General features: G+C 38.4%; 1 protein-coding gene across 1 annotated transcript; it reads left to right on the top strand.

Annotated features, from left to right (window-relative positions):
- The first annotated feature begins 18,167 nt into the window (after positions 1-18,167).
- On the top strand, positions 18,168-85,099 carry PTN (pleiotrophin). The gene is made up of 5 exons (XM_065742717.1): positions 18,168-18,440; positions 67,372-67,481; positions 68,963-69,136; positions 70,157-70,318; positions 84,310-85,099. The coding sequence occupies exons 2-5, from the start codon at positions 67,373-67,375 to the stop codon at positions 84,360-84,362; spliced, it is 498 nt and encodes a 165-aa protein (XP_065598789.1). The 5' UTR covers positions 18,168-18,440; position 67,372; the 3' UTR covers positions 84,363-85,099.
- The last annotated feature ends 54,588 nt before the right edge of the window (positions 85,100-139,687 follow it).

Here is a 139,687-nt window from a genome sequence, read left to right as displayed (position 1 = left end):
TTGATGAACTTGGATATTTCACATGTGAGTGGTTGATTACTGCCTTTCCAAACTTAGTACTAATGTCAGGAGGGAAAAAAATAGACTTCTTTCTTTGTTATTCTTGTTGGCTTTGGTCTGTTCTTTTCTTTTCTGGTCTACTCTCCTTTCATCATTCTCTTCATCGTTTTTCTGTTAAATATTTTTTTCCTGGGCAAATGTGACTGTGCTGCTCTGTGGCAGCTGCTTCCAATTGGTGAGTGAGTGTGCTGTTCTCTGGTGTGAAGTATCCGGCCCTGCTGCCACACTGCTCTCTGCTCAGAAAAAAATCATGGGGAGATGGCAGGGCCTTATCAGTTTGGGTTTTTTTGGTGCCATTTACTTGTCACTGCAGAGTGATTCTCTTCCATCTGCCTCCTTTGATCACAAAGCAGCTTTGGAAGCAAAGAAAATAAGTGGCTGAGCCTTCAAAGCCTTGAGCAGCCTTTGGGAGCTTTGCCTCTCTCTGGCTTAGTGCTGCACCTCACAGATCTAGGGAGAGGGGGTGGCCTTAGGTGCAGAAGAACTCATATATCACCTTACCAGCAAAAAGTGGCACTTCTTTGGAGGCTACATATTCTCAGCATTCCACCTTGAGCCAGGCAGAGTGTAAAATACACAGGGACATTGACAAATCTGCAGTTTATGAGGTCTCTTCCATGCTATGATCAAGTGTTTCTCTTCCCAGTGCTGGGGCAGTTGATACACTCAGTACCCTGCAACCCTACTTGAAAACTAATCAAGGGTTAAAATCCCTTCCCAAACAGACTTGGGAGTTGCCATCTTTGGCCACTGGCCCATGAGTATGCAGTAAGTTGGAAAAGGGAATGGGGAGTTTAACTACCAGCGTTTCACAGAATAAAGCTCTGCAAGGTGAAGCATAGGATATGAAGGCTATTTTTCTTGTATTATTTTGAGCTGTAAACTGTCTGCCAGTCATTTTGGATGCAGCCAGCTTTATGGAAGCAGGAGAATTTTGAGTGATTTGGGGAAGTCTAGGTGATGATATAACTGAGAATTCACATTCTGCATTTCCCATGCAAACCTTCTGGCAGTCCATGGAGGTTTCAGTGTCCTCTCTGAGTCAGTGAGCAGAACATTTTGCTACAAACTACAAGCCTTCCTCTGTGCCACTGTTACTGCTACTTTACTTCTTTCTGCATAGCTTTTATAACAGCTATGGCTTTGTAGACTCTCACTGGGAATAACCATGATGCTTTGTGGGAAAAGATTATTTTCTTATGGATACGAATACTCACCAAGCTGCAAGTGTGTGCTAATGAAAATGCAGGGTACGTAAGGGCTGGAGATGGTTTATGAGTCTGTCACTGTTAGCTCAGCAGGGATTTATTCTGAGCAAGAACTGATCTCTCTTTTTTTTTTTTTTTGCAAAACATAAAGGTTATGCAGAAGCTGATCACAGTGTTTAATGATATGCTTCTGTCTTTTGGCAGTTTACAAGTATAACGATGTGTCACAGAATATAAAAAAACACTTGCTGTGTTTTTTAATTAATCAGCATATTTCTCTGGAGTTACTGTGGTTAAAGGGAAAGGGCAAAGGGTAATGAGCCAGGGGGCTGAGGTTTTATTCTTGCCATTGTCACTGAGTCTGTGCAAGTCATTTAATCTTGTGTGCCTCAGTTTCCTTATCTATAAAATGAGGATGATGTCAACCTCCCCAGCAAACAGGTAAGGTGCTTTGCTTTGTGGAGCAAAAAATTTCCATTATATTAATCAACCACCAGTTTCTCATCATGCCTCATATTTTTGCTTCCATTTAGTATCGTGCTTCATTTAGAGCTGTTTATTGAGGGAAGGTGGGACTAGCTCTGTTCCATGGTTATTAGTTGAGTGCTGGAAAAAGGCAAGTTCCTAATGAGCTGGTTCTCACCTTTCATGCTTGATTTCCATGTTTGAACTATCCTGTGTTACATTTTTTTTTTTATCTTGGGTGACACTTGTAGTCAGTAAAAGCATTCAAGTGGTTGACATTCTTCCTGAGGACATTTTGTGGAATTTTAGCGCAGTTACTCATACTCATCATATTGAATTCATTGAGCACAGCGTGTTTCATTTGGAAGGGTGTATCTCAGAAAATACCCCTCACTGTTGCCTCTTTCTGCTATGGGGATGTCTTTTCCAGCAGCCCAGAAATCACCACTGGGGTCTGTTGATGGAAAATATTTCTGGGGAAGGAGCCAAACATCTGAGGAAGAAGACTTTTTGGTCTTCATGCTGGCATCTGCTCTGGCCATGAAGCAAATGAGAGTTGAAAACTGGTGAACAAGGAAGAGAGTTAATGAAAAGCTAGAGAGCTGGGGATGTCTCCTTCAAAAAGGAACACAAGGCCAAGATGGTGGTTTATCAAAGGAGCTATGGTCAGGTGGGATGTTGATGAACAGACTGATGATGGAAAGGCTGTTTCCATCAGGCTATAGAGTGGATACATTCAATTGTTGTTTCCTGGAGGTAGTAGAGGAAGGATAATGGACAAATTCCACTCTCCTGAATTCACTGCAGATTAAATAAGGTGTGACAGAGATCAGAATCTGGACTGTTCCATAGTGTGTTTAGGCTCCTGAATAGAGCAATAAAGCCAAATAATAAATGCACATATTCAGCCAACATTTCAAGAGGATCCAGAGTTCCAGTATTTATATATATCCTATTATCTCAACACACATCTGTTCCAGGAGTTGTAATAACATCACAAAGGGCTCTTTTATGCTGTCTGACCCCATGCATAATGCCCTGGAGCTGTGCATCATGAGGCTGCCAGCTGGCAAAAGGAATCTGAAGCACGCAGCAGCACCCATGAAATGCAGCTACATTTAACAGAATATCAGGGTCCAGATAATCTACAGTGGTGGGTGACAGGGGAAGGGGGAACCATTTTTTTGTAACAAAGTAAAAAAGCATTTTCTTCCCTGATTTTCTTGCATTTCCTATTAATACAAAGTATCTTGATCACTGTGCTGCTGCTAAACAAGGAGATTTTGAACTGGGAGAAAGAGCAAATCTGTATACAATGAAAGAGCTGGTTGCTGTTCCTTCTGGGCACTTTTTCTGTATTGTGACTTGTGTGGAAATGTACAGAATAAAAGTGAAGAAGCGCAAGCCTTGGCTGGGATGAGTTTCCTTTTGTTGTTTGCCTGTGGAGCTGGGCTGCTGCTTCTGGCAGAACTGTAAAACTGATGTGAGCAGTTAGGGGGAGAGGAGGAAAAAGACAGAATCATAGAAATAGAATTCTTAAGGTTGGAAAGACCACTGAAATCATTAAGTCCAACTGCCAACCCATCCCCACCATGCCCCCTAAACCATGTCCCTCAGTGTTTCTTGAACACCTGAAGGGATGCTGACTGCCACGAATGAGGGCTGCCGGTACCAGTGCATCACCACTCTCTCTGAGAAGAATTTTTTCCTAATATCCAACCTGAAGATGCGAGAGTCAAACTTCTGCATGCATGTATGTGTGTTGTTAAAGAGCAGTGAACAGGAAGAGAGCATAATGCCTTTGGACAGCCCAGCTTCAGACATGGGGTAACCAAATGGTTAATAAAAACCCTAATATTTCTGGGTAAATCTCATTTATTTGGAGAGCTCAGGACCATAGCATAGGCAGAATAGGTCACCTTGGGGCTGTCCTTCTCAAGAGCATTTTAATAGTGCAATCTTCAATTCATTCCCCAGTTTAATTTAGCTTCTCAGTTTTTCACAGTTTTAAGTTATTCTATAAGTAGAATATAATAGCACTGTTTTTTTTTTCCTGCCCAGCTGTGTGTGGCTGAGGAAATTTCTGTCATGATCGTTGCTTCCTTTCCTTCCTTCCCTGCCTGCTCTACTCAGGGGCTTCCTCACTGCCTTGGACATCAAGGTTCTCCTGGCCTCTCCCATGCAACGCTATAGTTCTATCTCCCTTACTGCCGCTCTCCCACCCTGAAATCATATTCTTGAATCATTTTGTGATGTCTCCTATGACCCATCTCCTGGGACACAGTGGCTCTGGGCCCAACCTCCACCCTGAGTCCTTCATTGCTCACTGCTGCTGCCAACAGCCAGCTGTGCTCTTTCTCATCTCTTTTAAAGGATTTCTTAAATGCCCTTTTCCCACTGTCTCAGACAAACTGAGAATATTAGTATTATTAATAGTAGTGCTAAGAAGACAATTTTGCTTGTGAAGGACTGGCCAAGGCTTGTGAGCTCCACTGAGACTTTCTGCTCAGTGTTTTTGACATTTTTAAGTGTTGCAGTACAAAGCATTGAATCCTCTGTGGCCCTTCATGGTAACAAGCAGCACCAAATGGCTGCCAGCTGCTCCCTGGGAGTGCTGGTGGAGAAGAGGTGATTTGGGTGTGCTCAGAGCTGCTCTCAGCAACATCTGGAGGTGTTCCACCACCTGCAAGCAGAACTGCTTGATGATGCCTTTGAAAAAGGACAGTACAGCTTTACATCTTTGTGATTTTTGAACCCCAGACTCTGAATGTGTGTGGCCTTGCACATGTATGTTGCTCTGAAGAGAGTCCAATTCTTGCTCCACCCTTTCATTCTAGTTTTCCCCTGTTCCTCATCAGTTTACCTATTTTAGCTGCTTCAAGTCTGGTCTCCAGCCAGCTTACCCTACAATAATCTTCCATAAAGATGATGAAAATCAGGTATCTGTGTAGCTATATGAGAAAGATATGTATATGCATATAAATGCACTTTCTTAAATTGGGAATTCCCTCTTTCACTTAACCTTCCCTTACATCTGAAATCTAATAACTTTGCTTCTTTAAAACTCAGAGCCTTTCACAATAGGAATGCAATTACAATTAAGGGAAAATAAGCCATTCTCAGAGAGAAATAAAGAATCTTGACAGGAGTCATTTATTTGGGGAAAAACAAACAAATAAAAGCAACACACACACACAAAACAACAAGAAAACTCAACTCCCTGCAGTTTCACTACAGCCAAGTGATTTCAGTATTTCCCTGCAGTGAAACTGCAGTTCCCTCTAACAAGGGATCTTTTAAACTGGGTAGTGATTTTTGTGAGAGATGTTGCCAAGGTTGTTAAGTTTAAAAATGGGTAAATATTGGATGTTGACCCATAATTTCAAGGTGTTGAGTCTCATATGTTCATGCTCAAGTGTTGATATTGATACAGGAATATTACATTTGCAGCCACATTGGTTTGCAGTGGGCATACCAAAATACAGGAGAACTTTCAGAGCTGCTTGCTTTCTTTTTCTGCCCCTTCTGTCTGTAGTCTTACAAAGGTCTAGGTGCATACAAGTGTCTTTAAGGGCAGTTTGTATGTGACAAATGGAGTTAAAAAAAGGATTGCATGATCCTCATGGTTCTTAATAGAGAAATTAAAAAAAAACAAGAACGATTCTGGAGGTAGGAAAGCATGCTGAGAATGCCCAGAAACAGAAAAATAAAGATTTTTTATCCCACAGGTCTGAAACAGGAACCTACTGAGATTTAAACTCAGGTGGACAGTCTGTGATAGGAATCAGGTGAAACACTTCCTGCCAGCCAGTTTGCTATCTAATGAGGAGCTAACGAAAATCAACAGCAGTGACTGGTGGAGGAATTTCTGGCTGTGGCTTAGTCTGTTCTGCAGTTACTACAGAACCATCTAATTGCTTGATAACAAACTGCCTGAGGTACTTGACTCTCATTTGAGGAGTCTGAGCTTTGGGATACAGCATTCTGCATGAGTTATAGGAAAGTAAAAGTTTTCTCACAAAGGGGTGGGTGTAGATTGATTCGGGTAGGTGTTTCTATTATGGTGGACAAAAGGTTGAGGATGTACAGTAAATGAAGAGTTATTTTTATTTGTTTGTTAAAGATGATAGGAGAACAATGAAAAAATTTAAAAATGAAAAAGTAAGGTTAAAAAGACAGCTGTTATTTTGGCTTCTTCAAACCCATCCGGTCTGATCAGCTTGAACAGTGTTATATGATTCAGACTAACATTCTAGATCTAGCATTTGGCGTTTTTGTGGCTGGCATCATTAGCCAGCAACCTAAGGATTATGTTTCTTGGAAACAAGACATGATTACCTGCCTGCTGCTGTTAATGTGTATATATAACACATTCATGTCTTTGCTAACAGAACTAATGGCATTCTGACAAGCTTTGGTCTTTCTTACTCCAGGTATAAATATATATTTAGCTCCGGAAGTATCTATATTTTGTTAATGGGTCTCAGTGTCTTCCCTTAAGTAGGTAACAGTTGGATGTGAGGTGCTGAATATATTTGAGAGCTGTTTTTCTGGCTGTTCTCTTTCCCCTTGCATTCCTTTTTGCTTTATACCAAATGTTAGATGAAAGGACAGATGTAATCAGTTGTGTCCAACTGTGTGAGATGATAGCAGAATCAGTAAACCAGCAGATAGTTTGTAGATTGTGGATTTAAGCTTGTAGAAAGAAAGAAATATCCCCTAATATAAAATCATGTGAGTAATATATCTGTAGCTGCGTGGGTGCATGACTTTACAAGTCATCCTGGTATTTTTACACCTCAGCCAGTCAAGTTGACTTGTAGTGGCCATCTCTAAAAATGTCCTATCCCTTGGGAGATCAAGTTTACTATTGCAGAGCTCTGCAACTCATTCTGGAATTTTTTTCTCCTTTTAATAATGAGGCATGTAAGGTTTGTAGCTGGAATAAATATGTGTGCTTATTTGTAGAAAAGGATTACTAGTATGTTTGATTTGGAATATTACTGTCCTCCAACATTCTCATGTTTGAGAGGTTATTTTTAAAGTTTCTATTGTTCTGTGTTCTGATTTTGAAAATCAAGCTAACTAGCTTCCTTTAGCAAACACTGATATTCATACTTCCAAAATGTGGAGTCACAAATCCTTCAAAGTTTCAGCTCAGACATCAAAACAATGGCAACTATAAATACTAGTGTATATATGTGAAGACCATGGATCTGAGGACCTGCAAATGATGAGTAATTCGGAAATGTCATTGTAATTGTGAAGGCAAGGGTTTTTGTTTATTTGATTTATTCTGTTTTAGACTTCTGTCTGTCTGTCTTTCTGTCTGTCTTTCGCTGTGAGACTCCTGGGGTGTTGAACTTTTTGTTTCTGGACTGAAATGCTTATTTGTAATCGTCTCAGACCTTCAGTTTTTTTTCTTTCCCAGACTTATTGTACCTCCCTATTGCTGCTTTACTTCTTTTCTAACCTAACAACACAGGCAAACAAAAGTAGGTGACTGCAGACCTTCTTTGGACATAGAGCAAGACAATCTAGCCTGGTGACTGAAGAATCTACTCGCTCTATTCCTAGTTATTTTGGGGAGAATTGTAGAATCATAGAATATTCTGAGTTAGAAGGGGCACACAAAACCTTAAAGATTGCATTTACTGGCTTCTCTTGGTCAGATAGATAGGTAACCTTGTCATAAAAGCAAATTAAGGTAGGAGGAAAGGGTTAGCTCTCCCTGGGCGACTAATTGCCTTTGAAAATTATCTTTTCCTGCATATCTCACATTGGAAACAGTTAATTGCACTTTCTGTTTAATCTGAGAGGTAAGTAATTGCTCACCAACTGTACACATATCTATGAGCCTGGTGAACCCAAGATTGATGTGGGAGTTGCCGTGAATAACCTCTGCCAAGATGGCTTTAGGAACTGTAGCAAGTTGTCTGAATCCTTGAACTGCAGTCTGACAACATGCAGATTTGTGTGACAAACCTGTTGGCATATTGAAAGGCATATTTAAAGATTTCACTATTGCAGTGAAATAACTACTGGCTAATTCAGATTGGTGGGGACATTTGGTTCAACTCCATACTCAAACCAGGGTCAACTTCAAAGTTAGGTCAAGGTGCTGAGAACTATATCATTGTGTTTGTGGCTCTCACTTAGATCGAGGCTTTTCTTGGAGTTACAGAAAAGCAGAAAGCAAAAGGTGGGAGAAAAGAGTACTTCCTTGAAATAACTGAAAGCATGAACTGACAAATGGCCAATGCCTCCTCTTCAATAATCTGATGCAATAATAAATGCATGTGACTTACAAAATCAGAAACTGAAAATACAATGGCCAGGTAGAAAGGTTTCTTTAATCTACTCAAAGGCATCCAGGAAATGAGCACTAGAAAAAAAAAACTTGCATATACCTGGATTCCCATTTCTTTAACTTCACATCTGGCAAATTTTATTACATTATGTGTGTCCTATTGAATTTTCTAGTTTCTCCAGTCTCGTGCTGAGGCTTGTTACATGAACTTATGCACTTTGCTTTGTGTCTTTTCTTCCTTCCCCAAAGCTAGAAGTTACATCCCTATTGTGCAGAAAATAGGAAACACATTTGCTCATCTTTAATCTGTTGGACCTTTAAGTGGAAACTGTGAGGAGAAGGAGGGGAGAGCCTGCAGTCCTTCCACATTCTTTCCACTGATACACATCTATATGATGAAAAAAAAAAAAAGAGATTCTGAGCCCCTACAACAATAGATATGGGAACATTCTTTGTTTTGTTTCTGTTACATTTAGAGGAAGCATAGTATTTAAAAGCATTGCAGTATAGTCTGAGGCTGATGTCCTCTGTTATTCAGTAGAATAAGATGGAGGTGCTTACCCTATGAGTTCAAGCACCAGCATACCTGCTAACAACAACAAATGGTTTTATCTCAGTGTGATCTGAACACAGCAGCAAAAAATTATCTGCTCTGTAGTACAGCTGTGTTCATGATTACCTTACTGGTCCTTGGAGAAACAGTCTGTTTGACTGGCAGAAGCAAAAGAAATTTCCTGACAAGCAGGTAAGTAATTTCTCATCTTTCTGGCACGAGGATATTAGGTGTAGGTTCCTGTGTGTGACACTGCTCTACCTAATGCTATAGATACAGTTCAGCAATCTGAGTCACGTCTCAGCCACAACAGTCATTCAGTCACCATCATTCACTTACCATCATTTACTTGGGAAATCATGAAATGAGGTCTGGTGTAGCCATGAGACAAAAGAGCAAGCTATGCTGCCAATGTTTGTCATGGGATTGGAGAAGGCACAATCTATGGACTGAAACAGGCTGGAGGCATAATCCAGCCGCTGTCCCACGTAGACCCATGCAATGTAGCATCAGGAGGATTGAATTTAGATTCTGTTGGTTTTGCTTAGTAATATAAAGAAAAGAAATGCTGAGTTTAACTTTCCTTAACCATCAGTTTTACCTCCATTATACAGAAGAAAATAATATTGATGTTCTCAGATGAAATTTTCTAGAATTGTTAAAAAAATTAGATAGAACTAATTATACTTAAGGTAGAGCTATTGTTCTAAGCCTCCATTTCTTCTGTTTTTCTTTTTATTTTTTAAAACTTCAAGTTTTTGTAATAATTTGTTGATTTTTAGTTGTAGCCCTTACATAAGAACAGAAAATCTGCCATCATCCACGAAGAATCAAACCTTCATCAGTAATGACTAATTTACTCTGTTTTATATGTTAATTTTAGAAATATATTCTATAAGTCAAAATCCAAATAGGAATAAGCATAGGAATAATGTTCGTCGAAAATAAAAGTTCAGTTCTTATTTCACATCTGAAGTATTAATGAGATGTAGTAAACAATCTCTTCAGGTTGGAAGACATTTATTTAATGCCTTTTGCAGTTATGATTGTTATAGTTTTCACAATATTGGTCAAGTAATTCTGCACACAGGGAACAGGAAATCACTTTCCATTTTCTTTAATTTGTCTTCATTTTTCAGACAGCCTGAGCTTAAGAGTGATCTGGATTCTGAAGTGGCTTCAGATACAATGCTCTTCCTGTTCTCATCTATCCGAAATAACAAGGCATCTGAATTTTAAAATAGTATTGCTGACCATTCTCAAATTCCAGTCAATAATCTTAGTGGGTGAGATTTGAATCCTGAGAAGTCATAGTCAGAGGAGTGTTTAAATGGAGAGTTTAAATCAATGTTGGTTTTGTGACAGCTTGGGTGATAACCTGATGATCAGTGAGTCTGAGTAGCTGTGATCTGTATGTTGAACAGATTGTTGTCGTAGCCCAGGAAGGTGCAAATTTCAATTAATTTACCTGATATTTTTTCTTTAATAACAGCAAATCTGGCAAAATTTGCCTTAACTCCCCTTTCCTATATAAATTTTTCTATCAAAGCAGTTGGGAATTTTTCCTGACTCCCTTATGCAGCTGGATTATTATGTCACTGGAGAAAATCAGAGGTGAGAGTAGGCACTGTGGAGAGGAGAGTTTGAATGTATGTCTGCATAGTCTGCCTATAGTATGTTTTGGACATTCCTTATAAAATGAAGCTAAGTATTAGGCTGCGGAGAAAACTCTAGCTGTGAAGGTTCATGTAGGATTGAATAAAAATATAATTCCTGTTAATAAAACAAGTCTCCTTGAAGGACAGATGACTTTTTCCTGGCCAGACCAGGTGGTGTATCAGTTTGCAGGGACCTTTCTCACCTTCACTTTTCAATTTTGTGTATAATAAAAAACATACTTGCTAAACAAGTTCATACATTCCTAGCACTTCTTTCATCGTCTGAATAAGCAGGGAAAAACATTATATAAAGAGCACTGAATTACACTTGTGACCTGGTTATATGACTATGCTTCAAAATTAGGTGTCTCAGTTTTTTGACTATCATTGTAGGAGCAATTTGAGACTTACAGGGAGTATCATTTTACAACATTCCAAAACAATATTTCAACTGAAAAAATGGATTGTATCAATAGATGCTAAAGGCAGGCAATCCAACAATAAAAGTGTTCCTCATTTCCTTCCCGAGACAGCTGAAACAAAACAGATGTCACAAACACAAGCATACCAACAAGAGTTAATCAAAATCTAAAACATGTTAATAAAGAAAGAGTTCAGACAATGACAGTGCTACAGGTTCATGAACTTGTACAAGCTCCTTATTGAAGCCTCATGTTTTCTGGCTCTGAAAAAGAAATGATGGAGGAAATGTAAGCAGGCAAATTACACAGGAGCATGATAATTTTTTAAACGCTGTGAACATTTCATTAAACATTAGACTACCTTCAGGCAGCTAACAGTGGTTCCTAACACAAATCTCATCTTGTTACTGCTGTCCACTCCTTGATAGTGGTGAAATTTTAAAATATTCATTATTTACACTGTCCTAATAGGATTTTATTACCATCATTCAGACAAAGACGAGGATGAGCAATATTTAAAGAGAGGAAGGGAAAATGTTGAAGAGGGTGGAGATGCAGAGAGGTAGAAGGAGCTCAACCGGTTCAGAAAGGCCCACTACACTGTATCTTAGTGTTTAGCTTGAGTAATTGGTAAAGAAATAGTCTGAAGAGGTGAACACAATTCTGAAGAGTTTTAAGTAGAATTATGTGCCTTCTCTCATAACGTTGATAAGCAAGCTGAAAGAAAAAGAGAATTGATAGTGAGGTACAACATCATGAGTCCTCTTAAGTTGTGCAAGATTTTTAGTATCATTTCATCAATAATGAAGTGTAAGTGTACTAGTCACCATTAATCCTATTAATGGGACAAAAGGGACTACAAGTCTTAGCCAAGATAGTGTTCCATAGTTTTAAGCAAAACATATGCAGCACTAACAGATTTCAGAGTCATTAAAAGGTATAAAAGTTCTTGATGAACCCACTCAGAAGAGTGAGTGTGAGACTCTACTTCATTTCCATTTCTCAGCAGAATTAATAAGCTCAAAGTCAAGTACAGCAGCAGGTTTCAAAATGTTACCCAGACTGACTGAGTTCCTTGACACAGAAACAAATGTGTTTATCAAACCCACCTCCTTCAAAATCTCCTGAGTTTCAATCCAAAAATGAAAGGTACGTACAAAATGGTTACTAGAAATAGCTACTATTGTTTTGTCAAAATGAGGCTAAAATTAAGGTCTTTTGAGGGATGTCAGAATATATTCTACAAAATAAGATACCTTTCCTGTGTTCTACCCTCTTCTAATCATTAATGTGCAGGAAGAACCAGTGAAGTGGAGATTATGCTGGAGGAGAAACTGGAAGAAATGAACATGGAACGCGAGTCTGGTGATTTTGGTGAGTTTTTATCACTATACTGACAGTTGAGAGTTAAAAATGTAAAAAAAAAAAAAAGGAAAAAAAGGAAAAAAAGGAAGCTATCAAAAGGTTAACATTTAATTCATATCTTATCATAATGCATTTGATTTCATAGATATTAACACATATATATTATATATTTTTTAATTAATTATAAATTTCTTAGCAAGCGTTCCTTTTTCCTTAGAAGTGGGAGTGGAATAATCAGGACCTCCTCTCCTTTTTTTTAATTCTTGTTCACTTTTTGCTATTGTAAAGTACATGTCTAATGCATTCCATAATGTTGGAAACTGTATCTCTGGGGAAGAGCACATACCGTTTAGCAAGGGGTGCTAACATTGTTTGTTAACATCTTTTAACATCAATATGAAACCTTTTATGTGGATGGCGAATATTTAGTTATTTATTTACTTGCTGAGTTCCAGGTCTGTGGATGATAATGCCACATTTTGTAAAATGCCTGAGTGTGAAAACTTAGATCAAGTTGACGTTGAAGCTAACAGCATCCCACAGGAGTTTCCATCAAAGATGTGTTGTGCTTTGTGAGCTTTATGAGGGCAATGCAACTGTCTCAAATCTCAAACAAGAAATTGCCAGTAAGTTAAGAACATATGTGTATAATTTTGTTCTTATGGACGAAAATCATGGCCATTACATTAGCAAGCACATCATTCACATGTGCAGGATATAGCTGTTCATCTTCCAGTTCTTATATTTCTGACAGTATAACTTTACGTCAGTTACTCATTCTGTGTGTTGATGTTCATACATTGCGTGCTTCCTCTATTTCCGTTTTGCTATACTTATCTTTACAAATGGTAGCATGGTGAGAGAGTACTACCTAACTTTAAAATAACTTCACTTTTTAATTTACTTAGTTCTGAAAATATACGCCTTGCAGGCTGTTGCTAGAATAGCTTTGCTACTCTATCATCCTCAGCAGTAACAATTTTTAGGGCCTTAGTTTTATTATGTCCTACTGTATGGATGATTTTCTGCTACTTGGACAATTGTGAGTCTCAGCCCTGTACAGGCTTGACTTTGCTCCTAAGTGAAGATAAAAACCACTGAAGGTATATACAAACTTTTACAATATCTATTGAAACAGCAAGCTGAAAAGTAAACTGAGCCTGAGCCACAGCAGTCTTGAAAGATATTTGTGGTAGAAAAAACATGCCAGCTATAAAGCAGTCTCGGTGATGGTATTTCTCAGCATGTTTGGTAATTACTTGCCAATATTAAATTCTCAGTGTTCCTCCTATTGCTGTGATTTCACTAAAATTTATAATCAAGGATTAAGCTGTCTATTCCATACTTGCACTGAAGGAGAGTGTCTCGTCATTTGATTGCACATATGGAAAACATTTCAAAACCACTTATGTCTTTAAATATGAAGTTAAGTATAATCATAATTACACAGGTGAACCCTTTCCAAATTGACAAACAAATCATTTTAAAAGGTAAGAGAGCATTTTCACAAATGGAATTTCTTCTTTGTTCATACATAATGCATGTTTGCATGCTGCTGTGAATTCAGGGAGTGTCCTAATGGTAGCTTCCCACTGAAGGAGTAATTACTTTTTAAAGGAAGAGATCTTTTTTTTTCCTCTAAATTATATAAACATTACAATGAAAGAAGACTTACTGTGCATATCAAAATTTGTTTACCCTCATTTTACTTACAACTGGAAAATTGTTGAATGTTACAACTGGGCTTATAGGCACATGATTAGAATAGCTTTTATTTATAAATCATTTGCTTGCTGTGTTGTTAGTGCCTCAGATTTGTTACCATTGTCTTGTCATTGAGAATAAAGTTGACAATCTCAGTTCAGTGCTCAGTGGAAAGATCTTTAGTGCTATGACTGATACTGACTGACTGCCTTAACAAAGCATTAAGGTCTGATTCTGTGCAGTAATGAATACTACTCTCTACTGCTTCTTATACTACTAATTCTAAAGCCAGTAATTAGGCATGTAGATACATAGTGATTTGTGAAAAAATAGATGCCTGCAAATCAAGTTCTTCACAAGATAAATTGAAAAGGATATGATCATTCTGTAGGTTCAGTAATTTTCCGCCAGAAGTTTGAAATGAAATCAAAACGTCAGTTTTATTGGTTTTACTTCAAGAGAAGAATATTTAGTTTCTGGATTTTGCTTATATTTACTCTTTACCCAGAAATACAGTGTTAAAAGAAAAAAGAAAAGGAAATGTAACAAAATGACCCTTTAAAATACAGTGCCATTTTATTTTATACCTCTGACCAAACTGTAAAACTAAGTGAAATGAGCAACATGTGTAAGTAGAAAAAAAAAAGTGAAAGTTTATTCAAAGCAGATTTCTTTTACCATAGCTAAGATTTTTTTGTTTATATATTTATATATATATATTATATATAGATCATATAATCTATATAAATAGATTTCAAATCCAGAATATGTTAGACTTCCATTCCCAGGACTGTCATCACAAAAGAAAAAAATACTGAGAGGGGCCAACTTACGAATGGCACTCTTAAATGCTGGGGTCTGGAAAGGCCTGCTGTGTTGCATTATGTTTGTGGGTTTCAAACTATAACAAGTAGGTGCATACACATGAGTAATTTTGAGCACGTGAGCTTTAATCCCATTGTAGAAAATAGAATCAGTCGAATGTATAAACTTGCAACATGTGCTTATGGTTTGGTGACTGAAGCATAAGACCAAGTTTGGGGATGGTGGCTTACTTTTTTAAAACATCAATAGTTTTTAGCATATGTGTGTAAAAAAAAATAAACTCCTCTGGAGTTCACACTCTCTGTTTTTATTTCTTCTGCACACCCCTGGGAAAATGTATTTTTAATGCATTATATATATATATTTGAGCTCCATGAATGTTTTCCACTCTATTTATAAGGTTGGTAGTCCTGGTGATGATAAGTCTTCCATTGTGCAGACTTGAAATGAAAGATAGAGTGAGAAGGAACACAGCTCAGAAGTGGTTGATTTCCATGTTTGATGCATTCACTAAATAATTCAGTATCACTAATGGAAATTCGATCTTAGCAGAGGAGTAGAGATATGGGGCACTCAGTTGCCAGGATTTGGCAGCTCAATAGCTTGGGAGAAACAATGGAGCAAAAGGTGAAAAATCTTTAAGCTGTACTCCACTTCTCTGTTCTGCTCTCCTGGATTCACGTTCTATCTTCTTGGAGCTGCTGTTGCTGATGGCAAGAGAGAGTGAAAGAAAGAAACTGATACTCATAGTGTTTGTGAAGCAAACAAAGAGAGCTCAGACTAAGCTGACCTTTTAACTGGTGCACAAGTGGTTTTGTTTGCTTTCTGAAAAGTGCATCCTCCTTCTTCTAGTCAGCAATGGGACTCAAATCAGCTGAAGCACCTTTCGGGAGTGAATTACATAAAACCTCATCTTCTGACTTTGTACTCAAAGGCTCAGAGTCAGAGTGTTTCAAGGGCATCACAGGAAAGAAGTGCTAAGTTCCTATTGGAAGCTGACAAGTTCTGGTAAAACAATTACCTGAAAGTACTGAAAAGCTCAGCTTCATAGGGAAGATTTGTTCACATCTTTTAAAAGGAAAAAACCTTCAGTGACAAAACATTTATTGTGGGCAGCTTTCTACATTTTGGCACAAAAGTGATATGAGCTTCCTTCCCCAAAATTCCTTGATAGAAATGCTCAGTATCTAGTGCTTCTGGGCTGCTTACAAGAGCATTTGCATGTGGCATCCTTTCATAACTTCTTGTATTTTAAAAGAAAATTCAGCCCTGTCACTGCTATGGTTTTGTATAGTAACGTAGATACACAGAAGTAGAAATTGGGCTTCCACAGCTGCCAGTCCATTCTTCATCTTTTTTTTTTCTCCATAGCATCCTATTCTTTTTCATTGGAACCATGCATACAACAGGCACCTTTGAGGCAATGATTAATATACAGTTGATAATTTTTTCTTGGCAGAAGTAGTTACATAGATCCTTCCAAGATGATTGTATTAACCAGCTGTCTCACCTCCTTCCATGTCTTTACAAGTTCTCTCTCAGTGGCAAAGATTTAGTCAAGAAATTCTTGTGTTATACTTAATTAATTTTGAAGACATCAAAGAGTAGTCAATTTGGAGCAAAGAGTATCTTCTTGCATTTTGATAGTGTTATTTGCCATTCAATGGAAACTTCAGTTAAGCCTCAGGGTGCCAGTGAGACACAAATAATATTAAAACACACTTGTGTAGCCAGGAGTTGGACATGATGATCCTTATGGGTCACTTTCAGCTTGAAATATTCTATGATTCCATTGTTCTACTCTTCACTTTTCTGTCTGTTGAATAATGAGATAATTTCTTCTTCATTCTTAAGTGCTTCAGGCCAATTGTCCTCTGATCAGCTGTGTTGACCTCATCTGCAGTTTTATTTTAGGCACTGAGTCTAGGCCCAAGCCGTATCACCCCAAACTAATTTCAGTACATGTAAACTCAGCATCAGAAAATTAATTCATGAGCTGTGGGAAACCAGGTGTGGAGAAAGGCTGCAGCTACATTTTCTCAAAGACTGCATCTAAATTTTAGTGGGCAAATTATTATTTTTATATTGAGCACCATCTTTGTGAAGTTACTGGTTTCCATGAAAGTTTCCACTATCCGCTAAAAAGTTGAAAAAAGTTTTCAGTCTTTAGCCGAGGCACAGGCTTCTGTAAGAAAGAGTAAATTTCTTGATCCATTTTGATACAATCTGTGCTGGTATTAATCAGATCAGACTTTATCCTCTTCCATATTTTCTCTGTGTTAACTGAACACTGTTGAGCATCTGAAATGTGCTATTGTGGTTGGACGGAGAACCACTGAAGGCTTAAAATGTCAACCACTACCAGGTGTTTTTTGATGGAAGTACCTTTTTTCTAGACGTACGTGGTTCTTTGAGTGCCAGAATTTCATTGAGAAGCCCTCAGGAAGGTGCAAGCTGACTATTGGGTATCTATTCAGCTTTGCGTAGTCTGAAACATGAAGTGTAATACTGAGTGCTCATTTCCACTCGACCAGCTGTTAGAAGGAATGTTCTCTCCTTCTCAAGTCACCACCTTACACTGCAAATCAAAGCTGTTGTTTTAACTTACATCACTGTCATTAAATCTGCCAGTGGTGCAAATCCTTAACAACCATGCCAGGACTGAACACATAACTGCGTGATGAAAAGAAGATGCCAAGGTGTGGATGGAAGGGAATAGTTTACTTTACTAAGAAAGACTCCAGGTGGGTGCAATTGCCCACACTGGGATCAGCCACACAGTGCTTTCCATTGTCACAGATGGTAGGTGTTAGATGATGCAATATGTACGGTGCCAGACAAATTACTTTTTTAGCTCATTTCTCTGGAAACAGGAGAGGAATCTGAACTGGATTTCTGTGCAAACCTGGAGTGGGAGACGCAAGCTGAGACCCAAGCAGTCAATGGGCTCAGTCTTTCAAATCGAGAGATTGAATTGCTCTGGGGATCAGGAATTAGAGAGAAATTGCCTGGGCTTTGGAACAAGTCCACTTTGTTTTAAATCAAGCTGTGGGTTGGGGTACATTCTTATTCAATGCATGTAATGAACCTAGAAGTTGGAAAACTTGGAAAAAAAATAAGTGGAAACCTTGAACCAGAAGCATTGGAGTGTCACGAGAAAAGCTGTTCTTGTGGCGTTTTCAGCTAGAGTTGAAATTAGACGTTGTTCCCCCGCAACCCAATATTTCCAGTCTGGGTCTAAGCGGGACACTGGACGTCAAGTTAGAGCTCCCCGTACTCCTGTCAGCCAAATCCTCTCCGAGCAACAGCCAGTTGGTGCCCATTAGGAGGCTTCATCCTTGGCAGGGCTGAGCGTGGAGAGGCAAGCAGGGTGCTGCCCTGGCCCGGTGCGGTGAGGGGGGCGAGCTTCCCGCAGCGGGGTCGCCCCGGGAGCCCGGTGTGCGGGCGGAGCGGCCCCGTCCCGCCTCCCCTTCCCCCCCCCGGAGGTGGGGGCTAGGCTGCCCCGCGGGTGACCCGCCCGACGGCGCGTCCCCGCCGCATCATCACACGAGGGGGCAGCGCGGCCGCTAGCTCTGCCCCGGCGCCCGCCTGCCTCTGCCTCCCTCCTCTCGGCGGCTCGCCGCAGCCTGGGCTCTGTGGAGTCAAAGCGAGGATCAGGTTCCCTGCCTCCAGTATAAAATCTCAGGGAAGAAATCTCCAGCAGGAGAGAGAGACGGGGCGCGGGAGGAGCGGGGCGTGAGTCGGAGGTCTGTGGGGAAGCGGAGCCGCGGCGCCGGCAGCACCAGCAGCACCCGCAACACCCGCCGCGCATCGGGGACGCCCGCAGCTCGCCCCTTACAGCTGCGGGAGAAACGCCTCTCGCCGCCCGAAGTAAGTCCGAGGGGACGGCGAGGGCTGCCGGGGGCTGCCTGAGGGACGTTGCCCTCCGAGCCCACTCCTTCGGGCGAGATGCGAAGCGCTTCCCCCTCTCCGCCTCGCTCCCGGGGTCTCTACCCCGTGGAACCTGGTCTCCTCTGATCCCCCCGCCCCGGGGGTGACACCGTGGAGAGTCTGGACGGGGGGCAGGCGGGAGCTGAGGTCTGGGGGTGCCCAGAAGGAAGAATGGGGTGCTTCGGGATCCCCCCGTCGGTTTGGCTGCTCCGCTAGGGATGGGGACGTGTCGGGACGTTGGAGCGATAAAGGGGGTGAGGGAGAAGGGTGGTGAGGGGACGTGACACGGCAGAGAAGGGAACAGTTCTCTGGCTGATCCAATTTGAGAGGACAGAAGGGCAGCAGTGACGCCAGGGTAGTAGAACTCCTGCAGCTCTCAGGTGCTCCGTGCCAGAAGTGTCCCGGCTGAGATTGGATAATCGAGGTTATGTTGTACCTTTGGACTGAGCACATTAACTATTTCTTTCTATTACTAATGTTTTTCCTTTATACTTAGCCTTCTTATTTCTACTTTTCTCTTGGTGAAACAACTGAATCTAGCGAGTGATGATTTATTTATAGCTACTGTTGTTTATGCTATCTTTCTTCTTAAGGGACGGGATGGGAGTCTGAGTTACCAATGATGAAAATATAGTTTTCTCCTATTCAGCACACAGATTCCGCAAATGTATTACGATTTCCAATCCTGACTCCTTGATCTCCTTCATCCTCTCTTCTTAAAAGTAGAACTTTATGCAGGGAAAAGGTAATCATTTCTTTGGGAGCTTTTTCTCTCCTTTTACATATCCAGTGGATGTCACATACCTATCTCTTGTGCATGGCAAGTGATCCACTTTGGTTGTGAGTGTCTACTGTGTGTTAGTTCAGCAGTTTGCTCTGAAGCTGGTTTACAGGTTGGCAGTGCTGGATTAGCTGGTTCTTAGGAGCATCGTGGAAACATTAGCAATGTGTTACATCGTTCTCTGTGAAATAGCCCTGCAGCTATGGATAGTGTTAGGTTTTTTAAATTAGCTCCTATTTGCTCTAAATAGCTTGTAGTACAGTGGAAGAGCACTACCAGTAGCACATTCAGCTCTTGAACTCGCTGTCCTTACTTTTGTACTCCTTTGGCCACTACTGTTCTAAGCTTTTAGCAAAGTTCAAAGTTTTGGACAATAAATAGAATAAGTGGGTAACTCTGATTGCATTTGGGATGAGGAGAGAAGGAACAGAGAGAGGAGAGAAGGATATGAGAAAAATCATTATAAAGAAATACTTGCCCTTAACATATTCCAGACAATGTGCTTGAGCTTGTGTACAAACTTTTTTTTTCCCCAAATATTTCCTCTCTGAAAAGAAATACCTTGTAAATTAATTAATTAAATAAATAAACTCTGAAATTTTGATCAAGAGAAATGCAAGGATAAAGGAATGTGAATATCTGACAAAAATATTTATCTGTTATAGAAATGAAAGTTTAGAAGAGAATGAAGAAGATATTTCACTGGAAATGACAAACCAAAAAAAACCCCAACAACTCAGCAACAAGAAAACCTGCTTTGCAATTTATTGATTTTTCCCTAAACAGAAAGAAAATGAGGGGATCTAACACACCCATCTCCAGCTTACACTAAACTCTTTGATGACTTATTACTTATGAAGCTTTGGATGAAACTGAAGGAGAGAAGCTTTCTGATCTTAGAGTGCTTCAAAGGAAATTTTAAGATTAAAAAAAGAAAAGTTAGCAACAAATCTTTCTTCTACCAATGGGTTTATTCTTTTTCTATAGTGTAGAGGTGGCCTGACAAAAGCGTACTTCTTGATATCCCAGTGCCAATCAACAGTTCTTTGAGATTCAGCCTGTAGCTGATATATCTTTGCCAGCACGGTTGGTTTGACTATAGTACTAGAAAACATAGTGCTATCCTGATACCATGTACCTGCATTCCTCTACTCTCCAACTAGTGCTAAGGACTCTCCTGTGCTGACAGATACTTTGTGTAGGTTCATCCTTCCTTTGCTGATGTGTTATTTCTTAGCTGACTTCCAGCAGTCATGGCTCCAGCATGATAATTCTTTCTCAAGTCATATATTTCTTTTTCATGCTAGGGGCAGTTTATTCCAGAGTCCTCAGACGATAATTAAAAATAGTCTTTTATAATCATTCAAGTGTTACTCTATTTTAGTGCATTTTTGCAGCAGGAAGATAGGATTATTATGTGTTACAGTGGAACACTGGGGCATTAGGAATGGATGTTGCTCATGAAACTTAGCACTCTGTTCAGGCCCCCTCATTACCTATACTGCAACAGTGGTGTTTTCTGTGGGAACTGGTTTTTAACAATGCAAGCTTTGCTTCGATATTTACAACCTCTTGCTGATCAGTGTATCAAAAGCATTTTCATTGAGAGGATTCATTTCAGGACTTTAATTGAGGAAGTCTCTTTGTTTCAAGCCTCTTTATAATAAACCATTCAAAATGCTGTCTTTGAACAAACTAGGTCACTGTAACGCGCGCACACACACAGTGATTCTCATCTGCTTAGGGTAGTCTGCATTTGGTCGACCCATATCCCTGGTGAGATTGTCCCTGATTTATCCTTCTTGGACTGGCTCGTTCACAGGGAGCTTATGCTGAAAATTCACTGCTGGAGGTCATTCTCCATTCTTGGCATCCCTGGCAGCCTTAAGCTTAAATTGCAGCCTCATTTTCTGTCCAATCAATACCACTCTTATGTCACTGAGTTTCCATGGTGCCCCCAATCTTCTGTCTACATATTGATGTCTGACAGCAGGAATAGCATTCTGTGTCGCTATATATACTTACTAAACCTGTCAAAACTATTTAGGGTCTGTCTCACTAATTTATATCCATATCCTGATATTATTTGAATCTGTTGAGCTTTGACTGATGGAACTTGCTGCAGTAAGAAATCAGCCCCAGTAATGCACTCCAGGGATGGCTCAAGGGATGGATGTTTTTAGAAAGGCAAAAAAGACTCTTCTAGAGTAGCTGGGGTAGTCTAGAATCTTTTGTGCACAATAGATGCATTTGAAAACATCTAAGTCTCAATAGCTGCAAGTTAATGCTTTGGAAATCATTATCCATTGTGCTGTTCTGAATGCATAGAGAGTTCTCTCTGATGGAGAGAGTAGGCATTGTCAAATATTCAATGTGCATTTCAGGAGGTTTAGGGGAAATCTGTGTCTGTCCTCTCACATCAGCTTTCCTCATCAGAAAAATGGAAGAATGAAATTAAGGGAGTGAGCAATGTTTTCTGTTAAGTGGAAGTTTCGCATTTTACTACAATAACCCACGGAGCTTTATAGTTGCATAAGAAGCAATTCAACTGTATCTGTGCATTGACATGATATCAATCAAGCAAGTTCAGAAAAGGCCTCTTAAGTTCCAAGACACCTCAAATAATGTTATTTGTGCCTGCAGTAATACAAACCACATAAAGACAAGTAGATGACTCTTTTGTTGTGGTTGGGTTTTTTTTTATTTTTTTTATTTTTTTTTGTGTGTGTGTGTGTGTGTTCGTGTGTTTTGTTTGTCTGTTTCTTCTTTTTCTTTTTTCTTTTTAAATATATAATTAAAATATGCTTCGTAAACCATTGATCTTGTATCCAAGTGAGGTTGTCATGAACTGGATAAACTCTTTTATCTCACTATTTTTAAAAAGGACTTGATCTATCACACAAAATAACAGTTGGTATTTGCTGCTTAAAATTTTGTTTGCTCCAAGTTGACAGAAGGGCTGAATCTGTGATGTCAAGATTGTTACTACTTTTCAGACCCTATTCAGGATCCAATGGTTTTTTTACTAGTAAAAAAGTAAGGACCTCCAAGACATAAAACAACCTGTAGCAGGTGATATTTGACATGACAGTATGATAGTAGCTCACTTTTTTAGTAGTGGCTTATCTTAACTTTATAGTAAGGTAGAAAGAGTTTTTATCAAATTAGATACTCTGCTGACCAATACACTCACTTTATGTTATTCCAAAAAATCAAACTTTTTAAAATACTTTGCACTACCTCCTGCAGTGTGACCATGATGGTTTATGTTCATAATAAAATATGAACAGTTGAATGTTGGGGGGAGAGGTAGTGCTTTTTTTTTTTTTTTTTAAGACCCTTCTAATTTCTCTGCTTGATTACGTATGTGAGAATGACTTTTTAAGAACTGAAATAATCTTGCAGACTGCTTTTTAACATCTTTCAGACCAAAGGTTGGGAAAACACAGCTATAGGCAGTTTCACAGGAGATGAGAAGAGGGATTGTGAATGTAGAAAAGCTGGATTGCATTACTGATGCAGTCAGGTGATTTCACACCCTGCCTCCTCCCTCCCTCTGCCTTCCTTGCCTTCCTGGAATAGCAGATTCTGTTTTCTCTACATACCATCTCTGTAGGTGAGGAGTAGAGTTGATTCTGTGTGAGACAAAATCCGATTTCCTTATGTTGAGACACTGCTTGGTGAATGCGATTGGTTCAATGACAGCTGCAAAGGAGAGGTACACACAGAGCAGAAGAATGTTACAAGAACTGGGGATTTTCTGATAAAAACAGTTTCTGAAATTAAATAGCGTTTGGGACTCCAGTTCATCATCATTTAATTAATGACGAGGTACAATTTTAAAATGAACCTCACTCTTCTGAGGCCTGCCAGCACTATTTCAAAGTTCATTGAATGTTCCATGTTACAAAAATTGCCCTTCCTCAGTTTCTGTGGACTTCCCGTGGAGCTTGGACCTTGTAAACATCCCTTATTTAGTTTTAGATGATACTCTCTTCAGGTGCATGTAAGGAGGGAAGGGAAAGAAGAGAAATTACTTAATACTTCAGTCCAAATTCCTGTTTTGGCACTGGTCTGCAGCTAGCCAATATTGTAAATGAAATTGATTTTTTTGCTGTCTACAAATATTTTTGAAGTGATCCACTGTCTGTACAAGTTTTCCTCCCAGCAGCAAGAGTAAAACCAGACAGAACAACTGAGAGGGAGAAGGAAGCCAGGTGTTCTCTTCTTTCCTTCAGCAAGCCCCCCTCCACTTGTCCATATGGTGGTGGAGACAGGCACTGAATAAGGTATGCGAGCAGCAAGGTTGAGAAGGTGTGTTTCTCAGGCTAGAGTGAACAGTTCGTCTTGATCTTCCAAGCCTGTAAGGAAGATAGACCACTTTGCTGTTGATGTCATCATCTTACTTGCTACCTGCATTATCCTGTTGCCTTAGGCTGTTCCAGGGATTAGAAAGGTAAAAACTAGATAATTGCGTTCAACAAATATTCTTTTAAGACGGGAGGAATTATGCATTGACACAAGCAGTAAATCTATGGAAGTCTGAATGTTCCTATCTGATCACAATGAGCGTGTCTTGAACTGGCTTCTAAAATTCAGTTCTATGGAATGTCAAGCATAAATCTATTTTGTTCTTGGTTTATGTCTCTCAGAGTCCTGGGAAAAATTGAACTAATTTCATTGCCATTCAAAAATGATGAGACTATTGCATTTAAGGAATGTTGTTTCAGCTATATTGCTAGTAAAACAGAGCTATTTATTCATTTATTTAGCTCCATCTTTCACACATTATGTATCTGAAAGTGCAAAACAACCCTAAGTGTGACAGAAATGCACACGCCCTTCTATAGTCTGCAATAGAAGTTCCATAGCCTGGAGGATCTTTGCCTATGTAAGAAGTATCCATATGCTTAATACAGTGTATAGGCAGTTTGATGTCAAAATTGTTCTAAGAAAAATAGGTAATGTATTGTTGTGTTGTTGTTGTTGTTGTTTTTCTTTTAAACTGACTTATATCCTGCAAACAATGAAGGGAAGAGTACTATTTGCTCAAAATGTCCCTGTTAAGATTTCTATCATGCTCTTCTAGGTACTTTTCTAGATGTTAAAGATAAAATATATATATACACATACAGGAAGCAATTTGGATGTAACTGGTAAGAAAGATGGCATCTCTAATACAGTGCTGTCTCTGCAGTATTTTGGCACTGCATCTCTGTTTTGGGACAAGTGAACTTCTGTTTCCATACTGAGATCTTTTCCAGCTCGCTAAATCATATTCTTCCTGTTAAATGGAGATGAATACAAATACTGGAACACATCCTGTAACCATTATTTGGGCTAAGCTGAGGCTTCAGCAAGAACTTCTTCAGAAGATGGGCTATAGAATTCAGCCTAAGGTTTAGAAAGCAGGTTCATGCCTTTGTTTGGCTGATAAATTCTTAAAAACAAATATGTTATAATGCTGATAAATGGTTGTGACAGTTCTCATATTTCTTGTGTCAGAATCTTATTGCTTTCAATGAGTGAGTGCTTTTGGAGTGGTGTACATTTTAATAGATACAGTGATTTTTCTGATAATCTGCCTTAATTTTAGCAGGACAATGCTTTGTTTCTGTAAGTGTGTAATGATAAAAATTACACACCTGAAAGGAGCCTTTCTTCCACATGCTCCCACATTAACCAGAAATAGTTTGAACTTGTTGATCTACCTAGGATGGTTTGCCCTTGATTTTCTCATGAAAAACTGATCTTCTATTATGGAGGCTTAGCTTTCCTTCTGGTGCTGACAAAAGGCCCCTGAGATATTCTGATTGGTTCCCAGTAGTTTGTGCCACCTGGCTGCCTGCTTGGTTGTTTGGGCTGCTGTGTTCCCAGAGGTCACAAAGATGTTTTTGTTTGAGAAAGAGTCATTTGCTTTTATTAGAAGCCTGCCTGGGTGCAGCTGATATGCAGTAGGGACTGAGGAGTGGAAAAAAATCTACTAGCTGTCCCTCCAAGGCCGACAGGATTTTCAGAAATCTTCCAAAACCACAGTAAGTTTTGATCCAGGAACTTCCTCACATTTCACTTATTAAATCCTCACTCTGCTAAGCTGTCCCTTTAGTCCATGTTTCTTGCCTGATTTGCATGTTGTCAGATGCTTTTGCTAATCTCTGTAGTTGATGTTTGCTTAAGTGATTATTTGGCAGAAATGTGCGAGCAGGCTTGTGTGTGATTGCTGTTGGCATGGCAGTAAGTTTGATATGGCATTAGCATACTTGCCATACTGCAAGCTGCCTTCTCTTCTAGGCTTAATCAAACAGCAAAAGGGAAGAAAAAAAAAAGCTCTTGGGGAGTCAGTCACAGTATACTAGTCCTTTGGGCAGTATGACCAAAGACCTGCCGAATTCAAAGGATCCTAAAGATTGCTCTCTCTTTTTGTTCTGCTAATAATCATCCATAAATCCTCCACCAGCAGAGGATTTATAAGAAGTGAACTGTGAAAGTAAGTGTAGCTACATTGACTCCAGTATCTAGGAATTTCCCTCTGCTGGCAAAATAGCATAGGAACTCACTTTATGGGGTGATAAAGAAGAAAAAGTTAGCTCTGCTCCCTTAGTGACTTCTAGCTTTAAATGGCATGCTGAATTTAATTTGTGTTTTGGGCTCATTAATGGACATTTGGACTATAGGGGTCTTTCTGTGTTTTAAGAGAGCTCAGTCTATTTTCTTAATCACTTGTAATTTAAAGTAAAATCTTTACAAAGCTTATGCATTACAACAGCTTTATGTGCAGTGAGTTATTTCATGGAGAACAAGGAGATTACTTAGACAATATAAATATGAAAATGGATTTGAAACCTTTGCTGAATCAATGACATCATCTAGAAGATTAACACACCTCAAATAAAAGTTTCTTCTGATACCATGCATGTTTATGTGCACACCTTTTATGTGTGGGTTAGGATGAAATCTCTTGTGATTAGTTGCAGAATTTTTACTGTGCATTTTTACTGTGGGGCTTTTGGTAGCCACACTTAATATCTTTCTGAACATTCTTTTAACCGTGAACTGCTCAAGCATTTTATATTAGAAGTTGAACTATTGGAGAGCTAATGTAAACTTCAGTACATCAGCATTAGTAACCAAGAATTTCTGTTGGAAATTTCTGGCCATCAACATTCATAACTGTATAACACAAGACATACTGTGGGCCAGGCATAAGCCATTGCCCAAACCTGTCATGTTTCACCTTTTAGTGCTGAAAGGTTCAGACTTCCACATGGGGAGAAGTGGACACTGCTGTCTGTCCACTGAGAACAACCTCTGTTTCAGTTTTTACCTTTGAAGAGGGAAAGCTTCTGTGTTTAACATTTGAAGTGATTTTGTAAAGCTGTATGAAATCTAAAATGTGACAAAGTGTGGAGCCCCTAAGAAACTGCAGAACAGGTAATTTTTTCTTGTGGTGAAAATATACAAGGTTTAAACAAGATAGGGAATGTGTGTGAAACTCCTTGTTCCTACTCATAATTTTGTCCTAGAGAAATTACTTTGAAGCTACTTTCAAAAATTGAGTATTTTAATACAGTGCAATTGAGATAATATTTATAAATACGTTTGTTTTTTAAAGTGAAATGTGGTCCTGGCCTTCCTTTGGCTGTTCCTCTGTGCCCAAATGCAATCAGTCTGTGTGAAAGTTCTTGTGAATGGCTGGAATTTGAATACTGCTGTATAAAAACTGAAAAACAAAGGCAGAATATTACAGCATATGTGTTCATTTAATTGCTGTGTACTGTAGTTTTTTTTTTTTTTAATTATTTATGATTATATCTACAAAGAAGTAGTCCTAATAATTAAGAATCTCTCTTGTGCTAACCACAGTAGCAGTAGATTGAGTGGATTTGGAGACTGAGTATTTTTATGCAGAAAAAATTACATGTATAGATGCTTTACCCCAACATTGTGCTTTATATACATATCAGAAGTCTCTCTCAGTCTGGAGAAACTTTCCAAACTGTAGAGATAACTCACAAATGTGTTATCTAACTTTAGACTTTCCAATTGCACAACATGTACTTTAAATGGAAACGTCACTTCTTTCTGTATTGACACTTTCAGCATGTGTAATAAGGCTCCAGTTCTAGCTGGGATTCTGCCAATTGAGATTTCTCAAGTAATTGTAGGTAGGATTTTCTCATCTTATTTTAATAGGAAATTCTGAAACAAACAAAAACCTAAAGGAGGAAAAGTTTGTGATGTTAAAAGTCTAAATCGAGAAAAACTGAAACTTGAATATTTGACATTAGGCCTACTAAAACAGAAATTCTTGAGTTAACCGAATCTAGGATTTCTATTCCAGGTCAGTGAAAATCTAGTTTGCGTGTGTTGTGGGTATTGTGAGAATGGAGACCACAATTCAAGCCCTATACTCAGAGAATCACAGAATGGTTTGGGTTGGAAGGGACCTTAAAGCACATCCAGTTTCAACCCTCTACTGTGAACAGGTTTGCCACCCACTATATCAGGCTGCCCAGGGTGTCTATCTCTACTGAGATAGATAAGCTAGCTACAGCAAGCTTTTCATGATGTCCCATGATGCTGTTGATTATGACTTTCTGATGGTCATGGTGTCTCACAAGAAGTGTAGTATAATATACAAGCATTAATAGGCAATGAGGAGCAGAAACTGAAAGCTAATCATTTTCTGTAAGCTTCAATGTCCATTGTAATTTTTTTTTCTGATATTTGTGTTGTCCAGTCACCTGGGTAGTAGAGAGGACAAGGACTTCCATATTGTTGACCAATCATTATTGTTTTGTATGAGCAGTACAACTTACTACCTTGGTTTTCATTCTTTCTTTCAAATGCTTAATAAATGGACTCGACAACACTGGTCCTGGGTTGATTCTTTGTGGACTACCACCTCTCTTCTATATCAAGAACTGAACAGTGTTCTTGGCATAGGATTCTTTGTTTCCTGACTAATACATAAAGAATGACAGGACCTTATCTTTTATCCTTTGATTACTAAGCTATCCTAATAGTTTTTTCAGTCTTTGAAAATCTAAGCAATTTAAATCTTGTGAGGAATAGCCAGGATTATTTTGAGGATTCTTGCAAATCAGAGGCATGATTTATCTTTATGAAAAATAGTGTAATCAAATGTCTTGAACTGTTTGTTTTGTTTTATTTTCCCTAACTTTGCCTGGCAATTCTGCCTCAAGTTCTTTGCTTGTATAACTTTAGGGCATGCATCTCTGTTCCCTGCTTTGAATTGAAAACTGCACCAGAGGAGCCATTTAGCTTCTCTGTAATCTCCTTTTCTGCCCTAAGTGAATTCTTTGCATCCTGGTAGTTTTCAGATCCCACCAGCTTTTCTGGTATTCCACTTTTCCCATGTGCTTAAGGAATGCCTTATTACTTGTCACAATGTATTTGCCTCCTTGTTCCTCAGCCTTGTTCTTGGACCTTTTGATCTCAATTTTACATCTCATCTGCCAAAGTTGTTCTCTTCCATTAGTTTCACTTGGGCTGAATTTCCATATATTTATTTATTTTTCTTAAGGACACTGGGGGAGTAAATAAATTCCTTGAAAAAGTCATTCCTCCATTCCTTTTCTGAGTGGTCAGAAGTATCGTGATTGCAGTTTGACATCAGAATATCTGTGCTCAGCCCTTGCATACTTCCTGTTTCCTGTAAGCTCTCCTTTAAAAAAGAAGTGACTCCCAAATATTGTACTTGAAGTCTGGTTCTCTTAGGACTGGTAACAATCTCCCAGGCATAACATACACCATATTATGCAGTAATGTTAAGAGTGAAGATTCCGAAGATAAGTGAGATAATCCTGTATTTTCATCCCATGGAAATGTGTTGTAACTGGCCATTCTCCCTTCCTTTGGAAATCAGTCTAGAAATGTGGCCGCAGCTCCTGAGTCAGTTTTCCATTGTTTAAGAATAATTACCCTCCTGCAAGCTTTAAATGAGTTAAAGGTGTAATTTAAATTCCAGCAAAGTAATTAAATACAAATATAAATATGCATACATATGTATTATAAATATCAAATATGTTTATTGAGATTTACATTTGCGATATAGTTTTTCATTAATCCCTTCTGTGTTACTGCTTTTTTTTTTTTTTTTATTAACACTTGAACAAATTGTGCTCCAAAATACTGTCTGTGATATCAGAAATGTGAGCTGATTATGCTCACGTACATCTAATTTTATGCTCTTATGCTTTCCAGCTCTGGTAAATGGACAAATATTTGAAACAAATACATTGTCAAAGTTGGAATATCCTATGAAAATTGCCCATTTTCCCTTATGTCTGACTCTAGTCAATTAATCTGATGCTGATTTAGTCTCCCTACATCTCACAGAGAATGCTTAAATTAAATTCTCCTTGTAACAGGTATGCATACTATCTTTTATTTAGCTTCCACAATTATCAGTATTCTGAACAAAACTGATGTGTCCACCATTCTAACTCCTCTATTTATTTATTTATTTATTAAGGAAAATCAATGTTTTGAGCTTACAGATACTTTTAGGTTATTACTTTTTCAGTAATGAATCCCAAAGCAAATCTTCAACTTTCTGAATTGCAGGCATCTTTTTGTTTTATCCATTATTTTGGAGCTACCTCACACTGTCTGTGGTCACGCTACTGAGGGCAACATTTATACACCCACTTATATGCCCTCAGAAAAATATCAGATCTAACCTCTTCCCTGGCTTGCGTTTCTGTGCACAGATGAGTCAGGGAGACAGGGGACGATAACGTGTTGTTACCAAGTGGTGCCACAACAAGCATTCTTGAGTGCATCCTTTGTCTGTCTGGGTACACGCTGGCATCTCTAGAAGAAGCCAATCAGCTTACACAAACTTATACCAAGAGTAGGAATGGAAGGTTAACTGATTGGGAAGAAAGATATGTACTTCTGTATTTAACAGGATCTTTCTTCTACACAACAGAAGTAGATACGCATGTGGAAGATTTATATGAGTAGTAATGATTACTAATCACAACTGTCTTTATTGCTTTTCCTTTCCTTTTTTTTTTTTTTCTTTCTTTCTTGAATTCTTGCGTCTATTCCTGTAAAAGAGTAGAGAGAGAAGAAAGAGACAGTTATGAGTCTTAGCTGGGTTGTGTACATTATCTTTCTTAATTTTCAGCAAAGCAGTGTATTTGAGTTAGGTGCGTAGCCACTTGTAAGCCCTGTCTCTCAGCATTTCCATATAAGCCTGTTAACAGGATTGGGCTGGGCTTAAGAAAGAGCTCGTTCTTATTCTTGATGAGCTCAAGTGGCTTTTATGTACGGTGCTATGAATGGGCACAAAGGCTTAGTACTGCTTGTCACCATGCAACTCTAAATGTGTTATGGCTTTTGCTGTGGCACACAAAGTATCAGCAGGAGCAGAAGCCAATTGAGGTTACAGCTGATCTGGTGTGCCTCCTGACAGGGCTTTTAGATCACTTGCCTACACTGCCTCTCAATGTGGCAAGTGAAAAAGCCCAAGGAGTGACAAGCAGCTACTGTTTAAAGTAAATTGCAGTTTAGGTTGAATGAGGAAGAAAACATGTTTCCTTTTTATGGTACTCCACTCTGCATAGGCTTCAAAGTTGAGTAACTTGACCTTTCTTAACAGCACACCTGTGTTCTGTTGCTATTGTTGCTGGACTGAACTGCACAGTTAAGGGATTTGTTGGGGGAGGGAAGAATGTACTTAGTGACTCAGAACTCAATAGAAAATTTTTTTCATTTGACAGGTAGAAACAACAAAGACTGCTGGCCTGGCACTGGGGTGAGCCTTGCGCTTTGTGCAGTAGGTCTGTGAGATCTGACAGCTCTGTTGACACAATTTGACACAAAGCGTCAAATCAGCGTACCAAGTAATGCCAATGTACTCTGCTACTCCGGTGTTCCCCTCGGCCCAAAGAAAATTCTTTGCTCTGTCTTGTGGGGTCCTTTTTAATACGTATGGTTTACAGGTGGTGAGCAGTTCTGTGAGGTGCCAAAACAGTGGCCATTGATCTAATTCTCCTCTTTTCCTCTTTGACTGAAGGAACAGAAGGTACACTTATGTACTTGCAAATCACAGTGACAGAGGTCACAAGCACAGTAAAAGTCAAAGTAATCCTGACAGATTGGACAGATTCTCTGAAACTGAGAAAGTTCTTCACAGAGAAAAGAAACATGCCGTCCTTTGGTGTTAATAAAATGCACTCATATAAAATTCGGAACCAAAGGTATAATATAGCAGAAGATCTGACAGCAATTACTACATGCTGCAAATGAAGCTGAGTAGCCCATTAATCCCTGGAAAGATGAATTCAGATCCTGGTTTTTATTGGTCCCTAATGACTGTCACACGTGAACTAACTTAGTGACTGGATGCTGTCAGACATGACAAGTTTTGGCCTGAGAACTTGTATCTCCAAGTGAGAATTAAGTACATAGAGGCTGTAATGAGTGTGTGACAGCATTTGGTGCTACATCAGCATCTGTCCATTTGGACAGCTTTTTTTTTTTTTTCTGTTAAATTTAAATGGATATAGCTTGTACCATTTGGGTTTGGCATTAGTGATTCCTTTGACATCTGTTGTAACTATCACAGCAGATGAAGGTGGTATCCAAGACAAGACTGTGAAAGCAGATAGATTCAAGGCTTGCTAAACCTGAGGACAGGAAGTTGCTTTGCTCTGCCATGATAAAGACAAGGAAAGACAACCTGAGAAGATCTCCAGCTCAAACTCCATTGTAAAGCCAGCAGAGCTGCCATACTCCTGTGCCCCATACTCAGGATTAGGCCTGGGAGAGCAGAAAGAGCCGAAATCTGGGATGAAGGGCTCTCGTTTATGAAATCCTTGTTATGTACTAGTAGGGAGTGTCAGAGATAACTGGGGTTGCAATGCATCATTTCTTCTTTTTCTTTTTTCCACCATGTGGCCAGGGTAGGACTGTGAATGCAGAGGAGGTGCTGTGGGGTAAGAAGCATAGTTTTGTGGAGGTCCGAGGCCAGAGAAGTGAAATTGTGCAGGCAGCATGATGTGCAGTTGCAGAGTTGTGTGTGGGAAGGTTAAATTTCATTTGCCTGCATCCAGCTTGCTGTATCTAACAGAATTTAATGTTCTGAGCTGTATATTTTTTGTTAGATATATATTTTTTAATTATAATTTCATTTTCCCCTTTAAGCAATATCTTTACTTCTAAAGGGAGAAGAAATCATACTTGTATGTGAAGTGCCTTGCTGGTAACTAAGAATAGCACAAGACATTTTGCATTGACACAAACAGTTTGTTCCTGGCCAAATGATCTGCTGCTGAATCTGATCTGCTGAACCAGTTTGTAAGCAGAGGTGTGTGATTTGGGTTCCATGGAAATCTATCTTTGTGTCATTCTGTCAATTCAAAGGATTTCAGAAGCTTTTTAATAGCTGGTTATTATCTGGGCCTATTCTTGTGGGTTGTTTTTTTTTATTATTTTTTATTTTTGTCTCCTACATTCCCTTGGCCATTCTAACTGCTTCTAATTTACAGAACACTGGGCTTGGAGAGGTGTGTCCCATCACAAATCTACATGGAATATGTTCTTTACTGCTCTTCCTCTTTCTCTCCCTGGGGAGAAAACAAAACAAATCTATTGCTGATAAGAAATTGGGTTTAAAAGGCAGGAGGTGGAAATGCTCCCTGGGATATAAGGAGAAGTGTGTGGTAGGGTATCAGACTGTAATGGGGATCAGAAGCAGAGCTCCTTCTGTGATGGTGCTGCAGGAAGCTGGAGGAATTAGCTGGTCTGGTGGCAGATGGTCTGCAGACTGTTCGAGGAAGCTGGTGCTGTGGTGTTCCTTAGAAATCCGGGTGTTAACTCTCTTTCCTGTTTTCCCAGACACATAGCTACATCATAAGATAAAAGCTTCACCAAGCTGCTAGGCCTTGGCCTGGTCTAGCAGGACCTGGCCAGCCACTGTGAGAAGGGTTAATTCACGCCATCACCACTGAAGACAAAATGGATCTTTGAAACAAATGTGGTGGTGGGGGTAAACCCATCAATCATGTGAATACTGCTTTACAGTAATTCACAACTGCAGCTTTTTTCTCAAGCAAGGCCTGGCGGAGTCTGATCAATCCCCTGGCTTCCAACTACTTCTCAGCAGGCAGCAGCTCACTCCTTGTGAGTTTGTATGTACATGAAAGCCCACTTTATATTAACTCTGCGGAATACTATTTTTTTTCTTCTCTAAACCCCTTAGCACTAATTCAGTGTAATTATACTCATTGAATTAAGTACTGACAGCCCCACTCCTCCCCCTTTCCTGTCAGGATATTGGCCTAAAAATTGCCAGATGAAGAAAATCCAAAACAACGATGGGATTCTTTGTTCTGGCCTTCTACATAGGTTTTTATTATTTAAATGCAACCTATTAGTAACATTTCAAAGTGGTCGCCTCTGAAGCTGAAGACTGAACATTTTTGTTTTTCTTTTAAACATTAATGAAGAATTATCCTTTAGGCTTTAAGGGAAATGCTAAGTATTGCAAAATTCATTACTGACTGAGCATTGGCATCATTATTAAGAGCCTGAAGCTACTGAGGACCTCATTCTCCCTTTTTGAAAATGGGGAAAGTTGACAGGGAAAGGTAGGGAACCCTCCCATGCCTATGTCTTTGTCTAAGGAATAGGTGCTGTTATCCCTCATGTTTCCCTTGTGTTTTCAGGGTTGAAAATAGAGATGCAGGTGTCCTAGCACAGCATGATCTGATCCTTTCTAGGTCTGTATGTATGAATGAAAGTTATGTCATAAACTAAAGATGATTTTAGGGATCATAGATGGTAGGCAAGGACATATGTGCTCTTAATGCAGTACTCTGGAGGAATGTTTAAAAGTGATTCTTAGGCATATACATGAGATGGCCAGACTATGGAGATGGTGCTGATGAGACATACCAGCATAATGTTTTCTGTATTAGTTTTAATGTTTTCAAAAGGTGCAAAAGAAAAGAAAGAAAAGGGAAAAACTCTCCAATAGGCTAATGGCTGGAAAAAGTTTGCTTGGTGGCTTAGAGAACTTAGTTTATCTGACAGACTCAGAAGAACAGATAACCACATTGTAAATATGTTTTAGAGTAGAAAAATAACAATTACTGAAGGCCTCTGTAACTTGCAGGAGAAAGCTGTGATAGGAAAAATTCAATTACAAACCAATTTGCTGTTTTACAGTGCAGCTGATGAGAGGCAGGATGAAAATGTCATAAAAGCTTTCTTAGGAGGCATTAGATCCCTCATCTTATGGAACTATTACAGCAGTAAATGTGGGGTTGTAGATTCTAGAAGATTTGTATCAGGAACTAACTTGGGGCTGTTGCATAAGAATATTCATTTTGACTCAATGGGAGAGTTTTTGCTCATCTTCTCAGAGCTGAAATGTGAGCAGGTCGATTTTGTAGAAGCTTGTGTAAAAGCATGTCATATTTACTAAGTTATGAAGTTTTAATTTCAACTGCAATACACAAATACTGTAATTTAGTTGTCAAATGCTTTGCACAAGTAAGCCTCAACTGATATGTTGCTCTTTATTGTATCAAACTGTAACTGAACAGTTCAGTTGTAGAACACAGAAAAGCATAATGTGAAAAACAAAGTGAACAGGGAAACATGCATTTTAAAACTAGAAGGGCCATGTTGTGAGGGCATTTACCATCAAAGGATGGTGTGTACTCCTTTTATATTTTATTTTTATCCTCTGTCTTACCATGTCTTAGTGGGTTTGAACTTTCTTGGTAGCTGTGTAGCAAGCCATATTTCTGAAACCCTGGTGCTTTAGCACAAAATGATTCTTTCCAAGCATTGTCTTACTATTCCTATGATCTGTCTGTAAAAAAACAAAAAAAATAATTAAAAAAACCCTACCACTTTTGGAAAGTTAATTAGAATGGCTAAAGACATGCATTTAAGGTAAAATAGGTAGGTCTTTATGTAGACAGATCTATTCAGAGTGAAATAAACTAAATAGAACTAAGATGATGGCAGTTTGCTAATTCAGAGAAGAATATCCATACCCATGTGTACTGTTTGTTTCCTACTTTTACTTGTGGAATACACTGGGCTAATAATGTCTTCTAAACTCTGCAAGACTGAGGAAGTAGGCAACGGTGAGTAAAAAGAAGGTATTGGTTTTATTGACTTCCTTTGCTAATGGGAGTGAGGGGTTCTCATGTATGCTTTTCCAGTAATGTGGATAAGCAAATTTTGTTCCAGAACAGGGAGAAATGCTGATTTTCTTCTCATTAAGAAGAATGAATGAGTTCAGCAGCTTTGAAATCTAGTTTAATTCAGGCACCAGCTATACTTATAATAAATTGATACTTATAATAAATTCTGATACATAAAATCTGTAATAATCTTTTCCCAAATGGGAAAAAAAATGCTTGTTTCTGCTCCAGAGATTATGGAATTTTTTTACAAAGTACAATTCTTTGAATTGGGTTTTCATGTGTAATACAACTTGGGTGGGGAAGACAGAGGGCAAAAAGCAGAACTTATAAGCCTGTGGTGTGGAGAAAGTTTACAACCTGCATCAGTTCCCCAGACCTCCGAGCAGCCTCTGTTTTCTTTTCTTCTGCTTTGTTTTATGCAAAGGTCATGCTTCCCAAGTGACCATTAGGGCCCATTACCTTTTGTCTCTGTGATCAGTATTCCCTAATTTAATGATGACATCAATATAGTGGAACCATCTGGACAGATTCAACTTGAAAAGGGCTGAAACTTGTCTGAAATAAAGGAGAAATGCTTGCACATGGCCAATGTGACTTCTATGGAGCAAAAGGAAAATCATTTTGGATTTCCAGAGAAGATTAGATTTCCTCTCTACCTTTGTGCATGTAGCTCTCTGCCACTAAGAGAGTTTTCAGCTACAACAGCTGGTTAGGTGGAAGCAGATTGATTTCGAATTTTCCTTCACATAGTTGCCTAGATAGGAAGCTTGCTAGTGCAAGTGATAACTTTGCTTAAACATCACAGACAGTGAGTATTACCAAAGGAAGGTATATTCCGGTAAATAGATATCTTGGTGAGATTAGAAAGGCAACAGTAGATACAACAAACAGAGAAATGAATCTTATGAGCTATCCTGATAAGCTCCTAATCCTTATACAGATTTGATCAAATGAACAATTGGCTGAATTGTTGGGACATTCTTTCTCAATTTGTACAGCTGACACAGCCGACCCATTCATACTACCTTTTGGGTAATTTTGAGTAATTTTGAGCTACCAAGACTGACAGTTGGAACCCTAGAACATGCAAAATAGTAAACAGCAGCTAGAGCTGGTGCTCTTGTTGAACAGATGGTGACCCAGAAAGCTCTATGCTCCGTGTTAAGTACTTAATGACATGCAGGTGTCCTTCATGGTTTGGAGCACTTAAGTTTTTAAATTTACTGTAGGAAGTTGGTTACTTTGAAGACCAAATGAGGCTTCCCACCTCTGTAGAGTCATTTGAGGCACAATTTACTGCTGTCAAAATATATCCGCTTAACATAAACAGATGTGCACTACAGAGCTGACCTGAACTTCTCTGCAGTGGGAGTTAAGGATGGATCAATCAGACATATCTTTGTTCAAGACAATTCAAAGTCCTAACCAGATGACAACTGAGAGAAGAACTATTTTGATCATAATTCTTCACTAAGATGTTATCTGTTCTTATAGTAAAACAAGCTGTTTTAGAGCTGTGGTTAGTGTGGTTGCTCTACATATGTGAAATAGCATCATCTTAATAATTTTTTCCATGCCGTGAGTGATTAGTAATTTAATATAACTAACAAAGGCTTTCCCAAGAGAACCTTCTTGAAATTTGCAAGCCAGTTTTTGAACAGTTGAAGCTCAGGGGCTGTGGAGATGGGAAGAGGTAAAGATGCAGGCCATAGGAGATGGGAGAATGAGGCAAACTATTGTAACATTTATTTATTTTCAAAAGACTTTGAGTATACTGAGTTTCTCTTACTGTGACCCACCGACTGTATTTAATAATTTCAGTAGAGGTGATCTCTTCATTTAACTGAGTGGCTCCAGCATACTGTATCTGTAAGGTCAGCGAAGGCACAGCTAATGCAAGTTTTCTCCTTGTGTACCTGATCTGCCCTACCTGATGAATCACCAGGGTGTGTCTGTCCACTGACCACCACGGAGAGTGATATAGATTATCAAAAGGCTGAAGGTTGAGTATGAGCTCAAGGACTGAGCACATTGGTCAGTAGAGATGCTAATTCCACTCCAAGGAAGCTTGGCTTGGCATCTTGTTCACTGGATTAACAGCGAATAAAATGTAGTGATTCACATCTCTTTTTCCTTTTGAATTCATTAGATTGTAGTACAGGAGTTAGGAAAATGAATGGAATCATGCCTGATTAGCTTTAGGAAGGAGAAAAAAATATCTCATGGTTGAGAATGGTATTGCTCTGCAAGGGGCAACTATCTCCAGGTAGGACATTTATTTCCTTTAAAGGGAGATTTATCTCACTTTATCTCTAGGTAGGCTCTGTCCTGAGTATGACTTAACAGTTAAGCTTTCGACTGGCTGAACTACATTATCATTTATCCATCAGGATAAGGCAGGGAGGCATTCTTGAGAAATAATGTGTCTCTTGCTGAGGTCTGCCCTGTAGAGTTTTTCCACACACAATTATCCTGAAGTGCTCTGTTGGCTCTGCACAATTTTTTTGTATGCTCAAGATGAATTTTGACTAGTTATTCTGGGAAGTCATTAATGGTATAAATATCCCAGTAAGATCTGTGAATATCTTATCTATATTTGCCAATATAGTTTTAGGGAAGTGGTTCAGGCAAATAGGTTTTTCCAAGCTGCTGCATCTCAGGCTTTCCTTTTTCTCCCTCTTTTCTTTCTGTTTCTGGCATCGATAAGCTCTCCTCTTCCAGCTTTGTAGAACAGCAAGGAGTAGGACGTCTTTCCTTCATCTGATATTTGGATATATTGTGTTATTTAACTCCTTTTAAAGGTTCATCTGGTTAAGATGCCCTAAAAGAAGGATCTCCTTGCCAATGGTGTTGTAGTAAGGATGTGAAACATGGAGAAAATAGAGGAACACAACAGAAAATGGATTCTGTATCTGAGAGAATAAGCTATTGCCTCTTAAATACATTTAATCCTTAGTGATTTTAATATCAATCAAATAAATTAAGAGTTAAGACAAGTCAAGCCATGTGATGTAGAGGTGATGAAGATGAATGGTGAGTGCATGCTTGGGGGAAAATATTTATAAAGTAGGAGGTGTGATTAAGAGAGCTTCAAAACTACAAACACAGCTTTGTTTCAATTTGTATGTTTTTTTTTTTTTTCCTTGAAATGTGCTGCCCACCTTCAGGCAACTTCTCTTCAGTCATTTCTCCCTTCTTCCTTTAGATTTCTCTCCTTTCCTGGTAATCTGACTATAGGTACTTTTATTAATTAATTAATTAATTTATTTATTTATTTATATTTTTTGGAGGTGGGGGTGAGGTAAGGGGCTGAGGAAATACTCCCCCGTCCCCAAATAACAGCATCTTTCTTTGTGGAATCCACAGTTTTTGAAAGTGGACTATGTTCCCTCACACCTCCTGTGCTTTTCTTTTCCAAATCACATAACTTCCTGCATGAGGTAACCTTTTCTATCTCTGTCTGTCTCTCTCTCTTGCTTGCTCTCCCTCTGGCTTGCTTTTCAGTCAGTATTGCTCTCTGGGTCCCTTGCTCAGTGATGAATGAGTTTCATTCATCTTTCTTTTTGGGGCTCTGTGAAAAGCTTTAGACTTTGCCTGCTCCCATTTTTTCGCTCCACTATTCATTTCCATGGTGATGGAGAAAGGAGGGGGGATGGCAGAGTGGGTGGTAGTGGGGCCAAAGGTCAAGAGTGGCCACTTTCTGAATTAAAGCTTTGAATCCCATTAAAGGTGACACATAACCTGGAGTAACTCTCCAAGTACTTGGCTGTCAAAGTCATCAAAGCAAAAGGAGAAAGAAGCAGGAGAAGAGAGGGATCAGAGGAGGAGGGACTTGAGAACTTGGAGTTTCTGTCAGGATTACATCTAGTGACTTAATATAGGGGTAGTTCATTTGTGTTGCCATACACTGGCTTCAGTGAGGCCAGGCTCCAAAATCTGCATGCAGATGGAGTGTACGATATAGAGAGGAATCCCTTCATCCTTTGATGGACAAATGTAATCTTCTGGTTAAGTAAACAACCCTTCCTCTCTAAGAAATGGGAGGGAAGAATTGAGTGCAGATAAATGTCCAGGCCACTTTGGGATTTCATTAGATTGCTTTTTCTTATTTTTTTCACATAGGTGCCAGAAGGACTCAACCAAGATGAGGGATGTTTTCTTTGCATTGCACCAAAAGCCATTGAGGGAAAGTCTATGTTCTAGAAGACAGATTGTGAAATAAAGCGTATCAAGCTATTTCCATGCATCCACAATTCAGGTCTTTTTATACCATTATATTTGGAAACAATTCCTATACTAAAAAATCAAAATTGAAGAAATCTTGAAGCACTTCCTTTTGCAGGTTTCTTTCTCAGTGCAGGTTAATTACTGAGAAACCTGAAGGAAGCACCAGGGCAGGATGTATTATGAATTTGCATGGTCTCCTCTCTTGAATAATCTTCGCTAGCAGTAATCAGAATCGGTGCGCAAATTGCCCTCTCACTTGTGCCACCTGATGAGCTAGTGGATGAAAGTGGAATTTGGCTCCTAAGTGCATGATCTTGCTTCTGCCACAATCTTTGTAAAAGTAAGAAGTACGTCTGTGTATACTGACAACAGGAGATAAAAATGAGGAATTGGGAAAGTTATTAGGGAAGTCTGACATTCTTGTGTGTCTTTTTTTTTTGCCAGAGAAGATAGTGAAGGAATAGCTTGAGATGCCAGAAATATTCTAAACTGAGAAACAAGGGAGGACTAGATGAATGAGATCAGAACTGCCAGTCATATGCAACTCTAGAGAGGCTGAAAGTCCTCTAATTAGGTAGAGAATCAGTTGTAGTATGCATTATTTCATGCAAAAGAAGAGATTGCAGTGAGAAGTAGGTGTAACTTTGGAGACATACTGCAGCTAGTAAAGGCAACTAGTCTGGGAAAGGGTGAAAACAGTAACAGCAGCCACTGCTTCAGAGGTATGCAAACTTGGGCCAAGGGGACCACAGAAGTAGGGCAGAGATGAACCGAGTGGAGAATAAAAGCCTTGTACTTCTCTTTACGTGAGAGATAAAATGCAGCGGTGCAAAGGGCTGTGGGTGTGGAATTTCTTTTGTTAATAAGGAAAGTACTGGCCTACTTTGGTAGACTCATGTTCTGTATACAGGCACCAAAGATGGAGGGGAGCTGCTGTCCTTTCAGCTGCTAATTCTTTGGAATTATGACGTTTGATCAGTGATCTCTTCATTTCTTCTGGATAGCATTGCCTGTTGCAGAGTAGGTTCAATGAACTAATTGCTGTGACACAACTGCTGTGACCCAACAACAGATGATGTAACATGTATACCAATCATTGAGCTGAACCCTGCTTAAGAGATTTGGCTCCTTTTTTTTTTTTTTCTCCTTTGTTCTTGCTGGTGAGATGTTTGATAGAAACCTGCTCCAGAAGGGCTTTCAGGTCAGTTAGTCCTCTCTCTGTCTTCCTTTCACTTGAAACAGAACATGCATGAAATGAAGACAATGAGGAGGAAACAGATTTTTGATTTAAGGTGGCATTTGATTTGCCTACTCTGTTGTGCTTGATACTGCTTCTCCACATACACCGTGCTTCATGAGGTGGTCCTGTACTTTCAGCCTAGGGAGTGTTGACTGGTTAACTCAATTTCTTTCTATTTTCATACCCACTTGTAATATATTCTTCCCCTCTCTGCAGCAAACCCATCTGTTAATGTTGGCTCTCCAGTACCAGCAGTAATCACAGTGCTGACCTCATTAATCTGTGTGTTATCTGAGGCGTGGGAGTACACTGCCTTGCAGAGGCCATATTAAGTTTTATTGGGTAATGCACAAGCAGTTTCCTTTCTTCTGTTCAGCCATTTTGCAAAAGTTAAAATACAACACTGCGTAAGCTGTAATAATTATATTTTTAACTTAAAGTTGTTGTCTCGGTTTGGCCTGGTTTCTGTGACAAAGGGGTGATGGGACCCACAGATACACTACCCAGAGAGATGGGGGGGAAGGGAAAAGGCAAGGAGGTGGGCCCAGATGATGAAAAGAGCAGCAGTGAGCCAAAGGAAAAAACAAAACAAAACAAAAAAACCTCAGCTTACTAAATATAGTAGTGAAATGTGAGATAATACAATATGATACCACATGATTGAAATTGAAGCTAATAAATCAAATAAAATGTGAAAGAGAGAGTTTCTGAAACCCAAGTCCTTACTGTAATGCTGTAGACAAAGTGGCCGGGCAGCAAAAAGAGAGCAGTCTCATGATTCTCAGTTTGTTTTATCTTTTCCTCCAAATGGAAAACAGAAGTGGAAAAATGAAGTCTTCTAGGAGTTGTAGTTACTTCTTCTCTTATGAGGCCAGACTAAAACTCATGAAATACACTGATAATTCAAAGAACTGCAACATTAACTTTTTAACTCCCAGTGTGCTGCATGATGTTACGATGCAGAATACTGATGAAAAACCATGAAACAATGACTATTGCATGTTGCTGACATGACAAAATTTGGGCTGAAGAAGAATCTGGAAAATCTGGGGAGGGGGTTTCAAATAAATCAGGAGTGAATTGGATCTAGGTCCTGTTAAACGTGTACATACCTGATAGGTAACTGTTCAGAATTCACACCTGTGGCTGCGACTGAAAGTTGCATATATGAACTTTAAAGAAAAAAAAATTTTAAACAGTTTATAAACTAATGAGGCCTTCCTGAAAGATTGTCTTTGCTTCTGTGAACTCGTAGGGATTTATGACAGCTTTACAAAAAGTGTTTGTATAACCCTTCCCTCTTTTCCCACATTCATAATGACTGTTATTCCCACGTTTCCCTTTAAAGAGAGTGAATGATAGCATACCTGAACTGGCCCGCAACATCCTTAGGGCAACGTGTGTGTTTCTCTTGACACTGATGACTAGGAGGCTTTTAATTCACAGGACTTTTACCTCCCTGTCCAGTAGGATTTGGGCTGTAAAACTTGTGCACTTTATTGTGGAGGCAACACAACAATGTAGATGTTCCATGATTGGGAGATGCAAAACCCTACACCAAACTTAGTGTATTCAGTGAAGTCTATTGAATGTCCAGCCTTGTACAAAACTAGACATGCTTGTGGTATGGTGCTTAAATAAAACCATGGGTCCCTCCCTAAATGAACATAGTGCTTTTGACTGAGCACTGACATGGGCTGCCCAGAGAGGTTGAGGAGTCTCTGCTGAGATTTTCAAAAGCCTCCTGGACATGGGCCTGCACACCCTTTTCCAGGTGGTCTTCCCTGAGTGGGGTGACTTCCAGAGGGCCCTTCAAATCTCATCAGTTCTGTGGATTCTGTACATTCCAGTTTTGTGACTCTTTGTGGTTTTACCCTAGCTTTATCCTTCTGTTGGTCAGTTTGTATGCTATGGATTAACAGTGTGTGCTGCTGTGAGGAGAAAGACATGAACTGTGTTGCATTTAAAAAGGAGGAGAGAAATGATACTGTAATAGCTTTTTCCTTGGGAGAACTACTGGTAGTAACACTGCCATTTCCACTACTGTTCTGATCTAGTGCACCAACTGACATCTTTATAAAGAATTGTAACTGGAGGGGCAGTGTTCACGGCCCTTAAAGGAGACCTTATTGTGGTATAAGATATCCTAGAGATGCAAGAAGATTAGTTGTAGGCATTCTGTGTGGCTTCCTTGGCTATGGAGAGGGGAAGACAGAGGTGCCAAAGGCTAGCTTTGGTGGAAAGCAGGCTAAATCAGAAATGTGTTTTCTTTGAAGGAAGGTCTGAGTCTCCAGTATAAGCAGAGGAACAGTTGAATGCTTTGCATGGCCTGAGTAGTGAGCAGAGGTCCTGACTGCATTACATGTTCAAATATGGCTTTTCTGAAACCTTTGCTGCCAACAAAACTGGTAGGAGTGTTCTTTGAACAGGCTGATGTCAGCTGGGTACTGGAATAGCTGTATTTTCTCCTTCCTGCCCCCAGTCTCCAGCCTTTGTCACTAAGAGGTCTGCTTTTTCTTTCTAAGGTTATTTCTGGGTCAGTAAAGAGGGAGATATAATCCTTGAGCCTTGTGAGGTAGTTTGCTTAATAATCTGAGCTTGTTCTGGCAGAAAGCTGCTTACAGCAAGCCTGTCTTGTGGCAGGGAGAGAAAGGGGTCAGGAAATGAGGTAGAAGAGCCTGAATCATAGATCTCAAAATAAGTGTTGAAAATCCCACACTTCTGATGTAGAACTTCCATTGTTAAATCCCTCATCAACCATTGACTTATGTAAATGTTTATATGGGTAGAATCACATAACTCTGATCTTCCAGCAGTTGGAAATCTGACATCTACCTGTTACTATTTTCATTTAAATTCTTAGGATTTAGTAGTCATATTTATTGATTTCTGCTTTTCCATTCTTTGAAGTATTACAGGATACCTTTTGTTAAGGTTTAGCCCTTAATAAGTTGCAGCATAATTAAACAACCATCATCTTGGACAGAGAAGAGAATCTTCGGGGTATATTTTTTACCCATTTATTTTGCTGCATTTCTTAAGATGTCAGTGTTCTGAAACTAGTTGCTTGCCATCAGATTTTTTGAGAAACTGCCTCAGACCCTGTGTCTTCAGCAGAGTTGGCAGATCTGAACTGAGCTAACTATAGGGGAACTTTCTTTATCAGCCTTATTGAGATACTTTTTGTATCAGCTTTCATCCTACAAGGACCCCCCTCAATGGACAGCCTGCTTGTTGCTGTTGCCTAGCCCATTCCATTCCTGATCCTCATCATCTTCCAAGTCCTTTCTCATCCCATCTGTTTTAGGCTTTTTCCATCTGTGACACAGTCCTCTAGCCTGAAAAGTGTCAGAGTCTGTTTCTTGGGTGACAGAGTTGGGACTGATTTTTTTTCTCGGTTCTGTGTGTCTAACATAGTGACAGCTTTTGTTCCATTCCTGTCAGCTTCTGGAGACTATTTCACATCACACGTCTACATGTATATGCAACATTCTTAAAAATAGGCACTTGTTCTACCTTGGGAACATCTAAGCTGTTAGAGAGAGCTATAGTTTTGTGTTTTCTGCATAGTTTGGGGTGGCTCACTTCCTTGAGTTCGCTGTAATGCAGACCATGTATTGCACTGGACCAACACCATGTTGCTCTTCCTCTGCTGCAGATGTAAGTAATAATGCAAATATCACAATGAGGTGAAGAAAAGAATAAGGCAGTAGGCTGCATTTTGGAATGGTACTTCACAGAGAGAAAGATCATTTCAATGCCCAGCTACAGAAGTGAGTCTTCCCTTCTCTGATCCCAGATGTAGTCTGGCAAGTCTTCATCCAGTGGGAAGTGGGCCCAAATCTGGGGGCTCAAGGACTGGGAGGAAAGACAAAAGTGCCATAGTCTTCTATGTGAGGTCCAGCCCTGGTTCTGAAGGCACCTGAATCTTGAGTATCATGCTTTGTATATGAGACTTGGCAGAGGTCTATAAAACAGGGTGCTGATGCTGTATGTGTGCTCATCTCCTTCACATCCCAGACATGGACTGTGTGCTGTGCCATCTACATACTTGCTTTTTCCTGCTTATAACTTTTGGATCAAAGTAACTTTATTGCAAGTGAAACGTGCATGCTGAGACTTTACCTTTTATCTTAGGATTGAGAATCTCAGGTGATGAGCCCAAAGAACAAAAGAAGTCTAAAATTATTGATGGACAAGAGATAAAGACAAATTTGAATCCTAGTCCATATTAAGCTTTCATTTTATTTACTCTGTGAGTGGAAAATGAAATTTTCTCCTTTTGTGAAAAAGGCAAGAAAAAGCAAAACAGGCAAATGTTTACTCTGAGAAGGTCAAGTAATTAATTTCTACTCCTGTTTAGTTTTGTACTGTTGCAGTGTAAAGGCAGATTTATGAAGTGAATCAGAAGTCAAAGCCATAAGGAAACATGGTCCTCAGAGTGAGGAACTGTTTGACTGTAGGAAGAGCGAGCTGGGAAAACCAGTCCTGATGCGTTAGTGAGGGTGTATTGCTGATCTCTGAGCACCAGAGCATCTCAGTAACCAGCAATGCTGCTCAAGGGATCTAGGAAGAGCATCAGACTAGTGCTCCACCAAAGCACTAATTTGCTCATCATTTTTGGCTGATGTGATTAGCAGTCAAGGCTAATTACCTGCAGGAATGCTCCCTCTTGCCTCCCTGAATCCATGCATGAGAAAGCTGGTGTTATGATCCTTGGCAATATAAGCTGTTCTTTCTTTCTCCCATCAAAGGAGAAGGTATGAATACTAATGAAACAGAGATAGAGGAATGCTTCCTCTTTCCTCAGTTCTTCTCTCTTTTATTACATAGAATGATAGGAATATTCTGAAAAGCAATCCTATGAATTTAGAAGCATTATGTGTACCATAGGTATGCTCTGTGAGGACATTTTTTTTCTTTCTTATGTGAAGAGACAAGTGAAAGTAATTGACAAACATGTGCAGTGGGTTTATTTCCTTGCAAGCATGGTACAGCAGCTGAAAGAGGGGATGGTGAAGGAGGAAGTTAATTGAAATAGTCTGGAACTTAAAGTAAGTCTGATTTTAATCCTGCCTTCCTGCATGCATGCCTGACAGCCATTCTTTATTGGAGGGGGAGGCAATCTTATCTGAAACCTTAACTTCTTTATTTTTCTTGTCAAAAAGTAGAAATAAAAAAGAGCCAACAGGTTTCAGCATAATAAATGTATTGCAAACTGTACAGAAGGTGGATTCAGCTCTGCTGAGCTAATGTTGAGGAGTGGAATCAGGAGTTGCTAAGATTGATGTACTGGGAGAATTAGGAGCATATGCCTGAATCCATAGAAGTCTTCTGGCTGAGTGGTAGCTTGGATGCTGAAGACTGTGTGGCTACAGTAATAATAAAAAAAAAAAAGTAACAAGATGAATTAGCTCATAATGAACCCTATGATGCCAGTCATTTCCAATATTCAAGATAAAGCTGAGCTATATTTATACTTAGCACTGCAATCTGAGATGTTATCATCTGGGCACTGCGTAGAGGTACAAAAGATCCATGTACTGTGAATTTAGGAACCTCACATAGCCTGAAATCCATTGAGACTTTACATCCAAGCACATGCCTAGTTAACCCTATCAGTACCGCATGTTGCCAGAAAAATAATTGTGGACTTTGTGGGATTTCAACCCTCATTCATTAAGTGCAGCTGGTTACTTTCTAAAGCATGCACCTTTACAGAAATGAACACACACAGCTGTAGTTGGGTATGAGAGAAAAGTTTCAAACATGCCTCCATTGGCTGTGCGCGGTGGTGTTGTTTTCTTTTTGTTAGGTTGTTTGTTTTGATCTGTTTGTTTTTGTGTGTGTGTGTTCTGTTTCTCCCAAGTTTTGCAGTAGAGGTGGGAAAGAGGTGCATACAACTCGTACTACGGGCTTTGTTAGTAAAGCATCTTTCAGCTAATTTTTTCTTGATTTGTAATAATAATGAATAGCATAATTTTCATAAAGTTTATGGAGCAGAAAGTTATTCCTTACACTTTTATCAACTTTGCTGTTTCACTTCGCATATTTCCTTGAGTTATGATGCCAAGAAATATGAATGAATATAAATCAGTCAGAAGCATTTTCTGTTTGAGCTTCTGTTTGTACTGCTTTATTCACACCTTACTGCAGATTAAACTTGAATTCATACCTTGTAGTAATTTTCTCATGTAGGGAGTTGAGGACAGTCTCAGGAAAGCCTATATCAGATACATATTCTTTGAAATCCATGTTAGACTTTGTCCTTTCTACTTGTTAGCAGTAACTTCCAAATGCAAAAATACAGTATGGCTATAAGGAGATCTTTTTTTTTCCCTTCCTTCCCTTCACTGTTTGATGCATTTAACTTGAAAGGAGGATGAGTGCTGCCAGAGGCCTCCCACTCCTGTCCTGGCCTCCAGGGGCTCATTGCAAACTGCTTTGGAATGTGCCAAGACCTTTGGGACACCCACGCCTGAGAAAGAAAAGAGGAATCAGCAGTTTGGTAGCTGTTTTGCCTTGACTTTCTGGCATTAGTATTGAGAATTATCAGGGATATATTGTCACTGTTTTATGTGACAGTAGTCACATTGAGATATTTCCCAGTCCAAATTTAATTTTGATTCACTGTTATCACAAAGCATTTTCCAATTAGAAAAACCAAGCAGTTAGCATTGTAGAAAAATATGCTATAATTATTATTATGTTGTATAGTGTGCCTGAAGTTCAAAAATATATAGACAGAAGTAGAATCAGTCTTTTCAATTTACATTTAAAATAGCAAAGATTTGTTGTTGTTGTTCCATTTGAATGGTTGGGTGTTAGAGCAGGGAATGCACTTCAGTGTTACTTTGGGAGAATTTTGTATGCTCCCTGGCAATGACTGCTCTGGTAAACCATTTGCATTGTGATGTGACTTATTCCCTTGATGGTAAACTTCAGAGATCATCTGCACCACTGGCCTTAGTGTCTGCTAATAGCACCAATGATAGATTGTTTTGGAATTGTTTTGGTACTACTGTGTGACTAGTTTTGTGCCATCATTACAACAAGATCAATTTTGGCACTGTGTATGTGGTTCACAAGGTGAGTGAAAAATGCTAAAGGGTCATTTTACACTTCTGATTACACAAGTATGTGTTATTAAGTACAGCACAAGTCTGAAAAATTGGTCTGATGAGGTAAATGCTCTGCTTTAATGTGTAGTTCATAAAAACTAATTTGGTATGTAGGTAAACTGTATCCAAGAACTAACTTCTGGATTACGTGAACCCTTTTACCACTTTTTATTTTTTTTTACTAAGTATTTCATGTCTCTCAGCCTTCTAACTGTATAACATTCTTGACATTCTCATGTTTGAGTGCTTTCATCTATATAGCCACAGACCTTTTATTACACTTCAATATCCCAGTTTTTACCTTTTGCAAGCAACGCCTGCAAGATTATCAAGTAATCTTGACTATTGTTGCTAAGTTCCTCTAAGAGATCAAGCAAAGTAGGTTCAGTTTCCATTCCCTCCACCCCTTGCCCTTATTGCATTTAGGTGAGATTAATAGTTAGCTGTAATATGAGAGAAAACAAATCATGACATTTATTTTTAGGATGATGCCTCCAACAGAGAACTACAGACTACCTTGCAGAGAGAGGCAGGCTAGGGAGGGCTTTTTAGAGTATAGAGATTCTCATCAAGAAACAAAGCAAGAAAGTATGTTTACAAATTTAATTGCTTATTGTTGTTCTTGCAATTATTCTTTTTACTGTTACTGTTCTGTGTTATTGTTATTAAGAACATCACCCATAGAGAAGAGTGAGTGCTCCTACAGAAACAAATGTGGAAGAGATGCATGACAAATTTGGAAACCTAAGAAAACTTGGCATATAAATAGCTGCTTTTGCATGCTGGTTGTTATGAAGAGAAAATTGCAGCATACATTTTTGGTAGAAGAAAGAAAATGAATGAAATGTTAAAATGAGACTCGAAGTGGGGAATACAGAACCAACTAAAAGAATGGTGGGAAAAGTGATGTTGAAAGGAACCCAATTAAGGACAGTCTAAGAAGAACAAGAGTAGAATGTGGATTAGAAATTAGAAAATAGAATAGAATGATAAAAAGGGTTTCTTTCTGTTCTCTTTTTTTTTTTCTCCTTTCTTTTTTCTTCCTGAAGTAGTATTTTGCTAGCTCTGTTTCCCATATATTTGTCTGAATTAGCAGATGTCCTGATTCTCTGGATTTGGTCCCATTATGCACAGCCTCAGGCTACAGGATGCAAAATGCCCTGCTGTGTCTTTTACAAGATCAGCAAGAATAATAGATGAAAGAGTTCAGAATGGGATTTGTTATCTTTATCTAGATCACATGATTATAATTAACCCATTACAGGCAACTACATATTTAAAATTATACACAGCTATAGGTATACCTGCATATATGGATGTGAATTTGAGTAGTTACAACAAATGTCAATAAGGCAGGAAAGAGTCAGCAAATGATAGATGCTGAAAGCAAGAACAGCCTAAAAGCTTTGCCTTACATGTTAATGCTGTGTCCAGTTTGCTTTGCCTTGTTCTTGTCATGCTCATCACACATCAGACCACATGGAAGTACCTTCTGTATTCATAAGTATGAAGAGATTACAAATACATTCGACTTTTCATTAAGAGGTACCAGAAAAAGGAGTTGGTGGCAGTAGACTTTTGTCTAGCAGGAATGCAGTGTTTGAGAGAAGCAATTGGATGTGGAAAGATGTTTGTGTAAATGTGGACTAGTCTTGTAGCTACAAAAAAATGTGCCATGGATTTAACCAAAGTTCACTTTAAGTTTAGTTTTTGCCCACATCATGAATCTGCTTGTCCTGATTAGTATTTGGACTCTGGAGAATGTGTAAGAGTCTGCGATTGTTGCTGGACCAGCCAAGGACTAATGGAGTCAACACCAATGTCTGAAGAAGTGCTTGACCTACAAGAAAAGAAAGGGTTATGAAAAAGTATTAATTCACCACTTCACTCCTTGTTCTGTGGCAAGTTAGTGCCCCTATGATGGTTATTAAAGTACTTGTTTAAAAATTGTCCCTTATATCTCAATCAGAGGCAACTTTTGCATGAGTAGGCAGCTTAAAATCCAGCAGAGGGCAATGCTGTATTTCACCTATGTAGATATTGCAAATGAGTCTACCTTGAGGACCTTTGAATTATTTTCTCTAGTGAGAAATCATGCATTTAATTTAGGATAGATTATACTAGCCTTGTGGTTGATTTTTTTTTCATAATTTAATGAAGTTCTGGAGTAATGATGGGGAAATCTCTCCCATTGGTGGTAGGCACATTACTGATACAAGGCTGTATGAATTGCATTAGTTGTTTGAGCTGCAGAGGAAAAAAAAAAAAACAACAGTGATGTCTTGTCATAACCTCCCACCACAATTATAAACACAACTTCCCCCATTTTTTCTTTTCATTTTTGATCATTCCTTGCCTCTTCCACCTTCCCATGTTTGCCAATCAACTTCTTCATTGCTGCAAATTTATTATGACTGCCTTCTTCTCTCCAGTTGTTATTTCTTGAATATTCACAAAACAAGAAGAGAAATGACATAACTCAATAATTAAGTGACCATACTCTTGGAAGTCTCATTGAAATAATTCCCATTTATGGAAATTGTAAAGACCATGCACACCATACATTTCTGTTAATCTGCAAAGAACTTTGAAACAAAAGGCCAAAAGGAACACAACAAAAGGAAGAGCCGTTTAGAGTTTCAAATATATTAATTTCTCTATGCCCTCATGAAGCATTTCAAACTCCACAGATCTCTTTTAAGGTCTGATGCTCTGTTTTACCTTTAGACAGTTTTTAGACTGTGACTCTGATCCTGTGGGAGAAAACTGCTCTTCTTGTCTCCTCTCTGATTTGTGTGTAGTTCTGGTGTATCTGATGAACACAGAGTCTGACTCTTCGGGAGCTCTTTGTTCTGATTGGATTCCCTAGGCCCAAACAGGAGCCCATGAAACAGGTTTTGCAGCTGCACAACAACTTCCCTTTGTTACAACCTCAGCAGCTCATGGTAGTAATGCAATCCATGGACCACTGCTTTTACCAGACTATTCTGATTCCTAAACCAGCAGTAAGAATAAAATATTTCAGCTGGATTTACAGGAAAAGATAAAAAGTACTCTTAAAGAACCTCTGTCTGGAGTTTGACAAGTTTGACAGTTTGACCTTTTTTGAGAAACTGTGTGCTTTCCCTGTTCTCTCAGGCTGGACTATGCTCAGTAACATCCTGCAGAGTGTCTAACAGTAGCAAAATATTTCATTTTATAAATCTGAAGTATATGTGCATTTTATCACCCTTCTTTTTGTTTTTCCCCTGATCATAATTCCAAAACATATCAGCAGTGACTTTCACACCTTTCACATCAGTTTTGTGTAGAGGATCAGCCATACTTACTGGAATGCAGGGCAGATTATTCATTTTCTGAGGTTTTGTTTATCTAGTTATAACTGCAGAGAGCAATGGAGAGGAGTGGAGTGGGTGAGAATGTGTTTCACTGGTGTTTGCTTCTGGAACACTAAGGATGACATGGTATTGGTTGATGTTATATTGGAAAGGAAGCAAAATATAATGTAAAACATTGCTGATTTCATCAGTTTATGATTCACATTTTTTGCTTTTAAATGTTGAGTTGCAGAGGCTGCCACTATAACTACAGTAGAATTCAAGTTATACGAAGGGAATTGAGCAGCCAGATGCAATCCTTGCTGTTTCTGTAGTATACATGCTGCTATTTAATGATGGAATAGAATAAAGAACAGTAGTGAGCAAGAGCTGATAAGTCCAACTCTGTACAGCATTTTTAGTCCTGTATCCTGTAGCTAATGAAAGGAATGCAATTGATCTTATCTATATGGCTTGGGCCTTTTGGTGTAAAAGTGCCTTTTAGGTTGGCATAACAGAAATATTACAGACCAAGAGGACCCGGGGCTAACTAGAGCTATTTTGATTCTTCTATGCTCTTTTGTCAACTACAGGACAAATGTTGCCAACTTGTTAATAGATTTTATTGCAACTGTCTCTTTATAAGAGACTGTTTATCAGAAAGCATAGTGATAGGAGAAAAGCGAACAGTTTCAGACTAAAAGAGGGCAGATTTATATTAGCTATAGGGGAGGAATTCATTACTCAGAGGGTGATGAGGCACTGGAATAGGAGAAGTTGTGGATGTGTCATTCCTGGAGGCATTCTAGGCCAGCTTGGATAGGATCTTGGGCAACCTGATCTAGTCCAAAGACCCATGGCCGGAGGGTTGGAATATGACAGTCTTTAAGGTCTTTTCCACTTCAAACCATGCTAAGATTCCATTCCTGCTCAGCATAGTCACAGCTCTGTCCATGCAGCATAAAGAAATTCCTCCTAGGAGCAGCACATTGGCACAATTAATGACTTTTACACTTCAATTATAAAGTATAAGAAATCAAGAACAAATTAAATATTAAGAAGTTTGTGGCAGCAGGGCACATGAAAGATGTGGCTTTTTCAGCAACAAAGCCAACAGTGGGATTTAGAACTAAGCTCTGGACAAACTGCTTTTCCTAATCGATCCGTGCAGCAGTGCAGTTAACTTAGACTGCTTAAAATTCAAAGCCTGGAGCCCGTCACCTTGCTATCTTTGCGTGTGATCGGTGCTCTTGGTGCTACATAGCGCTGCTCCGCAGTGAGACGGATCCACCACCCGCCCCGGGACGGGAGCTGTCCCAGGTGCTGGCACTGCGCCCAGAGAACTGGCGTGAGCTCCCGCGGACTGGCCTGGGCTCTATCCCCAAGATCTAAGAGATAAAAACAGATATCACTTTCTTATCCATCTCTACTGTAAGTATGTGGAGGAGCGTAATGGAAGAAGACTGCTGCCACATTATCAAGGCATCCAAAGCCTCCAAGTGTTGTTTATAAAACAAGCCTCAAAATCCAGCTTTTCTCAAGTCTTCAGAAGTGCGAGTATAACTAGCAGAAAACGAGATTCCATTGTCTCTGCTCTGTAGCAAAGTGTTTTAATTTTTTTTTAAGGACATTTGAACTCGGTCCCTGAATACCAAGTCCCAGCTGAGAAAGAATTCAAATGACTGAGGCCTAAGCCCCTAATAATGGGGGTTTATTAAGGAAACACTAACAGAGCTGAACTGGAGTGGACTGAATGGCCAAACTGAAATAATGGGATGCTTGTGGCAACCAGAAAATGATTGCTTATTGGCATAATCCCAGGATAAACTTCTGCCAAGAGCATGCAGTCTTTCCTTGCCAAGTTCTTCGTATGGGGAAATACAGTACTGAATGTCTGCATGTAATACCAGTGCAAAAGAATGGGAGGAGAAGTGGCAGTTTGCATGGGGAAGGGAAAAAGTGTGCATCCAAAATGACATAAACAGTGTGATGCCTAGAGCTCTACTGATCAGCAGTGATCTTAAAAGACACTGCTTGTGTTTCAAATTTAGGAACATGGTCTGAAATGCAGGTTTTATCCTATGGGACTCCACTCCCACCTGAATCTCCATCCCTCAATGCAGCATCCAGCATGATGAAAAATTTAGAACTCTGTTCCTGTCTTTCTGAGCAATTTCTTTAACACATGAAAAAAGAAAACTGTCTTGCAGCTCTGAGACACATTCCCAATAATGTCTTTCAAATCACACTCAACAATTGTTTTATTTTCTGAGAAATACAGTTGTGAGCTGCAACTATATTTAAGTATAGGTTAAGAAAATTGACTAACTGCTACTCATACAAAGAAGAAGAGTGTAATGAAGTAGCTCTTTATTGTACTAGTTTATCATTACATAGAAGACTTTTGGACAGGACATTTAGAGAAGGAGATGTGATTCTCATCCCCTCTACTCTCGGAAACTTCCTCAGCATAAAAGTCTAATTTTTCATATACTGCAAATACCATACTACAAGGCATCTTATAGTTGTAGGTTATCCTTCCATATCTCATGTAAAAGCTGATCATGTAGTATAAAATACTTAAATAGTCACTTGGGCATAAAAATCCTTCCTTCTAGGAAAATGCCTTCGAGGCCATTAGAAATATCTGTACTACAAGACAAGTACAGTGTCTGCACATGAAGCTGAGATACCTCAGAAATAGTTGAGCTGCAGACAGGATCTAAAGCTAAATCTTCTGAGCTTTTTTTTTTTTTTTTAATAAATATAAAATTCAACAGAAAGCATAACTTCAGATGATTTTTATTTTCATTTCTGACAGTTGATTAGCACTAGGTTTGTGTAACTAAGCAATTTTTCGAAGTCCCAAGGGAGTGGTTCTGAAATAGATTTTGAATGGATGCTGTGATATAAATCCAAAGCTAATTTGAGACTAGTTTGGAAAGAAGAGGGAAAGTTTATTGTCTGGAAACAACCAACCAGGTCAGTAGCAAGTCTGTACTGTTCTCAGCCCACATATTTTTTTTCTCCTAGTTATTATTGCATTTAGGTATGTGGCATAGATACAGCTTTTTAAAAAAATTGCCTTTGAGAGAAAAGAACTCTATTTGTATCAAACCTGCTTTCCAGCAGTAGTTCAGCCTCCACCAAGGCTGTAGTCTCCTCTTCAAGTTTGAACACTGACTTCGTTCTACTCATCTTTCTGGCATGTACTGTGCTTGATCTGTGATGCTATGATAGCAGAGTATGTCACAAATACAATTATCTCCACGTCTATTATTGTTGTTGTTGTTATTACTACTCGTGTTTAAAAAGTGTTTTTTAGTGGACTTAACAGAGTGTTGTGACCTGAAGCAGCTGCAATTCTAGTGACTCATGAGGAGATTCTCTTTAGAATGGATATTCAGGGATCAAGGATGAAGGGAAAGGAAGGCATTACCTGGGATTAGAGAAAATGAGACTTGGAAGGATAATCAAAAGAACAGGTATAAATGGTGAACATCACCATACAGAAGGGTGTCAGATGGTGAGATTTTTTAATCAAATAGTTCCTGATGGATTTTTTACCAATACCTTGCAACTGATGAGAGTGATGGCAGGAAAAACCTATCTGTCATGAAAATGCTTTTACCTCACCCCCGTCACTCTCACACCAGCCAGATGAAAATAGATACAACTGTTTTGACTTGTTGCATAGCTGGAAGATAGATGACAGGTATAGTGGTGCCTGAATAGTACTCACACAGTAGCAAGCAGATTTGTTCTGCAGCTAAGTATTTTGGTGGAAGCATACAGTTCTGCACTGACTTCCAAAATGAAAGATTTTAAGGAGTATACAAAAGATTCCAGCAGTCTAAAAGACAAAGAGGTTGCTCTGAAGTCTCATTTCTCATGTAAGGTATACTCTATGAGTCTGTCTTCTACCATTTGTATGTAATATACTTCATAATATACTTCAACATATATATCTTAATATATGTACATATATAAACCTTGTATAGATATATGAAGCTAATGCAACTTAATAACAGAAGTAGAAATGGCAACAGTCTTCTTGGCTGTGTTTGAAAATGGGCTTTTTTTTTTTGTAGAGTGTTTTTGTGAGTAAAGTGTAGGACCATCATTTTATCAGAAAAAAAAAAAAATCTGTCTCTAGAGCTTAGTTTTTGAACAGTTAGGTGAAAGTGATAACTCTCCTTCCTTGCCCAGGTTTGTTTCTGTGTTTCTGTGACGAACTCTGATGGGTGCAGCCAACCACTTTGAGATGCTGTCAGAGAAGGCAGCCTTTTTCTATCTGTGCTTGCTGTTGCTTAACCACTGCCATCAAAACGCATTGCTCATTACTGGCACAAATATGGTAGTGATGAACATTTACCAGGCTCCCATGTCTGAAAAGAACTCTAAATCCTGATTCCGCGTTGTTGTTGTTTTGTTTGTTTTGTTTGTTTGTTTTTGTTTGTTATTTTGCTATCATTAAAATCCACAGCCCATGTTCTTCTGTGAATTCTGCCCTTTCTTGTTGGTTGTTAAACTGCACTGGAGTAAGGGAGGATGTTTCTGAGAATGACTTAAAAACAAATTGTAGCTTCATGTTACAAAGTAGAAAAGTCAAATTTTCTTTGCACATCATATTTGTTTTGGCAGTTATTTTTCTTCTTTCAGTTTCACATAGCTGTCCCAGATACGATGAAATTTTTGCCTCTCAGTGGCGGTGATGGGTTAATGCAGTACTTCAAAAAGATTAATAGAGAGCATAGGTGAGAGGCTATCAGTTTCTGCATTGCATGTTTCAGATTGCCATCCGAATAGACAGATGACAAAGGAGACAGGAGTCATAATGAGTAAAGGAAGTAAAAAAAAAAAAAATTTAGCTATATATTTCCCTGAATCTGACTGGAGAGAGAAGAAAAAAATGTTCTCAACCTAACAGCTCAGGCAAAGCAAAACTCAAATACACTCAAGTATTTGACAATATATAAATATTTTCAGAGAATGGTAGCTATCAAAGATAGAGGATATCTTGCAGTTTTCTCGCAACAACACACTGAGGCAGTGGGGCTGTTCAGTATTGCTGCTATTCTCCTCTGTTTGGGGCAGCCTAATCACCCTGCTAAAGGCCTGGAACTGCAGAGAAACAAAATCCAGAAAAGAAGAGCAAACTGCAGCTGATGCTGGGTAATAAAATAATTCCTCCTTCACATAATTGTTTTCATTATGGGATTCTATGTATTATTTGAAGGAGGCAAGTGCTATTATCCTGGTAAGTACTATTATCGTTATTTCATAGACAGAAAATTGAGGGCAGTAACAGATGATGTGATTTGCCTATTGCCATCAAGCTGAAAACATTCTCATTGGGGTAGAAGGAGAAAAAGAAAATGAGGATACAGTGGAAACATCTGTCTGGCTTGTATGGTGTAGCTATTTGTTATGAAATTCATATTACAGCTCTCAAATTGTGATGTATTCATAAATAATGGTGTAACCACTGGGACTGTGATGACATCAGTATATATCTTCACTGTTTTTTTTCTCTCATAATAGAAGTAATAGTCTTTGGCTGTGGACCTAATTACAAAAATAGTTATATTCATTGTTCATTCCTGTTTTTTTTTTCCTGTCTATGATATCCATAGGGTACTGTTACAAATACTGCCTCCTAAGTTTACAAACTGTTTTACATTTTTTTCCCTCTTTTCTGATCCTGGTGCAGTAGCTATCTAGGCACTTCTGTGAGAGGCAATGCAAAGCACTGCAAAACCATGAAATATACATTGTGTGTCTTAACAGTCTCAGGAAAACAGAAGAGCACTGGCTAAAGCAAAGAAACTAGCTGATGGGTAGAAAGGGAGGCAGGAAGAATTAGTGTAGTGACAAATGTTTTCTTTCCCACATAGATATATTTTGTTCTTCTGCCATTACCAAGTATCTATATTTTCTGCACATTGGATAAACCACGAAAAAGGAGTTGAAAAAGAGTGCAGGATTTGCTGACAGATGAGGCTGGGGAAAGTTGTGATTGCAACACACGATTTCTTTGGGAGAAACACATGGGTGAAGATGTTGAATGTTGGGTAGTTGAATCAGGAGCTTTGGCCTTCCTCTATTGAGACAAAAAGTTGTTTTAGAGAATGGATGTGGGTCCCCCCTGGTCTTTTTGGTGTGTTGTTGGCTTATCAAATCCAGAACTGTTTAATCTTTTCTCTAGCCTCGTAAAAATGAAAGTGTAAAGAAATTTGGTGTAACAAGTGATTTAAAAGGGGCCTTGCAGTTAGAATCCAGGAATATAACCTTTATGAACTGAAATTTCAGGTTTTTATTTTCTTTTAACCACTCATCTAGAGCTGTGGGAGGGGAAAGATGATGAGACAGTTGCAAAAGTCAGTGTTAGTTACCACCTGAGAGCCCTGACTCACTGAGACCCACCATGAGCAAACCAGAGAAGGTAAATACGTACATTGTGGATGAGGATGAAAAAAGCTCAGGGAACGGAGAAGGAGAAAATACCTTTCTACAGTGAAATTCATTTCATTGTTCCTTGTAGCTTCTAAGAAGGAAGGCCAGATCTAGATAAATGAACTCCATTTACTAGTTTGGGACCAACAGAGAAAATATCAACTACCCTTTCAAGTTAATAAATGCATTGCTTCTCTTGAAAGGACAGCATGGTTTTTGCACACTTGCATTGTTAATTTCTTAACATCATCTTACGATACTGAAAATATGTATTTTTTCAATAGTTTTATTATTATTATTTAATAAAAACAAGCATGTTCTCTAGGCTTTCTGAAGATTAAACTGATTTTTTTTTTAAAAGTTCCTGTTGCAAATTTGAAGAGAAAGAAACATAAAATTTATGGAAAGTTTTAGGCATCTCTCCTTGATTTTCAGTTCCCTTGTCTTTTAACCACCACACTTCTTGTTGCTTTTGTTTAATGCTACATCTTCTCTTACTATACTTTGACTCTCAGGAAGAGATTATTTGTTGCCATTATATTTGTGTTCTCTGCTGCTTGAATGCAAAACAGAAAAAAGAAAAAAAAATCTTTTATAGCAATTGAGTCTAACTTCTTTGATCAGATATGAGTTTTAGTGTCCTGGGCTGGCAGTATTTTGTTTCAAAAATGGCATTGCTCTTGATGCTCTCTGGCAGAAAGGGCTGGCTAACGCAGGCCAAACGCAGGTTCAGATTTGTAGATCTGATGTTGTGTTACAGAAGCATTTGGAGATTCCACCTATGAGAAACAGTTGGATCTTTTATATAACTAGTATAAAATTACTTTTTTTATGGTAGGGAATGTAGTTTAATATTAATAAGTTTATAAGAACAAAAATAAATTTATTTTAATTTGCAAAAACATTTCCCAAAACTTGTTGTCTTACCTCATTGAAATTCATGTTCTCCCATGAAACACTTCAATTCTGACATAACATTTTCATTGGAAAAAAAAAAGTTGAATCTTATCCAGGTTCTTTTCTTGAGTCTTGAGTCATTCTAAATTACAGTCTGCACTAAAGCGCAGAATGCCCAGGGGTATCCATTATCAGTTTGAACTATTAATTTATGTCCAGGGAAATAGAAATATAAAATATCCAGAGTGTGTTTGTCCTAGCCTGATGCAAGAAACAAGCATGCAATCAACTATGCAAATATCAAAGGCTAGGGGAACTGTTATCCACAAGTGAACTAATTACTTTTGCTCATTTAATTGAACAAAGCTAGATGGAGCATGCTAATTGATCACTGTTTTCAACTTTTTCTTTGTTTACATTTTAATTGTTTTCTTCAGTCATGCTGCTTTTAGTTCCCTGCTCGTTTATATAGCATTGGCATATCCCCCACTGGATTTAATTTTTTTTCTTTTTTTCTGAAGCATAAAGATTCTGATGCTGGAAAGAGAACATGAAGTTGATTACATATAATTTTTGAAGTGAAATGTTTGACTTAGGCTTATCAGCAGGGTCATACTATGATTACTTTTTCCTTTTTAGCAAACTCTTTCATTGTGGCTTGTTATTATGGGTTCCCTACCCTGAGGGTAAAAGCTAGCTTATTGAATAAATAAATAAATAAAAAGTTGACCAAATATAATTTTAACTTTCTCAAATCTTCTACTTCTCCCTGTCTGATTACTATTATTTTTTTATTCATTACTATACTGCTTGAACAAGTTGCTACTTCTGCAGCTCTCTCTAGTATTGGCTCTCCTTTGAAATAATTGCCTCTTCCTTACCTTCTGCTGCTTAGCAGCTTTCCCCCATCTCCACACAGGAGAAAGCATTGCTGGAGATGCCTCCATTTGGAGTGGCCCTTCTCTTCACCTCGACAGTGTAGAGAAGGAGGGGAAGAAGAAAGGCTGAAACTCTCTATTTCTACATTAGTTTGCCAAATAGAGCAGTTTGCTGGCTGCACTATTTCATATGTACATTATTATGGTGTCCTGCAAGATGGAGGTAAGATGCTTATCCTGCAAGCAGCCATTCTCCTGCAGCTGAAATGGCAGAGTTTTTCTCCAGTAGGATTTGTGGTGTCTTGCACTACTTTGGATTACTTTGTTAGCACACAGGCTGAGACTACTGGCCATTCCTATTTGGTATTTCTGGTACAGGTCCCATAATATTGTGTTTAGGTCATAATTATTCTAATAGTTTTCCTTTAATAAGATCATTCTAAAACATAACCATGGTTAGAAATGAGAAGACATGCAAACAGCAGTGATGGTATGATTTGATAGTCTATTCAGTCGTTCTAATTACAGCTACAGTTGACTTGTATTTAAATACAAAATAGTATATCTGTTTGGACTCTACACAACATTTCTTAGATCCATGAAGGTGCAACCAAATGATAAAGATCAGCAAGTTGGCTCAACTCTTCACACGTGAGGAAGGCCTCTAAGTCTTTACTCCTATGGAAGAATACAGCAAAATGTGTCTGATTTCCATGTCTGTTTTCAGTACTCAGAAAGGAAATGTGAAGTTAATACAGATGTAGCGTTAGTTAAATAAACTGTAGTGCAGTGACAGGATAGCCACAACAAGCAAATTAACTACTCTGTTGATAACTGCAGTATTCCAAGTAGGAGATACGTAAAAAAAAGCTGGTACCTGAAAGACATTTGGGTGAGAACAAAGAGAAATACTGGATTCAAGTAGCCTGCACAATTAATAGGAGAAAATCTAAGAAACTGTATGATGTGCTAATATCACTGGGTATTGTATTAAAGGCTGGTAGGCAGGGTTTTAAGGGTATGTTCAGACAGACACCAGACTAAAAGTGATAGAACTGTAATGGAAATTGATGATAAACTGTAATCAAATAAAAACTTACTTATAGGATAAAAGTAATATGATTCAGAACTACTTTGTAGGAGTAGAAAAATGTCTACAGTTTTATGTCAACACAAAGAAAGATGTGAATTTATTATAAATCTTTTTCGGATGGTGCATGAGGAAAATAAAATAGTATATATTTTTTTCCCCTAAATTTAGAGGGCAAATGGTGCTAATAATAATAGAGGCTGAGCATTTGTGGATGGGATTTCTTTGCCTACTTACCATAGGCCTATTGAGTCTTGATGACCTTAAAGGTAATCCTTAAGATAACCATGAGTGTCAACTGTTAACAAGTTGATTCAGCTTACATATAACAGAATCATTAACTTTACAAGTCTGATAAAGGTTTTCAATTTTATAAGACATATTTAAGAAATGTGAATTGTGTTGACCCAATGTAAAATTTTTAATGGAGAACTTTTACAAATCTCTTTGTATCAAAAATTAAAAAAAAATAAATAAAATTTGTTTCCCAAGGAAAACGAAGGGGAAAAAAGCCACTAGATTGTAATTTCAAACCCATTTTAACAAAAATCAAGCTGACTTGAATATAAATGAAAATATAAGAAATTCTATTTTTTTTTCTAGTGTTGCAAATAAAGACAACAGAGGAAATAAGTGCATGTGTGTGTGAGGGGTGGGAGAACACTGTGGATTACAGTTCCAAAAGGTCTGGCTTCAAATATGTGTGTTTAATTCAATTTTCTATGTGGAAGATCACTAGGATGTAGGGGCATGTGCCATGTGATGAATGAGAAAGACAACTGAGGAAGCAGAAGTCTCTGCTGCTGTTAGAGATGTCAAACTCCTAAGAACTGAATGCTTTCAACTTTACTTTAACAGAGAAACTGTATTTGCATCTCAGATTACTGCAAATATTACACTTGACATTCTGGGTTTATTAAGAAAGTTTGTTAAAGCATTCACCAAATATTTCTTGCTGTCATACAACTGCAGCATAGTAAATGTAATATTTGCTTTTAAGAAAGGTAAAGGAAATAGATTCAGTTAACTATCTTCAGTGGATTGCAAAATAGAACACATTTCAATATGAAATTAATTTAAGAAATGGAGGTAAACATTAAGTTTCATTAAACACAGCATGTGTTTACAGAAAGGAGACTGTTTCTCATTCTAGCTCCCTTAAAAACTGATTTTCTAGATATGACTAATTTGGGACTAATCAAACTGTGGTTTATTGTAGGACTTGATGAGAAATTAATTCAATCAGAAAAAAAAAAGGAAGGGAGACTGATGTAAAATATAGTCCTAATGTTGAAAAGGAATTTATAGAGGAATTGAGCAGTGATGTAAAGAGAAATATTGGGATGTAGGAATTTCCAAAGTCTGCTTTCAGAATGCATTTTATTTATTTATTTATTTATGGGATTAAAATGACATTGTGCTAAATGACAAAGTGAAAAGTATGCTCAACATATTGTTTATGGCCAATGAGGAAGCACTTTTTGCAGAGCAGATGACTAATCACTGGAACAGAGTGCCCAGTACTGTTGTGCAGTCTCCTTCTCTGGAGATGTTCAAGACCTGCCTGGATGCCTACCTGTACGACCTGGGCTAGGGAGCTGCTTTGGCAGCAGAGTTGGATTAGATGATCTCTGGAGGTCCCTTCCAACCCCTACAATTCTGTGATTCTATGCCTCTGATATACCTTATCACTTCAATGATTAGAACGTTAGCAGCCTAATGCAAAAAATATTGGTCTAGATATAGTTATTAAAGACTCAGAAAGAAGTGTCTGTGAGGTACTGTAATAATAACACAAAATGGTTACACATACGTTATGATTCTATTGCTTTTTCTGATGTTATGCTGATTCATCTGCACCTCTAAGCAATAAGCTCTAGCAGATGCTGAGTTCTAAGGTCAATGGTCTTGTTATAATGTTGCCTTATACTACAAGATAATTATATAGTGTTGATAACGAGGATGCCATGGTGGTTTGTCAGCATCTGGAAGTCCATTGCCTTGAGGAATATGATGTCCACACTTATAGTTTCTTTTTCCACACTTCAGGATCAGTTTGGGGTCAATTTTAAATGTTTGCTGATCTGCTTTTATACCTTTCTGTTTCTTCATTGCTCTTCAGCTCCTGGTTACACCTGAATTTACCATATATACAGTTCCATTTGTATATATTATAAACTATTTCTTTGTTACCTTTCTTACCCCTGTTTTCATCCAGCTCCAGTTCTGCATTTCTTTAACTGACCATTGGTATTTTTTTTAATAGCTACAGTCTGCATTTTTGTCTCTGCGCTTTCAGACACACATGAAGTCAACAATATATTCTTTCTCCTCTTCCCGAAGCCTTTCCTAATACACTAGTTCTGTACTTTTTCTATAGTGTCCTATTGTAATGGATAAGTCATAAAACCTGGGTGGCTCTGCACAAAGATATACAAAAATAAATCAAATTAGCTATGGCCAGATGGTTAATTACAAAAACTGCTGCTGTAGCAAAATCCAATGCGACAAAACTGTAGACAGGTCTAAGAAATTGGGCAGAGCAAGCCTCAAACCCAGGCCTTGCAAACTCATCATAAAGCCCATGCTCCATCATAAGAAATAGCAATACATACAGCATTTCAATACATGCACAATACCCATGTTGTCAACACAGATGATGTTTGGCATGTTTTACTGGAAGAGCTGGAAGATATGGATGGGTTAAACCATATGACAAAATTTGGAAATTACACTGACATTTACTGAGAATAAAACATTTGTTTCTATAAGCTGGGACTTTGCCAGTCACTTTGGGAAGAACAGATGAAGGGAAGAGATTTTGAGTAATGGTTATTAACAGGAAGAAAGCCACCTGCAAAAGGCATACGTGATCCTAGAATATGCTGCATATGCTAACTTCAGTAGAGTTAGGAAAAATAAACACTGCTGCTCACCGATGGACCTTCATCTTAAAATGCCTACTTTGTTCTGGACGGTTGTGTTGAGAAGACTTGATCCTATTGGAGCAGGAAAGGAAAGTTGGTTGTTATTGTAAAATTAGATCAGGAGGCAGTGAGGGATTTGGAATGGAGGCTCAAGCTCCACTCAGAAGTGGAGGTCTTTTTAAGAAGGTCTTAAAAAGGTCTCCTTAAAAATAAGGTCTTTTTAAACTGTAGATACAGTGTGGTTTCTGGCTCTCAGGTGCTCAGCACAAATTTTTTGATCCCATCTCCACCCTTTTTCTGAAATTTTCTTTAATTTTTTTTTCTTCCAAGCAGAGATTGATTGTGAAATCAACTGTAAGACTGAAGTAATTCCTGTGCCTCAGTGTTGCTGGGAGAAACCATTTGCTACAGTGCATCTCAGCTGGGCTTTTAGTTCTCACCTCATTACACACTTCATGTTTTCCTAATGCTTTCTGTTTCAGTGTTTAAATCTCATTAACCATTTCTCTCTTTTCTCATTCCTGCTTTGGTGCTCTTTTCATGGTTTTAGCAGTGTCTTTTCTTATTTACCCTCTTTTTCTGATCTTGTTCCAACTCATCATTTAAACTGTCCTAAACTCTGTCCTAAACCTTTTCTCTCCCTTGTTTTCTGCAGCTCCTTTCACCCCAAATATCTCATTTCTTTTCTTGTCTTTTAATTTTGGCTCTTCCTGTTGTTAGTAAATATCACTATAATTTGCTTAAATTCTGTTATTTGTTCTGTTCTGCCATCATATAGGTTTCTAGAAATACCTTCCCTTCCAGACACCTGATCTGTAATTTCCACTGGTGTAAATTGAAGTTTCATTACAAAAAACAATACATCAAAAATGAGTCCATTTGCTAATGCATTTTTGGAAGTTCTTTAAATCAAAGTTTGAACTGGAAATATTACCACAGAATATAATGAGAAAGGAAAAGCTTGACACTTGAAATTCTGAGGAAAAAAAAATAAGAAGGAGGTATTTTCAGTAGAATATGTTGTTTTCAAAAACAAGTCCAGACTGACAGGTTTATCTCCTCCTCTTTTTAATGGACAAGTGAAATATTTGCAAGACAAAATGGAAGATTCAACTTGAATAATTATTGACGAGGGGGATTTTCTGTCCTTTTGAAGAAATATTTAATATTTAAAAGGTACTGTATATAGGTCATAGGAGATACTTGTATTTTCGTGAAAGGATGTGCCCTTGCTGATCTATCATGTACAGAACGATGTAATTTGCTGTAGTCTCACACATTACATCAGATTCAGTGTGTTTGTGTGGTGTGAAACGAGGCATCATTCTGTTCAACACAGTTTTCCGCTTGCTTATAATTAATAGCAAAGGCACTTCAGGAAACAGCCTGTCTCTCTCTGCCAGAGGGATACACATATCTGTGGGTTCAGTGTTTCCTTAGACAACTTGGCAAGGAATTCAGCTGAAGAGGAACCTGGAGTCTCTGGCAAATAAGCTACATAAGGGCTTCATAGGGTTTTGTTTATAAGGCTTTTGGAGTACTTCAGACTCTACAAACTAGGTGTTTTTCCTGCCAGTTTTGTGGAAAATAATACTTACAAAATTTGAATTTAAGTGTCTTGTCAACTTATATAAAGGCATCTTCCCTAGAGACAGATATTTCCGATTGGTGATTCTGGCAGCTCATGAGGTTGACCTCCCAGGTCCCTGGGGCTGGCAGCAGCATTGTAGAAGCTCTTTGCCTTCCTAGGACATGGCTCCCTACTGTGTGGTGCCATCCTGTACTACAAAGCCCCAGTGCTGCATTGCTTCATCATCTGACAATGTCTTGAGATTACAGAACTATTTATCCTTCCCGGTGTGTTTCCACATGAGCTGTTAATACTCCAACTAGGGAGTTAATTATTTAGAAGAGAGGAAGTGAGAAATTGTAGTGGAAATGGGACGAGAGGTGAGACGCAGTGATACTGATGGTGAAGTTTCTCCAAGGGATAGTGGCTGAAAGGAGAAAGTTGAGGTCTTAGCAATGTTGGGACTAAGTTTAGTTATGGAGAAAAAGTTTGTGTGGTAAGGCAAATTAAAAGACAGATTGGTTATGTATTTATTTATTGCATATTTTATTTACTCATTTATTTATTCATTTTTTTAAGTATGAGAGTCTCTGTTTGGAAAAATATAGCAAAAGAAAGAAAAACTACACAGTGAAGCTCACACAGGATCAGTATGTGCTTCAGTTACAGGCTGTTTGAGTTCCCTCGTCCTTTTTTGCAAAAGAACCTGTTATTTTCTGAAGTAAACTAAACTGGTTCCAATAACAGCTACTTCAGGCATTTGAATGCCAGGTATCTTGCAGCTTTTCCATTAACTTTATTTAAATAAAACAATTAAATTTTCTCATTTGGCTTCCAGCGTGATATTAAAGCTGGGTACTTAAAAATAAAGCCCTTGTGCTATGGATTCCACTCCTGTTGTTCATGTCAATTACAATTATGCTGCTTTTGAATAAGATTTTTGCCAGCAGGGAATACTGAGAAGTGACAAATTAAATTTCAGATGCATTTTCTCTTTAGTTCATGGTGTGAATTATTTCTCCCATAAATTTGCCATGCTTAGCAGAATGAACTCCTCTAACATATCTGTGGTGTAAGATTAGTTTTCAAAGCCATCATAGTGGCACTGTTGATGGCTCCTCCTAGGCTCTGGCACAGCGCAGGCCATGGTGTGAAAAAAATAAAAGATGGAGAAATGTTCCATCCAATCTACCTCTACTCCACCATCTTGGAACCCTACTGCCTACTAGAGAGATGTCTCTGGGAAAAGGAAAGGATGATGTTTTCACATATAGAGCTGTTACAGCCATGCTTTCAGCTAAATGATACCAAAATGTACTAATGCAAATTACAAAACAGTTAAAAGGAAGTATGCATGTAAACTATTTATGTCAGCCAGTTCTGAACGACTTTTGGTGACTAGCTAATAACTGATGTTTCACTACCAAGCAAGCAATTTTAATTTATTTTTATATTTGAATATTTGTTTCCTAAATCCAGTTTTTGGGTTCATTAGCATGCTATGAATAGTCTCTGCATATTCAAGTCCTACCTCTATGCCTATTTTGCATTTCAGGCCATTAGCATAATTGATATTAAAAAGAGACACTAGCTGTAGGGGAAGGAAATAATCGGTACCAACATAGCAATGATAATTAAAATAATGCATCATATTTACCTATACACATTGTTGGCATGAATAGAGCTCTTTTCAGGTGTTCAGTAAGCCTAATAAGAAGTTGAACTCCTTCAAGGTGGACAGGGTTGGACTCCCTACTTTTTTATTAATTGGTAAGATGTAACACAAAACATATTCTATCTGAAATTGTAAATAATAAATCACAGACAGATGTCAGGAAAGATAAGAGAAGTTCTAGGCCCATCAAGTGTCTTGATTCTCTGACAGAGAGCAATAATTCTTGATTATTCCGTGAGAAAACGCATCCATAATATCAGTGATGTTGATCAAGGATTTGGTACAGGGGCTAGAAAATAAATGTTAAAAATCATCATATTCTCTTTGTAAGGAGGGTGGTTGCCCATTCTGCCAGTAACTATTTGTGTTTGATTTGCATGTGTCTTCTAGTCCTGAAGCTGAGCTTACTAAAAATGCCACAGCTGACATTTTGATGGGGTCCTACCTTTTGCAATCTAACCAAACCTATTTTCTTTATCTCATTGTTCCCCAGAATGCTACAGCAACAGCAGCAACGTCGAATGTTCACAGCTGCTCTCCTGGCACTTGTTTTCATTCTGGCAGCAGTGAGTACCACTGAGGCTGGAAAGAAAGAGAAACCAGGTAAGGTCCAGTGTAAGCCAGGGTTAATCGCTGAGGTAGGCTGCATGTGTGGGAGAATACAGAATGCTTTTGGTTTTATTGTGAAATTCAAGACATTCATTAACCTTTTGAAATGCATAATAGGGATTTGTGGCAGTGACATTTTTTCCTGTGTTCAGCAGGAAATCAGAAATCAGTTTCCATGAAAGCTGGCAGCTTGAGAACACCAGAGACTAAGTCCTCAGTTTATCAAAGAATGGGTATTGCAAGGTATCTTTCCTTAAAATTTGCTGAGAATACATTCCTGGTAGGCTTAGGGAGAACCACACAAGAACAATAAAAGGGTAGATATCACGTTACTCATTTGGTATGTTATATGTAAATGCCACACCAGTGCCATGCAAATAGAAATCCTCCAATAAAAGACTGAACTCATTCTGTGCTGAAAACAGACAACCAGACATCCAGTGGTAATTGCTTTTTGCTAGTGATGAACTCAGGCTCCATTGCAGTAGGGACAGGCTTCGAGTGGAAAATTCACATCTATCAAACTCAGTTTGTATGCTTTTTTAAGAATCACACATAATGGTGTTTTCCTTAAGGTCTTATCATTTACATGCTGCTTACACATTGGTTAATATGACTTGTGAGTCTATAAGAATCAGTATTCCCATTAAAAAAAGGGAATTTCTAACCAGTGTGACTGTAAGGAAATACTAAAAAATATGGAAGAGCTAAAGCAAAAATCACTCTATGTAAGATCATTTAAGACTACATGTGATATTTGGGTTCTTAATTATTATTTTTGTCAACACTTGGATTTGTCCCTACTTTTGTCCATGCAGTACTTACTTTCATCCCTAAGAAACAAAACTCAAATAGGATATCGGCATTTCAAAGTGTTCTGATCAAATTCTGACAGTTTACATGTTGGAAGATCAGGAACCATCATTATCTTGTATGAACATATCCTCCTATATGTAATTTCTTATTTGCCTTTGGAAACCTGTTTTATTCTGGTGTAAAAGGTAACACAGTATACACCAAGTGAAATGTTTCTGCTTTTTCCAGGAGTTGCTCAAATCTCAGTACACAATGTCAGCACATAAATTTCTTATCCGTGCACTGTGGTATGCTCCAGATGAAAATATTTTTGTGACATCAGCCGCTGGAGGCAAAGGAATGTCCTTTTCTTAGTGTTTTGTTCAGTGGTCCCTGAAGGTGTGTAGATTCCCCATTCTGAAAATGAGAGTCTGATTTGGCTATGAGATGTAGTGGAACTGACTTCAAATGATTGTGCTTTGGAGTTAAAGCCTAAGAGCTTGATGTGTGCAGAACTGTGAAGAGCATGCTAAATCTTTTGCTCGTAAAGCAGTTTCCATATTCATCTTCCATATTCACTCTCTCGGGTGCTATGTCTGTTTAGTGAAGAGACATTTCTCTATCAGCTGTGAGTGCCTACAGTTTCTCTTACTTGGGTTTACTTCTTTGTCTTCCACCAGAGAAAAAGGCTAAGAAATCTGACTGTGGGGAATGGCAATGGAGTGTCTGTGTGCCCACCAATGGAGACTGTGGCCTGGGGACACGCGAGGGCACTCGCACTGGAGCAGAGTGCAAACAAACCACCAAGACTCAGAAGTGCAAGATACCCTGCAACTGGAAGAAGCAATTTGGAGGTAAGCATCACAATTTCAAGGGACTGGATTTTCTTTCTGCTTAAGTATGGTGAAGAAAGACTACAATTTCTTCTTAGCTCTGCAAATGTCTACGAGGTGCTACCTATGTCCAAATTTCAAGTCTGTTGCAACTAAATCATTTAAGACATAGAAGGCAGCTTCTTCAGAGCTAAGTAGATCCTCCAGCAGAAAATCCATATAATCTACATATTGCAAACTTGGCATTCCAGCAGTGTGATTAAATATATTTTCATGTGGTGTTGAACCTATTTAAGACAGCAGCATAAGTGTCATCTGTTCTCTCACAGCTATGAACCTCCACTGTGGTTACTACTGGCTTTATGGGACCTTGTGATATGTAATTTGCACAGTGGAGCATGGGTGGCTACCAGTCTGTGTGCACTGATATAAGTGAATGGGGGATAGATTTTTTTATCAGTTCATAGGGTTCATATATAGCAATTGAGAAAGATACCTCAGGCCTGTACCAGGCAAGATGTCTGTACAAAACTCAAGTTTGTGCAAGTCTTTTTTCATTTCATTTATTTATTTATTAGTAAAAGAGCTTGTACGGCTTTGACATCCGTGTGACCTTTCCAAAGCAATCAGTGCAACAGTTTCAGACTTGACAAGACCACAGTTGGACCTATATTCTTGAAACTATTCAATCCTTATCTCTTAACCTTAGGCATCACTCAAATGGAGGAAAAATTATATAGAATTTGAAGAGCATTTTCATTTATCTTTATTCTTTATTGTGTATCTTAATAGTTGAGTATGTTTTCACTTTATGTACATTCTGTATTGACAATAACACAATATTCATGCAAAAACAAGAGGATTTTTTAAATTCTCCTAGGATTCCTTACTCCAGTTGCACGATCCTTTTGTCTACGAGCGCTGTCTGTCTGTGATGAAAGAGTGGTGATAATGTTACTCTTTCCTATTGGACTGATAGCATTTTTGTTTTCACTCTCAATCCTTCTATTTTAAAAATTATCATTTATTTACTCATTGCAGCAGAGTGTAAATACCAGTTCCAGGCCTGGGGAGAATGTGACTTGAATACTGCCTTGAAAACTCGAACTGGGAACCTAAAGAGAGCTCTTCATAATGCTGACTGCCAGAAGACTGTCACAATCTCAAAGCCCTGTGGGAAGCTTACCAAACCCAAACCTCAAGGTAAATTCCATTTGCTGGAAGTTGCACACTAGTTCGTTTAGGTTGATGGAATTATGATGTCTCATGTGCTTCAGGAGGAACAGGAGATTGTGCTCTCATAGCCTTTCCTCAGCCTGCACTCTCCTGTCTGCCAGCTGTCAGGCAGGCAATATTCCTGCATTGTACAGTAAATGAAAAGTAAAAGACAAGAGGTGAACTGAAGATTAGGACCCCAATTTTAACCTTAGACTACATGTGCTGCCAGCAATTTGCTGATGTGCAGTAGACCTTCAGAGTACAGATGTGTTTCATAACTCACTTGTTGACAGGAACACTGCAGTAGTAGCACGCAAAAACATCTCTTGATGAGATAAACACATCTTTCATATTGACATTTGGTATTGAATAATGAGAAGTTGAAATAGGGCCTACTTTCCTTCTGGACATGTAGTGTTCAAGGAACATTCTGCTCACTGAAAAGAGGGTACGCAGGTTTTCTGCACCTTTTGGGTTATATATTATTTATTCAAAGACAGCAGGGATAAGACTACAGAATGTATATGTCTTATTTAATTGCAAGTGACTGTGATTCCTAGTAAAAAAGAAGGCATATGCTCTCCATTTTGTTTCCTAATGTCTCTTAGACAAACATTTTCTTTCTAGTTATTAAGGCTTTTTATTGTACTCTTTTGTTGGAATAACAGCTGTTAGGTATGTAGGATGATTTATAGTGGAAGCTAAAACTGTGAGAATTTGTTTGAACAACCAATGTTTATTTTTTATGTAAATGATACGAGCTGTATTACCTTGGCATTTGTTGCTGAAAACCAAGTAGGTTAAAAATATTCCAGGCTTTGAATATTTGGATAATTATAGGAATAAACGTGATTAGAGGTGACAGGTGGAACTTAGATGAGCAATTTTCAAATTGTGGGTGGCGGTGCACCAGTGATCTGTGGAGCACTTTGCCTGTGCAACCTTGCACACCTTCATTGGAGTTACTTGATAAGTGCTGAGTCTAGAACCTGTGTAGATAATGCAAGCTGTGAAGCAGAAAGCATACAACTAGATTTCCGGAGACCAGCTGACTTGCTTGAGATAGCAGCAATAAACATCTTCATTTGGGCATGGAAGTGACCGAGGGGGGATAAAAGTGAGAATAAAAGCAATAAGGGCTTAAAGCTGTATGATTTTATTGCTTATTAGTTAGGAGGGAAAGATTCAATTTTATTATTATTTAAATGTTTTATTTTTGAGAAAATTTCCATGCATTTGGGAATTATTGAATGAAGTTTCTTGTTGTGATGCCAGAAGAGCTCTGTTACTTAAGCCGCCCCCAGCCTTCTGCCTCCTCCTGCCTCAGTGGAGTTGGTGGGCTCTATTGATGGTTGCTGGAAGAGAGAGGGAAACAAAGCAGAGCACTGATGATGTTGATACAGAGCCATTTCACATTACATCTCTAAATGCAATATCCTAGTAGAGCTTGTGTAATTTCTGGATTGGAGTTCCTCAAATCCTGAAAGTTGAATTGTGATGGTCTACAGCAATATAGTTACGAGTCGCTAGTTAAACAGGAATCCTAACTTTGTTTGAAATAGAAACAAATACAGGTGTGTGATCATAATTAATGTAGGCAGAAATTCTGCTCTTCTGACTTGCGTTAGAAATCTTACAGCATCTTCCTATCTGCCACTTGTTCATTCATCTGCTGTTGGCATTAGGAGGAGCAGTGAGTGTGGAAGTCAAATACCTGCAGTCTGCCTGGGCCCTGAGCTGAAGATAAGTAGTCTATATTGCAGATCTGTGTGTATAACTGCTTAAGAACTGCACTGGTCAGTTTGTTGACAGCAGTGGGAGAAACTTGAGGAATTTATGTCGAGCAGTTGAATACTGTGTGAAATGTTTTGGCCTTACTGAACTTCATTACTGATTTAAAATCTGAGTGCTGAAATGAGGAATATTTCTGTCTTCTTCCTGATGCGAGGGATATGAAAGTCAGGAGGTATATCCCTACCTGTATCTAGGTAAAGGAAACTATAAACTGTATGCAATCTATAGTTAGAATAGAACATATTTAATTCTTTGGAACCAAGAAATAAGATCTAGATTACTCCTTGAGCACTTGAAATGGACTGCAGATACATATTAGGCTCTCTTTTCCTCTGTAGCTTCACATCGGGACTACATGCGAAGAAAACATATAATACATTATTTGGAAGCAGCAATCTTTTTCCTGAGGTGTAGTGTTGTGTAAAGTCTGTATTCATATGCAGCTAAACCTTTAAATGCTAATCAGCAGCTGTCAGTTCCCACTGTGATTGCCTGGAGTAGAAACGCAGTGATTCTCTAGCATTTGTGGGTACTAAACAGCAGAATTGTAAGTTAGGGTCCTATTGATTAAAGGAATCTGATCTACTGCTGAATTTTACAATTTGGATCGGTGCAGGCTTTAAGAACTTCATCACTGAGAACATCTGTGACAGCAATAGGTTAGGAATACCAAAAGTAGATGTGAGCTGACTGAGAACATTTCACTGAAAAGTAGCAGTATATTCAGAGAAATTATTTGTTTTAATAATTTTCCTGATGAGCCCTCTTTCCTGTGCTTTGATGTTTTCCTTTTATTAGGTCGTATTTGTAACTTCCTCATTGCACTGCTTTTTCTTTTGATTCGGTATTATTATTAGGGTAAGAAAAAGCCTCCATTTAGCTTCTCCAATCAATTGTGGCTTTATGTATCTTTTGTTATTTACTGTGACTTGCCTGCTGTTAAAACTAAAATTTCTGACTTAATTATTTTACTCTATAAGAACATGCCCATGATAAGAATGTTTTCTGATGGACTTGCCTAAATTCCTTTTATTATTGCTAAATAATTTCAGAGATGAAGTGACTGGATGGTACACAGTGTTTCAAGCTTGTCCTCTACAGATTTGTGTTGAAAAAGAAAACAGCATCATAACACTTCTTTTTATTATTCATAGTTTTTCTTGTTAAGTAATCTGAAATGTTTTTCTTCTGCTCACAGCTTGAATTTGGAGCCGATATCTTTATCTGAGACCTCCACAATAGTCTCTGAATATTTTTATCTTAAATGAATTAATATGATTACTTAAGAGCCAAGAATGGATATCAGATTATTTTCCATCTAGACTTGCCCAGTGCAGCAATGTCTCAGATTTCATCTGGCACATTTTCATAGTGCAGATGAGATCATGTTCTTCCTCACCTTCACAGTAAAAAAGATTTACATACAGAAAAATCCCAAGGGTTGTTGTTCATCAGGGTCACTGACAAAAGTATGTTTTGGTTTTGTGTTTTTTTTTTTTTTGAGGAACTTCCTTGATCTGCAGCAAGGCTTCTGCTAAATTAAGCCTCATTAGCATTAGGAATCAATGCATTTCTGGTGATCTCAGAATTCTTACGGGTTTACTATTAGTCAGCATTCATGGAAAAGCCTTAAAATCATTTTTAATCTTTTGAAGTTTAGAAAATAACTTTACTTCCTGGATATTTATTTCTTTAAACATTTGCATGTTTTCCTTACTAGCAATTTTCTGTCTCACTGTTTTTCTACTGAACAGTTGACTTTAAGAATGGATTGCACTCTTGGCGCTCATTGCTAGCAAGAGGAGAATTATTAGAGAACCCCTAGCATTGGTTTCAAGATGATGAATTAGGAATTTGAATTTTATCTGGATTTCTTATGAACTTCTTTTATCTATAGTTTTGATGAGATATTCTCGGATTGGATGACAATAGCTTGGTCTTGGGCTGCTGTGCTGAAATAGTGAAAATTGGTGTATGTTCCTGAATGCTATCAGTTTTGACAGAGATTGTCAGTGCTGTGACAGTGATATCCCAGACACCAGGGTTTGTTTATTTAGTACACAAATGAAGTTATGGGAAAGCCTGTCACGAAGGCTGGAAGGGATGAAAGGGTAATTTTTAACACAAGATTCTGGCTGAAGCAGATGCCTCTCCTCTAGTACACACAACTACATATTCTAATCAGTGTCTGAAGTGCCAGGGATGTTCAAGTTCTCCCTAAACTATCTTGACGGATGCAAAAGAATCACACACTTCTGTTGAGCAGCTGCTCTGATGGCCAACTTGAACTGAAGAGCAGAAATCACTTCCGACAAACTCCATCTGGCCTACTTCATGGCTACCCAAATTTGATTGATGATTATTCAGGTTCCAGCCAGCCAGAGAGAAAAGGAATGGGATGCTGTCAGGATTCAAGAAACATTTTAGTTTTACTGCTGAGAAAGGAGGAATTTACTTTTATTGAGCTGGGTAGCCTGCTAGGCTTTATTTCTTTTTTCACTCAGGCTTTCTGTCATTCTCATTTGTCCTGTCTCTCTGTACATAATTCTTATACTTTGAACTGTTCATACCTTTGATAAAGATAAAACTAAATAGGATAAGTAGTTTACCTGCTTTCTGGAACATTCTCTTCATTTTTGGGGTTTAACTTCCTCTATTTTCTCTTATATTTTTTATCCAGCTTTAGTTCTTTGTAAGTCTCCCTTCCCAACTCTTTATCAATATACAGTGTATCTAATCTATGAGTTTCTCTATTCTGGCTCATCTCAGCTCTGGACACTTAGGAAAACAATCTGAACTAGAGCTGGCAAACATTAACACTGCTTATGCCACTGTTGTCTTTAATAACTGGAGTGTCATCTAGAGATCACATCATCCAATACTGTCATGGTCTTATGATTTTTGTTATCAGTATTCACATCTTAACATTATGTAGAGCAAAGGAAGTTAAAGAGTTAATGCTCCAGTTCCATGGACTGACGATTTACTGGACACCTGGATCTCAGAAGAGAACAACTACGTACCCCAGAGGACTTTGCATTTCATTTTTATGTTCAGAGGGAAAGATAAAACTGCTCACAAGTCATGAGGCTGTCCTCGTTTTTACTGCTCATCTCAGCAGTGCATGTTCCCTAGCCATCTCCCCTTCAGCTTTGGAGTAAGGTCTTCGGTTTTGGACACTCTCTAACACATTTTATTTGTCACTTCATGACAAAAGTACTCATGCTTTTAAAGATTGCTCAAAGGAAGGGAAGACCTGCAATAGGTAATGGCTACAATACCTTTTCTATAATGAGAACCAGGTGTAGCGTAAGACTCTAGCAATGTGTCAGGGCAGTTCCCTGTCTTTGGCAGTGTATATGCCCCCTCAGAAAAGACTTGGTGCTTTTACTAATTTTCCATTGTTTGAAGAGCTTTATTTAAGAATTAATAGCAACATAAATAATCTGTACTACATTACTACTTGTATCTAGGAAACTTTACAGGAACAATTTCCAGAAGACGAGCAGGTAACCCCACAATCCCCCTATAGAGCTGAGGAAGTACAATTTAAACAAACAAACAAACAAAAAAAAAATACTGGAAGTCAGAAGGGCTAAATGATTCTTCAGGGTCATACAGTTACAGTAACGTGTGCAGGTGCTCAGCTAGGAGCTAACTCCTGGCTACATGCTTTCACTAGCAGCAGTTGCTCCCTTTTTTCCCAGTCTGAAATTATCTGAATGTGACAATTTACTCCAGGGTGTCTAACTACCATCTTTAACTAGGGCCTCATTTTGATGTTATTTATCTCAGTGGATTTATGACAGTGTTTGACATTAACTTACCTTACATCTTCTTAGGGGAGCTTGCTATCAAAACATAGAGCTGGGCTTTTGTTAATGAGCAGATATATTCCTGTACCAACTTTGGTGCCAAAAGCAGAATGCAACATGTGGTTTCTGGGCACTACAGCTTTGATTCCTACATGCAGAGAGGACATCTGACTAACAGCACTGCCAGGGCAGACTCTCTGCTCTTTGGCGGAATGTCTTGCCTGTTGGTTGTTGCAAGGAGCTCACAGTGATGATTTCTGAATGAACTGCTCACCTGATATGCAGCTACTTGTTGCTCAGACAAACTGGGTACAGCACTGAAAAAATGTCTGATTGCTTGTGGCACACTTCATTTCAGAGGGTGGGCAGACTTTTTCTGTGGTGCCCTCCTTCAAGTTTGCCTTTGAGCAGCAAAAAAATGCCTTCCTCTGAAGAGTAGCTGGTGGAAATGTAGGGAGAGAATAACTTATTTGTTAGCACTTTGATTTTGTTTTATTTGAAAGATGCTGATGTCTACTGTTTTGGCATCATTCTCTTCTTGTATCTCACTCTGAAGGTTGCAGAACTCCCCATCTTTAATGTAACTCATTAGTCATGCAGGCATGCAGCTAGCGTAATAATTAGTATTACAGGAGGCAGAATAATAGGATCTACTTAAACTAATTAGATATAAAAATGAGGGATTTTCTCATATTAGGAAACAGCTGCTGTAGTTAAACAAAAACCCAAAAGGTAAATTGGAAAGTTTTTCTCTTCTTATGGAGGCATGAGGCAGCCTAATTCAACTGTGTCCTCTGGCACTGACCAGGAGCCTGCAGTGAAGTACAGTGATCTTCTTGAGCTCTGTGGGATAGACACTGGCAATGGACACCCAGTGGGAACAGCATGACTGACTGTTATTATTGTTGCTATCATCATGATTATCTGTATTGCATGAGTGCCCACAGGCCCCAACTGAAAAAGGGTGCCATTGTACTAAGCACTGCATTGTGAAAGGCAGTTTTGCCATGAATAATTTATGTCTCATGGAGCTGAGAAATGTGAAAACCAGGAGGAGAAATGGTGGACCAGAGGGGTGAGACTGAGAACTAAATTGTTGGTTGTTTCCTTTAGTCTGAGGATGAGGCTTGTTATTTAGAGATGAAGTAAAACTCACAGAGAAATCTGTGAAATCTACAGATACATTTCTGTGACTTAGCTCCTTGCTGCTGTATCATGAGGAAATAATGATTTTTCTCGTTAATTGAAATGGGAACAAGAATAAGCCATAAAGGAAAAAATGAAACAGAGTGGTGGCTATGGTGTAGACAAGTTTCAAGTTGCTAGTAAGCTGCCATCACAGGCCTAAGTTAATGAAACTCATGTCTTTAAATGGAGTTTTTCTGGTTCCATTTCTTTCCTTATGTTTCTTGAATTCTTTCCCCTATAGCATCTCAAAATAATGCTTTTGCACCTTTGGAAAATGAGATTTTTTGGACAAATAACTTGAGTATTTCATCCAGTTGTGCTGTCATTCTGATTCAACCATCCCTGATCTCAGGAAGCAATAAATGCATGAAGGAGAGGGAGAAAGACAAATATGTTTTTAAAAGAAGTATTTTTCAATTTTTAGTTGTTCTGCAGGTTTAACAGGTGATTTTGAAAAGAAAAAGACAGGGGAGTTTCATGGGAAACCTGTATCTCCATGTTTTCTTACCTTCTGTTTTGTATTCCAGATGCTTTTTTTTTTTCCTGTTCTAACATGTAAGAAGAAAAATTGGATGTGCCAAGTGTTCCTGTTTAACCCTCTTGAGCCTGAAGGAGTTTCTTTTAGTATTTAACACAGACCTTTTTGGGAGAAAGTTTAAATAGCCGTGTGTGTGCCAATTCTCTTGCATGCTCATTGTCTCACTTTCCTGGCTTGGAGGAGCAGTCCAGCCTCCTTGGCACTAGTCACTGCCCTTGAGCCGTGGAAATGCTTGAAGCTGTAGGACTTACTGTGATAAAAGATATGCCATCAGCAAATGTTTACACTCATTACTGTTCCCAGCAGTGAAACAGAGAGAAAGCTCTGTTCCTTCCTTTTTGTCCTTTCCTTTTCTAGTTCTTCACTTCCTTTCTTTTCAAGCTTTATTTTCCTTCTTTTTCCCTCCATCTCATTTTCCACATCACCTTCTCCATATCCTTTCTTCTATCTGGGCTTAGTGCAAAAGTTTTGTAGGCAAATCTTCAGTGTGGAGCACTGGCCAAATCAAAGTCTATACCCCTTGCCCTCAGGGTAGACTAGTCTGGGGCAGATATACCGAACAAAGCTGAGAAATGTGCATGTCTGGTTCTCAAAAGTCAAATACATAAGATTAGGTTTCTATTCACAATTCAAAGCAAATGCTTTTCTGCTGAATAGCTGTTTACTGCTCTCAGTTTGACATACAAACTGCTTCAGTGTAGCATTTTGCTTATCTGTGGATGTAAGGAAATGCCAAACTCCAAAGAGCATATTACTACTATTTTTTTAGCAGTCTCCTGCAGGCATGTGAATGCAGAGAGTAAAATCTGAATGTATCAGTCTATTCCTGCACCTGTCTCATGGGCATTAAGATGGATCTTGTGTACCGCAGAGGCAGCCAGCTGAAGAGCCAGCTGAGGTGGGGTCTCCTTTGTGCTGAGTGTAGAACATGACAAAGAACAGTAAGAATGTCATTTCCCTAAATCAGCAAAGTAAATACACCAGATTATAAGAAAAAGCAAATGGAAGAACAAAGTGACCTACTTCTGGACACCATCTTCCGGTTAGACCCCTTCAGCAGTTTCCATGTACAAAACAGACATAGCTTGAAAAGTTTAGCAGTAGCGATCTTCTGAATAATTTAATGTCTTTGATACATGTGATTTGGGCTAAAAGAAAATGAGAAGAAAATTAGAGATATGTTTTCCACACGTGACTCTTGTGCATTTCTTGTTCAGATATATTAGTGTTTGTAACCGGTGTAAATCTAGCAGTTCCCCTATAGGTAACACACTGTACCCTGTATTTCTGGCATACGTCCTGCAGCTCCTCCTTTCAATTTGAATTGGGTCCATGCTGTGTTCAGCTAGGAACAAATTCAAGGCTATCCTGAATGTAAGTTTAGTAAAGTAAGAAACAGAACAAAAGCTGCTTGAAGAAGAGTGATTTGTAGAAGCTGAGAAATACTATTATCAACAAGAGTCAGTGATTAAACAATGGAGAGCTTACATGATATTATCAGTTGTAATATATTAAAAAAGTAAAAATCACATCAAGATCATTGATTCATTGGAGTGTTGTCTTCTGTGGTGCTCTAGTTAGTGGAGTATTACTCTTTCTTCTATCCAGTACAACTGTTTTGTTCAAAGATTCTTTTAAGAATTCATTTTGGAATAAAATTGTTATTGTAGGTTTTTTTGTTCGTTTGTTTTATTTTATTTTGTTTTTACTTCTTAAACTGATTTGGAATAAGTAAATGCTTCTCTTTGTATAGCAGTAGAAATACCATATTTAAATGGTATTTCAGAATCAACAGGTTTGCTTCTGTAATCATGGAAATCACAAGGTAGGGAGCAGGGTGAAGCTCTGTACAGTGATATATTTTTTCACCAAGGGACAAAATCCTTGTTTTTATTAAAGTCAAGAACTGCCCCATACCCAGTGACCACCACTGCAGCAATCAAGTGCCCTAAGATACTTGGCCCAGTGAGAGGTGAAGAGCCCTTTAGGAAACCTATCTTCCTCTGTACTGAATGGGGCTGAGCACTAGTTCCTGAGAGAACTGTGTTCTGAACACTTTGGGTTGAAATGCTTAGCTCTAACAGTTTTTTAAATACTAAATGTTTTTGGGTTTTTTTGGGGAGGAGGTGCTGCTTGATCTCATGCATAGGAGTCCAGCAATGCCATGAGGGAGTTTTTACCTTCTTCACAACAAAGGAAAATAAATACATGCAAGTCCTGCCTTCCTATGCTTAGATCCCATTAAAATGCAATTACTTCCTTTTTGTACCTTATTCATTAATAGTGGCTTCACATTGTACTTCTGTTCGATATAATTACTTTCCTTTACTGCAGGCATAGTAAGAATGAAGCCTCAGAATAAAGACGGTTATTTAAGGAGAATTGCTGCCATTTCAAATTGCTTATCAGATTAATTTGTTTACTCAGTAAAGTCCTCACCTTAAATTTGCTGCATTTTTGTTCTTGATCTTCACGCAGATTTGGGCCCATGACAGTGCAGCTTTTAATCCTATGAATGGTTCTTAAGCATAAGGTTGTTCAGGTTGTTGGATGATTACAAAATCAAGTGTGTGTGCATCAACACAGCTGGCTCTTGCAGTGCTATTTGTTCTATTCTGCGTGGGTGTTTTTGTCTTGCTGGAAGTGCTCTGATTTCTGGAGGGAGCTAGATGTCTGTGCAGTGCTTGATTGCTGCTCTCTGCAGGAACAGACAAATATTCTGAATTTGCTCTTTGCATGTGCCCAGCTCCAGGATTCTAGCCTCCAGCTGTGCAAGAGCTCTCTCACTCACTGTGGGATAAGAGAAGGGGGAGGGAGAGCAGAAATCACATGTTATAAAACAGACACAAAAATTGAGGATGGTTTTACCATTCTCATTAATATTCTGGACCATGCATAGCTCACTCTCCTGGTCCATTTGTTTTGCTGCAAGGATATATATAGCGGTGGTAAAGCTAAAGATCAGTATTTCCTTGATGTGAAGGAAGCCTAAATAAGTTATAGCTAACTGTTGCTCTCCTCAATGTGGCTGTGTGCTAAGCCATGCCAGAGGTGGAAGGGTAGCTTGGCGGGGGCAATATCATGTAGTGCACTCAGAGAAACAGGCAAAACAGCTATCTGTTTCATTCCTTTCACTGTACAGATAGTGATCCTACCTTGCTCCCTCCTCTTCTGGGTCCTGAATTGCCTATGTGTAGCTCATAAAGACACCTCCAGTAGATGTCTGACTCAGTACTAAGTGTACCGAACCACCTACTTTTGAAGCAGCTGGTGCACTGTGTAGATTCAGATTAAAATGAGAATTCAGATTAAAAATTTAGTTTGGTCTGGTATGAACTTGGGTTTCGTCTGTTTGGATCACCTTATTGTAATTACTCTGTCTGCAGCAGATACATTTTCTGTGGCTAACACACAGCTGATACACAAATTCGTAGCTCTGTCTTTACAAATTCTGCTTTAACTAGGTAGGCAAGGTGAAGAAGGCTGCTGTTGACCCAGGGTTCTTGCAGATGGTAACATTGTGCTCAAGGTAGGCTTTGTTCACTGTTTTCCTTCTGGCTCAGCCCCAAACATCGTTGAGATCAAGCTGCTTTACAGTGTTAGTGAGATGTGGAGAGCAGTGTAGTGGCTTCACTATCATAAAGGCTATTTTCAGTGTGAGTTACTGCAGATTCTGACAGCAGGCTGTGATCACATTAAAAAGCTGTTGAGGGCTGTTGAGATTTCAGGTAACTGGCACTGAACTCTGAACTGCTTAGTGCTTTCAAGCGTGTTGTCAGGGATGGCATTGCTGGCATAGTGACCCTTTCAGTGTAGTGTAGCTGGCTACCCTGAAAAGAGAAATGCTGGCAAAGTGATCGGTGTGACAGATCCCAGAGTAGCTTGTGAGATGACTTTAAAGCATGTCATAAAAGTTGAGACAATAGTCTAGGGTGAATGAACATAAGGACAGTTATAGCCCAAGTGACACAAATGCATAGCATAGATCTGAGCAGCGAGAAAACGTGAACAAAATGCATCTTAAAGCAACTCTCTGCAGTTAGCCATGGACATACTGTAGCCTGAATAGAGTCAAAGCAGGTCGAAGGTTGCTCTGAGTAGAGTTGTGCAAGACAGCATGAACACCAACATTTTAATGGGTTGTTATATGGGTATTGATGTCTAGGGTAGAGTTTTTAAAAGGGCCTAAGGACTGGGAAATATTTGAGCTGTTTCTTTTTTTATATTGCCACAACACTGAGGTTACATGTGGTTTCATGGAGTAAGTGTGCTTTGCATCAATACAGCTTAACCAACTGAAAGATTAAGCTCTGACAGTGTATTTTCAATGTGAGAGGAATTACTTTCCAGGTGGGAGTATTTTGTTATCCTAAATTATCAGGCAGAAACACTTCCCTGTGTAGGTAGCACGATCTGGCAGTTTGTGTGATATGCAGATTGATTATCACAAGGTGTAATGAGTTTAGCTTCTCGCTTTCACTGAGAACTAGATACAGACATCCAGCTGGGAACTTAAGTCAAGTGCAAGACAGGTAGTCTTTGTGGTGAGATTCTGATGTAATCACATAAAGGCTGCTGAATAAAACCTTCTCCTGGTAATAAGTGACAATCCCAAAAGTGAGCTGCACATATAGTTCTCGTTGGTAGTGTACTCTTAGTAGTCAGCCCAGTTTCATACATCTCTTTCAGTGAATGTAGGTGAATGTAGCTGAAGTCTACAGAGTGCCTTTTTTTTTCTTTGGTGCCAAGTTTGAATAGATTTTACAAATCCTAGTGCTTGTCTTGATAAACTAATGTATTGATAAAGCATTTCCTTCTGAGAAAAGATAGGAAAGAGAGAGAGAAAATGACCAATCAATGTAATGCACAATCCAGGAGGTTCAGTGATATAATGGGAAATTTGGAGAAAAACTTGGGTAAAAGAGATTAAAAGGGAGACAGAAAAGTAGTAGGGGAAAAAGAAAGTTTCAGCTCAGTGCAAATTCTGTATTAACTTAATGAAAAATATTTGTAGTGATAGTTTATAAAACACCGGGTTCTATGAATGGCTGCAACATACATACACATGCACTCACACAAACAGTCAGAGAAGTAATAATAGTAATAGCAAAAATAATTTTCATGTTTTTAAACTGAAAACTGTTACTTCTTGTTTAAAATTATGTTTAAATGCTAAAAAAAATAAAAAATTAAGGGAACAAGATTTTATAGCTGATTATTTGGCTAAAAGTGAAATGGGTATTTTATTTCACATTACTTAAAGAACTATTCAAAACAATTTGTTTTGTTAAAAAGCTGAAATGTTGACGGAAAAAAAATGTTTTTCTGAAAAAATAGTGAACAGGAAAAACAACTGTCAGAGAAATGGAAGGACCTAAGTTTAGTTTATCCTGAAGGAATTTTAGACTTATTCACAGCTGAAGGATATCAACAGAGCTTCCTTGGCTTTAATGAAATAAATTAGTTTTACCAGAGTTGATGGTTACTTGACTGTCCATGTTGCATTAACTGGGCAAGGATAAATTAATCTTGTTCACAAATAAGACCTCCTTAAAGACCAAATGCTCACTTTTTCATTCATATTACTTCATCTAAGATGAATTATTTTTCCCTCTGAGAAGAAAGGATTAAAGACGGAATTCTAAGGAGCGAAACTTGTGTTAAGGAAAACATGAGTCTACTGCTTACTGTTTTACTCTTTTCTTTCCAGACAGTATTTCACAGAAACACAGTTTCCATCTCCTTGTAGTACCTGTTTTTCTGTATTTCACAATGATATTCGTGAGGATTTGTTCATTCTCTCAGAGTTGTTAACTGCCCTGTACACGGTTACATGTAGGACAAAAATATCTAATCCCCTTAATTTCTTATTCATTTTTTAGACCTCTATGTCAATTTCTTCTACCTATAAAACACTGTATTACCCCTTATTATGGTGGGAGTTACTGTGGATAACTGGTGGTACAACACATACAGTTTAACTGGTATCTTCACATCATTCCCTTACCCACCCCGCATTAGTCAGAGCACTAAATGCTCTCCCTTCCCCTCCCAGTCCTAATGGTACTAACCAGCTGGACGGACTAGGCTAAATCTTTACAGCCTCTCAAATGTGCATAGGTGCTTGCTTGTCCCAGACAAAGGGGGAAGGGTTGGCAGTGGAGAAGCTGAAGAAACAAGTGAGCTCTCTCACCATGCTGTGGAGTTGCCTTCATATTCAGAGACAGCCAGAGATGAACAATGAAATAGAAAGGAAGCGAGGGAGGGGTATGTGTGTGGGTAGTGTGTGCAGAGCTTTATTCCAGCTCTCTGCTGAGCCATGACCTGGTTTCTCCAGGAGCCGCTTGCTGTTTTCTTGGTTTTGGAGCAAGTTCCTGACACAATGCGTTGCATGCCAAACAGGGTCGATGCTCAGATAGGAAGAGACTGAACTAGAGATGCACTACCTTCCCATCCTCCCTAGCTCCTTGACTGTTCATTTTATTTTTCTTTTCATTCAGATTCCCCTTTCCTGGCACAGGAAACAAAATCTGTTCTTATGTGTATAAGAGAAATCAAAGGGAACTTCCACAGATATTGGATGAAGTTTATTTTGTGGACTTCTAGATGCTGACTGTTTGTGGTTATTGTTATCTTGACAGAATCCAAGAAGAAGAAAAAGGAAGGCAAGAAACAAGAGAAGATGCTGGATTAATGGAGCCAACTTGGGCAAAGTGAGAAAGGGACATCAGCAAACACTATCGGTTAACAGTTTCATTTATACCTAGGCATTCTATCCTAAAATTATTTATAGCTTAATGGTACAGTAGAAGGAAACAAGCAAACACAGACAAAAAGTATCTTTTTATTACTTTAGTATTTTTAATGTATAACCCTAACAACAATTTTTAGAGGCCTGTGATAAAGGACTCCAAACTCATTTAGAAAATTTATGTCTGTTGCATATTGAACAGTGTAGAGATTTTTAAAATAATTTTTTCTCAAGTCTTGCTGTAGGTCTCAGTCTTGTAACTACTCCATGCAAGCAGAATCTGAAGCTGTGCAGAGCCCTGCTGAACCCAGTGATACCCTGTGTGGATGCAGGAATCTGGTTGGGTACAGTTATATTTAAAATTAGGACTGTATGTCTGAAACAACAAACAAACACAGTTTCTTAAGCTGTTCTTACATCTAAATAACTGTATGAAGTTATCTGTTTAAAAAGAGGATGGGGGCATTTTCTTGAGCATTTGCAGGCAAATATTTTTTTTTTTCTGTGTGTGGTGAATGTTCATTCTGAACCGTCGTATTCTGGGTAAAAAACAATAGTGTTTGTATTTTGGTTCTTGGCAGTAACAATTGTAAAATCTTTCAGTGCTTTGATATAGCATAGTCCTAAATATTTAGGATTTTGTAGAAAATATGATTTTCTACAAAAATATCTAGGTGGAAGGATAGGTGAATGATAATGTCATCTGTTTTACCTGCAAAAGCAGAAACACGCTTTATTTCTTTCTTCCTTTTAATTTTTTTTTCTTTTTCCAGAATGGAGAATATCTCTTTCATAAAAATCTAATTGAAATTTTTGCTATTCTGCCTGACCCAACTATCCTTTGTATTAGTTGGAATCTTCCTGTTGATTGTAACTACAGCTGGTTGAAAACAGAAATTATGTCTACTGGGGAGTAACAGAAGAAACCACTTCGGAAACTATCTAAGATGGCTCATATTTCTGACCAGAAAAGAGACCCTTTATGAGACTTGAAACAAATAAGAATGAAATTATTTTTTATTTGTGTGTTAGTAAAGCAGAAGGAAAATTTCAAGATTGTACCTTTTGCTTTCTTCCATTTTTTAAAAAGTAAGAACACCTTGGAGAATCTTAGGAATAGGTTTTTTTTTTTTGTTTGTTTGTTTGTTTTTTAACTCAGAAAGGGGAGAAAGAAAATACATAACCCGCTGTTTTTCGGTTTGTTTGATTTTACTTATTTCAAATGATAATGAGTCTGAAAAAAAGTCACAAAGGAGAAAAAAATTTTGCAATGATTTGGTATATCCTCAGGTAGAGGATTGTTTAACAACCCAAACAATGCTCAGATCAGATATATTAGAAGAAACTTATGGGATTATATTGCTCAAATTCTTTTTAAAATCACAATTTTTAAATTGTAAATCTTAAATTTCATAAGCAGGAAGTATGCTTCACCATTGGTGTAGGCTCCAGGCTTTGCCTGGTGGTCAACAGGAAGTCTCCCATAGTCTTGCTTTTCGCTCCTGCAGACACTCATCGATTTCAGTGAAACTGCATCAGGGTGCAGTCACCTGGGTAAATCACAGTGCTCTTTTGGTATTAGCTTATAGAAATGCAGACTCTTTTACTGGTCTATCTTCTAACTTCCCTTTTCTAAGCAGAAAATAAAAATTAAAAAAGCAGAGCTTGTCCTCTTTTATTCTCTCACATGGGGACTATAGCTGATCTGAACTCAACTTCTGTAGATGTTCCCAAACCCTTCTGAAGCCAGGCTGCACATAGCTCAAGATAGACTAATCACAAGTATTTCTCAGACTCCTTGGGTGTGTTTTGCAGTTTTTTGTTGATATCTTTGTTATTTTGACTATTCTATTACACATACCTGAGACAGCAATATAATTAGCGTCCCAGATATGGTGGACATGAAATGACCAAACTCAAAATAACAAGTTGCAATTCATAAAGGCTTTTATTTGGGTGATGCTGGGTGCTATTTTTTTTCCTTTATCTTTTTTTTTTTTTTTTTAATTTGTTTTGTTTTGTTTTGTGGTCTGATCAAGTCTGCCTATGGTATTAGCCTCAGACTTGAACTAATGAATTGGTAGACCTGATTGAGGACAAAGGGAGGGAGAAGCTTTTTCACTCACCAAAGCTTTGTCTGTCTAAATGCTGCATCAGTTAACTTGAAGTGGTTCAGCTTTGAGTGTAGCTGCTGTTGCACCATTGTCTTACATGAGTTAATCTAGTCCACATTTCACAGGGAGCTGGCAGGAGTTGGGGTTGATGCTGAGACTTGTAGTATGACTCTCCTTTAGCAAACCTTAGATGTGACTTCTGTTTTCTACTTTTGTGAGTAAAAAAAAACCCAACAAATTCTCTTTGTTTCCTCCATCACCTTTTGGTCCTTACAATTAACTGTCCATCTGGATTGCTAAAGGAGCATTCCTAACAGTTTTTGAAGGAGGTCAATCAAATTCCCATTGTTACAGTGATTGTGTAGGGCCTCAATGGAGAGAGTTTACAGAAGTCAAACATCAAACAAACAAAATGCCATGTTAGCACCAGCAGAAAGTATAGCAGTCCAGTGAGCAAAGGGCATGAAGTAGGAAGACTTCCTCTGTACTACTCTATCACGTACATTTGGGTCTGTATTGGCATCTTACTGTTAACATGTATATATCATACTTTACCCAAATGACAACATTTATTCCGGGAGATCTAAGTGTTCAGAAAAGAGAGAGGTCAGTTGCTGAACATCAGAGAGGTGATTCTGCATTCGGTCTCTGGATTTCAGCAAGTTTAAATATGGGGTAATTTGAGTATAGCTCCTGTTACTTCCTCTGAGTAAACTGAGCCATGCTTTCAAGCAATTGGGCCTGTCTGTGTCTTGATTTAAATCAGTACTTGAGGATTGGGGCATTTTACCATTTCGGCATGTCTTGTGACAGAAGTGCCCCTACTGAAAGAGAATCATTGCTCATCAGCCTGGCATATTTCACAAACTATTAAGTGCAGCAAGACTATAACATAAGTTATGTTTTTTAGTAAGGTCCCAGGAGGGGAAAACATTTGCTGTACATTCAGGTAAATACTAAATTCTGGTTCTCATCTTCTAACCATGCTACTACTTGTGCTATTTTTTCAAGGGGGAAAAATAAGCAGAAATACAGGTGTAGTAATTATAAAACATATCAACAGACAGTGTAGCATTGTTCACAGGGCCGGTGTCAAGAAGAAGCATATACTATCAGGGGCATTTTATGCAAACATCTTTTTCTTGCTTCTTTGATTAGAGAAGGTAGGATTACTAGGTGTCACATTTGTTTTTCTGCTTTGCTTCATTTGTGCCTTAATGAAAACTAGGCGATTACAGGATGATACTACTAAATACGGAGGAGTCCTACTCCGTCCTCATAAGAAGGCATCCATCAGGAGGCAACCTGTCTTTTCTTCAGACTAGGAATTTTTTCCTATATCCTTTTTTCCTATGCATGAATATATTTTCTGTACTCAGTTGCTATTGAAATTGCTCTGCAACCACATGAACAGTGTAAACTTCCTGAATTTCCAAAGCTAAATATTGTTCAGGTACGCCATTCTGACGTGACACAATAATCTTTTACATCTCCCAATTTCTCATACTAAGGGGAAGCATATGAATGAGGGTAGACATAGCTTATTCAATCTTTTAAATCTCTCTAGGAGAGCATCTTATGCAAAGTTCTGACTATATTCTCTCCTATATGGGGATAGATTGCACCTATTGCCTGCCCTCACCACTTACCCCTAATTTTGATAGTAAGTTTTCCAACAATTTTGCTAAGGCAATCTACCTCCCACCTAACCTCTGCAGACATTTTTGATCCTTTCTAATGCTAAAGGATATATCCTCCACTACTTACTGACTTCTTGTAAAACAGTCCCAGCAAGCCTCTACCATCAGATAGCTCTTACTGTGTCCTTCTAACATTAAAAATAAATGAAACAGTGAACACGTATTCATCAGAAGATGACATTGAACCAAGAAATATAAGAATGAGCAAATCAGTTCTCTATCTGTTGGGAAGGTTGCTTGCTCTATCATAGCTCAACCTGAGTGAGGCTTCCTATTGAAAAGAAATTCATCACATAATGAAGAGTAGAGACAGTGGTGAAAGAATGACTGTTCTCAAACAGAAGAGCCCCTTTGTTACATAAACAGAGCAAGAAGTTGGATCCTTTCCCACTCCATTCTCTTTTTACCTTTAGATTAAAGGGAAGAAACATGATGCATAGAGCTTCATGTATAGTGAGTATTATCTGAGCAAATTAGAGTGTGGAAAGACCCCTGAATCTGAAGAAGGTCTAGATAGTGTTACTCACAGTAGCAGAAATGTTTTGGATTAAATCTAAACATTGAGATGTAATAATTATTCTAATGTTCCCCTTCTGCCATTCTTCTGCCTTGGCCCCATTACTCTGACCTGAGCAGAAATGAGATATTTCAGGGAAAACATGAGAACTCGGCTATATTATCTGTCATCACAATGGTAGGGCTGTGCAAACCCTCTATCCTTTCTCTGGTTTTCCATTTAAATTTGGAGTGTCTTGATGTCACAGGTGGCTAAAAAATGAGTATGTATCTAAAATCACAGTGAAACTGAAAGCATGAGTCCAATGTGTGATTTTACTGATGAGACAAAACAGAGACTCTCCAAGTGTTCCTATTTTGGAAAGTCATTCAAAGTTAGACAGTACAAATGCTTTAGCATTGAATACTGCGATATAAAGCTAGGAAAATGAATAGCCTCTGCAGGGCTGTCTTACCCTTAGCCAACTTCATTTAATTAATTACACTGTTTGAATTCCCTCAGCCTAATCTGCTTGGCAACCAGACACTATCTAACTTTTCTCAATGGGTGATTCATTACAATTCCTATATTATAATTATATAGCTCTTCTAGGTTTATTACAGCTGAAGAAAATGGCTCTGGTAATCCAGAGACTGTGGTGGTCACTGGAGGGACATGCAGCAGATGTAGGCTACTACTGCTGCCTCTTGGAGCTAGAAACTGCCTCAATCAGAATGTCAGTCAAATACAGCATCTTTAAAAATAAACTCATACATACTGCATATATATAAAGATCCATGTATGTTGAAGCAAAAGTATTAAAAAAGTGCATCCATAACTCAAAACATGACTCAAAACTAGTGCTGTCATGTTTTAAAGCTAAAGCAGAAGTGGAAGAACTTTTGGCCTGGTTTTTTTTTTGTTTTTTTTTTTTAATAGAAGAGTAGTGTACAGGGGGAGAGTCAGATTTTTTTCTCTTCCCCAGCATATTATTTCAAGGATAGCCATGCCCCAGGAAAATGCAAACACACACTAACAAAACGGCCAACAGTTCTTAGTATCAGAGTGATATTCTTTTCTGTCACCATTAGTACATAGAAGGGCTTTATTCAAAGCTTCAAATTGGAAGAACTCATTAGATGTGAACATAGAAACCCAAGAAGAAACAGGCTTTTTCTCTGCAAAGAAAGAATGAGGAGATGTTGAAGAAAAGTTAAAAAAAAAAAAAAAAAGAAATCCTCTTGATACCTGCGGTTTGGGTGCTAAGTAAGAGAAGAAATGGAAGACAAAATAACAAATTAAAGCCTCAGTATCGTGTTCAATGGATTTCTAATTCTGTATATATCTATTAAACCAGTTCTATATATCTTCTCATGAATTATGTTCTTTATGCTGTTCCTTTTCTTTTTTCTTTATTTTTTCCAGTTTGTATATTGTTTTTGTAAGCTGGTAGTGTGTTACCTTTTCAGTTTTGTTTTTTTTTAAACTTGTATGAAAGCCATATATCCATGTTATAGAATGAAAGCATTAATCCTGTAACATCCTTAATGTTTCCCTTAGCTCTGTGGGATTGTGGGAGGTTCTAGCGAATGTATATGTTTACCAATTGTATCAACATAATTTACTTGCTCTTAGTGGCGATAAAGAATTAAATAAACTAATACACAGAAATGTGGTGTCATCATTTGGTTGTTACAACAGTAAAAGGCTTCTGAAGTTTCTAAATTCCTAATACTGTTAGTGGTCTGCTTCTGTTGTACTAACTTCCTGTCATCTGTAGTTGTTGCTGACCCCAGAAACACTTACCATCTCTGTAAATTCAGAAAGAGTTTGAATCTGTAGGAAGACGTCTGCCAGCAACTAGTTCTAGCAGAAAGTGACTCTTCTGTTTGGGAAGAAAGAAAACCATCTGCCCCAAATTCCCAATATTTATTATTTCTACAAATGAGTTTGTTTCAGTATAGTAGTTTCATTTGTTGTAACATCAGCACAATGGTGAGTTACGTACATAAGGAGTTTGGAATTACTTTCTTATTTTAAAATTATTCCACAAGGTAAGTTGTGGGAAAACCCTATTCTCTGCCCTGTCATGCTCAGCTCTATAACAGTTACTTTAATGACTGTATGTTTAGTGAGAGATTATTAAGCCTCAGGAGTAGAGCAAAGATGCTAAATTATATTAATGTACTACATTAAATGATGAGGAAACTCAGGTAATGCTCACTGTGTGTTAATTTCTTCTATTTTTTTTTTTGTTCTTTCGTTATCCTTACTTTTTTTCTAAATCTTTTTTTTTTTTTTTAACAAATCTCTTGCTGTTTTTATTTATGTGCCCAACCATTAGTTAATTTTTTAAAACAATGTTTCCATACAAAGCTTCCTGTCACTCACTGTCAAAAGAGTGAGATGCTCCATAGCTTTTACAAGTCTTACACAATCTTCTGAAATTGTTTGGAGGGAAGTAGACTATTATAGGATATGAAAACCGACAGTGCATTCTTCAAACCATTAATGGACTCATCAACATAAATCTTACCTTTGGAAAGGAAGCCAAGTGTTAATCATTATTTAATTAGAAAAGGAAAACCTGAATTCCCTTTTTATATGCTACTTAGCAATTAGTTACAATTTTAGGTTAGTAAACAATAATAGTTTTATGATGCTTCTTTTCTTAATTGAAAGCTATCTGGGTCTTGTCAGTAAGTCTGAGCTGCTTGAGGACTATCCAGAGCTCTGTCACACAAAATACACAAGTCTCTGATTTCTCCTATCATTCCTATCCAAATACTAAGCCTTAAACAAGTTTTGCAAAGAGCTTTTGAGTCAGCTCTTTTCTGGTGGGTTGCCTTAATTGCCTTCTGTTGGGTCTTCGAAGGTCATCTCTGTCTTTCCATAGCCAATTTTTGTTATGTTTGGGGTACATGAATGGAGAAGACTTCATACAGAAGACACTCAACCTCTGATGCTGCAACTCTGTGCTCCAAACTTCTGGAAGTGGTAGTTAATGGAGTGGTTGTATGGATGCAAGAAGGACCACCAGTGGTAAGTGGGAGGAAATGTCCCTTCAAAAGTACCACTGGCAAAGTGGAAGCCTTTTTGAGAGCTGTAAAACCACAGAGCTCAACTTAAACACTGCTGCAGTTAAAGTAATGAGTTTTCAATTCATCGTCCTTCTGGCATTATACAGGGAAGAACTGTAGTTATTACTTGAATGTATAATATTCATACATACACACACAGATACTGTTCATCCCTTGCCTTGTCAATGACAAAATAATATCTGATTTTCACTCAGAATGGAGATTTTGAGCAATGAAGTGTTCACATTCAAGATGAAGCTTTCCCCCAGATTAATTCAGCTCTTTCCCTTTGTCCTATTTCGTTGTGATATGGGAAGGCACCTTTGCACATTTCTTCTCTCTGGTTATCTTACCCATTAGCCTATACTTAAAATCACTAGAAAAATTCAAATGAAAGACAGAACTTTTTAATCTTTTAGTGAAACATAAATCTGTTATAAAATTCTCACCATTTTCTGAGGTTTCTTAAAAAAGGCCACAATCTGTGACCTACTCACAAACAGGATTTTACATTAATTACAAATATGCATGTGCACACAGATGAATATTTTTGCAAACAAATATGTGTGTATACACACATAGTCTCTTGTACAGTGTCAAAAATAGCTCTGGAGTTATAGATGGCATTATTGCAATACAGTCACCATGGAAACTATTGTCTCCATTGGCAAAGAATATTTTTGTTTGTATTTATTCAGTCTCTTCTTATTAGTTGCACTGTTGTTCTTCTAATTTTCTGCTTCCTTCCTCTTCTACCCCAGGAGCAAAAAATGATAGCTTGGATCTGAAAAGGTCGGTAACAATTTTTTTTTGTCTTGCTCAGTAGACAATGCCTCTCAAGACCAGTTAGCTTCCCTATGAAATATATAATAAAATAAGAAAATATACACTAATAAACATTTTCAATTCATTGATAGCTATATAATAGTTATTAAATGCTACTGGAGGCTCTAGAAAGAGAGTAAAAGAGAAAAAGCAGTACACTGGGGATGGAAGAGAGTGAAAACATCTTTCCATAACTGTGATAATTAATTTGCATACTATTGCATTTTGAAATACAGGCTTACTTTTTATATATTTTTTTAACCCTGATGTACAACTTCAGAAGCCTACTGTTGACAGCAGAAGACTTTTGCAATTATATATTAAGTATGTATTTCTTTTTCTTTTGATAAACTCTGGCTTTTTTTACTTGTATTGTAGCTCTTGTATTGCTGTTATTAATTATGTAGCACCACAGGTGCTCATGGGACTCAGCAGAATTCAAATGTGGTTGGTGCCACCTGGGGGAGCACTGTGGGCTTCAGTCCAATGCAGAATTTGAGTGGGGATGACCGTGATGCAAAGGGAATCTCCAGCCTGAAGAAATGCACCCGCTTGCACTTTCTTTTCACAGAACTTAAGGTAGTGAACACAGAGAAATAACATAAGTCAATCTCATTCCTACTGGAGCTTTTTTCCTTCTTTCATCCTTTCTTTTTTTGTTTTAATTTCTTCCTTTCTCTATCTGTGCCTCACATTCTTTTTTCTTTTCATCCTCCCAATTTTTCTCTTGCTTCTCCTCTCCTTTATAACTCTTTCTGTTTCTCCTTCCCATGTTTATCTCTGCTTCCTTTTATCTCCATATCTGTATACCTTTTTCCCCTCCCTCTCTCCCTCTTTCAAAAAAGTAGGTATGCATGACAGAGAAAAGAAATTGAAAAAGGGCCCATACTGAGGTACTTAAGAACCCTGTTTCTGAAAAAGAGTTTCCTGAGCAGGGGTTGGAACAGGCTGAAAGAAAAGCCAAGGATTCCTTCTTCTGTCTTGAGGTAAGGTATTATTAAAAAGATCTGTGTTGAATTCAAAACTAGTTTTTGGATATACTCTGAATGTGAAGCTGCTAATTTTCAGCCTGGAGTTCTGTGAATGATGTAGTGGATAAGTATCCTTAACTATATAGAATCTCAGTACTGTAACAATTTATGAAGTTCTGTGCTTTAAGTGCTGCAAACAGTCCTACTGATTTCACAGGGCACTTTCCACTGTAAAAAGCCAAGGACTGACAGGACCAGAATCATTTGTCCTTAGCTAAACTAAAGTACAAAATTTGTTGTTTTGTCATTGTCCTCCCTTGATGACATGGTTCCAGCAAGCTGCCTGCACAACTGAGAGTGTCACAAAGACAAAACATACTCTTGTGATAAAGACTGTTTCATAAGTAGTTGAAGGGCCTGTGTATCATCAGTGCTACTTGCTGTCTTATCAGAAAAGCTCCCTAAATAAGCCATCCTTTTATCTACCAACATGAGAAGGAAAATAGAAGTATATTATATTTCAGTCCTGCAACCTTAATATCAGGGTCACAATAAAATGGCAGGAAAAAAAAAAAAAGCAGAACAAACAAGAAAAGGAAAAAAAATGAAATGGAACAAAAATTGAGAAGACAGCCACCTTCCTGCTTTGTAGAATTTATGGTACGACTCTCTGAAGTAGGTGAAGAGACGGAAAACACTCTAATCTTAAAACCAGAAGCACACATTATTGTTGGTTAGTAATAGCAATGATAACAATAATTTAGCAGCTGTTGTTATGCTTTGTATGGTACTTTAGTAATATGCTCTCAGTGCCTTTGGTTCAAAAACTTCTAAGCAATTTGTCAATGGAGTTATCCACCAGCCATGCCTACAAGGTGGAGAGTTAATCTCTGACGTTGTGCTTAGTCTCCCCCTGTAGTCAACGGAGCATGACAAGCCTATTCAGAGGGTGATTCCAAGTAGAAGGCTAATTTAACAAATCTGAATGATGTCATGAAGGCCCTTCCTCTTTGCTAGCTGTGGAGGGTGCTTATTGAAATTAAGGGTATTAAGCTAATCTGAGTTTCAGCTGTAGTTTGCCCTCCCATTAAGACAGCATGCTGCAGCACTGAAGGTCAGCACTTCAAACACATTCAGGAATTATAGAAATAAGAGGTGTGAACTGTGGTAACAGGCAAAAACAAAAAACCAACCCAAACATAAGGTAAGTGAACTGAAATCCTTTGTGGCAGCAAATGTCCCAGTGCAATTCTTTCTTGTCACGGACTATGGAGGGAAGACTGCTCAGGTAACACAACTCTGAATGGGTCTAGAGAGCAGGAAAGAGGTGAAACAGGAGAGCTCAGCACCTCCTTCTTGGCCTTGGTAATGGTAATGAGGCAGAGAGGAAGCCTCTGCTTTGGTTCAATGGTTTGGCTGAGGCGGGGGATGGAGGCTGGGCGAAGGCCGTGCCTCCTGCAGGGCTGGGGGAGCTGAGCGCTTGCTGTGCTCTGTGGCCTTTGTGAGACACAGCAGGTGTGATGGGAAGCTCCTCTCCCCAGATGAATGCACATGAGGATGCTGATGTCCCTGATTCTTTCACAGCTGTTCTGGGAACCAGAGCGAAGCCACATTTCCCAACAGCAGGACAGTAATTCCAGGAAACAAGCATGAAGGAAGGTGCTGTGGAGCGAGAAGGGGATGGCTGGGGAATAGCTCTCCAGGATGACTCCTTATCCAGAATTGCCCATTGATGGATTTAGGGCTTCATCCCACAGGGCTTTCAGCATCTCCCAAGAGACCTAAAACTGGTATTCTAACTACTTTTCTTTATAGAAGGTTGATCTGGACAGAAAATCTCTCTAAATACTTGAGCTGAAAGGGGCCATGCACGCTTTTTAAGAAATTATCACAGTACCCACAGGCCCCTCTTATTCACATTGCAGTTGCTCGCTTGCTCTCTGTTCAGCACAGGCGAGTTCTTGTCAGCCAGGCATTCTTCCCCCTACACTCATATCAGCTGCTGACATGACAGGGAGTTCCAAGCCAAAAGCCTGGCATGTGGGAGCTTCTGCTAGGACAAAACCATGTATTTATATCTGTGCTTTTAGTGACAGGTGGGAGGTGTGAGCATTAGAGGATGGAAGCTGAAGGCTGTGACTGGCAGGCTGTGCTGTTGCTCTGGGGCAGCAGGCACTTTCAGGGGGCTTCAGAAAATCCGAATTAAGCACGGGAGTCAGAACTGATGGGTAGGGGTGATAAATTTGTCAGATTTTCCTTGACATTTCTCAAGTTGGTGCTGTTTTTTGCCTCAAAGACAAATCATGTCTTTTTTTGAAAGGAAAATCTAAGTTTGTTTTAAATTACTTTTTTTTTTTCTTCTTTTTTTTTTTTTTTTTTTTTTTTTAATATGGCTTTAGTTGGCTAGGCAAATTAAAAGAAAAGAAAACAAAACAAAACTAATCCCCTCCTCTTTTCTGCAGCAGAAAGAGTAGTCTGGCTAGATAGCTACTGTTGCTAGGGACTGAACCTCCTACAGGTGGAGCTGGAGTATGTGCTGAATTAAGGGACTCATTGCTCAATTGTATAGAAGAACCCGTGATTCTGTCCATATAACCTTAGTGTTCCCAGTATCCCTAAGAACAATACTCCCTGCTGGCTGGGCTCTTCTGAAGGTTTAGAGCAAATGACTAAGAAATATCAGACTCTGAACTTTAAACAAGAGCTAGTCCAGATGAACTGGGCTGTCGATACAAAGCCCTGAGAAACCTTCAGCTTTGGAGCAGGAAGAAATTCAGAATCAAAGAAATGCAGAACATCTGAGGTTGGAAGGGACCTCTGGAGGTTCAGACACCCAGAGCAGGTTGCTGAGAATCATGTCCATCTAATCAGTTTTTGAAGATCTCTAAGGAGGAAATTACAACCTCTGTGGGCAGTAGAAAAGAGCCTAGCTCCCCTCTTTGCCTTCCATTCAGGTATTTATAGACATTGATGAGATCCCTCCAGTCTTTCTCTTCTCCAGGCTGAACAGTCCTTAACTCAGATAAACTTTTGGGCTTACTGTTTCCTAACTGTGTGAGGATTGTTACCATATTTCTTTTTTTTCAGAATCACTTGCAGAAACTTTGCAAGACTTTAATTATATGCCCCCAAATAACTGAAAATCTAAACTGAAACCTGAAAATCAGTACAGACTTGTGTTTTTTATGAATCAGATGCAACTGAAAATACCAAGCTCTTCCTTCCATCACAGTGTTAAACAAACTTATCTAAAACCGAAATGTTGGAGAATATCTGAGATCTGAGCCAGATGTTTATTTATTTATTTATTTATCTATTTATTTATTTATTCTACCAGGATCACTGTCAATTAGTGCTGAAAGTTCTTGGAAATAGTGAGACATGGCAAAGAAGCAGAACAGAGGTAATCTTTTCAGTAGCACAAATTTAAAGCTCTGTAGTCAGTCGATTGAGTGTGGCATGGTATTTGATGTGGGAATCAGGGCTGATAGAGTCTGGACTGGACTTCATCAATCAGTAGTTTCCAGAGGATGTGATTTGTTGGGGAGAAGTGGGGAGGTCTGGGCAGTTGGCGAACTTCTAATCACACATCATTCATTTTTCCTCCTTCATATCTTTAAATGGGGCTCACTGTGGAGTGGAGTAACTTAAAAACGTTTCAGATTTCTGGTGTGAATCATAAAATTCCCATGAACTATAATTTCTGCTGGTACAGCTTTTGCTTTTCTGAAACAGCTCTTTCACCTGTGGAGAGATTTTCTGAGTAAAATTGGATGAATCTTTCCAGAAACGGTGAAATGGGGATTCTCTGAGCAAACTGCTCATTGAAATATAAAGCATGAGAGGTGAGACAGAGAGGTTAAGCCAAAAGGAAATGAGAAATCATAAAGCAAACAAATGTTCCATCACTCTAATGTGTTTTGGAAAAAGCACCTGATTTTCTGGCTTAGTCAGTGATGGAAGAACTCTGTTACTGAGTGTATCTGAAACCTTCAGTCTGTGGTGGGAGAGAACCAAGGAAAACAGAAGAAAAGGCTTTATCCTTAAAGACAATAGCAGAATATGTAAACACAGAGATTACTTTGTACACAAGCAAGCAGGAAACTGGAAACTGAATTACACAAATTTAGTCAAGCAATTTTGTCATCACAATTCAAAGAGTAGAGAATGCACCTGGAACACGATCATAACACAGTCACAGACTTGCAGTGCTGCTTTCCTCAGGGATAGCAAGCCTGATCTCTAGCTCAGCATGCAATGGTTCTTTTGTAAGCTAGCTGTTGCCTCAGTGAGGGATTTGCATATAGAAATTAAAAAAAAAAGCAACAAATCAAGGCTGCTAATCATCCTTTTATCTATATATCATACAAATGATCTAATTTCTTAGTGATGTGCTAGTCTTGGTGAAAGTACTGTTTTGTACCTAGTTCAAGAAAAGCATCATCCATTTTGGCATCTGACATTCCTCTGAGATGTCTGAATTTCAACCTCCACCTTCACAAATGTGAAAAACTGTCTTGGCTTCTATCCTATGTGATCAACAGGTCCCCCAGCTCTCTGACATGAGTAGACAGTTCAGATCTTCAGGGTTCTAGGAGAATGACCTTTCTCTGCGACCTTTCCTGCCTTTTCTTACACTGTCAGATGGCAGAAAGAAGAGACACTAAAAACCAATAGTAGAAGCATATGGAGATTGAAAAAGTGATAGGAAAAAGACATCACACACAGATTTCTACCAGAAATTGATAGCGTAGAATGTAAAGCTGCATTTAAACCTGAAAGCATGCTATATCTGTGAAGAGAAACAATTTCATTCATAGGAATCTGAATTCCTATAGCATCAACCAGCTTGTCGTTTTGGAAGTACCAAAGTGACATTCCTAGAAATCACAACTATCTGTTCACAGAAAAAGGCATTGAACCTCAGCCATGTGGTAGTAATGGAGTTGGGTAACTTGTGGGTATGGTTGGTGTTTTGCAGTCACTCCATTTCAGTGACAAGAAGGATAACCTGCAGCTGAACCAGAGAGTAAAGCTGAGGAAAGGAGAAGCTGAGAACTTCTGAATGAACCCCACATGAGTGAGATGGCAAATTCACAGTGACACATGCAATGGAAATGAAGCAAAAGAAAACTAAGCTTTCAGGCTTGGTCCACAGTTTCAAACAGGTTTCTCCTGGCAAGCTGTATGAATAACAGGATATGTATTCTTCCTATATTTATCTAGAGCTTGCAATGCATTGCCAGAGAAAGCAAATTTTTCTGAGAAGTTTGTTTTTTATAGTCTGCCAGGTAGTCTCACAGAACAGCATTCGTAAAACTAGACAGGCTACTGCTCAAAACAGTTAACAGCTCTGCATCAAGAGACTTTAATGGGCAAGAGAATGGATTACAGATAGCTTTTGGCTTGGATCAGAGAGCTGAAATAAACTCTGCTTCTTTAGTATGTGTAAACATCCAGGGAAGACTTGAGTATGTCGGACTCATATTGTACCAAGAGCTTAGGGAATTTAACTTGCTGTTCTTTGGTGAGATGACTCTGCTCCAACACTCTGCACTCTGTCATAACATGTAATGCTTTCTCAAGCTACTTGCAGCCTAGTTTTTACCTCACTGGGAGAGACTGCTCCATGAAACACATTCAGTAGTCGTGGGATGGAGCTAGAAGCTTTTCTCTAATCATTGACTTCATCTGTGTGAACTCTAAATTAAAAATTTTCAGAATCCTCTTTTTAGCTGCTTGCATTGAAAAATTTTAGAAGGAAATCTGTTGCTTTTTTTTTCCATGAGACTGAAAGAAAACACAACTCACAAAAAAAAAAGAAAAAAAGTTAATTTTCCTTCTGAGAGGCTGGTATGGAAGAGAAGAGCCCTAAGCAACGCTTCTGACAGCTTCATGCATAATCACTCTTGGCTCTCTGGAAAGCACTTAGATTTGACCTAATCTGGGATATTCCTTTACCCAGCTACAGCATCCCAGGGGAAGGTTTCTCTGCAAGTGACATCATGTTTACAAGCACCATTTGGCACAGCTTTTATCTCCATTTAGAGAGCAGAATGTTATGAAATGAAGTAGTGTGGTGAAGAGAAATACAGCTAATGTTTTCAGTCTGCAATCTCTATTCTTTCTCTATCATGATTTAGAGGTCTTTTCACTGCCAGTAGGAGGTAGTGGGGATATGGTATAAGATCCTGAAATTATACATGTAAAAATGCTGAATTTTTTAATCAGATATTTGTGATAATAATGTCTCAGAAAGTTAGTTCACTATTTGGCACAAGTGGAGACTGCACTGGAGATACTGTTTTACATATTGCATGTGCAAGTGATATTTTTTCATATTTTCAGTGTACTAAACGTAGAATACTGTTACTGACTTTCAGAAATGCTCAGTACATATAATTACTGCCTAGACATGGAAGCCAGCTGGAAACTTATCCCAGCTGGAAACCTAACTCAGTAGCTCCAACACAAGAAGCTGTCAGATACACATAGGAGATAAATCCAAAACAAAGTGGAGAAATTCAACAGGAACTATTAAGAATGCTTTTGCTTAGATAGAAGCAGGAGGAAAAATATATAGAAGTTAGCAATGAGAAGTGGCTTTACACAGACTGGGGGTCCATGAGTGAGTAGTAGGAACTACAGGAAACTCAAGTCTTCTGTTCCAGAAATTGTTCAACATGCTAAGAATTGCACTGTATGAGACAAGCTGAAATGATCTAAAGTGAGCTACTTATGCACATGTAAAGTTCCTGTCTGTGACTTAGAACATCTGCAAGGTGTAGTTGATGAGTTGGCATTAGGTGTGATCTAGGAGTTGGACATGGTCTTACAGTTTCTGTTCTAATTCTTTCACCAGGTTCTGTTGATCACTTCCTCACTGACATCTTCTCTTTGAGCTGGGCTGATGCTTGATCCCTAAAAGTAGTTAACAGTTCCATCCTCTTCAGGGAAGAAAAAGGCAAAATGTATTACTTATAGCTGGGGAACTAAGGGGCAAAGACCTAACAGAAAGAGGAGAGAGCACAAAGAGTTTCAGTTGGATGGAAGAAACATGCAGGGTTAGCTGGACTCCAGCTCTTACCTGGTTGCTTGTTATCAGGTTTTCTGCAATGTTTCTGGTGTTTATAAAACCACTGAATCCCTTACCTTTATTAAATGCATTGTCCTTCAGTTCCTTGCAACAACAATCTATGTCAGGGAGAAAGGTGAAACAGAGCTCAGGGGAGCAAATGATGCAGACAGCCCAGGCCTGTGCCTGGAGACACCTGGGGAGCCTGACAGCGTGCCCTGCTGCTGCAGAGCACAGAGGTGAGGACTGTTGCTAACCTTCCAACCTCTTCCTCTTTCCCTACTTTCTTCTAAGCCTGAGGGAAAGCCTTGCCACAGGCATGGCAAAATGTCACTTATCAACCTTACGTTAGTTTTCAAGCTATTATATTTATCCCTTCTTCACTAATATTTGTTAAGGAGGCAGGTAATTCTCTAAAATATTATATTTTAAATTAATTAATAAAAAAATATTATATATTTTTGTTATTGTTCCATTCCTCTGAATCTCTGTTGTTCTTAATCAGCTCTTACATGCTATTCTACACGGGAGAATTTCAACACTGGAAGTTAATTGCAAGCACTTTCCTGCAGGGATTTAAGTGAAATCATGTCCTGCGTGGCCTGTTTTTCAGCTGAACACATGCAGTCTGGCATGAGCTGTGTCTCTATCCCTAACTGATTCTGTAAAACGATTAGAATTGCCTAAATGGCAGGAATTACAACATTTTCAGATTCAGAAATTGACATAAATGAGCTATTTATTTTGACTTTCTTGCCAGCAAGCTACACTGTTTCCAGAAGGGAAACAGAAAAAGGGCATCTGTGCATTCAGAGTGAACCTATTTATAATCTGAATTTGTATTAGTGGAAGGCATTTCACACTTGATTTACTGAGAGTCCTCTCTTTATTTATTTATTTATTTATTTTCTCTGAGTCTCTCTGAGTTTTTCTTAAGGCTGAATTTCCGCAGAGCTACGTGGGAATCTGAGCTACACAGGAGGCTGACAACCCGAAGAATTGAACGATCATACCTTCAGGTATTTAGACCAGTTATGGAATGCCTTATTTCAGTTCTAGTAAGCTGGGAAATTTCAGTAACAATTGAACACCCCAGCACAGTGAACTATTTTGCCTACTCTGAAATATAATATGGAGAGCTGCCTTTCTGCCTAGGGAATGTGCTTTTCTTATTTCTTTTTGGAAATTTTTATAGTGTGTTTAAAATTTGAACTTGTGTTGATTTTATAAAGTGAAAGCATGTACTTTGAGTACAAACCCATGACTGCTGAAAGGGTCTGGCATGTACTGTGAACACACGAGCAAACAATAAAACTTTACTACTGTGTCTATATATTGCTGAAGAGAACACGAGCTTTCTGGGAAAGTGGAAATATGCAGGTGTTTTTGTTAGACTAGTAGTAAATTGAAGCACTTCTCTTTGGCCTCTGCTAAAAAAACCATAGCTGGCCTATCATGCACATGGATGATAGTGAAATTATTTGCCTCTTCATATTTAATGGAAAATCATCGAATCATAGAATTGCTTGAGTTGGAAGGGACTCTTAAAGGCCATCTGGTCCAACCCCCCTGCTATGAACAGGGACACCCACAGCTAGATCAGGTTGCTCAGAGCCTCTCCAGCCTGACCTTGGTTGCCTCTGGGGATGGGGCATCCACCACCTCCCTGGCAAACTGTTTCCCTCTCGGTCTCATAGTTGTGATTTCCCAGGCTTTCAGCAGTGAACACAAGGCTGACTGTCTCTCCCAGTCACACCGTTGTCTCCTACTGACAAGGGACAGAGTAGAGAAAGATAATCTGTTAGGGAGAGAGAGAAAATATTTAGGTGCCACCCAGGCACAAGACATTTTCTATTTGTAATTATATATATATATACATATATTATTATTATTTTATATATAATTATATATATATTAATTTTTTTTTCTAAAGAAGATCTGACACACTTCATAGTACTTTGCAAGTCCTTCCTTAAGGCAATCTCTGGCAGAGGCACTTTCATGTTCAGTTTTATCCCTTCAGGTGCTCCCTGATCCGGACCATGTGGCTGAGCTCTCCCTCCTGGAATTCCCCATTGCACTTGCTGTCAGGTTTCTTCCAACCCATTTTTGTCTCTGGCACTGTTCTGTCCCTTTCTACCTTCACTGAAAAATCAACTGAGGACTGAGACAACGTTCAGGATAAAATATCACTGCCAGCCATTTTACTGTACTTATAAATCTTTAGGTGAGTTGGCAAATTTACGTTCTATGCAAAGAAAATATGTGACCATCCTAGGCACTTTATTTCATTCAACATCCTTTTCCCATTTCAATGTCATTTAATTCTAATATTCACACCAGGAATAACCAAAACACTTTCTCTGTATACATACTTACATAAACTGACATCCTACGTGGGCAGGTAAGTAGGAAAGCAGTCTGCCTGCCCTGGAATGCTAATTGATGTGTAGCATTAACTGACACTACATCATATCAAAGACAATTACGTTTATATTGTGCTCATCCACTTTAACCATTCCTGTGTATATGTCTGTTGAATCTTGTCCATATTTAATTTAGGAATGGATTAGTTAATGAGGTGAAAGCAACAGTGACTAGCCTGACAGTAAGGCAATAAAGGCTATCCAGAAAGCACGTTCTGATTTTGAAGTTCTCAGTGAAGGGCAGTAAAGGAAAAATAAACTTCAGCAGAACTTCTCTATAAATCCAGTTTCCCTTAGGACTGATCTGACCAGAGTTCCCTCTTGCTGTGAATGATTTTCTTTTCTCTCGTGGTAGTGTGGGTAATTGACAATATTGAGTACACAAAAAAACCCCAAACCTTTGTGCACTAACTGTTCCAGGGTGGAGGACAGTCTTAAATCTGCACAAACTGACACCAGAGAAATGCTGTTTGATGAAATAATAAGTATTCAGGGATAAAAAGTTATGCTTCAGAAATACACTAGGAGTGGAACTATTCCAGAATAATACTAACACTGTCTTATTTTGCGACTTTTTACTCTGCAGAGGTTTTTTTTTGTCTTATTTTTTTTTGATGGTACAGTTGAAGGAGGACAGAAGCATGAAAATACTTCAGCCAAACCACTTCAGGCTCTCTTTCTCCGCTGAACACAGGGTTCAAAAGCCATTTTGTGCAGCACTCCAGGAGCCAGCTGCTTCACTTCAATCAAGCACAGCAGTTTCAGGGTAACTAAAACAAAATAAAGGAAAGGAAATGCCTCTTCTCTGAAGCAGCTTACATAAAGGGATTGGAAAGAAGGCCTAATTCTTCCAGTGGTTAAAATATTTTTCATTTAGACCTGAAAATGGATGCATTTTTCTGCAGAGTGCTGGCAAATCAATCTGGCCAAGTTGCACATGGCGGTACCCCTGTTTTTCGGCTCTGTTCATGTAATTTTTACATGGGGAAGAAGCAGAGCTTCCAGCACTCATAGCCAAGCAGTGCTGAGTGGCATCAAGCAGACTCATGTCCCACTTTCTGGAAAAGTGCATCGGAATTAAAAATGGAGCTCTGAGGATCATGCAGGAAGATGAATTGGAAATTTTTTAGTGGAGAAAGGATAATCTACACTATCAGAGAGAACAGAAATGAGCCTGAGTAAAGCCAAGACAAACAGAGCAAAAGAGGTGCTCCCATCCCAGCAGATGAGCTCTGAAGGTTGCATGGGTACATGGATGAGCTTTTTTTGAAGAGAACAAGAGTGACTGCATGTGAAACTCAAATTCTGTCAGTGCTGTCTCTCCGTGAGTAGCACCAACAGTAGGCAGCTTCAGGAAGGTACGTGGGTTTGTAGCAGGTGAAGGTATCAGTGGTGTGGAAAGCTGCAGTGTGGACCAGTTTCATAGGATCATTGAATAGAATCACAGAATTGTTTGATTTGGAAGGGAACTTAAAGGTCATCTAGTCCAACTCCCCTGCAATGAACAGGGACACCCACAGCTAGATGAGGGTGCTCAGAGCCCCCTCCATCCTGCCCTTGAAAGTCTCCAAGAACAGGATGTGTCAGTTTGGACTGCAGTTGATTCATGAGTCAAGAAAAACAAGCATACTTGAAAAAATTGATTGTATGTGAGCTAACAAGTAGATACTTGAAAACACTTGAATGTAATGAAATTAGGAAATCTGTCTTTTGACAACAATGGGAATTTCTTGGATGGAGAGGGGGGTGAAAGACAGAGGTGTGGGTGCTGTTACTTCAACTTTTTATTGGTTGCTTGACATATTTCATTGGTGTGTCAAGTTACTATGTTGGATTTCTCAGCATCACCACCATGCAAGTCAAGAAATTAGACAGTGCTCTGTTTTTTTCAAAAAGGACAGCAGATGTTAATATCTTGTAACTTTCGATAGTGAAGGGAAGAGCAAACAAAACCTTTTTTACTAATAATGTTTACACAAGTTCTAAGGCAGGCTGCTTTGTGCTTTCCTACAGTCAAGATAAAATAAACCAAACCAGACTGACCAAAGAAGGGAAGAATGTAGAAGTTTTTTCTCTACCCAGCTTCTTCCCTCCCCTTCTCCACCCCCTATTCTCTGCAACAAAAAATTGATAGAACCATGAAAGTTGGGAAATTCAGCATTATAGATCACAAGAAATGAATCTCGTCCCCTTTCTTTACCAGGAGACAGAGCTGCCTTCTAGCCACAGCTTCAGCCATCCCTTTTCAGAGCCCTGTTAACAGCAGTCTGGCTGAGCATGGCAGTTTGACAGGACTGGGATGATTCCTATTGTTTTGCTAATGCCTTTCAGTCAAGCTGCTGCCATTCTGCTGTTTGGCTACTTTGATTGACAGTGTGCAAGTGCCACGTTTCTGACTTGGGGACCTTTCTGTGGTCAAGTTGCATGCAGCTTTGCAGATGAGAATTTAAAGGAGTAGAAGTCACAAAATTAAGACATTGAAATTACAGTCCCCACACCAGTATGCAGTCAGCCACAAATTCAAGGGAAGAGCAATGTGAGAATCAGTTCAGCACATAGTTTAGCTCCATATATATTTCATGCCATGAAATCTGTACTTTGCTTTATACAGTGGGCAAAACTTGCTAAGGAGTGATTATCTTGCTTTCTGTTTTAATGTTTTGAGTCCTTTATTTCTAACACTGTGTAGAATTTTTGTTTTATTTCAAAGTAAGGTGCATGGGAAGGAGTGGGTGTGTGTGTGTGCTGCTTATCAGCAAACTAGTTATTTTTACTTTGCACATTGCAAATATCAAATGGGTGCCTAAACTGTTTAATCACGGTGTCTTCTGGTCTGGTCACAGAATAACGCAGCTCTTCAGTTACTTTCCTTCATGAATTAATTTTCTAGTGTCTGTTTATAATTGTAGAATCATAGAATTGTTTGAGCTGGAAGAGACCCTTGAAGGCTATCTAGACCAACTCCTCTGCAATGAACAGGGACACCTACAGCTAGATCAGGTTATTCAGAGCCCATCCAGCCTGATCATCTCCAGGGTTGGGGCTTCCATCACTTCTCTGGGCAAACTGTTCCAATGCCTCACCACCCTGATTGTAAAATATTTTTTCCTCATATTCAGTCTAAATCTACCCTCTTTTAGTTAGAAACCATTTTCCCTTGTCCTATCACAACAGACCCTGCTAAAGAATCTGTCCATTTCTTTCTAATACCCCACCTTTAGCTACAGAAAGGAATAATAACTACTGTTTCCAGTATCTGGACTATATGTTTAAGAGATCATCTGAGCTAGGTTAGAATCCATGCCAATGAAGACATGCACTAAATGGTAAATGTCTGAATTATGGTAGCATTAGCCAACAAAAGCAGCAATAAAGGGATTTGGCTATAGGAACAAAAAGGGTGATTATGTGAGTTTTGGATAGTGCAGGGTTTCTAAGAAACTGAAGAAATGGCAGGCACATCTACTAGCAGCAGTCTAAATACAAAACTTTAGGACTGAGAAGAGAAGAGACAGCACAGAAGCTTCTGCTATTCTTAATCATCACATAGAAGGTCTGTTGTTCAGAAAGGAGAAAACATGGGATTTGAGATCTGACTTGTAAGACTTGAATGCATGGATGAACTTGGAGAGATGTTACACAATCTCTTAGGACACCCTGCCACAGTGTGCCTTACACTTTGCCCTTCCAAGGTCATATTTAAAGCTGTAGTAGATGCATACACTTACCAGGAAGCCAATGAGATTTAAAAACAGTCTAAAAACATTTGGTCTGCCCTCAGCCCTGTGTCAGAATAGCTGCTGTGCTCAGCACATCACCAAGCAACTCAGAGGGGTACACAGGGCTTTTTAATGCATGACACTTTAACACAGTCCAAAGATTCTGTCATGACACATGCCAGCAGTGATCAGTGATTCACTGCCTTTCAGCTACCACGTGATTAACCCCTCTCTCATTCATTCTCTCTAATTATCACTTACAAAAAAAAAAATTAAAAAAAATCTTAATGTTCTCATCTTTTTCCACATAAAAATGTCAACTTGTCAAAAGACAGAGGAGCTGGAAAAAATTCCTCTCCTTTTCACCTTGTCTGGCTTCTTTCAAACCAAGCTATGCAAAGCTGTAGTGCAGCCTGACAAGACCTAGCTGCTGAGATTTCACAGGCACTAGGGGAATGGAGGTGGGAGGGAATGGGGGGAATTGTTCCTGTAAGGGCTCTGCTGCAAGCTACTGCATCTGCAGGGTCACTTGCAGACATCTCAGGATTGAAAGAGGGCAGCTGAAATGGAGCAGAGGGATTCACATTCAACAGGAAAGTAAGAGGGATAGGAATAAAAAAATATGGTGATAAATCTGTTTCAGTGTAAGAAAAGCTGCTGAGTTCAACAGCGAGAAAAAGTGGAAACTTATTTCTATGATAGGACATGCTCCTGGAAAGGAAGCAGAGCATCCTGAGTCATTATTTGGTACATTTTATTTTGACACAGAGAACTTTACAGCCTGAAAATGGTTTGAAGGATTTCTGTGGTACAAGTAGGCCATCTGTTCATGACTGTATTAGATGCGATAATGTTCTTTTCTTCACAACTATTAATATCATGGCTCCAGTTGGCCTGCTCTTCTGCCTGGATCTGGCTGGTAAACAGGTGGTAGAAGAGACTGCTATATTCCTAAAACAAAAATAGTGTTTTGATGTAAAAATGTGCACTATGTAAAAATGTGCACACCAGGACAGAGCCTTATTCTTACATCATTCAGATTATTCTTGTCGGAGAGAGAGAGTTGCACAATCACACCTGATTTGTGACTTTCTTCTGTAGATTTCTAGGTCCCTGCCAGAAGCAGGGGATTATTCCAAAATTTTGGAATATTAAGGGAGAAAGATAATATAGATAAGACATTACATTAGCAGGGTGGGGGTGGGGAGGCAAGACATGATGAGATCTGAAGGAAACAACCTACTTTTGTGACAGTTTCATCTTGTTTGCAACTTTGATTGTGGTGGGTTTTTTTCATTATCATTATTTCTTATTTATTTGTTTGTTTGTTTGTTTATTTTACAAAAGGAAGTGAGTTCTAAGTAGCAAATAAGCATCACAGACTATACAAGGATACAAATGCTCTGTGATCATATTGTGACTTTCTTCTTCCACTATCTGGAATAGCAGTTTAGTTTACAGCTAGAAAAATATACCTCTCCATGTCTTTTTTTTTCCCCTAAGTTGTTACTTTTTCAGAAGGCCAACTTTCTCTTTAGCAATCTTCAAACCCAATTTCTTACTCAGAAGCTGCTGTGGTGGCTGCTTTTTACCCTGTTACGTCAGACTCACTGTCCTTCAGGAGGCAAGAATTCAGGAAGTCATTCAGTACTCTTTTCAGATCCTTTGCAGTTTTCGTGTAGTCAAGTCCCCAATTCCTAATTCATTGAATGAGCAGCCATCAGATGCATTGATTACACCTCTTCACCAAGTAGTCTCCATTCCTCCAGGTTTGACTCCCTTGATGAAAACCAGCTTCCCTTTCTTGTAAATTCAACATGCTCCTTCCCAGGTGGAAGACTGGTGGAAGAACTAGTGGAAGAAAACCTTCTTCCATCAGCATCCTAGAATGAGGTGTTTCTCCTGGCAGCCACCCACCTCCTGCAAGCTGAATACCAGAACAGTTGCAGTTTTAGGCTATTTGGGAAGCCTTTATTCTGTTTCCATTTGAACCATAGAGCTTGATTAAGAGCTGGAAGAAGTGGTCATAGTGATCAGTACTCTAGGATCCCTTTGCAGACTGCCAGGAGTGATGAGAGGCTTTGAGTATTCTGTCATTCAGAGGAAGGCATGAAAAAGGTTCATAGGGCACTATGGAATTGCCTATGCTTCTTCTATTGACTCCAGAGTGAGCCTGCTCATTTCTACATATCTGAAGTTTAGGTAGCTTAATTTAGCTGAGATAAACTAGTTTACTTTTCAAGGGATTTAACCTGTCAGCTCTGCAGTATATTCTTCAGTGCTAGTCCTGCATTTCATATTGTCCTTGGTAATCTGAATTCAGGATTATGTTTATAATCTCCTATGTTAATGTCATAGGTGTGCAGAAAAGTATGGCTTTCTTACTCTTGTGCTGAGCTACAGCTGAATGGCTCCCTGCTCCTGGCGCCTCACAAGGAAGCACAGAATGGAGGCAGAAAGGGCTAGACTGGCTGACCAGAGAAGTCATATAAGGAAGGGACTGGGACTTGGTGGGAGCAGTGGATAGAGGAACCTGCTGGAAGGAATTCCAAGGACAGGGAGAGCAACTGGTACTTCAAGGAGGCATTTAAAGCTAGGCATACACTACCATGAGGATGGAACACAAAGTGAAGAAGAGATCATCAGAGCCCATAACTCGTGCCTTGTGTGAATTGTGCCTTCTTGTTTCCTTCTGCTTGGCCATTGTATTCAATTGAGAGATTCCCACTCTTTTAGCTCATAAACTGTGAGACACCCCACAGTGCAGGTTGTCTCAATCCAGAGGATGTGCAGTTATACAATTACAGAGGGTGCAATGTAGTCATAAAAAATTTGAAAGAATGTTCTTTGGACATAATGACAGCATTTTGCCAATATTCTGTAATTCAATAAACAAGCAGTATAGCATTGATTCATGGCTAGTGGAAAAAAGAATCACAATTCCCACTAATAACATTTCTCATTTCTTATTTGACAATAGCTGATGGCAGCTTTTATAGACCAACCTCTGCTGAGCACACAGCTGCAAGAAAATGAACCCGTGCGTTAATGTGCAACACTGTATTGCATAGACTAAGCTGAGGAATAATTTGTACAAATTGCTGATAGAAACCAAATCGAAAGGAAGAAGCCTGCTGTGATTGCAACTTGAGAGGGACAAATCTAGAAGGGTAAGTGTGCTTTGGACTGTGTCCACAAGGTGCCCTGACTTTCCAGCCAAGTCTGCATCCAAATTCCAATGGAAGCCCACCCTTTGCTCTTGGTAGTGAGTTCTCCCTTGCATGTGTAATGTGCGTGTGTAATTTGCATCTGAATAAATGTTCCTAACTGCAGGGAAGGATTGAACAATTTAGCACTAGGTTGAGAAAGAATATGAAGAAAAATGAGTGAAAACACAGCATGTGGGAAATCAAGGGAACTTGTATTCCTGGGGCCAAAAGAGAATTTCTCAGATTCTCCTTGACTCAGCAGTTCAGGTCAAATCATCACTTTGATGGGAGCTACTTTTTGCTGGAGCTGCTCTTCGTGGTAAAATGTTTTGCGGTTTGTTTTTTTATGAGGAATGTGTGATGCTGTAGGCTAGTCAGGGCTTTTTATGTAAGGCCAAGGTTTACAATGAAGGGCTAAGTTTGCTATTATGCCTCAGTATGCATTTAGATTCAGATGAAAAGCATTCTTGATCACTTCATACCTCTTGTCCCTCCAGGTGCTCACTGGGTCCTTCAGCACAGTCTGAGAAGAGATGCTTCATGCTTCACAAAATGTATCAGGTTTATCTTGTAATCAACCAAAAACAGTCCCAAACAAAATAAAATGAAATGAAATAATAAAAAAGGGCTTTCCTCAGGTGATTTATAATGGTAGCATATGGAAGTCCTACATTATCTCAATTGAGAGCAGAGATACAATATACCATTTGTAGAGTATTAGTCTCAAGAAAACTGTAACTATACAATTTATGTGGATTTACAATTTAGTAGTACAAAGAGGGCTGACTATGCTACTACACTGAGCATACATGTGCAGTACAGTTGGCCTATACTGATGGCAAAATGTGGGAAAAGATTCAGTGTTGTGCCTCTGGAAGGAGGAATGTCCTTCCTTGGTTTTTCAGAGATATGGAAGCAGTGTGAAGCAGACTGGTTTTAATGTCATAGAAATTTTTAAGGAATGCATGGGAGCCTCTTAGTGGAAAAAATATGTATCTTCTGTCAGGATTTAGCACAGAGTAGGCTAGCTGTCTCAGAAGTGGAGGTCCGGATCAAAATATTCCTTGGTAAAACTGATCATCTAACTAGTAAAGACATGTAAATCCTCATTCCCACCATAGTAACATAGAAACTACCCTCCTTTGGAGTTCAGATATTTCTTTCCCTTGCCTTGGCCAACTTACAATAAAGATGTGATATAATGTGAACACTGAAGCTTTAATTTCCTGAGAATAGGTGATATGTAGAAGATCTCTCTTCTAACTCAGTGAGATGCAATACCTTTTGCTTAAGTGAAAATAGCCTGCTTGATACCTTCCTTTCCAGCCTGTTTTTGATTTTATTTAAAGGAAAAAGTTACTCTACAAAGACATTAGTCAGTTCATGGGCACAAATGGAAGTTTGCTTTCTTCCTTTTTTTTTCCTTTGTGCAACTTGAGCTTGGTTCCTAGAAAATTACACTTTATCCTACAAGATATTGTCAGTCCTGACTCACCTGGGAAAATATTCCCCAGACACAGAAAAATTGATTCTTTAACTGTAAGGAGGAACCCATAGTGAAAAGAATTGAGCCCTGTTTTCAGTTTCTACTTTTGAGTCATCTCCAAGGAATATTATTCACTGGGGAGGATAAATTCACAGTAAAGATTTCAAATATTTGTAGATAGAATCCATACAGAGTCATAGTTTGCTAAAATACAAATGCTGTAGACTAAATAAAAATGTTAAATATTTTTCACCTTGCCTCTTCTTACCCACATTTTATTAACTAGTGTATATGTTCTGCTCTTATTATTTCTTTTAGAGTATGTCTTTTTATCCCTTTGTTTTGTGCTCATATTGAGTGCTCTGTGCTACAGCAAGCAAGAACTACTCATCAGATGTTTCTGCCTTGTGGACTCTGAAATTCCATACTTACTCTTCTTGACAACTAGAAACCCTAAGATGTTTCATTTTTTTCACTTGAGCTTTGGGAGCTTGGTGGAATAACAACAAATCAGTACTAATTCCTGTAGCTTGTATTAACATTAATTACTCAACACTAGGGACAGAAGGTACCCTTAGCAAATTTGTAGATGATGCTAAACTAAGGGAATACCTAACATGCTGAACATCTGAGTTATGTTCCAATAAATCTTAAGCCAAGAAACCTCCTGGAGTGCAGGAACAGGAATTCAAATCTTCTTATCTGGGGGGGAGCAGCAGCAGGCACCAACAGGTTGAGGACAGAATGCTCCATTGGCTGCCAGTTGAACAAGACCTGGGGTCACAGCAGATGCCAAATGTACGAGTTATCAGCTGCTTTCCTTACAAACACAACCAACAGCATGGCAGGAACCTTAGAGCTGGCATAGTTAAGGGAAGGTGATAATTCAGAACTGGTGAAGTCACACTTCACATAGTTTCCACTTTGAGGACTCTGCAGTTCAAGGGAGAAGGGGACAAAATAGAGATGGTCAAGTTGAGGACTTGATGATCAGGGTCCTCAAGACCTGCAAGGAGAGGCTGGGGAGCTGGACAATTCTAGCTTGTTGAAGGGGACATAAGGACAAAAATTCTTCACTGGTAGGGTGTTGCAGTATTGGAATGTTACCAAAAGAGGTCAGAGACTTTGTATCCCTGAAGATTTTATGAACTCAAAAACTACATCTGACCTAATCTTATGCTGGCTGTAGTCCTAATTCTTAAGTGATAAAGGCCCAGAGGTACCAGTGATCACTTTCAGCCAGCACTCGCATGACTATAAGTCTAACAGATGTGGTAAACCAATCTAAAGAATCCTTTTGCAGTCAGGTTTTTATTGGATAACCTGCAGTTATGAAGTGTTACTGAGAAATGAAGTGTATGTACAATGTGGAAATTATTCTCCTGAATCATGCTCTACATGTTATTAAGTTGCTCCAGAATACATGACTCCCTGATAAAATGGACACAGGGCAACTTTTCCTACTGGTTTGAACCCCCTTTCTGGAGGATTTTTGGCACCTGCCAATGTTTGAGTATGAACTATGTTTTAAACCTTTGCATCTATATGTTGTTTGGTTAAAGTCCAGGAGTATGTGAATAGTTATTTGATGAATCAAAGCATTTGAGAAGCCTGAGCTGGCTTCTGGTCATTGTTCTATTCCTGATCTACGTTGGCTGTGGTTTGCTTTGAAGAATTGATTCAGACAAATTGAATATATGTTTTACATCAGTGTCCCATATTCAAGTTACCAGTACCCCCAATAGGTTATCTGTCTTTCAAGTTAAAATTCCATGAAAATACAAGACGTCCCCATGTCTTCATGAATGCACTTCTTTCCAGAAGAAAACCTCCTCAACATCTGCAGAAAAAATAGGTATTTCAGTGAAAGTATGACCATGCAAAACAGTGTAGGGGCAGTTTTAAAAGTAAAGAAGAACTCGCAAGAAATCTGTGCCATTCTTTATTACTTCATCAGGTTCTTTACTTGTCACATGAAAGACAGGAATGTTATCACTATGGTCTTATTCACAGAACTGATAAATTTTCTTTCACCCAGCCAGATATATTTTTTAAAAGTACCCAGTATGAGTGAAAACTGTGGGGCGTAAATTCAAAGCCTGTGGAAACCTTTGCTAAGGCTCTATTTTGAAAATCTCTGTATAAAGCTCTGAAGAATATTGTATGGTGAGACATTCTTATTGTACTATGGCCTTTGGATAATATACATACCTGTAAAATGTATAACCGTGTGAGTTTAAGTCTTTTAAAACCCAGATGTCCTCAGGACTTTGTGCTTTAAAATTTGTCTTCAGAAAAATGTAAGAGCATATGTTTTATTAACCAAAAAATCTGTTGCAAATCCTGTGCCTAGCATCTTGTTGTCCAGTATTGTCTTTAGTTTCTGAAATTGATATTTGCTTAGTGTTAACAGAGTTTGCGTTACTGTAATACAAATTATTTGGTCCAGGAAAGGAAGAACAACAAAGTTCAAGTACCGTGACTTTCTGTTTGATCTCCACTCATGCTTTAATTTTCATATTAATTATGTATTATAGGAAGCCAGAAACAGAATTAGTGTCAAGAAAAGCCAGAAAGAAAATATTGCCTGAACAAGCAAGATTCTCCAGAGTCAGCTCATTCAACCATTATACTAAATACGTTTGTACAAGATTCTCTTTGCCTCATCGTTTTATCCTGAAGCTGTGATTTAGTCAAATGAAATAATGGAAAAGTACCATTATAATGTTGTAAATGCTGTTACGGACATGTGTACAAAACACTCATTAGTATCTTTTCTGAAGCTATTATGTTGTTCTGCTCTCAGCCCACTGGACCAGCTATGGGGCCAGGAGACTGTTTTATACCTCTGCACAGTGACAGTGCTCTCTCCCACCTTCTCTACTCTTAGATCATAAATTTCCCATCTCCAAGAGAAGTAACAAGAAAAGGAGCAAAATCTGCAACAGCTGTGTGTATCAGTAGATAACCCTTGAAAAGACTAATGGCTTGACTCTTTAGAAAGGTTTAGTCAAAATTTAAAGACAGCAACCCACTTTTAGAAGAGAGACACAACATATGGTTTGTAAAGGTATCTTTTGTGAAACAGCAAGTAAGTAATTTAAAAAATATATATACTTTAGATTATAGGCTTCCACTGAGTATTGACATTAATATCTGCCAAGGTGGTATTCTTAAAAGACAGTAACTAAATTAATACCTATGCATATATAATTAAGAGACTGCTGTGTGAAATGCATCTTTTTAAAATGGCCCCTTACTACTAACATGAATACTTGATTCTAAATGTGCCGTTTAGTGGAGGTTAAGCATAAAAACCATAAGCATATCTCCATGTGAATTGAGTGCATAAATACCTATTGTAGTTAAAGAAGAATCAATGTCTGCAGGTGTTGTTGGGTTTTCATTTGTTTTTCATTAGCTGATTCTAACTTATTATTAGTCTGTTACTAATAGCAGTAGCAATTCAAAATTTGAGTTCTGTGTTAACAGTTGTACGACAGCAGGTCTTCTGGGCACTGACAGAGCTCAAGGCATTAATTCATGAAAGTTCTCAGCTTTTGTTCAGTGTCTTCTTAAAGGAACTGTCATTTTGGTGACTTACTAGGCTAGTCTGGGGAATATAAGACTTAAGTATTTTTAAGGTTTCTTTGGCAAGCTCCAGTGTTCTTTTGTTTGAACTCTCTGGTAAATGCTCTAAGTGTAGACCCCATACAAATATGCAAACTTCTAATAAACAAGTGTGTCCGACAGTGATCTGGACACACAAGGTTTTCCAGTTATTTGTCATTTCCTAGAGCACAACACCAGTAGTCTGCTTAGAAGTTGTTTTTCCCAGGAATTCTAAATGTTAGAAGATTCTTACACGCTGACAAAAAAAAAAATTAATCTCCAACTGTGCAAGAGATTCATGTTCCTAGACAAAACAATGGAACATCTGAGCTTCTACTCTAGCACTGTGTTCTTTGGAGTTATGCCAGATGGTTTAGATTCTTTATAATTTTTCATATGCAAAAGTCTTTTGTACATCCTGGTGTGACTGCAACATCCTGGTGTTTGCATTGCTTGTTTAAATGCTAAATGCGTTCCAAGAGTTATTGAAGAAGACAACATCTTCATGCTGAGAAAGGCTATATGTGAGGCACCCAGTACAATTCAGCCTGTCCCCAATCCTTCCCTTGAAGAATACTGTGTTAAATCCTCTGTTTAGAAAAGCTTTCAGAATTACACTGATTTCATCAAAGCGATGATGAATTATAGCAACTGAGAGTCTGGCTATGTTCAGATATTTTAAAATAGCCCATCAGACAGGAGTAACAAATGTAAAGGATTATCAAACAAACTCTATTTTGATTCACTCTATTACATATCTTACTGGTGTCCAAAATGCTTGTGTGGTTTTCCTTGAGAGAATAACTCTTCAATTTCAGTGCTGGTATCTTCATTGTACCTTCTGTGTTATGGGGTTGTTTTTTTGTTCTTTTTTCTTTTTTCTTTTTTTCCCCAGCAGATGACTATAGTATTTGGGGTGAAACAGTGAGTGGGTAGAAACTGCAATCTGGACATTTTCAAGGAGAGATCAAATTACACAGCTTGCTGTAAGAAGTACAAGCAAATTTTTAGGCTGGACAGTGCTTATCTATTTTTGCAAGTACATCACTTTGGAAAGTGTTTTGCTCAGCTAATCTATATAGCTGTCATAGAAATGTAATTTTTCCCTCCTTCAAACCAACAGCGGGCACCTGGCAAGCTTACTTGCGCACCCATGCATTCAAGTCTAGCAGTTTCCATGGAAACCCATCAAACTGTCGCATCAGTTTTCTAACATGCTGCCACTTCACAAACACGGGACAAGCTGCTTTGCACAATATTCCTGCATAATGGTATTTTGTTTTCTCTCTGAAGACAATTCAGTAAGATTCAGTGCTTATAGGCTGCAAGAATTGCCTTTTATTTTCTTAAATCTGCTCATATATGTAAGAAAATATAGGCTGGAGCTTTCACAAACTCCCAGAAAAAGAAATTTTAAGATATGAAACTCCCTATCTTGAGATGAGAAACATGAAACATTCCATAAAGGAAATAAGTGTATTTATGCTATTATTTCACTGATACACTACGTATATAACTTCTGGGAAGATATTTCAATTCCAAACTCAAGATGTGACACATAGGTGCTTTTATTGAGAGGCTCACATGATAACTTTTAAGTTAAAATTTGATAAATTTGTTCAGTGAGTTAAAGACATGGTCTCCGGGGCAGCAGGAGACTCAGCAGTCTAGGATTTCTTGTTGATTGTATGGCTTAAAGTTAATCTGGTGACTATAAAACTAAAGCTGCTTTCATTATAAATAAATGAGATTTCAAGGTTTATCCTCTCATACCCAAAAACAAGATTTTAGAAGAACTTCAGATTATCAAGCAGAGGAATGTGATAATTTCCCATTAAGACTATCCAAACATTTAACTTTCAGATATAGTCTGCCATGAATAGTTTTTCCTGTAGGCTTTCATTTGAGTAGATTCATGGCATGTACCCTACTCAGCATGCAATTGGAGTGCTATCTATCATTCAGCTAGTGACAAGGTTTTCTAGTAAAGATAAATATTCTGATAAGAGCATTTTTTGATTCATATAAAGCTCACTTCTAAAATGATTCTTGAATCTTAGAAACTGACAGTTCGTATAACTTAGAAATGTGCTCTGGCACTGAATGTCTTTTAAAAAATATAAAGCCCTTTTCTACATTTTTTTCTTCCCTATACAGCACAATTTTATTGATATCAGCAGTTGGTCCTCATTTAAATTGGAAAAGTTTCAAACCCTATGAATTCATCTTGTGGAACAGCAAAGAATAACAAACGATATGTGTGTGAGATGAAGCTCAAAGTAAAGGTTCAAGGAAAAAGACAATTAGTTTGCAGCATCCATAGAATAAATGCACAGCAAAATTTACAATAATGTCTTATCCGCTGAATATTTATAATAGAAATCTGATGGAGCTGAAAGCTAATGGGGCATAAATGGGATAAATGCCCATTTATCAAAAAGCATCTTCCAGTTGACGGAACCTGAGACTGAATGGCCCGTACTGTAAAAGATTGAACACACTTAACATTAATGCTTAATGGAAAGGTTTGTTTATGCCATCTAGCACTAATTTAATGCTAATGTGACCATTTAATAACAATTGATATTAAGCAGTTTCCCATTTAATGTTAATTCAAAATCACTGGTGTCCTGTTCCAGATAGTACTTAGTGTCACTTATTTCAATTAGTGAAAAAAAAAAAAAGTGCTTTTATTTTTATCTAAAACTTTACAGGAAATCTGAAATACAGGAAGTATACTTCAGCTACTAGAACTAGCATCTAATTTCATTGTGTTATTTGTTAAAATAGTGATCATGAAAGACACAGAAAAACAATTAGATCTCACAAAACATAAAGAATACATCCAGATGACTCCTGAATGTTTTTAAACTGCATATCTATATATGTGTATATATATAGATTTCTGGTTGAGCAAGGGCAAAAAGTGATTGTACTGAGGAGAGGGTCATCACCATTTCCAAAGTAAAGCCAAAGTACTCACCTTCTGATTTTCCATGACAGTAGTCACTGGCGTGACAACAAAAACTGTCAGCATAGTTCTCCACCAATGAGGTTCAACAATGCTGTGAAGGATCTGGAGCACAAGTCCTGTGGGAGCAGCTGAGGGAACTGAGATTTTTCATTCTGGAGAAAAGGAGGCTCAGGGGAGACCTTATTACTCTCTACAATGACCTGAAAGGAGGTTGTGGTGAGGTGGGGGGTTGGTCTCTTCTCCCAGGTAACAGTGATAGTACAAGAGGGAATGGCCTCAAGCTGCACCAGGGAAGGTTCAAGTTGAGTAATAGAAATATTCTATGAGAGAGTGGTGATATGTTGGAACAGGCTGCTCAGAGACGTCATTACTTGTATCATATGGAGTATGTGTGTAGTCTTTTCATAAATCATCTTTGTCTCTTCCTTTATGTATGCACACGAACAGACTAAAGAGTATGTGTAATTCCTGAGTGTAGGTTCATAAAATTAAATAATAATATTATGATGTTCTATGTTAAGTACAGCTGCATTATTGTTTACAAGTGGTCTGCCAGTGTAGCCATCTAATCTGTCAGTGATGTCAGTGTCTTATTAGTCCTGACCTGAGTCTTGATATATTTCTTAGCTGTTCTTTCATTCTGTAGGATTTGTGACTCCAGTATCATGATTATGTTTTCTGTACATTGTTTGGATGGTTTATTTCAAAAAGTGCAATGAGTTATGCTGTTGCCCGTTTTCTGTGTGCTGGAGAAAAGCTCTGATTGCTTTCTGTCAGTTGGTTCAGGCATGGCTATTTCCTGAGTAATTTCTCTTTACCAGTAGGATAATTTTCCACTAAGAATATTGCCTCCTTATTGTGGAAACTTCTGCATTTTGGAGGTTCGCAATTAATAACAATGATGTTATTAATTTTCAGTGTATTTTATAACTTTTAAAGCAACAAAAAGACTAATTTATAATGTTAAGGAATAAAATTATGGCCCACTCCTTCCCTAAGGGGAAATAGGTTTCCCGCATAATTTGCAATTCTTTCCCACAGTGAATATAGCCTGTAGCAGTCTTTTAGAAGGAAAGCTAATTGTAGAGAAGTGGGAGGCATTACAGATAGGATTACTTTACTGTTTGTCTGATTGTTCTTGACTAGAAAAAAAATAAGATGAATTTGAGAGTAAGCTAATGGTAATGGGTCCTTTTTGAACAGGAGCTAGAGGAATCCATTCTGAGCACAGCTGACATATCATCCTGCTTCTGATTCTGCTGACACCCAATTGTCTATATATCCAAATCAGTCTGAGGCATTGTACACACCAAACTGTTGCTCTCCCAGTGTTTGCATTGATAATCCATCTTCTGCACTAAAATTTGACAAGCATAAAATTTTGAAAAGGCCAAGTTTGGCATCTCTTGAGATTATTTTTGACCTCAACATCGACAGCAAATCAACGAAATCATTAGCTGTATGCATTTTTCAAGTCCATTAAGCAACTGAGGTCTGGCAAGTTGCTATTATTAGTAGGAGAAGTGATAGCAACATTTCTTTCGTTAATGGAAGCCTTGACATTAGAGACTTGACAATCACAGAAGACTTGTGTCCCTGCTGGTGCGGAATACATGCATGCACATGATCCACTGTGGCATTTAAAAAAAAATAAGATCTTCCAAAAAAATGGAAATACAGTTACTTAGCATATGGATATATGCTGGTGTAGTCTTCTATGTCTCTTCAGAAGGAAACACTAAATATTGAATAAGGTTTGTTGTACGTTCTTCTTCATGGTGACCTAAAATCTCTGAAATCTGAATTGCTGGTCTAATAGCTGTTGCATTCTACTAGAACAGAGAAGAAATCCCCATCTGAATATGACTTGGCAGGGTCAAATTAAAAGACTAAATGAAATACTCCTAACCAACTTTTGCCTGAGTAGCTTTATGTCCAAAGATGATAGTAGGAAGGAAATACTCCTACAGAGGGAAAATCTAATTGTGGGCTTATCTCTCTCATTTCACTTTGATGTTTGCAGAAGCACTGTAATTGTACACCTTTTTGAAAGCAACGTTTGCCTATGCAAAAAACTGTCTTCTTCAGAGAATTAAAAAAAAAATTTGTAATGAAGATGAGACAGTGTCAGTGATGGAACTTCTTAAACAGCATACACATCACAGCCTTCTTTGGTAATGTGTACAAGAGCATTAGACTTCAGTTAATAAAAGTTTAGAAAAATAATGGAGCTGTACAGTAGGAAATGATCATGTCTGTGAAATCAACCATTTAGAAATTAACAAAATAAATGTGGGTTGTATACCTCTTACTCAATTTTACATCTTTTAACATTAGCCTGCGTGTAATACATATAGAAAGAAATGGAGGAATGGCTCTAGCAGTAGTATTGTTAATTTAGTATTCATGAAGGAGCTTTGAGCTCTCCTCTTGTTTTGAGGGCAGCAGAGAAGAAAGAGACAGGGATAAGAGAGGCATTTTAACAGATGCTTATTCCAGCCTAGCAGAGGAAAATGGAAGAAATAGAGGTGAAAACTAGCTGAGATGCTGAGCAAATATATATATTGAAAAAACATTTGCAATGGATAATTCCATTGGGTCTTGTTTGTTATCTTTTCTCTTTGACTACAGCCATATTTTAAAATAATTAATTCGTTATTCTTCAAGTGAAGTGATAAAATAGTCTCTGAGTAATTTGTCACTGGGCATTTCATTCCTAGAAGTGTGGTGGCCATGAAACCCCTTTGGCATATCAAGAATATTCTAATTCCTTTGCTGTCTTGCCGTGCTCATATAGTAACAGTACCCTCTTATACCTGATATGCATGCACTGAGTGAACAAAGGTGCCTGTCATTTTCACCTTTTGCCTTCTGCTTATGTTTCCAAATTACAAAAGCATTAGATCTGTTAATCAAACTTGCAAAACCTGGCTCAACAGAATTTTATGAAATTGCTCCCAACAAACTACAGGAACTGTTGTAGACTTTTTTCTGAATCAGTATAAGTATTATTTATTAATAAAATTTTAGAATACTTTGTGTAGTGTCACAGTTCAGTTTTCTAGTCTTTCAGTTTTACTATGTCATACTTTGTGGGAACAGAGCAGGTTTCACTTCCTTCAAGATCATTTATTTCTCTTTTGATTTACTGTATTTAGAAGGAGGAATTGTTGTATCGTCCTTATATATTTGGAATATAAAGACAATACAACATTTATTATAAAAATAACTGAAGTTGATACAGGTATATGGGTTGATTGTGCTCTTCAGTGCAGTTTTGGCCTTGCAGCCCAATAGCATTGCAATTCCATGCTGCTGCAAGACTGGGAAAAGGCAAGAAAGATGGATAAGAAACTTCATTTCTGAGTTACAGAAAACCAACTCAAATTTCATTTCTAAAAGTAACAAAAAAAAAAGTGATTTGATGTCAGTTAGGAAAGAAAGCAACTTCAGGGCAATTCAGAAAGATGTTTCTGGTATTGCTGGCACTGTGTTCCCATTTTGTTCCCTATTCAATTTTCTGTTTTGGCTGTACAATATGTCAGTTTATTTTTTATTTATAATTGTTTTTAAACACTTGAATAGCACAGTCAGCTGAGCCAAATGAGTTCATATTTTGAAACAAGCTGTAATTCAGTATGAATTACTGTGTGCCATGTAAACTACTGCCGTCTTAGGCACTTGTGCCTTTTTGGCGCCTTATGGCATGCAGAATGCAGTGACAGACCTTTATACCTTTAAGGTAATTGTCTTCTATACTATACTAAAAATTCTCCAGACTTAATCAGCATTCAGTTGGCCTGTGGTTTGAAGAAATAAAAGAAAGCAAGCAGGAAAGGACATGGATTAGAAGAAAAGATGCAGATAAAATTTCTTATTTAGGAATGAAAAAGAACTAGCTGTATTTAGGGAGAAAAAAAGATTAAACAAATTCTTTTTTAGAGGTGAAAAAGCCCAGCCTTAGGGTGTGTTGTGACTATTTCAACCTTTGGAGGATCCTTCATCTATGACATCCTTTATCTGATTCAACAGTTCCAGGAATTTGACAATTTGCTTCGATATTACAGAATAAGAGGACAGTTTAGAAAAGAGTTGTGATTTGGGCAACACTGGGCTTCAGTACAGTTGACATCTCAAGATGTGTTTGTTAAGATCCATTTCTTAAGACATCAAGTAGATTCTTTTGGAAATTATCTTGAGTGTATGCTATATTTTTTCTTCAGTGTAGGCTTTTAACATAACGTAGTCCCTGGTAAAGCCTTCTAGTGAATACATTTTGATCTGATCTAAGGCAATTTGTGACCATGGTCACCATCAGTGTGGTAACATTTATGTTATGTTACCATTGGTCACCATCAGTGTGGTGACATTTTGCACTCAGTTTAGGAAAGGAAGACTGTAGGTAAACAAAACTGTGACCTTCCCGTCTGTCTTGTGTGTATGTGGAGAAATGCAGGTTTGTCTGAGAGAGTCCTACTTGGTCCAAGAAGAGTGATGTAAATGATGGAAGCATTGTGAAAATGATATAAGTACCTGATGTAGCATTCCAACTGTGAGGCTTTAAAGCAATACATAGTCTGTGAATGATGATTTTATTGTTGTTAGTAACAGCTGTAAATGACAGTGGCAGGTGGCAGAGGAAAACCATCAGTTTCATCTACACTGAATTCACTTTACTTGCAAAAAGTTCTGATGGCATCCTGGAGTTCATTACAAAGAGCATGGCCAGCAGGTCAAGGGAGGTGATCCTCCTTCTCTCCTCTGCCCAGCTGAGGCCACATCTGGAGTCCTGTGTCCAGTTCTTGGCTCCTCAGTTTTAGAAATATAGGGAACTTCCAGCAGAGGAACACCGAGTTTGATGAGTGTCCTGGATCATCTCCCTTATCAAAGAATCATAGGGGTTGGAAGGGACCTCAAGAGATCATGGAGTCCAACCCCCTGCCAAAGCAGGTTCCCTACACCAGGTCGCACAGGTGAGGAAAAGCACCTGCCTTTCCTTATGAGGAAAGGCAGACAGCCCTCTTCAGTCTGTTCAGCCTGAGGAAGAAATGGCTGAGGGCTTGTTTTTTTTTTACCAGTGCTTATGAATATCTGAACTATGGGTGTCAAATGAATGGGACCAGGGTTTTTTCAGCTGTGCCCAGTGACAGAACAAGGGACAATGGGCACAAACTAGAACAAAGGAAGTTCCACATGAGCAAGAGAAAGAACTTCATTACTTTGAGGGTGACAGAGCACTGGAGGGGACTGCACGGAAGGGTGTTGGATGCTGCTTCTCTGGAGATATTCAAGACTTGAATGGGTGTGCTCCTGTGGAACCAACTGTAGGGAATATGCTTTAACAGAGGATTAGATTAGATAAATTTCACAGGTTCCTTCCAATCACTATTATCCTGTGATTCTGATTCTGTGATTCTATATTTAAAATATTTATCAAACATTCATTTGCCACATTTTTGCCATGTTGAAATAAATATATTTCTTTGTAATTGGTGAAGAAACATGAAGAACATTCCACTAAAAGGACTTTTGAAGTCATAAATAAACTTTAAGGAAAGCATCATTCAGTGGGAAAGTGTGTGATTAACTTGGGATGTAAAATATGAAAAAAATTGTCATTTTTTTCCTTTTATTTTTGTCTGAAATACTTACATATAGTGGTGTTTTTTTCATGGTTTTCAGTGACAAAATAATCAATTGTAATTGATTAAATTTAGTACACTTGTTATATAGTATATGAATGTAAGGTATGCAGATATGCAAGTTCCTTCTGAAATAGATAGACAGAGCTGACATTGTGTAGTTGCATTAACTTATCACATACATCAGGGGTGCAAAAATGATTGTATGTGCCATACAGTAGGATCAAGGACCACACTAGAAACTGAATATTAGCTCTTTTTTAAATTCATAAGCCATAAACAATTTTCTCTTATTAATAGTATAGATATTTGCAATTAAATTGGATCTTGTCTCCTCTGAGACCATCTCCTCCTTTGACTGTGTTTGAACTTATAGTGAAGGAAAATTATGGTGAGCTTGTGACATCCATAGCAGTGTATTATCTTGACATCAAATGCAGGGTCAAAGCAGGGTAGATGCCTTATTGCAAGAATAAGCTTTTCCAGGAAGCCTGCCCAATGAAGTAAACACTCCCATCACTCCAGAGGAGCGTTAGCCCGTATACATGGTGTTATCAGTCCCAAATGGTGCAAAAGTCTCCACTAAAGATAAAACAAAGATGCTGTATGCTTCTGCAACGTGCTGCAAATAGATAGACAGAAGGCCATAACGAGTTACTTTTTTCATGTTTTAATAAACAACATCATAAAAAAAAGTATTTGGGGAAAATAGAAAGTTCTGTCTTACAGAGGCTTTTCTGGATTTTTTTTTTTCTGAACTGGAAACCATCTATTACTCTTCATATTTCAAGTAACATTCCTGGAAGACAGTTCCTTTAAAAGTGAAGCATACTTTACACTGAGGAGATAACTGATCCTGGAAGATTTTCTTCTGAATTGTGACTGATTCTCCATTCTTGAAAACTGTTAAATTGAAACTGTTTTTTTCTTCCATATAGGGTACACTTGTCCAAACAGAAAAAAATTCTTCCTCAAAGCTGCATTCTGTGTAGCACTGTTGACCTAACTAGACAGTCATGGTGGTACTCTGGGATTATTTATGGAAGTGTCTATGAGCCTATTCTTGTTATACTTCTTGTTATACTTATTGTTAAATGTCTTCTTGTCATCTTGTATACTTAACCTCTTACTTTTGTTCAAGAAGAGGAGAATTTTTCATTGATTTCTGGCATTATTTTTAACTGTTTTTTTTTTATTTTATTCTTTCTCCACTACTGAGCATTAAAGAAGAAATGTTAATTACCAACTTGTGTGGAAAAAGTGGAAAATTTTTGTCTTCATTTCTTCCTGCAGCTATCTAGCTGCTAGCCAGGAGCATGAATGAGAGAGAGAAAGGTGTAGGCAAGGGCTAGCCCATACTGCTAGGTATATTGGAGTGATGCATCTCTCCGGATGCTGACCATGCTGGCAGTGTGGCAGCTCCAATCTGAGCAAAGTCACAGGCACAGACAACAGCAGGGCACACACCATTTTCAAAGGGTGAGGAAATATTTTTACTGCTGATTCAACTCTGGAGAAGCGTTTCATTTCCTCATTCTCCAGAAAAAGCAAGTACTCAGAGGGATGAAGGCTAGGTTGCAAGTAGAGCAAGGGCTAGGAAGGAAAGTGCAGTGTTGGGCAACCGCAAATTCCCTTCCTGATGTTGGGAACAAACTGAAGCTGTGAAAAATCTTCATTGCTGATCTTGAAGGCTCATTAGCTACAGAATGAGGAGGGGAGCCATCACCTTGCAACCAGCTCTTTCCTGGGCTGACTGGGACTAAAGAAGCACATAGTCTCCTTAGCTGATATTTACATTTGCTTATGTAGCCAGCAGAGAAATCTCTTAATTGAAATTACAGCAATTTGCATATAGGTTGGTCTAAAATTGAGCTTTTCATGAGTGAGAGTTGAGATGGATCTATGAAATCCTTCTGTTCTTCCCTACATCCCAAAATTTTGAATAAGCCAGTGCCCTTTCATGCTTGGGGTATTTTGGGTTGAGGAATGATTGCAATGAAAGCATAACTTCTTTGTTAATGTTAATTTATAAGCTCTTATGACTAGAGCATTTAAACTGTTGCTGTTAAAAGTGAACATATATGGCAGGAGTTTATTTATGCATATCCAGAAAGAGCATGAGGGTGAGCCCAGTGGAAAAATAAATACTGGCAATGTACTGAAATCTTGAAGTGAAAAATGCTATGACTAAACCAATGATGATGCTGCTTTATGTAATGTCTCCCTTAGTGAAAAATAAGCAAGACACATATTCATATTGCATTACTTTTGCCTTCCTAGCTGGTCTGTCTTAGAGAGCTGGGCACTTTGTTTTTTCCGGTAAATATATATATTTTTTCTTTTCCTTTTCAAAATTTTCAATATTGTAAAGAAAAGCAAAAATTCACTGTGAATATTTCCATCTCTGATGTTCTGATCAGTAAATTAGTGGCCACATACAGTCATTCTTTTTTTGTCATCTACCTACATTTTCCTCTCCCCTACAAAAGGTAAAAAAAATTGAATTTACCCTCCCAAATTATTATTAAATATAAACATTTAAATTAATAAGAAGATTTTGAGGGTTCTGTTGAGCAAACATCCTTTTGGTGATTTGAATTAGACTTTAAGAAGAGGAAAAATAAAGAGAAAAGAAGAGGAGAATAGAATAAAGGCAAGTTATCCATCACCGATTTCAATCTTTTTTTTTTTTTTTTTTTTGAATTCTTCTATTTTAAGCTAATCTTTGCTTTGGTTTTGAATTTTTGATATTATTAGTTCTCTATTCAATCTTGGCAATAGTGTTGTAATCACCATTTGTGATCTTTCACAAGGCTTCATGGCATATCACTACATTGAAAATGCAGAGTTAATGAGAGATAGGCCACAACATCTTAAATGCTGTCTGTCTTTATCTTTGAAAATCTCCTTCCTGAAACAACTGCACTGCAACACCTGTGAGAAAGGATAGTAACAAGTCAAACATGCTTCAAATATCTTCTTGTATCCTGATTAAGATGTATCTGCTAGTCTCTAGTAGGCACACTGAGAAATTCATCTTTAAATATAATTAAATTTGAAATGTCATAACTGAGATGTGATGTAAGGAGACTGTGAAGGAACTCATATGCAGCACAGATAGCCAAAAAGGATGAGATGAATTTCAGGCACATTGTATAATTTTAACTAATAGTATTCAAATGATTCCACCTTATTATTTTCTGAATCTCTCAAGGATGTTGAAGTTCCTGCAGCTTGAGCAGTAGACAAGAATCAATATAGTTCATTTGTCAACATGTCACTGACTATTGCAGAACAACCTGTAGAGAAGCTACAAGTTTCAGATTTATTTCTCTGGTGAATCAGTGAAAGTGGTTTTATTGCAGGTAAACTGACACTGGAAACAATTTCTCCCTCTCCCTTGTAGCACTCCTATGGGCAACATCTCTTTGCCTGCAAAAACCAGATGAAGACTGCGGGAGCCTCTAAAGGATTACATATGACTGAGAGTTCAGAGCACAACGGATTAACACATAAACTATCAGATACATTTATTGTGATGCAAAAGCATGCCAAGCAATGCACACTCACATATGTACACAGGCATCAGCCTGTGTCCACGTATGTGTATATATATATATATATATGCCTACGTATATAATATATATTGGTACATAGGCACATACCTTCCCAGCCCACGTAAGATGAAACAAAGGCTTTTCTATTCCACTCTAACCATAAATGTGCAAAGCTTATTATGTACTCACTGTCAGAACTTAATACCCACAGAGGGAAGAATGATTAACCAATAGTTAGCCTCATACTTTTATCATGTCAGCGTTAGGGGCAACTTATTAACGTCAAGAGGGGATTAAACAGGGGGCTATTATATAGACTTGACAATTCCCCAGAGAGACAGAAAGTGAGAAAGGGCTTAGCAAGCCCTTTCCTTCTAGATCTCTGTAATTCATGATCTCCAGGAACGTAGAGGTAGGGAGAAACTAGGATTTTTTGGATCTCTTTCTTTTCCCCAGTGGCACATGCCATCCTCAAGATAGGAGTAGCTGTAATTCTCTCACTTGCTCAATTACCAGGTTGTTTACAAGGAATAAATTGTTTTCCTGTGAGGAACAAACTTTCCCGTTCTTCTTACACTTGGTGGGAGTAAGAGATACTTCTACTAATTCAACAAACTGCAAGTCACTCAGTTTAAAGAGATCTTTTATTTTCCTTTTCAAGAACCTTCTCTCTTAGCACCATACCCTTGAGACTATCCACAAAGTAACAGAATGGTGATTGTTCTGGAAGAATTTATTTTTTTAAGTTTCTTTAGATTTTGCTGGGTCATGTAAAAAGATCTTTGAGACTCATAAGTACAGTTATTTTTCTGAAATTTATTTTTCCCTCTTTCGTTGACTAGAGTTAATATTTGTTCTGTGTGTCTTGTAGAAGTACTAGAAGATTGTGGGCATATATACAAGGAGATTACTACATTGATTATTGACTCTCTGCATGTAAAGAATAATTAATTTCTTCCTGAAACTGCAAGCAAAGGAAAAATTAAAAGGTAGGGAGGAAGTGGTGGTTGAAATCTCCCTCTCACAGCATGCAAACAAAATGCAAAATGAGGCAGAACCAGGTACAATCCCTGGGATCCAGGACACAAAATGAAAACTTTCGAGTTCAAGTTTCTATTCCTTTATTTCCTCCAATTAAGCCAATAGGATTGGAGAGACATAAAGTAAAATCTCAGTGTTTGGGCTTAATGTTTTGCATATTGAAACATAGTTTAGTTATAGCAGTTCAAAAGGGATGCAGAAAGGACCCTATTTAGACATGGCAGTAATTACATATGCCTATTATAGACTTGAAAGCAAGTTGAGTTTAAACAGAGGTGAGTAGCTGTTTTTCTTCCAGGGAAGTGAGACCTTGTTCTGTGTGCTTGGGGAAACTGGAAGTTGGACCCTCCTATACACTTGCACTGGGATATAGTCCATGACAAAGTAGGGTATGTTCTTTTCAGAGAGGTAATGTACCTACTTCAGTGATCCTGTATCAGTTCATTAATTTATAAAAAGCTGATTTCTTAAGGAAAACAGAGCTTCTAAAATTTTAATTATTGCTTAATGTAAGAGACAAAAGAAAAGTCAGCCAAAGCCTGTTGGCTATTTGAGATTTGAATATGCATAAATTTCCATTCACAGTTAATGCAGCAGTGCATTCTGGATGAAGAGCACAATCACAGGTTCTCCATAAAGTGAATTTTAGATGATGTGGTGGCACCCTGTTTTGATCTTTGCCTACTTAGGACAATAAAAACCTGCAAATTCAGAGTGAACTTGTCCTCGCTACTGATTAGAAGCAATTGCTAAGTTAGCAGTTTGTTTAAAAAAATTAGTACTATTCCTGTTGTGTTTTTCACTTTAAAACCAAAGCCTCATTATAAATGAGTATGTAATGTATTTTAACCATTTGCAAATTTCTATGAGTATATGTTTTTCAAGACAATCCTTCCATAACCACATTGCCTTATTTTATTTTATTTTATTTTATTTTATTTTATTTTATTTTAGTGGAGCTATCGCTTAATCCTAAGTCTTGAATCTGTCTAAGTGTAATGTTTTACATACAACACTGTAGACAATAATGCCTGATAACTACTAGGGATGGAATAAGATAAATATGAGTATAAAAATTATGCATAGATGAGTAGCAATAGGGGAAGCTCATGCCTGCTTAACTTCAATTCATACATCAAGAAGCTAGATCACCAAGAAACTTTGGAGACAGGTCAGAATAATTTGATTTGATCACAAAGCAGAGGATAGACATATTTTATTACTTAGGTTAAGATAAAGCACTACTGTAATATTTGATTACCCTACATAAGATATAATGAGAAAACTTCATAGTAGGATAAAGGCCATTATAGAGAAGATGTTCTCCTTCAACTAAGCCTGTGCTTGTGTATAGGTTCTTGTTTGTTGATATTTCAAAAATACCCTTGGTGAGTTTAGTTAGTGGTTACAGATAAACTGGGTATTATTTTCAGCCTTACTAAGTCAGTTTCTTTTGAAATGATCTTTTCATTCAGTTTGTACATTCCTCCATATCTTATGCACTTTATTCTATTTTCTCTCAGATATGTAGTTCTTGGCTGAATATCCCTTATGTCTCTGTTTGAAAGGATGTGTGTGAAACAGTTTATTTATTTAGTCATTACATCGTGTGTTTACTATTACAAACAAAAAATCTTTTTATCCACTGCTGTAGCTTGGGGTGAGTTCCTTGAACTCTCTCCATTTTCAGCTAATGTCAACATGTGAGAAGCAGAACCTGTCTGTTTTTTTTCTCTTTTACTCAAAATTTGTGTTTTATATGTACAAGGAATGTGCAGAATTGTCAAATGGAAAGCCCGATGGATACTGACATTACAGCTTGCTGTGCTTGGTACAAAGCAAATTTCATAGCAGCAGGGACCTGAACTTGGGTTGTCTCCATCCTGTTTCAATCTTTGAGTACAATCTGTCTGATCTTAACAATTTCTAAGAAATCACCAATGCAGGAGATAACCAAATAGCAAAACTTCAGATATTTTCTCAAAATAGAGTATTCTTTGATACTGATCTAGTCCCATGTATTCTGGTGAACAAGACAGCATTGCTGGAGGAAACGAACTACCACCAGGCTGAATTCCACCCTCTCCTTTGCTCAGTCTGCCTAATAACTTCTATATTGCTTAGAAACAGCCACCAACATCTGCTTCAAATGGAAGAAGATCTGTATTCACATTGCCAGTAAAAATCCATCAGAATTTTTCCTAAGCCACCAGCTGTTTTCTGTGAAAGCTCAAAAAAAAAGCTGCTTGAGTTCTTCGATTTACCTCAGTTGGAAGGTACCCTTCTATTGTCATTCTCCACAGAAATTATTATAGCTGCAAAAAGGTAAGCTAGTAGAATAGGTCTGTGTGACTACTTCTACTCTTCCCTCTCCATCTCAACTTTCACAGGACTACCAGTACTTGACCCACGTTGTGTGTTTACTATAACACATTTCCTTCAGTAGCTTTGTTTCTGAGAAGTTACACAAAGGAGTTTATAAGCACCACTGCAGTTATAAAGAAAACAGTAATCAATTTATATTTCCTTCTGGTCTAGAAGCTGAATACTCAGGCAAAAAGAGATGTTCAGCTGTTGGGAGGTGGGTGGGGAGCACTTTGCTTTTGCCTAGAATAGTCTTCATACTCCCCTTTGAAGATTTGCATCATCTGGGGATTGTCTCTTCTTCTTTCTTCAGAGCCTGGATCAGAGCTGTTTGCCCTTGAAGGCTGATAAGCAGGAGTTGTGCTCCCACACACTTGGTAATCGCTCCTGGTGAGGATGAGTGAAATTAGAAAAAAAAAATGAAAGCACCAGAAATGTCAGAAACATGTCTACCTTGAGATGTTTTATTGAGGTTGCAGTTTATGGTAATCAAGAAATTCCCCACCCTGTAAATAAAAGGGGGTTTATGTTAACCTGCTGTTACACTGTTTGTTTTCCCAGTGTGCAATGACATTGATTCTGTATAGCTGTGTGACAGCTGCCATAACTTGTGCCACCTTGCTGCTGGGCCTGGAGGCTCAGAGGCCTCAAGAGAAATGGGTGATGGAGAGCTACTGTTGTCTCATGCACATCATCTATGTCTTTTATGGACATTGTGTTACGGAACACGGATTTGTCTTTGGGGGCAGAGCAGCTCTCTGTGTTTTCCTTTTGTGTTTACAGTGGTTTATGAGAGCAAGAAGATATCACAATTTTTAAAAAAGGCAATTAGAGTTAATGAGAGTCTTCCTGTTGACGTATATTTTAATGGGCATGATAACTCTCTCTCTCAAATACTGCTTTCATAAAATTTGTCTGCTTTACCTTGGAATTTTATTGGTTTATGTTCAGAAAGCTTAAAAAGCAACAGACTGTACTTTCATTATTGTTGAAGGATAAGAGTGTTGGGCAGTTTGGGATTGAAAATTTATAATTGTGGGATTTTCAGATGAATAGATGAAATATGAATAAATGATTTATGTATTTTGAGATAAATAGGAAAAATAGACATCGGTTAGAAGAATAATCTACTCTATCTGAATGTACTGGAAAGACAAATTCCAAAGAGAAACTCACACATATAAGGCATAGTCCTATACAACTGCTTATGTGCATCTTTGTTAAGCTACATGTTCTACAGAATGAGCTGGAAGTACAGTTTCTTAGAGAACAAGCCAAAAAGAAGATTCATTTTCATACCCATGCAGCCTAGACAGTTACTTCACCAGTTCCTACCCTTTTGGGAAATTGCTGTCCATTAGGAAGCTAGAGCAAATGTTAAAAACACCTTGTTGGCTAGTATATAAGGAAAAAGGAAAAAAATGAAAATGAAAATGAAAACTAAAATCTAAAATAATATTAAATTCCAGCCTGTGCTACAGAAAAATAAGAGCTTGACTCCCATATGTTCTTGGGCCTGCAACATCTCAGAACTGATTAATCCCTTTACCTGGAAGAGTAGGACTAGCAGGACCTAGTTGTGCTGTGAATCTGGGTGCCTTCAGGCATAGATTATTTTCTCTGTCCCTTTTCCTCTTTGCCTGGGGCCCAGTAATTACATCTGTATTTTGGGAAAATGTAGACAGACCTCCACACAGACATGCAATATCTCCCATCTCAACTGCCTTTTACTTCTTGTCACAGAGAGGGAAAAGGGCATGACAAGCTTTCAAATCTGGTTGCCTGCATGTGGAACTGAAGCAGCAGGAGGCATAAAATGCCAATTTGCAGTCAGAGAAGACTGTAGAAAGTGTTGCATGCTACACATTTCTCGGACTTGTTTTCCTGAACTGAAGAGAGAGTTGGTAGGTGATTAGGGACTATAAATCTTTTTGCTGCTTTTTTTGAATTTGCCTTCCTATATTCAGTAAGGGTGAATCCACCATCTTTCCTGTTTTCATACTCCTCATTCTGAAACCTTTCTCTTTGTTCAGCTCCCTCAGGCACATCTGCTAGTGGAAATCTTGGCTCCAGCTGAAAGGATGAGACATATGGAAACTTTCCAAAGCTGTATGTTGATGACAGTGTAGGGGGTTCAGCTGAACAACAAACATTTTAATACAGCTAAACACAACATAATTGATGTAGGAATGATGTAGGTCATACTTTCATAAGGAGAAGGTTATATTTTGAAAAGCATTATTGTGATAAAGAATGGTTCAGGGTGGATAATCATTGCAACATGAATTCTCATGAAGATGTAGTAGCAAGAGAAGAGTCCATGCAGACTTTTATTGCATAAACAGAGAAAAACCATTCAGAAGGAGAGGTTCTGTTATCATCACATGTGGCATGACCATACACAGCTTTTCTATTTAAACCAAGAAAATCTGTAAAGCAGGAATTCTGTTTTTCAGGGTGTTTCAGGGTGTAGCCATGCTTTTTTAGCCCTAAAAAACGAAATAATTTTACTGCAAGAAAGGGAGGCAATACAAAGAGAACAAGATAGCTACCCTGGTTTCAGCTGGGGCTGTGTTGATTTTCTTCATAGTTAGTGTCAGATATGATGCTATGTTTTGGCTTAGGAGAAAAACAATGTTGACAACACACAAATGTTTAAGTTGTTGCTGAGCAGTGCTGTACTGAGCAGAGCCAAGGACATTTCAGTTTTTCAGTTTCTCATTCTGTCCTGCTAACAAGGGGCCTGGCAGTGCACAGGGAGCTGAGAGGGGACAGAATCAGGACAGCTGACCTCAACTAGGCAAAACCATATTCCATAACACATGGAGTAATTCAGAAAAAAAAAAAGAGAGAGAGGAGTTGGAGAGGGCTTCTGCTGCTTGAGTACTGACTGGGAATTGGTTGGCAAGTGAAGAGCAACTGAATTGTGCATCACTTGTTTTCTAAATATATATATATCTATGCATATTATTATCATTACTATTATCTCTCTCTTGGTGTCTCAGTATATACTTTTTTTCCTCAACATATATTTCTACTTTTTGTCCTGGTTTTCTCCTCCATCTCCCTGGGAGGGGGAGAGTGAGCAAATGGCTGTGGGTGTTTAGCTGCCTGCTGGGTTAAACACTAACCAATGATAAGCAGTAGTGGTGCTCCCCAGGGCCACATAGACTGAAATTCAAGTAGTTGGAGTCCTCATGGGGTAAAATGTAGCCTGAGTACTTTGCAGAATTATAGGACATAAAATCATAGAATGGCTTAGGTAGGAAGGGACCTTAAAGCCTATCGAGTTCCAACACCCTGCTGTGGGTAGGGCTGCCACTCACCGTCTCAGTCTGCCCAGAGCCCCATTCAAAGTGGCATCGAACATTTCTTGGGATGGGACATCAACAACCTCTCTGGGCAACCTGTTCCAGTGCCTCATCACCCTGAGTAAAGTATTACCCTCTTCCATCTAATCTAAACCTTCTTTTAGTTTAAAATCATTTTCCCTTGTCCTATCACTACCAGATCATGCAAAAAGTCACTCTCCATCTTTTTTGTATGCTCTCCTTGAATACTGAAAGGCCACAATGAGATCTCAATGAAGACTTCTCTTCCCAGAATGAACAAGCCCATCTTTCTCAATCTTTCTTTGTAGGAGAGATGCTCCAGCCCTCTGATTGTCCTTGTAGCCTCCTTTGGACCAGCTCCAACAGCTCCACATCCTTCTTTTGCTGGGGACCCCGAACCTTGACACAGTACTCCAGATAGGGCCTCATGAGGCCAGAGAGGAAGACAGAGAGGGTGCTGGCCACCCCTCTTCAAAGGCAGCCCAGTGTACAGTTGGCTTTCCAGGCTGCAAGCACACACTACAGGCTTATGTTAGGCAATTCATCCACCAGAACTCCCATGTGCTTCTCTGTAGGGCTGCTCTCAATGAATTCTTCACCCAGTCTAAATACATGTGTGAGACTGCCCCAACCCAAGTACGTTATCTTGTAGTTGGCCTTGTTGAACTTCTTCAGGTTCATGTTGGCCCACTTCTCAGATTTCTTCAAGTCCCTTTGAATGACATCCCTTCCTTCTATTTCATCAGTTTGGTGTCATCTGTAAGCTTACTGAGGATGCGCATGATCCCACTACCTATGTAACTGATAAAAATGTTGAAGGGCACATCACTTGTCTTGAGGCAGAGCCTGAGGGACAGCACACTTGGCGTATAGTTAAGTCTGAATCTGCTTGATGTTCCCAAGAAGTAGCTGCCTCCTTTTCCTACCAACACAAAGCTCCCACAGTGGGGCTTGGGCATGTCCACTGCCAGACAATGTCTCAAAAGGATGCCCAGGATGATGGCGTCTCTTTCTGAATGAAGGTTGAAAATCTGAGGTGTCAGTTTTGCCTGGTTCATATCAAGGACCTGAACCTGATATTTTCATGTCAGCAGTAGTGCCAGAATGTTCTCACAGCACACTGCAGACCACAGCTTTTCTCAGTTTAGTTCTGCTGAAATAGAGTTAAGTTACAGAGCTGGAATAGCTTCAACTGGAGGCAATCAACACAGGGCAGTAGTATCTTAGTGATTAGATCAATCTCTCGGATTATGTGAGATAAGGATTCAAGATGCCTGTTTAAACTGGGATGATTTGAACATATGTCAACTATCTCCCTGGAAAAAAATTTCATTGTTCACCTAATTCTGAGACGGTTCAGAAATCTCTAGTAAATCAATATGTTTTCATGAAAAGCTTTGCCTTTCATTGAGAAAAGTTGTTTCAAATAAAACAGCATTCCACACTCGCTGTATTTGACAATTGATAAAACATAATGGCAAAATGAAATGTCTGAAGTAGCACTACTAGAACTACTGGAGTCCTGGAGAATCTTCTTTACTACAAAAACTCATGATATTAGTTCTATTCATTTTATCTGTAAAGGTAAATGGTTTCTGTACACAGTAGATAAGTGCCCATATGAGGAGCAGATTTACTAGGAGACAACATTTTAACTTTCTGAAGGCATAAAATACTGCAAAAAGACTCTTATGGCTAGAAGATGAAGCTACTCAAATTCAGAACAGAAATCAATGGCAAACATTTAAGATAAGAGTGATCAATCACCTCTTAGAGAAATAGTTTATATCTGCCAGCAACTTCAGTCATTAAACCAGGATTATTTTGAAACTGTCTCAAGACTCAGCTATAAGTTTTTCTATGAAATAAGTTTTAATTCAACTGGAAACTCAAAACTTGCTGAAAGAAACATTTGATGGTATTCCATGGTCTATTGTAGGCAGAAGGGCAGGTTAGTCGCTCATGTATTTTTCTTGATTCATCTTTTCTGGCTCAAAAATTACAGTGAATGACAATAATAAAAAAATACTAGGTAAAACAAGATTACTTCTCTTTGGATTTCCTGTCAAAATTCATTTAAATGAAGAAAACCTTTTCACTATTTTTTTTCACCAATTGAAATGTAATCTAGAAGATTTTTCAAAAATATTGCTTTGTTTTGACATTTTTATCAAAATGTTTAAAATATGCATTCTAAAACTCTGTATTCCTACTTTTTGAGATAAAATTTCCTTGAAAAAAATTACAAAAATAGCTGTCATTACAATACTGAACGTTTTGTTCTTTGTTGTCTTGACTTGAAATACAGGATTTTAAGAAAAGGCCTGAACTCATTCTTGGAAGCTCTCCCCTTCACTGCAGGATGGGATGGCTTATACACCAATTTTCTCCCTTCAAGATTTGCTAAGTAGTAGTCTTAATTCTGGAGAGATTATGAGATGATGAAAAAATAAAATATAAAATAAAATAAAATAAAATAAAATAAAATAAAATAAAATAAAATAAAATAAAATAAAATAAAATAAAATAAAATAAAGGGATGGATAGTTGTTTAATGTAGAGTATCAAACTGACATGATAAATGCTGATAAAACATCTGACAGAGCAAATAAGTTGTCATGGTTTTATGATTTTTGTTAACAGTATTCCACATCATAACATTGTTCAGTACACTGGAAGTTAAAGATTTAATGCTGCAGTCCCATGGATTGTCGATTTTTCCGGGTACCTGTGCTAAAAGAGATGAACTACAGCTCCCAGGGACTTCATTGTTCTGCTTCTATTTTCCATTCAGAGGGTAAGATAAACTGCTTTGGGAATTATGAGATGTCTCTTCTTTTTTCTGCTCATCTCTGCAATGTATGCTCCCTAGCTTTCTCTCCTTCAGCATTAGAATAAGACCTTTAGTTTTTGGACACTCTCTCCCTCATTTTATTTGATTTACTAGCTTCAGTTTCAATTATACTGCATTATATTGTGTTATCTTTCATTCTGCTGTCATATTTACTAAATACTCTTAGTATTCTCTTAGTTCTCTTAGAAAACTCTTTGTTTTCTCCTTTAGTTCATTGCTGCTGCTTTGTTTTTAGGCCCATCTCTCTTTCCCCTTCTCCCTTTCCTGGGGTGTGGGTCTGTGGGTCCCTCCTCCCCATTAGTCATGGAACCAGGTCAAACCAGGCTGGAACCATGACATAAGTATCACCTGTTTCACTTGTGGCTCACTGCTGGATAAAGTTATATTTGGCTGAAAACTTTTCCCAAGAAGTGAAAAAGAAGGGTTATGGAAAGAATTGGCATTCTGGAACAGCAACCCCTACACTTTCTTAATATGTCATGAATCTAATCCAATGTTAAAAATATATTTCCTTTAAACATTGTCTTATTTAGTGTAAAATTCAAAGCTTATAAATATCTTAAGCTTCAAAGAAGGATCAGTATGTGCTTCAGATTATCTGAGCCTCTGCCCAAACTGTTGTTTTATTTCTAGATTAATAACACCATCTAAACAAACATGTCTCAGATAGAAGGCCACAGTAATCACCTAATTTCATTATTCTAAAAGTTTTTCATGCTGTGACTTTAGAAGAGAAAAAGGGTTCAGAAACTACCTCATGTGTTTTTGTTATTGATGAAGAAGGATAAAACGAACCCAGAAACATACTTTGAGTAAGGTTGCTTTCTAAAAAGACATTTGTTCTTGTTCAAATGTAGCCACCTTTTGCACAGTGAGAACATCAGCATTGGCATCTCCATAACTCCAGAAAATTTTGTCACAAGGTGATGGGTTGCTGACAAGTCTTTCCACAAGGTGACAACAGAAGGATGGGAGGAGAAGAAAAAGGAAGATTGAGGGGGCTGAAGATGTTCAAGTGAGATCAAGAGCTTAAATTTTATTCAACAAATAGTGCTGAGTAGTGATGCCTCAGTTGATTTGTTGTCTCAGATACCAGGTCAGTTTCTATATGTAATTCTTAGTAGCCTGCTTTGTGATCATGGTCAGCTGGAAATCAAGTTATTAAGCTTCATATTTAACATACTCTTCTAGGGCTGGAGAGAAGAACCCCTCTTGGATCCTGATCTGAAGAGCCTGAACAGGTGGTGGAGCATCCTGGGAGGCAGCCTGAGGTCCCCAGCTGGGAGAGCTGCCTGTGAACATCCTCCACAAAAATGATTTATCACTGTAATTCCCTCTGATTAAACAGCAGGCAACAATAATCTGCAGAGTCAGACACATTTGTGATGATTAATGTGTCATGAGGAATATACTGCCTTCTTGGAGCAGTGAAAGCATGTGTAACTGGGCTTATTTTTTTAATGCTGGTGCTGTAATAATTTTGTTGGGTGTGAATGGTCTATGTCATAGACAGGAATGCATCCTCTGGGATTTCGTCAGATACAAACCTCTTAAACATCCACCCATCTGTCTCATTAATAAAATTCTTGGGTTATAACTACAAAAGGAGCTAGGAACTGCAATATCAAAGCTTCCCTTCAGTGAAAGGGCCCTGAAAATCTTCATTTGTAAAGAGCAGGGTGACTTAGAGAGAGAGCCCTGAAAGCTGGCTTGCTGGGAGGAGCTATTATTTCTTGCTAACTGTCAATGAGGCAGTGTAGAAAAAGAAAACTATTTTCATCTGTCTTGTGTTCACAGATGCAACTTCAACCCAGCTTGCTATCTCTTGTTTCTCAGACTTGAAACAATGCTTTAGTGTAACAGGAATGCTTGCCCAGTCCTAGAAAAGCCTGGTTTACCTCCCTGTTTGTCGTGTCCAAGACGGCTCAGTACATTTTCCATTTCAATCTATACATGTGATTGATCCAGGTAAAACACTTCTGCTTCTTGGGTCAACAGAGTTAGTCTAACCACCTAACATTGCGGATGGACATGGACAAGCCCAAGTTTTCCTGGGTGAAAATCAGTGCTGGCTGCTGCCCCAGCAAGTATCTAGGCACTACACTGGAATAGTCTACCCCTGAACATCCTATCATTGTAACCAGAGTGTGAGGAGCTGTTCTTTCATTCTCTACTTATTTATGTAGCTCATGAAAAGTAGGAGTGGTTCAGCTATGCTATACCAAGAGAACCACACCTCTGGGAGATGTAGTTCTGCATCCCTTTGGGCACAGCAGATGGGCTGGCACACTCTGCCTGTACACTGTGGCCATGGGGAAGATAAGTCAAGGTGGGTCATACTGCCTTGTTGCAGCGTAAGCACCAGAGGCTGGCTGGCAGGTCTACAGACATAAATATATTGACTTCTGAGCTTCTGAATCCCAAATGACATTGGGGATGAACTGAGCCACCCTATTTATCACTTGACAGGCTGAGACAGTCTAGCAATGCAGCTACATAGCATTTAGGCAGCAGGGGTGTTTTAGCAGCCTTCTATTTATTTCTCCACTTGCATTTCTATGACTGCACAGGGATCCTGTGCTCAGCACCTATCTACACAGAGTCTTTCCTCAGCTACTGTGTAAGTCCTTCTTAGTTTCTTTAAGTAGATTTTTATTTCTTTATCATTTATTATGACTGCTTCTCAGTCCTCATAGCAAAAAGAAATACGTACGTATATGTGTGTGTATATATATATATATATATATACATGTATGTATGTATATATATATATATATATATATATGGGCAT

Source organism: Cyrtonyx montezumae, unplaced genomic scaffold, assembly GCF_038088225.1.
Source record: "Cyrtonyx montezumae isolate F1298 unplaced genomic scaffold, pur_monq_1.0 scaffold_3, whole genome shotgun sequence".
In the NCBI taxonomy this organism is placed as follows: Eukaryota; Metazoa; Chordata; class Aves; order Galliformes; family Odontophoridae; genus Cyrtonyx; species Cyrtonyx montezumae.
The sequence above is the reverse complement of the archived record's forward strand: the minus strand, read 5'-3'. Positions and strand labels throughout refer to the sequence as shown.

Coding starts and splice junctions, on each gene's coding strand:
- PTN (XM_065742717.1), top strand. CDS start 67,373: ATGCTACAGCAACAGCAGCAACGTCGAATGTTCACAGCTGCTCTCCTG. Junction 67,482..68,962: donor TGGAAAGAAAGAGAAACCAG/GTAAGGTCCAGT, acceptor GTCTTCCACCAG/AGAAAAAGGCTAAGAAATCT. Junction 70,319..84,309: donor TACCAAACCCAAACCTCAAG/GTAAATTCCATT, acceptor TTATCTTGACAG/AATCCAAGAAGAAGAAAAAG.